The sequence below is a fragment of the Dasypus novemcinctus genome, chromosome 3, assembly GCF_030445035.2.
Source record: "Dasypus novemcinctus isolate mDasNov1 chromosome 3, mDasNov1.1.hap2, whole genome shotgun sequence".
Lineage (NCBI taxonomy): Eukaryota > Metazoa > Chordata > Mammalia > Cingulata > Dasypodidae > Dasypus > Dasypus novemcinctus.
In genome coordinates this window covers 103,161,761-103,289,214 of record NC_080675.1, presented here as the reverse complement: position 1 = coordinate 103,289,214, position 127,454 = coordinate 103,161,761, and the positions used below count along the sequence as shown (strand labels likewise).

At 41.3% G+C, this 127,454-nt stretch overlaps 2 pseudogenes; one reads left to right on the top strand and one right to left on the bottom strand.

Moving 5' to 3' along the window:
* Positions 1-10,308: 10,308 nt before the first annotated feature.
* On the bottom strand, positions 10,309-115,506 carry LOC101416586 (RNA polymerase II elongation factor ELL2 pseudogene; annotated as a pseudogene).
* Positions 115,505-125,929, top strand: LOC101428261 (molecular chaperone MKKS pseudogene; annotated as a pseudogene).
* Positions 125,930-127,454: the final 1,525 nt, after the last annotated feature.

Sequence of the window (127,454 nt, the reverse complement as noted above, 5' to 3'; positions counted from 1 at the left end):
GTTTTGTCCCATCAACATGGACTTGGTAGGTTTGCCAAAAAACAGTTGGCCATAGAGGTGAGGGTTTATTTCTGGACTCTCAATTCTATTCCACTGATCAAAATGTCTGTCTTTATGCCAATACCTTGCTGTTTTGACCACTGTAGTTTTGTAATATATTTCAATGTCAGTGAACTTCCTCCTAGGTCACTCTTCATTTTTATTTTTATTTTTTCATTTTTTCATTTTTTAATATACATCGAGAATTAAAAAAAAACAACAACTTAGGTTACATAAATGTTACATTAAAAGTTGTAGGGGATTCCCATATGCCCCACTCCCTACTCCTCTCTCATTTTCCCACATGAACAACATCCTTCATTAGTGTGGTACACTTGCTACAATTGATGAACACATTGGAGCATTGCCACCAAGTGTGGATTATAGTTTACATTATAGTTTAAACCCTTTCCCCCACAATTTGGTAAGTTATGACAATATATATAATGGCCTGTATCTGTCATTGCAACATCATTCAGGACAATTCCAATGTCCCAAAAATGTCCCCACATCATACCTATTTTTCCCTCTCCATCCCCTTAGAACCTCCAGTTGCCACTGCCTCCACATCAATGATAAAATTTCTTCGATTGCTAGAATCACAATAAATCTATGGTAGAATAATAGTAAATCTTCTCTAGTCCATCATTCATTCCCCAAACCTGAGGATTCTGTGATGGTGATGCCTATTCCACCTCTAATTGAGAGGGTGCTTAGATCCCATGGGACAGATGGATGGGCTTTCTTACTTGCAGTTGCAAACTCTCTTCATTCCTTGGGATGGTTGTTGTCCATCATCATCTCCCTGTTAGCTGTCCTGGGTGAGTCCAATGAACTGGAGAATAAGTGTTGCAATGCTGTTGAGATTCAGGGCCCAACAGGCACATGGGAAGCCCAAAGATTTGAGTCCCCTGGACATAAACCTATCAACTCTAGTACTAACTATAGGTTCAAAAAGAAGGGACAGAGAGCTCTGTCTAGGGAAACCACTAGGTCCAACTCTGTCACTGGGGAGCATAAATTCAAAGTAAGGCCCACTGGCAATGCACCAAACTCCTGAGCTCTCAGTCCTGCTTATAGTGTCTGGATATGTCCAGAGCCCTTAGGAGCCCCACTATTTGAGGCAAAATTTACTGTGGCAGTCAATGAGAGCCTACTGAGATGTGCATAAACATAACCTCTGGAATGACCTCCTGACTCACTTTGAAGTCTCTTAGCCATATAAACTCATTTATCTTTATGCTTTCCCCCTTTTGGTCAAGACCTTTTTTCAGTTGCATTCCTAGTTGGTGCTTTGTAGTAATCCCTAGGTGCCAGGGAGGCTCATCCCTGAGAGTCATGTCCATGCTGGGGGGGGGATGGTAGTGCATTTATATGCTGAGTTTGGCTAAGAAAGAGGCCACATTTGGGCAACAGGGAGGCTCTCAGGAGGTAACTCTTAGGCATCCTACACTAAGTTTCAATTTCAAGAGTAAAGGTTCATAAGTACAGTCATCAATAGTAAGACCCATTAATGGACCATCCTCCTTCACAAATCATTGCCCCTGTACTCAGGAAATTCTTACTGTTCCATTAGAGAATGTGGCAGAGCTCCCCAGGATGGGAATTCAATATTCTTTCGGTTATTGTGTGGGTATCCACCCACTGTGAAAATATGCATGAATGCTTGAACTCATTCATATGCCTTATAGGTATGCCCCAGGTGAACCTCCTCCCATGCACCCACCATCACTGACACCCTGCACCAATGATCCTCCCCTGTCACAGTTGTAACCCTTCTGTGATCCAAAACATCTTAAAAAATGAAGCCAACAAAATGACCAAATAAAATTAATAAGAAAATGAAATAACAGTAGTTTTAAAAATAACAAATAAAATACAAAAATAAAAATTGAAATGAGATAAAAAAATTAAAAAGTGGCATTAAGTCCATCATTGTAAGATCTGTTGTCTTGTATATGCAGTGACATTTTCTTTCATTTATTTCCCCTTTGTCTTTTTTTTTTTTTTTCTTTTTATCTTCAAAGAAGCTTTAGGTTACAGAAAAGTCATCTACAGAATATAGGGGATTCTCACAATTGATGTACAAGCATTGAAGCATTGCTACTAACCATGGTCAATGATTTATATTATGGTTTACATTTTGGACCATACACTTTTATAAATTTTGATGGAATTTAACATGGCCTGTATCCATCATTGCAAGATCACATAGAACAATTAGAATGCTGCAAAAATGCCCCATGTTCCATCTATTCTATTCTTCCTCCCACTCCCCTCAGGACCCATGGCAAATGACAAGCTTCACTCTGTGAAGAGTAAGGTTCATAGTTACTTGCAACAACATTGAGGGCTTGACATACTGGCCTATCCTCCTGTTAGGCACTGCCCATACTTGCTAGAGACTCCCACCCCTCTATTTGGGAACATAGCAGGACTCCGCAGGATGGGAGTCCAACATCTTCCCATTCATTGTGTAGGTCTTCACCCACTGATACAATGCGCTATGACAGGATGAACACTGCCCCAAGTGTGTCCTATCTCGCATGTCCCCCACATCCAACACCCTAAACCAGTAACCGTCCCCTGCCATATTCACCAAAATAACATTCCCAACATTGTAGTTTCAACCACATACCCACAAATCCCCAGAGTTCATCTGCTCCCTCCCCCAACCCTATCCCCATATCTGTGGACTGTGCAACAACCCCACCCTACCCCCTCCACAGACCAGCACCACCCAACTCAGTTGCATCACTGCACCACTGTCATGCCCATCCATTGCACTACACCCTTCCACCTTATCATAGATTTTGCCCATATGGGCATTGGCTCACAACCCTCTACTCCCTTTCTGTCTCCTGTAAACCTATCTTCTAGACTCTAGCTCTGTGAGTCTGCTCTCTTTGCTTAATTCATATCAGTGAGGTCATATAATATTTGCCTTCAGTGCCTGGCTTGCTTCACTCAACATAAGGTCTTCAGGTTTCATCCATGTTATCCTGTGTGTTAATACTGCATTCCTTTTTACAGCTGAGTAATATTCCATTGTATGTATATAGCAGAGTTTGCTTATCCATTCATATGTTGATGGACATTAAGGTTGTTTCCAACTTTTGGCCATAGTGAATAATGATGCTCTGAATAGTGGTGTGCATGTATGTTGTATCCCTGCTTTCAATTCTTCTGGGTATATACCCAGTGTGGGATTGCTGGATCATGTGGCAGTTCTATAGTTAGCTTCCTGAGAAAACACCAGAATGTCCTCTACAATGGTTGCACCGTTCTGTATTCCCACCAGCAGTGGTTAAAAGTTCCTATTCCGCCACATCCACTCCAATGCTTGTAGGCCTCTGTTTTTTTAATAGCTGCAGTTTAATGGGTGTAAGATGATATCTCATTGTAGTTTTGATTTGCATTTCCCTACTAGCTAGTGATGTTGAGAATCTTTTCATGTGCTTTTTAGCCATGTGTATTTCTTCTTTGGAGAAGTGTCTATTCAGATCACTTGTCCATTTTAAAAATGGGTTGTTTGTCTTTTTATTTTCAAGATGTAGGATTTCTCTATATATGCTGAATATTAGGCCCTTATCAGATTTATGGTTACCAAATATCTTTTCTAATTGAATAGGCTACCTTTTCACTTTCTTGATAAACACCTTTGAGGTGCAAAAAATCTTAATTTTGAGGTGGTCCCATTTATTTATTTTTTCTTAATTGCTCGTGATTTGGATGTAAAGTTCATGAAACCATTTCCTAATACTATGATGCTTCCCTACATTATTTTCCAAGATCTTTATGGTCCTGGCCTTTATATTTAGATCTTTGATCCAGCTTGAGTTAATTTTTGTATAAGGTGTGCGATGGTGTTCCTCTTTCAATCTTTTGGATATGGATATCCAGTTCTTAAAGCATATTTGTTGAAGAGGCCATTATCTCCCAGTTGAGTGGACTTGGTGGCTTAGTCAAATATCAGTTGACTAGGTGACCTATATCAGAACTCTCAATTTGGTTCCATTGGTCAGTTTGTCTATCCTTGTGCTAATACCATGCACTTTTGTAGAATGTTTCTTCCTCCTCTCCCCCACCACCCTGTTGTTATTTGCTGTTTGTGTCCATTTGCTGTGTGATCTTGTGTACCTCTTTCTCCTTTTGTTTTCTCTTCTTGTTTTTCTCCTCTAGGATTCACTGGATTCAATCCTGGGGACCTCTGATGTGAAGAGAGGTTCCAGTCACTGGCATCACCTCAATTCCTGGTTTCTGCTGCACTTTGCCTTGACTCTCCCCTTCTTCTCTATTTTGTTGTGTCATCATCTTGCTGCATGACTCACTTGCGTAGGCACTGGCTCATCATGCAGGCACTTGGCTTGCTGCATGGGCACTGACTTGCATCGCAGTCACTCACCTGGGCACTAGGCTGCCATGAAGGCATGCTTTTTTTTTTTTAACCAGGAGCCCCCAGAGATTGAACCCATATGCCTACCATATGGTAGGCAGAAGCCCAATCGCTTGAGCCATATCCGCTTCCCTGTACTATGTTTTAAAGTCAGGTAGTTTGATCCTCTGATTTCATTTTTCTTTTTCTTTTTTTAGTATTTATTTATTTTTATTTATCCCCCCCCACTCAGCTGTCTGCTCTCTGTGTGTTTTTCTGCGACTGCTTCTATCCTTATCAGCGGCACCGGGAATCTGTGTTTCCTTTTGTTGCATCATCTTGTTGTGTCAGTTCTCGTGTGCAGCACCGTTCTTGGGCAGGCTGCACTTTCTTTTGTGCTGGGCAGTTCTCCCTACGGGACACACTCCTTGCGCATGGGACTCCCCTATGGGGGGGACACTCCTGTGTGGCACGTCACTCCTTGCGTGCATCAGCGCTGTGCATGGGCCAGCTCCATACGGGTCAAGGAGGCCCAGGGCTTGAACTGTGGACCTTCCATGTGGTAGGCAGATGCCCTATCCATTGGGCCAAGTCTGCTTCCCTGATTTCATTTTTCTTTTTCAATATGTCTTTGGCTATTTTGGGCCTCTTGCCTTTCCAAATAAATTTCTTTTCTTTTTTTTTTTAAAGATTTATTTATTTATTTATTTCTCTCTCCAACCCCCCCCCCTAGTTGTCTGTTCTCTGTGTCCATTTGCTGTGTGTTCTTCTGTGTCCACTTGTATTCTTGTCAGTGGCACCCAGAATCTGTGTCTTGTTTTGTTGCGTCATCTTGCTGCATCAGCTCTCTATGTGTGCAGCACCATTCCTGGGCAGGACTTCATTTTTTCGTGCTGGGCAGCTCTCCTTATGGGGCGTACTCCTTGTGCATGGGGCTCCCCTATGTGGGGGACACCCCTGTGTGGCAGGGCACTCCTTGCACGCATCAGCATTGCATGTGGGCCAGCTCATCACACGGATCAGGAGGCCCTGGGTTTGAACTTTGGACCTCCCATGTGGTAGGTGGTTGCCCTATCCGTTGGCCCAAATCCACTTCACCCAAATAAATTTCATAGTTAGCATTTCCAATTCAGTAAAAAAATGCCATGGTAATTCTTACTGGGATTGTATTAAATCTGTAAATGAGTTTGGGTAGTGTAGCAATTTGGTATTATTTACGAATTCCAAAAATAAATATTGGATTATGTTTGTAAACTGGTCCGTTTGCATATTAGATTATTGTATTGGATTCAGAGGTTTCACTTTTATTTTATTGAGTTGTGATTAGGGCTTTGATTGAGACACATCAGTGGGAAGTCAAGTCCATGCCCCCTTGGTGGGGACTCACAGAGAAAACCACAAGGCGTAGCACAGAGTACAGTTTTGAGCTGGAGCCTTGGGAAGTAAACACAAAGGAGAATAACACGGAAGAATAGAGATGGCTCTGTAGACACAGCAGAGTCCCCAGGAAGACCAATGAGCCTAATAGGCTATAGCTGCTGCTGACCCCAGACAGAAATGAGACCCAGGGAGAGAGATGAGTCTTATAACTCATCTTATACCACCCTATAGCTGAGATTGGAAGGAGCTGGGACCATGGAACCTTAAGCAGAAGAAGAAGGTGTCCTGGACCCTTGCAGACATCACCTACCATCTCGCTCCAAAACATGGTCAATGACTTTGGAGAGAAAGTACCTTTTATGGTACCTTGAGTTGGATTCTTTAGACCTTGTAACTGTAAGCTTCCATCCCAAATAAATACCCTCTTTGAAAGCTAACAGATTTCTGGTCTTTTGTATTAGTACCCCTTTGACTGACTAATACAGGTTAATACAAACATCTTAATGATGTTTTGTCTTCCTATCCACAAACAGGGAATATTATTCCATTTGTTTAGGTCTTCTTTTATTTCCTTTAACAGTGTTGTGTAATTTTCTGCATACATATTGTTTACATCTTTAATTAACTTTATTCCTAGGTATTTGATTCTTTTAGTTGCTATTGTTTTTTTGTTTTTTAAAAAAAATATTTATTTTATTTATTTATTTCTCTCCCCTTCCCCCCCACCCCTGGTTGTCTGTTCTCTGTGTCTATTTGCTGTGTCTTCTTCTTTGTCCACTTCTGTTGTTGTCAGCGGTACAGGAATCTGTGTTTCTTTCTGTTGCGTCACCTTGTTGTGTCAGCTCTCTGTATGTGCGGCACCATTCCTGGGCAGCCTGCACTTTCTTTCTCACTGGGCGGCTCTCCTCAAGGGGTGCACTCCTTGCGTGTGGGGCTCCCCTACGCGGGGGACACCCCTGCGTGTCACAGCACTCCTTGTGCGTATCAGCACTGTGCATGGGCCAGCTCCATGCATGGCTCAAGGAGGCCTGGGGTTTGAACCACGGACCTCCCAAGTGGTAGACAGATGCCCTAAACACTGGGCCAAGTCCGCTGCCCCTAGTTGCTATTGTAAATGGGATTTTTTTCTTGATTTCCTCCTCAGATTGTTCATAATTGGTATATAGAAATGCTACTGATTTTTGCACATTAATCTTGTGGCCTGCCACTTTACTGAACTCATTTATAAGCTCTAAAAGCTTTGTGTAGATTTCTCAGAACTTTCTATGTGCAGGATCATGTCATCTGCAAATAGTCAAATTTTTATGTCTTCCTTTCCAATTTGGATGCCATTTATATCTTTTTATTGCCTAAATGCCCAAGGAAGTACTTTTAACACAATGTTAAATAAGAGCAGTGAAAGTGGGCATCCTTATCTTGTTCCAGATCTTAGAGGGAAAGCTTTTAGGATTTAATCATTGAATATGATATTAACTGTGGGCTTTTCATATTTTTCCTTTATCATATTGAGGAAGTTTCCTTCTATTCCTATCTTTTAAAATGTTTTTATAAGGAAAGGTGCTGTATTCTGGCAAATGCTTTTTCTGCATCTATAGAGATTATCATGTGATTTTTTACCTTTCTATCTGTTTATGTGGTGTATTACGTTGCTTGATTTTCTTATGTTGAACCATTGTTGCATACCAGGGATGAAACCCACTTGGCCATTGTGTGTACTTCGTTTGATGTGTTGCTGAATACAATTAGCAAGTATTTAGTTGAGGGTTTTAGCATCTAAATTCATTGGAGAGATTGGTCTATAATTTCCCTTTCTTGTAGCATTTATGGTTGGCTTTGGTATTAGGGTGATGCTGATATCATAAGCCATGTTTCCTCCACTTCTACTTTTCGGAAGAGTTTAAGCAGGTTTGGTGTTAGTTCTTTCCAGAATGTTTGGTAGAATTCACCTGTGAAATCACCTGGTCCTGGGCTTTTCTTAGTTGGGAGGTTTTTGATGACTAATTCAATCTCATTACCTGTGATAGGTCTGTTGAGTTAATCAATTTCTTCTTTCATCGATGTAGGCTGCTTGTGTGCTTCTAGGAATTTGTCCATTTCCTCTAAATTATCTATCTTGTTGGCATACAATTTCTCAAAGTATCCACTTATGATACTCATTTTTTATTTTATGTTTGCATCTTCTCTCTCTTTTTCTTTGTTAGTCTAGCTAAGGGTTTGTCAATTTTATTAATCTTCTTAAAGAACCAGCTTTAGGTTTTGTTTATTTTTTCCATTTTTTTCTTATTTTCAAATTCATTTATCTCTGCTCCAATCTTTGTTGTTTTCCTCTTTCTACTTCCTTTAGGGTTAGTTTGTTATTCTTTTTCTAATTCCTCCAGGTGTGCAGTTAAGACTTTGATTTTAGCTCTTTCTTCTTTTTTAATGTAGGCATTTATGGCTATGAACTTCCCTCTCAGTACTGCTTTTGCTGCATCCCATAGGTTTTGATACATTGTTGTTATTTTCATTCATTTCAAGGTAGTTACTGATATCTTTTGTAATTTCCTTCTTGACCCACTGATTATCTAAGAGTGTGTTGCTTAACTTCCGTATCTTTGTGCCTAATCTGCTTCTCTTCCCTTTGCTGATTTACAGCTTTATTCCATTGTAATCAGAGAAATTACTTTGTATAATTTCAATCTTTCTGAATTCATTGAAAGCTGTTCTGTGGCCCAGCATGTGGTCTATCCTGGAGAATGATCCATGTGCACTTGAGAAGAATGTATATCCCACTGTATTTGTAATGTTCGGTATATGTCTATTATGTCCAGACCCTCTAATGTATTATTCCAGGTCTTCGTTTTCCCAGTGTTTGCCTTGTGCATTTTGTGGTGCCCTGGTTAGATGTATAAATATTTATGTTTGTTCTTTCTTCTTGATAATTACCCCTTTTATTAATATATAGTATTCTTTGTCTCTTATAATAGTTTTGCATTTAAAGTCTATTTTGTCTGATATTAGTATAACTACTCCTGACCTTTTTTAAAAAAAGATTTATTTATTTTTTATTTATTTCTCTCCCCTGCCCAGTGGTCTGCTCTCTATGTCCATTCACTGTGTGTTCTTCTGTGACCACCTCTATCCTTATCAGTGGCACCAGGAATCTCTGTTTCTTTTTATTGTGTCATCTTGTTGTGTCAGCTTTCCATGTGTGTGGCACCATTCTTGGGCAGGCTGCACTTTCTTTCGTGCTGGGTGGCTCTCCTTATGGGGTGCACTCCTTGTGCATAGAGCTCCCTTATGCGAGGGGTACTCCTGCGTGGCAGGGAGTTCCTTGCACTCATCAGCACTGCACATGGGCCAGCTCCACATGAGTCAAGGAGGCCCGGGGTTTGAAGGGCAGACCTCCCATGTGGTAGGCGAACGCCCTATCCATTGGGCCAAGTCCGCTTCCCCTGCCCTTTTTTGTTTATTGTTTGCATGTAAAATTGTTTCCAACCATTTACTTTCAGACTTCTTGTGTCCCTGGATCTTAGATGAGTTTCTTGTAGACAGCATATAGATGGGTCATATTTCCTTATCCATTCTGCCTCCTTGTGTATCTTGATTGGAGAGTTTAATCCATTAACATTCAATGTTATTACACTCAGGGAATTACTTACACTAGCCATATTTTCTTTAGTTTTTTTATGCCATATGTTTTTTTTTTAAAAATGTATTTTTTATTTATTTCTCTCCTCTCCCCCCCCATTGTTTTCTCTCTGTATACATTCACTGTGTGTTCTTCTGTGTCCGCTTGTATTCTTTTTTTAAGAATGGAGGAGTCCTTTATTTATTTATTTATTTATTTATTTATTTATTTATTTATTTATTTCTCTCCCCTCCCCTCCCCGCAGGGGTCTGCTGTCTGTGTCCATCTGCTATGTGTTCTTCTGTGTCCGCTTGCATTCTTGGTGGCACCAGAAATCTATGTCTCTTTTTGTTGTGTCATCTTGCTGCCTCTGTGTATGCAGCACTACTCCTGAGTAGGCTACACTTTTTTCATGCTGGGCGGCTCTCCTTATGGGGTGCACTCCTTGTTTGTGGGCTCCCCTATGTGGGGGACACCCCTGTGTGTCATGGCACTCCTCGCGCACACCAGCACTGCACACAGGCCAGCTTGCCACATGGGCCAGGAGGCCCTTTGTTTGAACCCTGGATCTCCCATGTGGTAGGTGGACACTATCCACTGAGCCAAATTCTGCTTCCCCTCTTGTATTCTTGTCAGCGGCACCAGGAATCTGTGTTTCTTTTTGTTGTGTCATCTTGCTGTGTCAGCTCTCTGTGTGTGTGGTGCCACTCCTGGGCAGGGTGAGCTTTTTTTGCATGGGTTGGCTCTCCTTACAGGAGGCACTCCTTGTGCACATCAGTACTGTGTGTGGGCCAGCTTACCACATGGGTCAGGAGCCCTTGGGTTTGAACCCTGGACCTCCCATGTGGTAGGCAGACACTCTATCAGTTGAGCCAAATCTGCTTCCCTGTATGTTATTTTTATTTCACTTGTTATGAAGATATTCATGTGTATATTTTTCTTTGTGGTAATTGGGACTAGGCTGCTTGATCTTCTGACAGTCTTGTAAAACTTCTTCATGAACATTCTGATACTCTTTTGAGCCTGAAGAAAAGCACTTTAGTTATGCATCCAGTTTGACAAATCTTCTAGCTACATTCTCCATCCTGGAGTGTAAATCTCTGTACTCATATTATTCAGCATTGAAGTCATCCTTGTAATTATGGCATTGCTTATAAGAGACAACAGCAATATATTTTATCAAGTAATCTGGGAGTTCAATTGTTGAAGAAGGCTTTGAGGAAGAAGTGCACCTCTTTAACTCCTTCATTGGAATTCAGACCAGAGTTATTTAGCTTGGCAATTTCCTCTTCTCTTTTAAGTTCCTCCTCCTTTTCCTTGACATTCTCAATGTCATGCTTTTTTATTTGGTCATTTTCCTTGTTTTTTTCTTCTTGTATTTTTTTGTGAGATATTAAATGGTTTTCTTACTTAGGCTTTGAACTCTTTAGTAGAACTGAACCAGGAGCTAAGGTTTGCAGAGAAGTCCTAGAGAATACTTGTCTTGCTGGTCCTTAAATGTACTAGCATTTTACTAAAACTGTCAACAGGTAGGTCTTGAGTCCCCTGCCTTTTGGAGTGCTACAGGAATTAGAGTTAGAATTTACAGTCTGAGAAGGATTTGAGACTGGGGAGTTGAGTTGAAGACAGCGGTAGCAGGGTGGGGATGGCAGCAGCTGCAGGGAGCAGTGGGAGGTCCGCAGCAGTCTTTTCACTGTTGGGATTCTAATGACTATTTAATGTTTGTGGTATTCTGTTTGTCAGGTGGGATATTTGAGCTCTTTTTATTCATTAAAGGATCAATGAAATCTGAATCCAAAAGCCATTTCTGAGGAGAAGATGCAGCGTACTAGAACATAGGGGAGATTCTGAATGGCTGGAGCCAGGAGTATTCTGAAATGGATTTAGTTTTCTAGAGAGCACTGACTCCAATGACTCTGTGTCTGTATCACTGTGTCCAGGCCAGTTTCTTTGAAACTCTTTAAAACATAATCCTTTAAGGCATATGAGATATCTTTAGGATTCAGATTGCAGAATTGCTCCAAGGGAGTTCTTGTCTTTTTGTTTGATGCCATCTTTCTGCAATCGAGCAAGCAGCTCAGGTTTCTTGTAGGACTTCAGTGCCAGTAAGTGAATCACTCTCTCCCTAAATGGCCACTGATAAACACTGTTTGTACACTTTCCCTTACATATGGTCCCCAGGTTTGATAATTTTCGTGCTATGGTTGTGAGATTCCTCCTCTGCCTGGGTCATTCTCTCTCATGTCATCTGATACAAGCCACTTGTTGCACAAACTATAATTTTATCTTGTATAAATCCCAGACAGTAGAGCTGGGAGACCCCAGAGCTGGAGAATATTTGCTGGATGCAGTCAAAGCTGCCTTGAGGGTTGTCTTTACCCACATTTGACAAATAGAAGTTAAAGTTATGCACTTTATTGGCAGTATCATTTTTGGGAATTTTGCCAAGCCCTTGGAGCCTTTGGAACTGAATTGAAGGTCGAAAAGGAATTAAATTCTTGTGGCTCTGGTAGGTCTCAAGCACCCGGATCACCATCTCAGTGAGCTTCACATGCAGTACAGTGATGTTGTCCTGCCCCAGCAGCCTGCATGACAGCCCAAAGTGCCACCCCACCCATGACTGCCATCTTAAACTCCCAGGTTATCATTGCTGACTCTGCTCAGATGCTAGCCTCCACTGTAGCTGTGGCACTTAGGCTTCTGCAGATGCTGCTACTGCTATGGCCATCCTGCTGCTGATGTACTGTCTAAAAGGTGCTTTTGTTCACACTTATTGCGTCTTTCATTCCCATAAGCTCTGTTGCTTTTCTATTCAGATTTTCAAATTCCTTGTGCTTGCTCAGTGTTTTTTCTTTTTTTAAAGATTTATTTTATTTATTCATTTCTCCCCAACCCCTTGCTGTCTGTTTGTCTTCTTTAGGACACACTGGAAACTGAACCCCTGACCTCCAGTGTGGGAGGGAGGTGCCTAATTGCTTAAGCCACCTCTGTTCCCTGCTTTATTGTGTCTCTCATTATGTTCTTCCTCCTGTGTCTCTTGTTGCGTCATCTTGTCGTGTCAACTTGCCATGCCTGCCAGTCATGCCAGCTTGCTGTCTTGCCCATCTTCTCTAGGAGGCACTGGGAATCCCTGCTCCCTGCTTTGTTGTGTCTCATATCATGTTTTTTTTTTTTTTTAAATGTTTCCCTGCATTGCTCAGTTTTTATTTTGCCAGGCAAGGACCTTAACAAAAGACACAGAAACAAACTTGACCCTGTACTTTCTCCACCATTTTCTGAAAGAAAGGAGATTTTACTACCCAGAATTAGGAAGGCTTTTTCAAGAAAGGGCAATAGGTGACCTGACACTGACATTCCAGTGACAGTGCTGCCTGGCCTGACCTGTCCTTGGAGTGAGCACCTGAGAACCTCTGCCGCAGAACCAAGCTCAGGCTCTAGCTCAGTGTCGCAGGGACGTACTGGACTCCAGGATTCTGCACTATCTTATCATTGGAAGGGTCAGGATGACTTCTTCAAAGAAGAGACTTGGACCACTCTGAGGCTTCAACAGTGGAAGCCCTTGTACTTTTTCCTTTCCTTAAACTTCCTGCCTTTGTTTTTTAAAAAAATTTTAAATTTAATTTAATAGATTGCACAGAATGTTACATTAAAAAAAAAACATAAGAGGTTCCCATATGACCCACCCCCACCCTCCAATTTTCATTTTTGTAAATTGTATCATGTCATGTTTTTCTTCTTGTGTCATCTTGTTGTGTCATCTTGTGTCAGCTGGCCACGGCTGCCCGTCACACCAGTACACTGTCTTCTTTAGGAGGAACTGGGAACTGAACCACGGACCTCCCATGTAGTAGACAGGAGCTCAATTACTTGAGCCACATCTGCTTCCCCTCAGTGTCTTGTTGATGTCATTTATCTCTTTAACCAAGCTGTCTTTCAAGTCATTAATTTGGTTTTGGGAATTTGTGTGCATCTCTTTGATTAGTTGTCTTAAATCCTGTGCCTCTTCTGGGCCTTTGATATATTCCTTTTCTTGGATTATTTCTTCCATTTTCTTAGTGTGGCTTGTATTTTTTTGCTCATGGCTAGGCATCTGATTAGGATGGTGAGTTTATGCAGATGTTCAATTTCTCTCTCTTTCATAGGAATTTAGTGTTGGGAAGCTGTGTGTTATTGCTGTTCTTTGATTTTTGGCTCAACCTGTTCTGGGTCTTTAGACTGACCCTGTTAGTTGCTCAATACTGAGCCCTGGGCCTAGTAATGGGTTGCAGGCCTGCTTCCTATGGCCTTGGAGAGGGAGGCTGTAAAGGCCAGAGAAAGCCTTCCTTAATTATTTTTAATTTCCTCACTTGAACTTCCTCGATCCACCAGCAGATGGTGCTCTTTGGCAGCCTTTTCAGTTCAATGAGAGGCACTCTTTGGCAGCTCTATTAATTCAGTGCCTGGTTTGAGAGTGTTTGCTGCAAACAGGACTGGACCAATGTGATAGAGTATACTGCCTGGACGTTAACAGCCCCTTAATTCAAACTTTCTCAGAGGCAGTTCTCCAAACTTTGCTGGCAGTCCCCTCCCTTTTCCTGGGTAGGAAATAATTCCACTCCTTTCTGTGTCCTCAACAACCAGTTCTGGTCAGTAGAGAGGGAGATTGAGAGAGTGGATCTCTTTAGTCCCTTGCCAGCTCCCAAGGCAAACAATGGTGCTGCCCCACCTGGCCTGGAAGGGTTTGTGGGACAAAGCAGATCAAATCTGTAGTTCAAAAGCTGGGCCAGCTTTAGGCTGTGTTCCTCTCTCTCCCCTTTCCTGGGGAGGTGGGTTCCTGAGGCCCCCTTTGTTGAGTTGTAGGGGTTCTTTATGTATTCTGGATATTAAGCTCTTATCAGATATGTGGTTTCCAAGTATTTTCTCTCATTCTGTAGGTTGTTTTTTTTAAAATTTTACTTTCTTGTTAAAGTCCTTTGATGCACAAAAGTATGGCATCTCCTGTACATCAAGCTCAAAATGAATCTGCTCCAGGAAATTTGCTGATCTTAAGCTGGGATGAGTTGGGACCTACCTAGTTCTAGGGAGAATAAAGTGCAGCACAAGATACTTTTGTATATAATGTGGAGGTCCCAACATTGAAATCCATATATAATACTCAAACTTTAATTTTTAATCCACAATTTTAACTTCCTACATTCTCACCAGAACTGATAAAGTACAATGTAATTTAATTTAATCTCCTGTTCCTTCCCTTTGGGGAGAAGGAAATTTAAGGAATAAGATAATGTCCACAGGGTGGGAGACAGGGAAAGAGGAAAGCATTCAGTAAAAAACATAAGGGACCAACTATAGGGCCAGAGTCTTGTTAATCAAGAATTTGCTAGTATTGGCCAACAAGAAAGTCTGTTTCTATGAAAGAGTCATGAAATGTCCATGTTTCCTTTGTCTCTACTCCCCCCTCACCAAAATATCATGGTGGCCTTTCTGTAGGCAATTTGCGAAGGGAGTAGACTTGTAAAGAAAGTTCTTGAGAAACTAATGACCTGTGGTGGCTTCAGTCACTTCCTTAAATGTCTGGCCAGCTAGGCAGATGCCTCCTCCATCCCTGTCAGTCACATTTATTGAAGGTAATAGCAGAGGAATGGACTGCTAGTTCATTTGGTATCATGTATCTTCTATTGGAAGGGGGACCAGGCTGAAGCCAATGGTTCCTCTACTCTTTTTTTTTTTTAGATATGGGGCTGGGAATTGAACCCAGGACCTCACATGTGGGAAGTTGGGACTCAACCACTGAGCTACACCAGCTCCCTCTACTTTTATATAGATTCCTCTGTCCCTACACTTTATTCACTTGAACCTCTACCTATAGCCTCAAGAAGAGAGCAGTCAGCATTCTCTGATAAATAAAGGAATATCCTAGTCTAGATTTATTTCTTACTGGTTCTTAGAGAAGTAGATTATATATCTCTCTTTTATCTACTATTTAAGGGAGGGCAAGTGTCTATATATCTTGGGTTTTCCAAAGTAGTTCCAGTATTTTTATAAAATCAATTTTTCAATGAAGGTAATTCATTAAATGTGTAATAGCATATAATTTGCTTTTTATGCCTTTGGAATTGTTTAACTTGAATTATTTCTAACTATAACAAGAAGAGTTGTTCAACTTAAGACTCAAGTCCATAGAGAAATAATTATATTCAAATTACTATGTGATTAAATTAAGCATAACCATATACAATTAATTCTCAATGATGTGCACGGAAGTTTTAATTTTAATTTCTAATTCCTCTCTCTGTGTGGTAGATTGGATTAGCCTGTTGTGTGTAGGGGGCACACATTTTTAATCTATTCCTGTGAGTGTAAACCCACTGTAAATAGAACCTTTTGAAAATGTTAGTTTTAGTTCATGTATTCCAGATTACCAGAAAACTTTATAAGAAAAATGAAATTCAGGCATAGAGAAGGGAAGCCATGGGAAGAGCAGGAGCTGAAAGCTGTTGTAATCCGGAAGAGAACAGAGAAGGCACCCCCATGTGATAGAAATGCCAAAGACCCAAAGATCATTTTCAGCCAGCACCAGAACACCAGTCTTTGAGGAGAAAGCAAACCTTGCTAAAACCTCAATTATGGGCTTCTCCTAGTTTCAAAACTGTGAGTCAGTAAATTCCCATTGCTTAAGCCATTCTGTTGTATGGTGTTTGTTTTAGCAGCTGGGAAATGAAGACACTATGGAACTGATGTATGCCTGATGTAGATATTTATTCTTCCATCTTTTACAAAAATGTACTTTATTTTATTTTGAGGTTCTGAGGCCAGGGATTGAAAGTGGGACCTCGTATGTGGGAAGCCAGTGCTAAACCACTGAGCCATATCAGTTCCCTAGACTTTATTTTTTAGAGCATTTGAAGGATGTTACAACCCAACTTTTGAAAAGCATGAGTTGGTGCAGCTGCAAGACCAAAGAACACACCAGGTAAATGATTAGACAAGAGCTTTAATGGAACTTACAAACAGAAGAGCCTCATCAATCGTGGTCAGTCAAAGAATGAATGACATTAGCATTCCACAAAGAGATGAGAAAATGAGGGGTGATATATAATGGGTTCCAGAACAAGGGGATTCCACAGGGTATGAGAACAGCATTCCTGCTAGGGTCATGTGAAGCATACGCATGGGGTGTGGTGATTTTTTTCACTACACTCAAAAGAAGGACATTTACCAAGGATGTTTACTGCTTTGGGAAGATTATAGTTTATAACATCTATGCATTCTCTCCCCTCCAGGGAGGGTTGTTAACCTTTAACTTACGAATAGGTCACATAGGCAGCAATGTTTTGAGGCACTGGGGAGAGGATTCTGCATCTCTGTGATCCACCACCATGTAGCAACCTACATTGACCATAGGACAAGCATTGCATTCACATTCCACAGCAACAGTATAAAACACAACTAAAGCTTTTACATGTTTTTCAGTGACAATTGCAGCACTACCTGGCACAAAAATGGCCAATGGGTAGAACCACCAGGAAGCATGCTTTACTCTATATCTAGCCTTGATAATATAATTACACAACTCAGGGGGTCACCACCCCACATCACAGATTCCCTCTTGTTCCATGCAGACAGAAACAATATGATTTATGGTGACAAACTCAGCTGTTAACTATCCTAAACCATTACATACAGTATATCCTAATAAAGGCCTGTGCTTATTCACTTGTTCCCTTACAAGGGAAAAAATATAATTACAAGTCTCATTGAAAGACAGTAGCTGAATCTCAGTCTTATATGAGAAGGTCTTGTTCAAAATTTATTGATGGGTCATATTCTGCCATGCCACCAAGATGTTCTGCACTGTCCAGTTTGCAGGAATTACTGTCCAAGGAAGGCCAGTAGCACCAAGGATGGTAAGTCTGTACAAACCCAACATTGGGTTCAGTTGTGGACACAGGTTACTGCTGAAGCCCACTGTAGAGAGATATTGGCCAGGGCTCTACAGGTGCAAGAAAGATGCTTATGGGGAACGATAAGGGGCAAATCATGCTGGTCTAACACTATACAAGCAACATTTCCATTAGTAGATAACAAAGTACCAGGTGGGGGAGTCCTATGAGGAGGCTTCCAATACCATACATTTTCCTCTTCCAAATTCTCTGCATTTTCTACATTGACTTAAAAAACTGTTTAGGGGGAAGCGGACTTGGCCCAATGGATAGAATGTCCGCCTACCATATGGGAGGTCCGTGGTTCAAACCCCAGGCCTCCTTGACCCATGTAGAGCTGGCTCATGCTCAGTGCTAATGTACACAAGGAGTGCCATGCCACACAGGGGTGTCCCCTGTGTAGGGGAGCCCCATGATCAAGGAGTGCGCCCCGTAAGGAGAGCCGCCCAGCACAAAAGAAAGTGCAGCCTGCCCAGGAATGGCGCTGCACATGCGGAGAACTGACACAACAAGATGACACAACAAAAAGAAACACAGATTCCTGGTGCCACTGATAAGGTAGAAGTGGTCACTGAAGAACACACAGCAAATGGGGAGGAGGGAAGGGGAGAGAAAAAAAATCTTAAAAAAAACCAAACTGTTTAGGCATAAGAAGAGTCCACAAAGACACTCACAGGTCTCCAGCTATTTGTTGCCCTGATTGGTTGCCTTTCTACCTTCACTTGCCAGTTTTTAGGGAACCAATGGGGAGGCCTTTCTGTTTGGAGTTATCCAGGACTTCTTTTGAGTCCAGTACTTTGAAATTGGACTTCATGATCAGGGTCTTTGGCAGGCTTTATTCTGACCAGCCATCTTCCCTGTTTCCTATATCTATCTGTCTCAACTTCCCGTCAGAGTGTTTACACCTTTATTCTTAAGGGGAACTTGAAGGACAATGGTCATTTTTTTGCAGCTGCTTCCTGCTGGTTAGGAGCAATGATTTCTGCCTGATGAGGTGTGAAACTCTCTGGCTATTGTCTTGAGGTTGAGGGAAGGTGAGTCTGGCACCATGGTTGGCAATGGTTGAAATCCCTACATGACTAATATCTTGTTTTGGAAGGCATTTATTCTGGAAGAAATAAACTTAGTTAGAATTTTGAAGATACATGGTCCTCCTAAAAGGATAAAGAAAATGGTGGTACATGGCCCCAAAATGGGGCCAGCCATGACATACTGAACCATGGAAATGAAAAAGGCAGATGCCTCCAGAGGCTATATCCCCTTGAAAGTGATGGGCTTAAAGTTTCAAATGCTGTCTAGGAAACTGCACTCCCAGTTCCCACAGTGGTGGTTATGCCTAGAACAGCTAGGAGAGGTATGAGGAGAGACACTACCCTAGACATAAACTCACAAAGACAATATAGGCAACTTAAGAGAATCATTTTGAAAAATCTTATAGGCACACTCATTAATTACTTAGAAAATGAATTAAGTTTACAAAGACTTTTAACATGTTCAGTATCACTCTGCATATGATCTAGAATAGAAGAGATATCATATTAATGTGTATAGGTACAGTACTCAATACTAACCAATAGACTAATCAATGCACAAGTTTCTCTTCAAGCTGTAGTTAGTAGCTCTAAGCTCCATGTTTGCAATACCATACATGTGTTCTCTCCATGGGAGTAGGCCATAATGCCTATTGTGTCTATTTAGGTTCTACTCACATTACTCTGGTAATAATCGCTCCACTTGATATATCCTTCACACAGCCAGCATGCTGCAGCACTATTGACACTTGGAGGGAATCTCCAATGTGTCACTGGCCTGGTGTATAGTGCCTTTTGGCACTATGAAACAAGCAGTTTGGAGGCAATGTCCATTGTAAATCTGGCCATATCAAGTCATCACTGGCTGCTGCAGTAGTCCAAAATTGCAAAGTACTTTCCATCCAGAGATGTGGTAGATCCTTTCATTATTTTAGGGGTCTTAGTGACCAACCTAGCCAGTAACTCAAATGGAGAGGCACCATGCAGGATACAGGGGCCTATTTGAACGCACAAGATTTTGACAACACTGATGTCTATCTCTTAATTTTTATATACTTTCTAAATACTTTCAATGCAGTTTATAACATATTAAATGGATTTTCTCCAATTTTTATGAAAACCTAAGATTCCCAATGGGATCAAGATTATCTTCCCCCTACCACCACTTCAATATGCAGATTGAGGTGGCTTCAGTCAGGCTTCCCTGTTATGAAGTTACTTTTTATTATCAACATCAGTTCAGGTTTCTATTTAATAATGGCTTCCTCGAATTAGATATTTAAATATTTCTATTCAGAAAATGCTTTTGCAACTTCCTATAACCAACCATAACTACATGGACTATAATTACTTCATCTCAAGACAAATTTCACCTTTATGAAACACATTCCCTGACTTAATGCTGTGTTGTACAATACCTTCTACAACTTTCTATATTCATTCAACCCTTGTCTTACTTATTCCCACCCCAATTTTAAGAAAACCAGGCATTTTAGGACAAAACACATTCCCTTAAGCAAACTTATCAAACTTTAGTCAGCACTGACTATGAATTCACTTCCACAAATCTTTTACTTCTTTCTATGAGCATTTAAGTCTCATACCCCTCATTCGGTTCTGTGAAGAAAAAACTATTCATTTCAATTTAGGCAGAAACAATAAAAAAAAGATTTATAATAATTTCATTAACCAAAAACTTAAAATGTTCATAATCTTAAAGATTTAACACATAGCATGCTAATTTATTTTATTAGTATCCTATAAACCTAGAAAGATTATACCCAAGCTAAATAAAATTGAAACCATTATATTTATATTTATGCAAGGAATACTCTTTTTTCTTCCTTCCTTCATAGATATCTAAAACTTCTGTATTTTCTTTAACAAAATTCTAAAATTTTGAATAACTTTAAAAGCAAACTGAATGCCAGGTTCTGGAATATATTATAATTGTTTAATTTGTTTAATCATAATTTAGAAAAATCTTTCCATATCTTTCAAGGATCTTTTCTTTACTCACTGAAATTTAGCCCTTGGATTATTACTGTCATCTCAAGAGCTGTTAAAATTTAATTGGGGAATTACAGGACAGACTATACAAAGCAAGTTTTTTTCTGTTATATCCCCTCTGTTCCTATTATTTTAATTTCCAGGCCTCGTAGGCAGAATTCTAGGCTAAACGCCATCTCCTCTATCTTTTCATACCCATCCCATTCCCTTAGCTTCCTCAACTGGTTTTAATGAGGCACTGGAATTCAGCCAAGGTTGGAAGACCCTGGGGGTAGGAAAGATTATGGGGGCGTGAGGCAAGATGGCATCTGAGTGAGTGCACCTTAAGGTCTCTCCTGTGAAGAGGCAGCCGAGTGGGGTTGGAGTCTTGCCAGAGCGGGCTGTCTTGGGGGCTTGCAGGGCAGAGGGTGTGTGGACATCGATTTGGAGAGAGAGTGGCAGAGGTGGTGGTTGCTAAAGGTAGAATTGCAGCTTACAAGTACAGAGGTCAGAAGCTGTGGACTGGTGGGACCCTTCCCCCTGGGGCTGGCGGCCATGGTGTTTCCTGAGATCTGTCAGTGTGCAGTGGCTTCCTGGGCCGCGTGGTCCCCAGATGCATGGTCCCCAGGTCAGTGTTTCCTGAGCCCTCATAGCCCATGTTCCATGGACCTACGTGCCCTAGGTCTGTAGAGTCCTGGACTTGCCTTTCCCAAGTCCAGCGCTCCTGGAGGTCAAGGATTACCTTAGCCCTCCGGTTTTGGACTAAATCCGTAGGTGGGAGGGATTCGGTGCGGGGTGCAGTAGGGAGGCCTGGCTAGTGTGGGTTTGATTTTCTGGTGTTTCCCTTCCCCCCTTTTTTCTTTTTCCTTTTTTCTTTATTTGCGCTTGGAGGAGCATTCCGGCTGGCTTGGGGAGAGTCTGGGAAGACAGGAGTGGTGAATATGCTGAGAAAGCCTGATTCACCTAAATACCCTGGGACAGAAAACTTGGCCTGGGAGAAGGTGGAGTCAGAAAATCAACTAGAACACTTAAGGGAGAGAGGGACTATAGGAGGTGCTTTCCAGGCCTCCAATAGCATACTTGGGGTTCCTGGTGAGGTATGGGTGCTCTTTCTTTGGAAATTAAGAGTCATTGTTTTCTGTGCTGAGCTGATTCAACAAGGACCCACTTGAATCTCCTACTGGACCTCTCAGGCAGCTTTCCTGCTGCCTGGGAGAGAGGGAAGTGAGGAACGGAGAAAAGGGGGAACGTCAGATCCCTAAGCGTTTTATTTAACTAAAATAGGATTCCTTGCTTGAAACTTTCCCTAGTATTTGGTTGGTTTTTCCTTGTTTTTCCTTCCTCTTTATCCCCTCAAGGCCCTTTTTTCTTTTTCCTGCTTACTTCCCCACTCCCTTTTGTCCTTTTTTTTTCTCTTTCTTTCTTTCTCTGCTTTCTCATTCTTCTTACATTAAGTGCTGTAGGGAGAGCTTCACATTTGCTGTATTTCCTCATCCTCCATTTACTCTTTTCTATGTGTATTGATTTTGGCCACCAACATTATTCCCTTTCCTCTACATCTTTCTATACTCCATCATTGATTGTTTGTCTTATACTACACTTCTCTTTGTTTGCCCCCCTATTTTTTTGACTTTTTACTACTAATGCCTTTGTTCTGTTTTCTGCCTTATATTCAATCTTTAGATTATTGTCCCCTCTTTTCTCTTTCCCTCTCTCCTGAATACACAGGCCTTTTAATTCACACTGTATTCCTCCCCATATTCAGATTACCATCTCATTTTATGTACTCCACTTTTCTTACTGTTATAACTCTACATACCTTACATGAGTCTAATATCCATTCTCCTATGTCTTACATGGTTCCTCTGTTAATATTTACTATCAATACTAATATTATTCATTTTCTTTTCATACTACAAGTGAACTTAGCCAACAACAAGGAAATAGAATAAGAAGAACAAAGTGACAAAGAGAAGACTTACCATGCATGCAAAAACAACTAATTAAACTCCAAACTAGACAAAGAAGCTAAGCAACTGACTAATCCCATCAAGATAAAATGATGACCAGACAGCAACAAAAAGCTACAAACCAAACCAATAATCAGGAAAATATGTCCCAATCTAATGAACAAATGAAAAACCAGGAAGAGGAGCAGAATATTGAACAAGTAATTAAAGATCTCAAAACATATATTAGGGACCAATTTGATGAGGTGAAGGAAGAGATTAAGAATATGAAGAAAACAATTGGAGAGAGTAGAGAAGAAATTGCAATCATACACAAAAAAATAACAGATATGATGTTGATGAACAGCACAATTCAAGAAATCAAAAATACACTCTCAGCAAATAACAGCAGACTCAAAGAGGCAGAGGAGAGATTAAGTGATATGGAAGACAGTACATCTGAAATCAAACAGATAGTAGAACTGGTCAATAAAAAGATAGAAAAAATCCAGCAGGGGCTTAGGGACCTGAATGACAATGCAAAATGCATAAACATATGTGTTATAGGCATCCCAGAAGGAGAAGAGAAGGGAAAAGGGACAGAAGAGGTGTTGGAGGAAATAATGGCTGAAAACTTCCCAAACCTATTGAGGGAGATGGATGTACATGTCCAGGAAGCACAATGCACACCAAACAGCATAAATCCCAACAGGCCTACCCCAAGACATACTTGTCAAGTTATCCAATGCTCAAGACAAAGAGAAAATACTAAAAGCAGCAAGTAAAAAGAGGACCATCACATACAAAGGAGCGCAATAAGATTAAGTGCTGATTTCAAAATATTCACAGATAAACAGAAACTAAGAGAGTATGCCAACAAGAATCCTGCCCTTCAAAAAATACTAAAGGGAGTTCTGCAGGAAGAAAGAAAAAAACAAGAGAGACAGAGTTGGAGGACAGTGTAAGAGCAACTAAAAAGATAAAAACAGAAAAAGAAAATCAAACATTTTATGACAAACAAAAATCCAAAGAAAATGTGGCTAATATAAGTAATTCCTTGAAAGTAATAACACTGAATGTCAATGGATTAAACGCACCTGTCAAGAGACTCAGACTGGAAGATTGGATAAGGAAATATGATCCATCTATATGATGTCTTCAAGAAATACATCTTAGACCCAGGGATTCAAGGAGGTTGAAAGTGAATGGCTGGAAAACAATCTTACAAGCAAACAATAACCAAAAAAGGGCAAGAGTAGCTATATTAATATCAGACAAAATAGACTTTAAATGCAAAACAATTGTGAGAGACAAAGATGGAGACTACATATTAGTGAAAGGGATAATCTTTCAAGAAGAAAGAACAATCATAAACATTTATGCTCCTAACAAGGGTGCCTCCAAATATGTGAGGCAAACACTGGAAAAATGAAGTGAAGGAACAGATACCTCTACAATTATAGTGGGTGACTTTAATACACCATTATCAACTTTGGACAGAACATCTCAAAAGAGAATCAATAAAGAAACAAAGACTTTGAACAATACATTTGAGGAGCTGGACCTAATAGACATATACAGAACATTACACCCAAATACAGCAGGATATACATTCTTCTCAAGTGCACATGGATCATTCTCCAAGATAGACCACAATGCTAGGCCACAGAAAAAGTCTCAATGAATTCAGCAAGATAGAAATCATACAAAATAATTTCTCTGACCACAGTGGAATGAAGCTGGAAATCTGCAAGGGCAAAAGACCCAGATTTGGCACCAAGATTTGGAAGTTAAACAACACACTCTTAGAAAAACAGTGGGTCAAGGAGGAAATCTCAAAAGAAATTAATAACTACCTTGAAACTAATGAAAATGATAATACAACATGTCCAAACTTATGGGATGCAGCAAAAGCAGTATTGAGAGGGAAATTTATAGCCATAAATTCATACATCAAAAAAGAAGAAAGAGCTGAATTTGAAGAACTAAACACACACTTGGAGGAATTAGTTAAAAAACAACAAACTAACCCCAAAGGAAGAAGAAAGAAAGAAATAACAAAGATCAGAGAAGAACTAAATGAATTAGAAAATAAGAAAGCACTTGAAAAAAATGAACAAAACCAAGAGTTGGTTCTTTGAGAAAATCGATAAAATTGACAAACCCTTAGCTAGATTAACAAAGAAAAAAAGAGAGAAGATGCAAATACACAAAATAAGAAATGAGAAAGGAGATATCACCACTGATCCCACAGAAATAAAGACATCATAAGAGGATACTTTGAAAAAATATATTCCAACAAAAACAACACTTTAGAGAAAATGGACAATTCCTAGAAACACATAAGCAGCCTATATTGACAAAAGAAGCCGATGATCTCAACAAACCAATCACAAGTAAAAAGATAGAATCAGTCATTAAAAACTTCCCAACCAAAAAGAGCCCTGGGCCAGATGGCTTCACAGGTGAATTCTACAAAACATTCCAGAAAGAACTAACACCAATCTTGCTTAAACTCTTCCAAAAAATTGAAACAGAAGGAACATTGCCTAACTCATTACTCTAGTACCAAAGCCAAACAAAGACACCACAAGAAAGGAAAATTACAGACCAATCTCCCTAATGAAACTTGATGCAAAAATCCTCAACAAAATTCTTGCTAATCATACTCAACAACACATTAAACAAATTATACACCATGACCAAGGATGGTTCAACATCAGAAAATCAATTAATGTAATGCACCACATAAACAGACTGAAAGAAAAAAAATCACATGATCATACCTATAGATGCAGAAAAAGCATTTGACAAAATACAGCACCCTTTCTTGATAAAAACACTGCAAAAGATTGGAATACAAGGAAACTTTCTGAACATGATAAAGAGTATATATGAAAAACCCACAGCTAACATCATTTACAATGGTGAAATCCTTAAATCTTTCCCTCTAAGATCAGGAACAAGACAAGGATGCCCACTATCACCCTTCCTATTTAACATAGCCTTAGAAGAACTTGCTTGAACACTGAGGCAAGAACCAGATATAAAAGGCATTCAAATTGGAAAGGAAGAAGTCAAAATTTCACTATTTGCAGATAATATGATCCTATACATAGAAAACCCTGAGAAGTCTACAACAAAGCTTCTAGAACTTATAAATGAGTTCAGTAAAGTCGCAGGTTACAAGATAAATGCACAAAAATAAGTAGCATTTCTGTACACCAATAATGAGCAATCTGAGAGAAAATCAGGAATCAAATACCATTCACAATAGTAAATTAAAAAATCAAATACCTAGGAATAAATTTAAGAGGTAAAAGACTTATACACAGAAAACTACACAACACTGTTCAAGGAAATCAAAGAAGACCTAAATAAATGGAAGAATATTCCCTGTTCATGGATAAGAAGACTAAATATTATTAAGATGTCTATCCTACCAAAACTGATCTACAGACTCAATGCAATCCCAATAAAAATCAACACATCATTCTTTAATAAACTAGAGAAACTAACTATGAAATTTATTTGGAAAGGAAAGAGGCCCTGAATAGCCAAAGACATATTGAAAAAGAAAAATAAAATTGGAGGAATCACACTACCTGACTTCAAAACATACTACAAAGCTACAATGATAAAAATGGCATGGTATTGGCACAAGGATAGACACACTGACCAATGGAACCAAATTGAGAGTTCTGATATACATCCTCATATATACACTCATCTGATATTTGACAAGGCCACCAAACCCTCTCAACTGGGAGAGAATGGCCTCTTCAACAAATGGTGCCTGGAGAACCAGATATCCATATGTAAAAGAATGAAAGAGGACTACCAACTTACACCTTATACAAAAATCAACTCAAGATGGATCAAAGACCTAAATATAAGACCCAAGACCATAAAGACCTTGGAAATCAAAGTAGGGGAGCATCTACAGGACCTTGTAATAGGAAATGGCTTCATGAAATTCACAGCAAAAGCATGAGAAGCAAAAGAACAAATGGATAAATGGGGCTTCCTCAAAATTAAAGCCTTCTGCACCTCAAAGGAGTTTGTCAGGAAAGTGAAAAGAGAGCCTACATAATGGGAGAAAATATTTGGAAACCATATATCTGATAGGAGACATATCTTGTATATATAAAGAACTCCTATATCTTGAAAACAAAAAGACGAACAGCCCATTTAAAAAATGGGAAAAAGATTTGAACAGACACTTCTCCAAAGACGATATACAAATGGCTAAAAAACACATGTAAAAATGCTCATAATCCCTAGCTATTAGGGAAATGCAAATCAAAACAACAATGAGATACCATCTCACTCCCATAAGACTGGCAGCTATCAAAAAATCAGAAGACTACAATTGTTGGAGAGGATATGGAGGAACAGGAACACTCATCCACTGCTGGTGGGAAAGCAGAAGGATCCAGCCATTCTGGAGGACAGTTTGGTGGTTTCTTAAAAAACTAGCTATAGATTTGCCATATGACCCAGCAATTCCACTGCTGGGTATATACCCAGAAGATCTGAAAACAAGGACACAAACTGATATATGCACACCAATGTTCATAGCAGCACTATTCACTATTGCCAAAAGTTGATATCAACCCAAATGCCCATCAACAGATGAGTGGATAAATAAAATGTGGTATGTACATACAATGGAATACTACTCAGCTATAAGAACAAACACAGTACAAACATGTGTGATAACATGCATGAATCTTGAGGACCTTATGTTGAGTGAAGCAACCCAGGCATTGAAGGACAAATACTACTTGACCTCTCTGATATGAAATAAGTAAACCAAGCTGTCTCAGAGAGCTAGAGACTGGATGATAAACTTTAAGGTAGTTGGGGGTAGAGGAAGGCTGTGAGCCGACAGCTACTTGGGTGAAATCTATGATAAGGTGGAGGTAAGTATCTGTACAGGGAAGGGATAAAATGGGGGCATAGGGATAACTTTGGATGGGGCTGCGTGGGCTTTAGGGACACTAGGAATGGGAGGATGGGTCAGATTACTCAAGAAATTGGGGCGAGGGTGAGGGGAACATTTGATCATGGGAGATTTTCAGGTATGTCATTGAAATTGTGGTGCAGAGAAAACTCTTTAGAGAATGTAATATGGAAGGTTGCCTGTTTGGGATGCTTAAGGGGGGGGCATCTCACACAGGGCAAACTTCTGGGGAGTGTGTGAGTGCTCATTTTGTCATAGTGGATTATATCATTGGGTGGAGACCTATACAATGAGAGTGAAGGTATACCCACATCCTGGGGAGGACTGATGTTCTCAAACAGAGAGAATTGTATCTTTTGAGAGAATCAGTGGCTCCCAAAGGGTTAGGGCAGTCAGGTATGTCTAGCCCTCAACATTGTTGCAAGTATCTCTGAATATGGTCCTTCAAGTAATGAAGATTGATTGTCATGGTGGGCCCTGAGGGGAGGGGGAAGAGGTGTTGAATACATGGAATCAGTGTAACTGTGAGGCAATGGAAGTGTTCCACAAGATCATGCCATGATCGATATAGGTCATGTTAAATTACACCAAAAATGTATAAAAGTCTATAGGCTAAAATGTAAACCATAATGTATAACATAACTAAAAATTTAGAAAATTGTATAGTCTAAAATATAAGCCATAATGTAAACCCAAATGGAACCATGTGTGAAAGCTATCGTTTCAATATCTGTACATTAGCTTCAGCAAATATAATATGAACATGTAAAAAGATCACTGTTGGGGAAGGGACAAAGAGTTTGATGTTGGATATGTGGGAGTTCCATATATTGTATATGTGAATTACTGTGACCTAAAACTTATGTCAAGAGAAACTTAATAACCAGGGGAAAAAAAAAAAAAAAAAAAGAGAAAGAAAGGAGGTAGACACTGAGGAATAAATGGAAGAAATTGCCTTTCCACTGTACATACAGGGCAAGACCTGTAGCAGTGATGAAAGGCAAAATGTCAAAAACAAAGCTTTTTCATTTTTTTGATACCCCAATTTATTTTTTCTTTATTTATTATTTCTAAATTTCTGTGTATTCTATATCTAACCTTTAAACCTATCACTATATTCCATTTTTCTATTAATGGAACCTGGCAATATATTGGGCTTCCTTTTTGAAGAAGTTTTGGACTACAGAGAGGTTCAACTATGGCAGGGGAGGAACACTTGTGTGGGGTGTCATTGGTGGGGGGCACATGGTTGGGAGGGAGTTCTCCAGGGCATGTATACAGGGTACATAGAAAGGTTTGGATATTTTCGTAGTGGTTTCAGTTGGGAATGTCAGATAAGAGAGTGCTGAGTTCCTGACCAGGGAAGCTCTATCACATTCCCCAATAGAACCACAATAATCCCTCAAGTGCAATGGCAAAGACCAATAAAGATGGATGGTCCAACGATGAGCCCCTGAATCTGATGGCTCTGATTATGAGCTTGTGTGCCTGAAATATGAACTAGGCCTATAGTTGCTGATTGCCTAAGAGTTACCTCCTGAGAGCCTCCACATTGCTCAAATGTGGCCACTCTCTAAGCCAAACTCAGCATGTAGATGCATCGCCTTCCCCCCAGCATGGCACATGACTCCTGGAGATGAGCCTCCCTGGCACTGAGGGATTACGACCAAGTACCAGCTGATGATGTAACTAGAAAATGACCTTGAATAAAAGGGTCAACTTGGACCAGCAGAATATCTGTCTACATATAATACCAGGAGTTAAAAATGCTTTTTGACCTGAATAAAAGGGGGAAATGGAGAGGACAAATGAGTTTACATGCCTATGAGTCTCCAAAAAGAGCTGGGAGGTTATCAGAGGGGTTGCCCTTATGTACAACTGAGCAGAGTCCCAGAGACAGATAAAAGTAGATGCAACCCCAGGTATTGGTTCTTCTGAGGGCTGCAGAGACCCACAGGTTCTATGGTCGTGGCAGATGGAGTTCAGTGCCATGTCAGTTGGCCCTACTTTGGAGTTTGTGTTTCTGTGTGATGGAGCTGGACTCAGATGTGATGTTTGCCCACAAGCCTCTCCTGTTACTTTTACCAGAACTGTAATTGGTGCTGGGGTTTAATGTATACTCAGGGGACCTGAATCTCTGGACAGACCATGTGATAGCCAGGCCCTGGGCCTCAACAGATTGCAGTTCCTACACTCTGGTTTATTGGACTTACCCCACTTATCTAACATGGAGGTGAGGAAGGTCAACCACCACACCAGGGAGCCAAGAGTACCTACAACTGAAAGCAGAGAATTGCATCCAGCATCCATGTGGCATCTAAGCCCCCTCTTGATATAGATGTGGAGCGAACACTGCCATCTAGGGTCCACAGGATGGAGGAATAGAGTATGGATTAGAGTGGACTTACTGATATTTTATTCATGAACTATTGTGATTAGTAATCAAAGAAAATATGGCATTGGTGTGGAGAAAGTGGCCATGGTGGCTGCTGGGGGTAGGGAGTGGGAGGAAGAAATGTGATGTGGGGGCATTTTTGGGGATTGGAGTTGTCCTGGGTGGTGCTGCGGGGACAGTTACCAGATATTGTATGTCCTCCCATGGCCCACTGGGTGGACTGTGGGAGAGTGTGGGCTATGGTGTGGACCATTGACCTTGAGGTGCAGTGGTGCTCAGAGATGTATTCACCAAGTGCAATGAATGTCTCATGATGATGGAGGAGGTTGTTATTATGGGCAGAGGAGTGGGGTGAGGGCGGTGGGGTGTATATGGGGACTTCATATTTTTTTAATGTAACATTAAAAAAATAAAGACAAAAAAAAACTAAAAAAAATATATAAGAAGTTCCCATATACGCCACTCCCCACACCCCCCACTCCTTCCACATCAACAACTTCTTTTTTAGTGTGATACATTCATTGCATTTGATGAATACATTTTGGAGCACTGGTACACAGCATGGATTGTAGTTAACATTATAGTTTACACTCTCTCTCATTCCATTCAGTGGGTTATGGCACTATATATAATGCCCTGCATCTGTCCCTGCAGTATCATTCAGGACAACTCCAAGTCCTACAAATGCCCCACTTCACACTTCTTTTTCTCTCTCCCTGACTTTAGCAACCCCAGTGGCCACTGTCTTCACATCAATGATGTAATTTCTTCCATTTCTAGAGTCACAATAATTCTATAGCAGAATACCAATAAGCCCACTCTAATCCATATTTTATTTCTCCATCCTGAGGACCCTGGGATGGCAATGCCCACTCCACCTCTAAATCAAGAGGGTGTTAGACCCCACACGGCTGGTGGATGGGGTTCTCCTGCTTGCAGCTGTAGACTTTTTTGGTTCCTTGGTGTGGTGGTTGACCATCCTCACCTCCTTATTAACTGACCTGGGTACATCCAATGAACTGGCAAGTAGGTGCTGCAACTCTGTTGATACTCAGGACCCAGTGGGCATGTGGAAAGTCCAGAGATTCAAGTCTCTTGAGCACACACTAACCCTAGCACCAACCACCATTTCAGTAAAAGTGACAGAAGAGGCATGTGTAGAGACGTCACATCTGAGTCCAACTACATCACACTTGAAGCACAAATTCCAAATTAGGGCCCACTGGCAAGGCACTGAATTCCATAGCCATCTGCCATGACCATAGGATCTGGGTGTCTCTATAGCCTTTAGGAGCACCACTACCTGGGGATGTATCTACTTTGGCTGTCTCTGAGATCCTGCTGAAACTCATTTAAGTGCAACCCCTCTTATGACCTCCTGACTCATTTTGAAGTTTCTTAGCCATATAAACTCATTTGTCTTTACTGTTTCCCCCTTTTATCTTTTTCTATTTGCATCACCAGCTGGTGCTTGATAGTTATCCCTTGGCGCCAGGGAGATTCATCCTCAGGAGTCAAGTCCCATGCTGGGGGGAAGGTAACCATTTACATAAGAGTTTGGCTTAGAGAGTGGCCACATTTGAGCAACATGGAGGCTCTTAGGAGGTAACACTTAGGCACCCTGCAGCTCTAGGACTAGTTGAAATTTCAGGCACACAGGCTCATAAGCATAGTCATCAGTATCAAAGGCCCATCACTGGACATTCTTCTTCACTGGTCTTTGGGCTTGCACTTGGGGAACTTTTGCTGCTCCATTGGGGAGGGTGACAGAATTCCCTGGAATGGGAACTCAGGACTAGTTGTCATGTGAAACTCTACCCACTATGTCAATATCCAACAAACATCCAAACATATCTATATACCCTATATGCATGCCCTGGAGAACTCCCTCCCACCCATGCATCTCCCATCAATGACACCCCACACCAATGCTCCTCCCCTGCCATAGTTGAATCCTTCTGTGTTCTAAAACTTCTTCAAAAATGAAGCCTAATTGATTGCCAAATTCAATTAATAGAAAAATGAAATAGTAATGGTAGGTTTAAAGATTAGAAATAAAATACATAATAATTTAGAAAAACTAAAATAAAGTAAAAAAGAAATTGGGGTATTTTAAAGAAATGAAAAGTATCATAAAAGTTTTTTTGACATTTGACTTTCATCACTGTATAAATGTTACCATGTATACAATCTAACATTTCCTCTTTAATCACATTCAGATATCTATTTTGGTGCTGTTAATTACATTCACAATGTTTTGTTACCATCACCACCATCCATTAACATAACATTTCCATCTTTCTAAATAGTAACCCTATACATTTTCAGCCTTTATTTCCCATTCCCTATTCCCGCCCCACCCCTTGTTAACCTATTCTCTGAATTCTGACTCTATGAATATGTTTACTCTAATTATTTAACATCAATAATCATACAATATTTGTCCCTGTATGTGGCTTATTTCACATGACCTGGTGTTTTCAAGGTTCATCCATGTTGCTGTAGGTATAAGGACTTCATTCCTTTTAAGGGTTGGATAATATTCCATTCACGCATATACCATCATTTTATTTATCCATTCATCAGTTGATGGAAACTTGAGTTGTTTTCATCTTTTGGAAATTATGAATAATGCTGCTATGAACATTCATGTGCAAATATCTGTTCAAGGCCCTGCTTTCAAATCTTTTGGATATATGCTTAGTAGTAGGGAGAAAAAAAGTTTAAAAAAAGGGAGCTTATCACATAAGGACCATGTGAGCAAGGGAGCAGGGCCAATTCCATCTCTGTGGTCCTGAGCATACCATATGACTGAGTGCACTTATGTCCAATAAATGTGTTCTGCTGTTTCTGAGCCTCAGATTTTTTAAAAAGCAACAATGGGTGTAGATTCTTGGATATTCTCCGTGCCTCCATGATTTACTCCAGCCCAGGAGACTGGGATATTGGCCATTAATCACTGCACCAGTGACTGCCCTGATGCTGCATTTATAGTGAATTTTTTACAATACTAAGCTACTAAATAAAACACTATCTTTCAAAATTTTGAAGGTACCCCTGCTGTCTGACCTAGTTTTTCCAAGCTTGGTGATAGATTTGCACTGATCCTTCCTTTTTTGTGTTGCTAGAGTGAGTTTGGTGGTATGGAATAAAGTAAGCAGCCTTGAATTTGCATGACAAAATAGTTTATGGGGCTGTTACCTGTTGCTTCTTTGTTTGAAGAACAAATATAGCCATGCGTCATCCTATTTCCTGTCTTTTAGCTGCTTCTGTAGGTACTCCCTTCTACCACTTCTTCGTCTCGAGGTTTCTTATTTTGTGGCAGTAACCAAAGAGCTCTGTTTTCTGCTTTCTTCATTTCCTCTCAGAAATACCATTTAGGGTTTGATGAAAGATCCATTTATAACTGCTAATGAGGGTGGGGTAGGGCTGGAGGTGGTGGTGTTCAGGAAGTGGTAAAGCAGAGTATGTGTTCAGCTGTTAGTCGTACACATGGCACAGGGCCTGACATAAAGTCAGGACTTCAAAATTGTAGACTGAATACAAAGAAATATTTATTATTTATTCACATCATATTTCACAAAATTCTTTGGTTGTTTCATAGTCAGAACACATAAAGTATGATATCAATAAGATTGAAGAATTAGAACCAGGGAAAATATATAAAAGGTCAGACAAATAAGATACTATATTCTGTAAGGTGTGACTTTATTTTGTTTCCTGTCATTCATTTTTAAATTAATTTTGAGGTATATTTTACACTGTCATTGAAAAAAATCTCTTTATTTTGAAACAATGTTAGATTTATCAGAAGTTAAAAAAATAGTAACGAGAGCTCCTGTGTACCCTTAACCCATTTCCCCCCGATGTTTACAACTTACATAACTATAGTTCAATATCCAAACCAGGAAACTGACATTAGTAGTGTGTGTATGGATCTATGCCATTTTATCACATGTGTAGATTTGTGTAATCACCACCACAATCAAGATGCAGAACTGTTCTATGACTGCATCTCCCTCGTCTTACCCTTTTATAGTCATATTCATCCCTCCCCCCACCACCATCCCTAACTTCTGGCAACCACGAAATCTCTTCTCCATAACTATAATTTTGTCATTTCAAGAATGTTATATAAATGGAATTGTACAGTATGCAACTTTTTTTTTTTTCAGGTACAAGGACTATGGATTGAACCCAGGAACTTGTATGTGGGAAGCTGGCACTCAATTGCTTGAGCCACATCTGCTCCCCTACTCCCTGACTTTTTTTACTTTTACAAAAGTATTTAAAAAAATTTTTTATTTAGTAACATATATACAACCTAAAATGTTCCCCTTAATCACATTCATATATATAATTCAGTGTTATATATTAATGTGTCAATTACATTCACAATGTTGTGTAACTATCACCACCATCCATTACCAGAATGTTTCCATCATCCCTAACAGAAATTCTGTACTAATTATGCTGTAAATTTCCATCCCTAACCTTCCCCAGCTCCGGGTAATTTGTATTTTAATTTTAGTCTCCAAGAATTTGCTTATTCTAAATTTCTTATCAGTGAAATCATATAAAATTTGTCCTTTTGTGTCTGGCTTACTTCACTCAACACCATGTCTTCAAGGTTCATCCATGTTGTCGCTTTAAGTGATTTTTTGAGATTGACTTTTTCATTTAGCATGATGCCCTTGAGATCCATCCAAGTTGTGTGTTTCAATAATCTGTTCTTTTTCTATGGTTGATTAGTATTCCACAGAATGTGACATCATTTATGTATTGAGGGCACTTTGGTTGTTTTCAGTTTTTAGGCTATTTGCGTACAGATTTTATGAGTTATAAATATTTACTTCTCTGGGATAAATACCCAGGAGTGCTATTGCTAGGCTGCGTGGTAGCTGCAGGTTTAGTTTTACAAGAAATGGCAAAATTGTGATTCTACCATTTTATATCTCTGCCAGCAATGTGTGAGGGATCCAGTTGCTCCACATTCTTGCAAGTAAAATTTTTAATCTTAGCTGTTCTAATATGTGTGTAGTTATAGCTCATCATGCATTTCCCTAATGGCTAGTGATGTTGAGCATTTTTCATGCCACTGATTTTTAATTTTTCTTTAAAGACTTCTTTCTGAACCATGATAACCAATTGAGATTACATGTTAGTTGTCATGCTTAGTTCTAAAATTTCCACCTTCTCTTTATTTTCCATAGGTGTCTCTGTGTTCTCCTGGGCTCCAGCATTGCCTGGGGTGAACACAAATAAGCCTGTTTATTGCGAAGGATTTTTTTGAATAGAGGCCCTGTGTTTGAAGACACTGCTTTCAGGTGATAAAAACATTACAGTGAATGCATTCATGTTCTGAATATATTATCTCCAGATATTCCTGGCTCTATAATTGGATTTTATAACTTATTTAATATCCTAAGGCCATATTGGCATCATAGAGCCTGTGTAATGTGGTACTTTGGAGCTATGCTGTGGAATCAAACCAATATGGATTTTAATTCTTGATTTTACCATTTATGATCTTTGTGATCTTGGACAAGTTAAGTCTACTATGTTTTAGGTTTCTCATATGTGAAATGAGGATAATAATGGTAATTACCTTATAGGATTGTTGGGAAGATTATCTGTGTTTCAGTTACCTTTTGTTATCCCATACCTTAGTGGCTTCTCATTCCATGGGTTGACTGTACTCAGTCAGGTGCTTTTCCCCCAGATGGTATAGCTGAGGTCACTTACACAGCATGTATCAGTGTTCATCCCAGGCAATGCTGGAAGTTCGCAGTGTGAGCTCAGCTGAGGCTGAAACATTCAAGTTGGCTTCTCATTCTCCAGGGCCACTAGTCACATGGGCTCTCATTATTCTGTAGTCTAGCCGTATATATGTGTGTGTGTATATATATATATATATTTTTTTTTTCTGTCATGAGAAAAAGCAAGTTTATTAACACTAGCGAAGGACAGAATAAGTGGGTGTCCCAAATCTGCCTTCCCTGAACAAGGGGAGCAGGAGTTTGTATGGATTCAACAGGTTAAGGTAGAGTGGTTACTGTCACAATGGCAACTGTGCACAAATGTGAATCTAGTTTTGAAATAATCATAAAAAAGGATAAGTTCAGTGTAGAATTACCATCACAATAGTAAGTATACACAAGGGTGAGTCTAAGATTGAAATAACCATAAACAAAGGTAAGATCAGTTTAGCAATTTCAGGTACTAACTTTTGGCTATTCTTAACATATTGGAAAAGAGAAAGCATTTATACAGCATTTCTGTAATCATAATAATTTGTCAATTCTTAACTTTTGGTTACAGTTTCAGGCTTCATTTTTCTTTTTTAAAGATTTATTTTTTATTTATTTCTCTCCCCTTCCTCTCCCCCGCCAGTTGTTTGCTCTCTGTGTCCATTTGCTGTGTGTTCTTCTGTGTCCGCTTGCATTCTTGTCAGCAGCACTGGGAATCTGTATATCTTTGTTGAGTCATCTTGCTACATCAGCTTTCCATGTGTGCAGCGCCACTCCTAGGCAGGCTGTGCTTTTTTCACATGGGGCTGCTCTCCTTATGGGGTGCACTCCTTGTGTGTGGGGCTTACCTATGAGGGGGACACCCCTGTGTTGCCCGCATCAGCACTGTGCATGGGCGAGCTTACCCAACAGGTCAGGAGGCCCTGGGTTTGAACCCTGGGCCTCCCATGTGGCAGGCAGGCGCTCTATCACTTGAGCCAAATCCATTTCCCTTCAGGCTTCATTTTTGCTTCAAAACAAACTGGGCACTTTTGTTTATCAAGTAAGCTACTAAAACTATTTTACTGTTAGGTTTTAGAGGACAGGACAGCCTCAGTCAAGGCCCTGGTGTTCACAGAAACCAAAATGGGGCTGGATTTAAATTGCTGGGGTTCAAGTCTCCCCTTGAATAGGGTCATTCACCGATCTTGGGGAAAGGATGAAGACTGCTTTTAATTGCTTCTTGTTGGCAAGAGGCGGTGTTAGGGGTTTTTCTGGTGAAAGGTGAGATCCATGCAACAGAAATACTGTTGAGTGGACATTTCTTTTTCTGGGGCACTGCTCTGGAGAGACTGGTATGCTTCAGAGTCCAGTAGCCTGCAATCCCTTGAAAATAAAAAGATGTGATTAGTTTTAAGATAACTGGGTTAAAGAACAAGAGAAGAATAATAGTTATAAGACCAAGCAAACTTATTAATGAGTAAGGATTTCATGGACGGGATTCTTATTGATTCCCAGATTGTCTGGGCAGAGGTTTAAAATTATGTAGCTAGGTTGATAGTTTCTGGATATGGTAACTTGCTCCTTCCTTTCCCTAGGTTAAGGCATTGTGAAGTTTTAGTAATGAAATCTTCTTTTCATTTGCTCATGAGGCAAGGGAAGCGTGTAGGGACAGAATTTCAAGGAACAAAATGAAGGGAGATATTCTGGTGTTTAGCGGGGTTTGTTTATGAGGAAACCCCCGAAGTCTAGGTTAGCTAGGCTCCAGATAATCCCTGCCACTAGAAGAGAGATTAGAATGAGAAAGCAAGGCCAGCAAGGGTGCCAAATTAAGTATTTAAGTTGGGGTGTTTTCCTGGGCTTCAACGGCATTTCCAAAAAGTAATTTCACCCCCACCCTGGAACATCTGCTGTTTTACCCTGCTGTGGTGGATTCCGTGTAACTTGAGAGAAGAATGAGTAACTGTTAACACTAGGTGGGGCCGGGTTTACTTGGGACTGAGTTAACAATTCGGGATGGTGACCTTTTAGTTGTGAAGCCACACCCAGGTTTCTGTTTCAGCTTAATGCAGTGAGATGTCTGTGCGGAATTTAAAGTGGTTAGAAGCAAAGATTTGGACTTTGTTCAGGGTTGCACCCAAAGATCTAACATACTGGATAGTAGTTAATTCAGGACTAGCATGCATCTTACCTATATACTCATTTTTAAGAAATGGCATTGTATCTCATTTTATAAGAACTTAAACCAAATCCTCTTTTGGGAGCAGTTCTAACTATTAGCAAGGCTTTGTCTTACTTGTCGTTGAGTCTTTAAACAAATCTTAAACTGTGACTTCTTTCAAGGTATGCTTCATTCACTCAGCCTTTCCAGTAGATTGAGGCCTTTCCAATAGATTGAGGAGAAAAGCAAGTGTTAGTTTGTACTTAATAGTCCAGATACATTTTTGGTTACTTTACAAATAAAGGCTGCTCTGATATCATTCTGTATGAAAATAGGAAGTCTGAACTTCGGAGTGATTTCTTTAATTAAAATTCTTGCTACTTCTTAAGCTTTTTCTGGCTAGTAAAGGAAGGCTTCTACCCATCTGGTGAAGGGGCCTATAAAAACTAGCAAGTATATGAAATTTCTTGGTGCTTTGGGTATTACATTGAAGTTAATTTAAGGAGTGAAAACCTCTGTAAATTGTCTCAAGGTTCTCAGCCTCTTGCAAAAGATCACAGGTGGCTGTCACAATCCTTAGGCAAACTGGTCACCCTTTGGCTTCTGGATCTAACTACTTATACAAATAAGCTGCTGGGAGTGTTTTCTTTAAAAAGTTGGGTTAGGACTCCTAGCGCAATTCCTTGGTGCTCATGCACAAGGTTGCCTGAAAGGGTTAGAGTATTCTTAAAGTTTTTGTCATTCCTCTTCTAGTGGAATGCATTGGAAGGCTTTTAAGTAGATGCCTGCTTTAGCCTCCCATCTGAGTGGGTACTGTTTTAGATGTGATGGAGTGGTGTTTGGCCACAGTTTTACCTTGACTGTCCCTGTTCTCCAACTGCCCATCCTGGGGATCCCCCAGTAGCCCATACTCTAGTATTTGCTGCTTTTTTCTAGGCACTCCAACTCTCTTGGTATTTTCCTTTTTTTTTTTTAAGATTTCTTTCTTTCTTCCCCACCTCCCCCGCCCCGGTTGTCTGCTGTCTGTGTCCATTCGCTGTGTGTTCCTCTGTGACCACTTCCATCCCTATCAGGGGTACTGGGAATCTGTGTTTCTTTTGTTGCGTAATCTTGCTGTGTCAGCTCTCCGTATGTGCGGTGCCATTCTTGGGCAGGCTGCACTTTCTTTCGCTCTGGGCGGCTCTCCCTGCGGGGCACATTCCCTGGGCGTGGGGCTTCCCTACGCAGGTAAACTCCTGCATGGCAGGGCATTCCCTGAGCGCATGGGCCAGCTCCACACGGGTCAAGGAGGCCCCGGGTTTGAACCGTGGACCTCCCCTGTGGTAGGTGGATGCCCTATCCATTGGGCCAAGTCCACTTCCCAATCTCTTGGTATTTTCAACCAGGCCGGAAACGGTACAGGCGTGAACTGCTGGGACCTTATGTTCACTTTGTTAGGTGAAAATCAAAGTGAAGCTTGTGATTTTGAGAATAAGTCTCAGCCAAGGAGAGGAATACCATGCAATATATTCTTTATTGTATGGTAACCGGCTTCCAAGAGTGAGAAGGCAGATGTTGCCAACCCTCTTAGGCCTGGATTCAGAAGTCCCAGAACATCATCACTTCCACTCCACCCTTTGAGCAAAGAAAGCTCCAGGGCAATCCTAGATTCAAGGAGAGAGGAGAAATAGACTGCATCCTTTGATGGAGAGAAGTGAAAAGTATTTGTTGCCATCTTGAATCCACCCCACTGAGCAATCCCCATGATATCCAGAGAGCAAGCTCAGAAGTGTTTCTTATACTGTTTTTGAACTCAGGATCAGAACTGGTTATATAATTGATAAGGCCCAGTGCAAAGTGAAAATGCAAGGCTCCTTGTTAAAAGTTAGTAAGAATTTCAAGATGGCAACAGCAGAAATTATCTAAGTGCAGGGCCTTGCTCGGGACCCTGACTTTTTGAGGTATAGCTTCTACCTCTTTAGAAGCCAGGGGCTTTTTGAAATTTGAGAGTTGCTCATTGAGGGTAGAGGGTGATCTGACTTACATCATCTTTACAGACTTTATTGACTTCATAATGTAGGCTGACATCAAGGAAATAGGCAATACAGTGTTTGAAGCTCAGTGCACAGAAGTACATTTTGATAAAGTTTCATATATATTATCTTCCTTCTTTATGTGACATAATACCTTCTAAATTTTTCCTGTTTCCCTCCAATTCCTATAAAATCCCAGGGCAGAATAAACTACAAGTTACACAGAAAGACTGAGGGTGGGAGTAGGACATGGCAATATAGAAGAGAAAGATGCCTGCAAATGAGACCTCAGGTTAGAGAAGTAACTCAGTCTTCTGTGGGTTTTTGGACTAAAGCTCTACCAATATCTTGGCATGTTGGATATTACTCAGATTTGCTTACATCCTTCCCATCATTCAATATTAGTGGATTAAAAGGAATGGCCAAAATAATTAATCCTTCATTTCAAGTGACAAACATGCAAAGGATTACAGTTCTAACCACAGAAGAGTCGTAAATTGCTTGTGAAGTATCCATGTTGGAAACAGACACAGCATCTCTTAGTAAGTGCAACAGCCAGTTTTCATCCAGCTTGAACAAATCTTTTTTTCACTGAGTATTGGAAGTAGTAGCTGATTTGTTTTCAGGACCATATTGGGAAAACACCCAAATCTTTATAAATAGAATCTAACTCAGCCTGGAAAGATGCTCCTTATGTGAGGTTCAAGGAAACTAAATTTCCATTCATGGCAACTCAGACATATGCTTCCATTTCTGAAATTCTCTCTTTTTCTCTTGCCAAGTACATACAGTTGAATTTTATTGGAATGTTCGATGTGTATCTCAAGCCTAAGATAATCAAAACTGCAGTTTTGATTTTCCTTCCCAAACATGCTCCTCTAACATCATTCCATCTCAATAAATGACTTCATCAATCACTCAATTCTTAAGGCCAAAAATCTAAAAGTTATGAATATTTACTTTCTCTTACAACCCACAAGTGCTATTGGCTCTGCCTTTAAAGTATACTCCCTAATTGAAAAGTTTTCACACTCTCTATCACTAGGAGGTAATCTGTATAAGTAATCTCTATCACTGGGTAACCATGCTACTGCAGTAGCTTGCAAACTGGTAACGCTGACCCTGTTCTTGCCGCAAGAGTCCATATTCCAGATAGCAACCAGTGATTTTTTGTGTGGCTATTTTTCAAATAGTTGTTGGAAAAATACATATGAATTTTATTTATTTATTCTTAGTGCAATATAAAAATGCCGACCTGATATATATTAAAATAGGGTTCACTCTTCTGATATTTATTACTTAAGAGATTGGTGAACCAAGAAAAAACTGTTATAGTCATGTCAAAGGGCCCATCATGTTAGTGTTTCAAAAGTTTTATTTCAGTTCATGCCTCTGTTAAACTCCAAAACTCTTTCATCATATTACGTGATGAGAGAGACCCATGGAAATCAAGTGGTCCCCAAAAGTAACACCGCTTTCAGCCAGTTAGGTTCGTTATGCATATTTCTTATATACATGATTGGAGATTTCAAGTATTAATAAGGCTCAGTTAAAAAAATTTGACAAGAACACATCATAGTGGAGCAGGTGTAGCTCAATGGTGCAGCACATGATTCACATGTATGAGGTCCTGGTTCAATCCCAGGAAACTCCTAAATAAAAAAAAAAAACAAGAAAACCCCATCATAGTTAATAGTTAATGATGTGTACTTATATTGTTATATTGCATCTCCTTGTCAAAAAATAATGTCAGATTGTTCCGCTATTAATGATGGTTAAGGCAGTGAATGCCAGATCACTCCACTGAACTGTAAATATTTCCCCTGTGTAAATAGTAATTAATCTGAGTGGTTTTAGTTGGCATTGTATCAGTTAGCTATTACTGCATAACAGACCGCCTCAAAATTTAGTGGCTTAAAACAATGATTTATTTAGCTCATGATTCTTTGTGTTTGCAATTTAAGCTGAGCTCAGAAACAAGGTCTGGTTTTGGCTTTATTTCCTCCTGCATCTCCGGTTAACAGTGGATTGGCTAGGTGGATTTGCTCCTGGGGTTTGGTGGGTTATTTTTTATGTCATCTTTTTCTTTTTTTAAAGATTTATTTATTTATTTATTTCTCTCCCCTTTCCCCCCACCTCGGTTGTCTGTTCTCTATGTCTATTTGCTGCGTCTTCTTTGTCCTCTTCTGTTGTTGTCAGCGGCACAGGAATCTGTGTTTCTTTTTGTTGCATCATCTTGTTCTGTCAGCTGTCTCTGTGTGCAGTACCATTCCTGGGCAGGCTGCACTTTCTTTCGCGCTGGGTGGCTCTCCTTACGGGCCGCACTCCTTGTGTGTGGGGCTCCCCTATGCAGGGGACAGCCCTGCATGGCACGGCATCAGCATTGCGCATGGGCCAGCTCCACACAGGTCATGGAGGCCCGGAGTTTGAACCGTGGACCTCCCATGTGGTAGATGGATGCCCTAACCACTGGGCCAAGTCCGCCCCCTCCTTCCTGTCATCTTGAATCTTCTTGGCAGACCAGCCTTGGCTTATTCTCACGGCAGTGGCAGGGATCCAAAAGACCGAGTGAAAGTGTGCAGAGTCTCTGGAAACCTAGATTGGAACTGATACATTGTCATTTCTTCCATGTTCTATTGATCAAAGTGAGTCATAAAGCCAGTTGAGATTTATGGGATAGATAAAATAGATTCTATCTCTTGATGGGTATTGAGTGGGAATGTTACAAAGTCACATCTCAAGAGGTGTGGCTACAAGGGAAGAAGAATTGGTACCATTCTTTGAGATTAGTCTACTATAGGCATCATATTTACTACCAGTCTTCATTACTACATCATGATTTTGGCATTCGTTGTGATTTCTTACCTGATCAATTATTATATTGTCGTCACAAAAGAGTGATTTCCTAATTCAGTCATTCTTTCTCTATTTTCTAGTTAGCATTTATCTACCAAAAGAGCTTTCCTACATTTTCCTTCTCTTTTTTTGAGTATTGTAACAGACAACGTTTTAATGATTATATGAAAAGTGTACATGCTTATGTTATTCAAATATGGAAGTATACAAAGTAGGAAGTGAAAACAAATTTCTGCTGTCCTGCTTTCTAGAGGGACCCATTATTAGTAATTTTGCACATATTCTATCATGTATATTATTATGTCATATTTGAAACATACTTATTTAACATATAGCATGTATTTGAAACAGAAATGGGCTATTACTTTATATAATATTCTTTTTTTAAAAAAAGATCTATTTATTTATTTCTCTCCCCTTCCTCCCCCACCCCAGTTGTCTCTTCACTGTGTCTATTTGCTGCATCTTCTTTGTCCCCTTCTGTTGTTGTCAGTGGCACAGGAATCTGTGTTTCTTCTTGTTGCGTCATCTTATTGTGTCAGCTCTCTGTGTGGGTGGCACCATTCCTGGGCAGGCTGCACTTTCTTTTGCACTGGGTGGCTCTCCTTACGGGGTGCACTCCTTGCGTGTGGGACTCCCCTACGCAGGGGGCACCCCTGCGTGGCAGGGCACTCCTTGCCCACATCAGCGCTGCACGTGGGCCAGCTCCACACGGGTCAAGGAGGCCCGGGGTTTGAACCGAGGACCTCCCATGTGGTAGACGGACGCCCTAACCACTGGGCCAAGTCCACCGCCTAATATTCTTTTTTTTATCCTCCCCGCCTTTGTGGCTTTTTTGTGTGATGTCTGCTCTCTGTGTCCATTCACTGTGCATTCTTCTGCGCCTGTATTTATTTATTTTATTTCCCCTCCCCCTTGCAGTTTGCTTGCTGTCTGCTCTCTATGTCCATTTGCTGCATGCTCTTCTGTATTTTTGTTTGTCTTCCTTTTTTGTTGTTGTCACCTTTCTGAGTTGGCTCTCTGTGGGCTGGGCGGCTCTCCACAGCATGCGAGGGAGACTGCCTTCACAAGGAGGCCCCGGGATGCGAACCCAGGGCCTCCCATATGGTAGACGGAAGCCCAACTGATTGAGCCACAGCCTCTTCCTAATATTCTTTTTAATTTAAAACTTTTCAGCTTTCACATAAAATTTTTTTTCACAATGTGCTGCAGACATCTTCCCATATCCACATGTAGGAATTGCTTTGTTCTTTTTAAAGACTTTGTAACATTTCCTTACATGGATGTGCCATAAAATATTTAATCACTCCTTTAATAATCTCCATTTAGGTTGTTTTCATTATTTTTCCAATGATATGTGTTATGACAAACATCCTTCCACATGTATTTATATTAACATTCCCCAAATTGGAGTGAAGGTATTTTAAAAAATGACATTCTAGAAATGGGGCTGCTAGGTCAAGGTCTATGCATCTTTAAAAAAACTGCTTTGTAACCTACTCCTATAATAGGCTATGAGAGTACCTGTTTTCCAATACTTTGCAATAGTGGCCATTAAGGAGTTTTTGAAACTTTGCCTGTAATAAGTTAAAAGTCATTTTGGATCGTTTAAATTTACATTTCCTTGATTAGTCTGAAAATGATCAGTATCTTTTCATATTGATCATTTGTGTTTTTTAAATTTATTTTTATTTTTTAATTTTTAATTTTTTAAAAAGATACTTAGATTATATAAATGGTACATAAAAAACGTAGGGGATTCCCATATGCCCCACTCACTACCCCTCTCACTTTTCCACTTTAACAACATCCTTCATTAGTGTTGTATACTTGTTACAATTGATAAGCACATATTGGAGGAACATTGTCAATATTGGATTATAGTCTACTACATTATAGTTTAAACTCTCTCCCACACAGTTTTGTAAGTTATGACAAGATATATAATGGCCTGTATCTGTCATTGCAGTGTCATTCGGGACAATTCCAATGTCCCAAAAATGCCCCCATATTACATCTATTTTTCCCTTCTTCCTCCCCTTAGAAGAACCTCTAGTGGCCACTGCCTCCACATCAATGATAAAAGTTCTTCCACTGCTAGAAAAACAATAAGTCTATAATTGAATAATAGTATCTACTCTAGTCCATTGTTCATTCCCCAATCCTGAGGATTCTGGTATGGTGATGCCCACTCTGCCTCTAATTGAGAGGGGGCTTAGATTCCCATGGGGCAGATGGATGGGACTATCTTGCTTGCAGTTATAGACTCTCTCTGTTCCTTGGAATGGTTGTTGTCCATCATCATCTCCTTTTTTTTTTTTTTTATTGACGTTGTAATAATATTACATTAAAAAAATATATATATGACATCATCATCTCCTTGTTGGCTGTTCTGGGTGAGTCCAATGAACTGGAGTGTAGGTGTTTCAACTCTGTTGCGATTCAGGGTCCAACTTGGCCATTTGTATTTATTGTACATTGACAGTCCTGTCTTTTGTAATTTATTGTTATTATATATTTTTAAAATTATTATTTAAAAAATTGTAGATTTATAGAAAGATCATGAAGAAAATATAGATTTCCCATATACCTGCCCCCATTTTTAACATTTTGCATAGTGTGGTATCTTTCTTACAACTGATGAGAGAATATTATTATAATTGTGCTACTAACTGTAGTCCATACTTTATGTTAGGAGTCACCATTTGTGTTGGTCCTTTCTTTTTTTTTAATTTTTAGTTTCATAGTATACCACCTAAAATTTCCATTTAACCACATTCAGATATATAATTCAATATTGTGTTATCAAAACTACTACATATTGCCAAAACTTTTCCATCACCCCAAGCAGAAACTCTGTACTAACTAAGAATTAGCTCCCCATTTCCTGCCACTCCTAACCTATGTTTTAGTTTCTGACTCTATGAAGTTGCTTATTCTAATTCTTTCATGTCAGTGAAATCATACAATATTTGTTCTTTTGTGTCTAACTTATTTTACTCAACATGATGTCTTCAAATTTCACTCATGTTGTCGCATGTATCAGAACTTCATTCCTTTTCATGGCTGAATAATATTCCATTGTATATATATATATTTTGTTTATTCATTCTTTTGTTGGTGGAACTGTAGGGTTGTTCCCATCTTTTGTCAATTGTGAATAATGCTGTTCAGCATATTGGTGTGAAAAAATATATTTGAGTACCTGCTTTCAATTCCTTTGGATATATACCTAGAAGTGGTGTATTAGTCAGCCAAAGGGGTGCTGATGCAAAATACCAGAAATTGGTTGGTTTTTATAAAGGGTATTTATTTGAGGTAGGAGCTTACAGATACCAGGCCATAACACATAAGTTACTTCCCTCACCAAAGTCTATTTTCACACATTGGAGCAAGATGGCTGCCGACGTCTGTGAGGGTTCAGGCTTCCTGGGTTCCTTTGGGCTCAGCGCCTCTCTTTTCTCCACAAGGTCAGCTGTAGACTATCAGGTGAATGGCTCTGTCTTTCTCCCTGGGGTTTCTGCAAAGTCTAAGGAGCTGTTGCTATTCCTCTGTGCTCTTCTCCTGGCTCAGGTCCTCTCTTCCTGGGGCTTGCTTCTCTTTCCTCTGTGTGCTGACTTCCTGGGGCTCCAGCTTAAGACTTCAGCATCAAACTCCATCAAAACTTCAACATCAGAAACCCTAACTCTGTCCTTTGCCATGCCTTTTATCTGTGAGTCTCCACCCACCAAGGGATGAGGACTCAATGTCCTAATGATGTGGCCCAATCAAAGCCCTAATCATAACTTAATCATGCGCAGGTACAGACCAGAATGCAAACATAATCCAGTAGCTATTTTTGGAATTCATAACTATATCAAACTGCTACAGATTCTTACCATCTACAAAAATGTCTGTAAACCCCATGGGGTCATCTGGGGAAACCGGACCGTATGAGTGATCCCATTTTCTGGCCTTCAGATGCTTCAAGTGGCTTATAGCTCCACACTATAGTCACAGCATGTTACTCTTGCCTGTGCTCCATGCCAAGACAATTCCAAATGCACAGCTCAGTCCTTAGCTTCCCCATTACAGCATGTACAGCATCTAAGGGACTCTGTACCCTTGTCTCCCTCTGAAGGCAGAGCCACCCTGGACCATCCCTGACCCCTGGCAATGTTTCCCCATAGCTCCTCCTTTCATATTTTTCATGATCTGAAAGCTCTCCTATATTGGTGACTTAGGGGAAAATGTGGTTAAAATGTTAGATAACTATTCTTCGATTTGAAATACTTCAGCTTGGACAGCGTGATATTATGTATATGATAGTTTAGTTAGGTGATCAACTTAACTTTTAATCAGAAAGATCACACTCTAGAGGTGGATTTTGTACATAATTCAGCTCTCTATTTCCAGTAAACACCACAGACCTTGTTGACATCAGAGATGGTTTTATTATAATTTCTTTTATAGCCAAGTATTGGTGGCTACCAAAATCTACCCCCAAGTTAAAAATAATTGCATGTAATCAGAATGTCTTAGGTCAGTTGACAATAATAAAGCAAAAATGTGTCATAAGCAACTGTTCTTTCTTCTATTTTAGGATTTCCTTTCCCCTTCCCAGATACATACGGCCTTCACACTACCCTGGTCAAATGATTTATCTCATGCTCTGAAATTTGTTTGCAAGTCCATAAAACCTTCCCAGAAAACAAAGGAAGGCTTAATATCTGATTTCTCGAGTAACTTATTTACATTTCTCCAGAAGACTTCCCAAAGGATTGATTTTTTTAGGAGGTGCCAGAGATTGAACCCAGGGCCTTGTAGATAGAAAGCGGACACTCAACCACTGAGCTACATCTGCTCCCCAGGAATGATTCCAATGGTAGGATTTCTAGGCAGAACCTAAGACTGGGGTGAGAGAATTCTGACTATGAACATATTTATTCACCATTCAGTTCCATACCCATGCACTGAGCCAGCTACTCTCAAGATGAAAATTGCCCTCTTATTCCTCAGTCACCAGACAGATGGCAATCTTTTTGTAACTGGTCTCCTTGCTTCCAGTCATGATTTCCCTACAGTGTGTTCTCCATGCAGAAGAAGAAAGGATCCTTCTAAAACATAAACCTGATTCTGTTACTTCTCTGCTCAGAACCTTCCAATGGCTTCCCATCAAAGTTTAGATAAAATCCAAAATCCTCTTTTTTTTTTTATTTTTATTTTTTATTTTTTTATTATTATTATTTTTTAATTACATTAAAAAAATATATGAGGTCCCATTCAACCCCACCGCCCCCGCCCCCCACTCCCCCCACAGCAACTCTCTCTCCCATCATCATGACACATCCATTGCACCTGGTAAGTTCATCTCTGAGCATCACTGCACCCCATAGTCAATGGTCCACATCATAGCCCAGACTCTCTCACGTTCCATCCAGTGGGCCCTGGGGGGATCTACAGTGTCCCGTAATTGTCCGTGAAGCACTATCCAGGACAACTCCACGTCCCGAAAACGCCTCCACATCTCATCTCTTCCTCCCGTTCCCCACACCCAGCAGCCCCCATGGCTACCGTTCCCACACCCATTCCACATTTTCTCTGTGGATATTGGATTGGTTGTGTCCATTGCACACCTATGTCAAGTGAGGGCTTAGATTGCACATGGGTACTGGATGCACTCTTCCCGCTTCTAGTTGTAGACACTCTAGGCTCCATGTTGTGGTGGTTGACCTTCTTCAACTCCATGTTAGCTGAGTGGAGTAAGTCCAATAAGTCAAAGTGTAGGAGCTGAAGTCTGTTGAGGCTCTGGGCCTGGGTGTCATATTATCAGTCCAGAGATTCAAATCCCCTACATATATCTTAAACCCAGCACCAACTACAATTCCAATAAAGTAGCATGCAAGTCTTGTGAAAAGAGATCCCCTCTGAGTCCATTTCCATCACGCAGAAACACCAGCTCCAAAGAAGGGCCATCTGTCATGGCAGTGAACCCCTTCTGCCATGACCATAGAACCTGTGGGTCTCTTTATCCCTCAAAAGAACCAATACCTGGGGTTGTATCTACCTTATCTGTCTCTTAGACTCTGTTCAGTTGTACATAGGGGTATTCCTTCTGACAACCTCCAGACTCTTTTTTAGAGACTCACAGCCTTATAATCTCATTTTTCCTTTCATTTCCCCCTTCCATTAGGTCAAACCGCTTCCCGAAGTCATGTTATTATATGTAGATAGGTATATTCTGCTGTTCCGCATTGAATCTTTAATTCAAGGTCATTTTCTAGTTGCTTCTTCAGCTGGTATGTGGTAGTGATCCCTCGGTGCCAGGGAGGCTCATCCCCGGGTGTCGTGTCCCACGCTGGGGGGAATGCATCACATCTACACGCTGAGTTTGGCTGTGAGAGTGGCCACATTTGAGTAACATGAAGGCTGTCAGGAGGAAACCCCCAGGCACAATGCTACTCTAGGCCTTGTTTTTATTGCAGGTGCATAGGCTCAAAAGTGTAGCCATTAGTATCAAGAGCCCACTGTTGGGCCCTCCTTCCTTCCTGGTTCTTGCCGTTGCACCTGGAGGATTGCCGCTGCTCTCCCAGGGCCCACAACAGTGACCCCCCGGCCAGGAGTCCAGTACCCCCCCAGCTGTTGTTTTTAATTGTTTCCACTATGAGTATATATAGACATTACCATATACCCTGGGCATATGCCCTGTATAACTCCCTGTCAACCATATATATCCTGTCAATGACATCCCATATCAGTATTCCTCCGCTGCCATTGTTGAACCACTCTGTGATCCAAAACTTCCCGTAAAGTGAATCCCAACATAATGTCAGCTTCAGAAGAGTCTTAGATCACCAAAACTCATATATACAATATACAGTATTTCCCCAGATCCACCATAAAACCTTTTCCCTTCCACAGCAATAATCTTTTAACTTATTCATATCATATTTCCTGAAACTGATGTACAGATTCCGAAACTATAGTTTTCAAACAAGGTAACATTTGTGCTTACTATGTGGTTCATACTTTAGGTTGTACAGTGTTTCCAAATTTTTTAGTTATCCTATGTTTTGTCTTATGGTTTTCATTATTAGTCTGTCATCCCCTATATGTTTTTGGTGTAATATTAGCTGTTTTATATTCATCCTCGTGTACTCTCACATAGCTCCTCTTTTGCCCCCTTATTTACCTTTGTTCCATCCATTGCATGTCCATTTTTCTCTCCCCTTAGGGCCCACAACGCCTGCCAATCTAATGCCCTGGGAGCTGTCCTTTCTCACGAGAGATACAGTTCTCTCTATTCGACGGCATTAGTCTTCCCCAGGATATGGGTCCACCCCACCCAATGGTAGAACCCACCTTGGCAAAATGAGCCTTCAGCTATTCCCTCCGGAGTCCTCCCGCATCAGACCATACCCCCTGAGCGTGCTAACCAGGTAACCCTCCTACTTATACTTTGATATGTTTTACTCAACATTTAGTTCTCAATGAACTTCTGGCACTCTCCCATGTTTGTATGTTGCCCCTCCCTCCCACCTATTTCTTGGACCATATTACCCCTCTTCCCATCCCCAGCCCCCCTCAAACCCAGAAAACCCCACCCAAAGGTAACCCCTTGCCCCCATTTTGTCCCTTCTTTGTGCTCATACTTACCCCCAGCTCATCACAGATTCCACCCCTACAGACATTAACTCACATCCTTCCTCCATCCCCCGATTTCCAGTAAGCCACTTTTCCAGACTCTAGCTCTCTGAGGCAGTTAACTTATTTCATATCATTGAGGTCATATAGTATTTGTCCTTCAATGCCTGGGTTGCTTCACTCAACATAAGATTCTCAAGGTTCATCCATGTTATCACGTGCGATTGTAGTGTATTGGTTCTTACAGCTGAGTAGTATTCCATTGTGTGTATATACCACATTTTATTGATCCACTCATCTGTTGATGGACTTTTGGATTGATTCCAACTTTTGGCGATGGTGAACAATGCTGCTATGAACATTGGTGTACATATATCGGTTTGTGTCCTTGTTTTCAGATCTGATGGGTATATACCCAGCAGTGGTATTGCTGGGTCATATGGCAAATCTATGGATAATTTTTTGAGAAACTGCCAAACTGTCCTCCAGAATGGTTGGATCCTTCTGCATTCCCACCAGCAATGGATGAGTGTTCCCCTTTCTTCACATCCTCTCCAGCATTTGTATTCTACTGTTTTTTTCATGGCTGCCAATCTTATGGGAGTAAGATGGTATCTCATTGTAGTTTTGATTTGCATTTCCCTGATAGCTAGGGATTTGGAGCATTTTTTCATGTGCTTTTTAGCCATTTGTATTTCTTCTTTGGAGAAGTGTCTGTTTAAATCTTTTACCCATTTTTTAAATGGGTTGTTTATCTTTTTGTTTTCGAGATCTATGAGTTCTTTATATATGCAAGTTATAAGTCTCTTATCAGATATATGGTTGCCAAATATTTTCTCCCATTGTGTGGGTTACCTTTTTACTTTCTTGACAAACTCCTTTGAGGTGCAGAAGGCTTTAATTTTGAGGTAGTCCCATTTATCTATTTGTTCTTTTGCTGCTCATGCTTTTGGTGTGATATTCATGAAGCCATTTCCTATTACAAGGTCCTGTAGATGTTTCCCTACACTGCTTTCTAAGGTCTTTATGGTCTTGGCTCTTATATTTAGGTCTTTGATCCATCTTGAGTTGATCTTTGTATAAGGTGTGAGATGGTAATCCTCTTTCATTCTTCTACATATAGCTATCCAGTTCTCCAGGCACCATTTGTTGAATAGGCCATTCTTTCCCAGTTGAGAGGGTTTGGTGGCTTTATCGAATATTATATGGCTATATACATGAGGTTCTATATCTGAACTTTCAATTCGATTCCATTGGTCTGTGTGTCTCTCCTTATGCCAGTACCATGCTGTTTTCACTACTGTAGCTTTGTAGTATGTTTTGAAGTCAGGAAGTGTGATTCCTCCTATTTCGTTTTTCTTTTTCAATATGTCTTTGGCTATTCGGGGCCTCTTTTTATTCCAAATAAATTTCATAGTTAGTTTTTCTAGTTCCTTAAAGAAGGCTGTGTTGATTTTTATTGGGATTGCATTGAATGTGTAGATCAGTTTTGGTAGGATAGACATCTTAATAATATTCAGTCTTCCTATCCATGAACAGGGAATATTCTTCCATTTATTTAGGTCTTCTTTGATTTCCTTGAACAATCTTGTATAGTTCTCGATGTATAAGTTTTTTACCTCTTTAGTTAAATTTATTCCTAAGTATTTGATTTTTTTATTTACTATTGTGAATGGTATTTGTTTCTTGATTTCCTCCTGATCTTGCTCATTATTGGTGTATAGAAATGCTACTGATTTTTGCGCATTGATCTTATAACCTGCGACTTTGCTAAACTCATTTATGAGTTCTAGGAGCTTTGTTGTAGATCTCTCAGGGTTTTCTATATATAGGATCATGTCATCTGCAAATAATGAAATTTTGACTTCTTCCCTTCCAATTTGAATGCCTTTTATATCTGGTTCTTGTCTCAGTGCTCGAGCCAGTACTTCCAAGACAATGTTAAATAGGAGTGGAGACAATGGGCATCCTTGTCTTGTTCCTGATTTTAGAGGGAAGGATTTCAGGATTTCGCCATTGTAAACTATGTTGGCTTTAGGTTTTTCATATATACTCTTTATCATGTTCAAAAAGTTTCCTTGTATTCCGATCTTTTGGAGTGTTTTTATCGGGAAGGGGTGCTGTATTTTGTCAAATGCCTTTTCTGCATCTATAGATATAATCATGTGGTTTTTTTCTCTCAATCTGTTTATATGGTGTATTACATTGATTGATTTTCTTATGTTGAACCATCCTTGCATACCTGGAATAAATCCCACTTGGTCATGGTGTATAATTCATTTAATGTGTTGTTGAATACGATTAGCAAGTATTTTGTTAAGTATTTTTGCGTCTAGGTTCATTAGAGAAATTGGTCTGTAATTTTCCTTTCTTGTGGTGTCTTTGTTTGGCTTTGGTACTAGGGTAATGTTGGCATCATAGAAGGAATTAGGCAGTGTTCCTTCTGTTTCGATTTTTTGGAATAGTTTCAACAGGATTGGTGTTAGTTCTTTCCGGAATGTTTTGTAGAATTCACCTGTGAAGCCGTCTGGCCCTGGGCTATTCTTAGTTGGGAGATTTTTAATGACTGATTCTATCTCTTTGCTTGTGATTGGTTTGTTACGATCATCAATTTCTTCTTTCGTCAGTATGGGCTGCTTATGTATTTCTAGGAATTTGTCCATTTCCTCTAAATTGTCATTTTTGTTGGAATATAGTTTTTCAAAGTATCCTCTTATGATAGTCTTTATTTCTGTGGGGTCAGTGGTGATTTCACCTTTCTCATTTCTTATTTTGTGTATTTGCATCTTTTCTCTTTTTTTCTTTGTTAGTCTCGCTAAAGGTTTGTCAATTTTGTTGATCTTCTCAAAAAACCAGCTCTTGGTCTTGTTTATTTTTTCAAGTGCTTTCTTATTTTCTATTTCATTTAGTTCTGCTCTTATCTTTGTTATCTCCTTCCTTCTTCTTCCTGTTGGGTTACTTTGTTGTTGTTTTTCTAATTCCTTCAAATGTGCAGTTAATTCTTCAATTTCTGCTCTTTCTTCTTTTTTGATATATGAATTTATGGCTATAAATTTCCCTCTCAGTACCGCTTTTGCTGCATCCCATAAATTTTGGTATGTTGTGTTATCATTATCATTTGTTTCAAGGTAGTCATTGATTTCTTTTGAGATTTCCTCTTTGACCCACTGTTTTTCTAAGAGTGTGCTGTTTAATTTCCAAATTGTCGTGTGAAGTCTGGGTCTCTGTCCCTTGCAAATTTCCAGCTTGACTCCACTGTGGTCAGAGATATTGTTTTGTATGATTTCGATCTTTCTGAATTCATGAAGCCTTTCTTTGTGGCCTAGCATATGGTCAATCTTGGAGAATGTTCCATGTGCGTTTGAGAAAAATGTATATCCTGCTGTGTTTGGGTGTAATGATCTATATATGTCTATTAGATCCAGCTCTTCTAATATACTGTTCAAATGTTTTGTTTCTTTAGTGATTCTCTTTTGAGATGTTCTGTCCAGAGTTGATAGTGGTGTATTAAAATCCCCCACTATAATTGTAGATGCATCTATTCTTTCACTTAGTTTTTCCAGCGTTTGCCTCACATATTTAGAGGCGCCCTTGTTAGGAGCATAAATATTTATGATTGTTCGATCTTCTTGACAAATTGTCCCTTTCACTAAAATATAGTATCCTTCTTTGTCTCTCACAATTGTTTCGCATTTAAAGTCTATTTTGTCTGATATTAATATAGCTACTCCTGCCTTTTTTTGGTTGTTGTTTGCTTGTATGATTTTTTTCCAGCCATTCACTTTCAACCTCCATGAGTCTCTGGGTCTAAGATGTGTCTCTTGTAGGCAGCATATAGATGGGTCGTATTTCCTTATCCAGTGTCCCAGTCTGAATCTTTTGATAGGTGAGTTTAATCCGTTGACATTCAGTGTTATTACGTTTAGAGAGTTATTTATGGTAGCCATATTTTGGTTGGATTTGTGTTATATTTTGTTTGTATTATTTTATTTTCCCCTTCTATTTTTGTCTTTCTTGTTGCTTTTACACTCTCCTCCATCTCTGACTGTCCTGTTTTTTCCTTTCTTCCTGCAGAATTCCCTTAAGAATTTCTTGAATGGGAGGTTTCTTGTTGATATACTCTTTCATTTTCTGTTTATCTGTGAATATTTTGAACTCTCCATCATGTTTGAATGCTAGTTTAGCTGGATAGAGTATTCTTGGTTGGAAATTTTTTTCCTTTAGTACCTTGACTATATCATACCACTGCCTTCTTGCCTCCATCGTTTCAGATGAGAAATCAGCACTTAATCTTATGGAGTTTCCCTTGTATGTGATGGTTTTCTTTTCTCTTGCTGCTTTTAGAATTTTTTCTTTGTCTTGAGCATTGGATAATTTGACAAGTATATGTCTTGGGGTGGGCCTGTTGGGGTTTATGACCAGTGGAGTGCGCTGTGCTTCTTGGATATGTACATCTGTCTCTTTCAGTAGATTTGGGAAGTTTTCATTCATTATTTCCTGCAACACTCCTTCTGACCCCTTTCCCTTCTCTTCTCCTTCTGGAATGCCTATAATACGTATGTTTGAGCGTTTTGCGTTATCATTCAGGTCCCTAAGTCCTATCTGGATTTTTTCTACCTTTTTATTGACCACTTCTACTATCTGTTTGATTTCCAATGCACTGTCTTCCACATCACTAATTCTCTGCTCTGCCTCTTCTAGTCTGCTGATATTTGCTGCAAGTGTATTTTTGATTTCTTGAATTGTGGTGTTCATTTCCATCATATCTGTTATTTTTTTGCGCATGTCTGCAATTTCCCCTCCAAGTGTTGTCTTCACGCTGTTAACCTCTTTCATTACTTCATCAAATTTGTCAGTGATAAATGTTCTGAGATCTTTCATTGCTTGTGCGAAGTCCTGCCCCCCTTCCTGATTTTCAGTTTGTTGATTGGATTCAGCCATGTTTTCCTGATTACTGGTTTGGTTTGTAGATTTTTGTTGCTGTCTTGTCAACATTTTTTCTTTGACGGGTTTAATCAGTTCCTTAGCTTCTTTGTCTAGTCTTGGAGATTAATTAGCTGTTGTTTTTGCGTAAGTGTTATATCTTCTCTTTGTCACTTTGTTCTTCTTATTCCAATTTCTTATTGCTAGTTAAGCTCACTTTAAAGGAAAGTATTAGTGCTGGGGAAAGTCAATTGTGTAAGGAAGGAGAAAGTGTGAAGTAGTATTGGTGATATATGTTTACAAAGCAACAATATGAGTTCTGGGAGGATGGAGGTTAGATCATGTAAATTGTGTAGAGTTATAGTAGTAGGAAAGTACCTATAATGAGGTAGACGACTGAATATGGGAGGAATGTGGTACGTACTAAGAGGCTATTGTTTTCGTGAGAGAGGGAAAGAGAAAAGAAAGGTAATAGTTTCAGGGACGAATACCAGATGGAAAACTAAACAAAGGTATTAGAAATTAAGAGTTAGACACTTTGTGGATCAAAGAAAGGGAGATGGAATATAGGAGAGATAGCAGATGGTGGAGGATATCAAGTTGTAGGGGAAAGGGGATAGTGTAGATAGGCTAAATCTATTCACAGAGAAATGAGGCAGTGGAGGGTGAGGAAACCCAGCAAATGTGAGGTATTTCCTGTAGGACCTATTGTATTGTTAAGGTAAAATAGTATAAGAAGAATATTGGGGACAAGAAAGAGAGGATTGAAGAAAAAAAAACAACAAGAACAACAACAAGAACAACAACAACAACAACAACAACAACAACAAAAACCAAAGAACAGAAACCCCGCCGCCAGGCTCGGCTGGGCTCAGCTGGGCTCCGGTCCCCCGCCCGCCGCCCGCCGCGGCTCGGCTGGGCTCGGCTGGGCTCGGCCAGGCTCGGCTTTCCTGCCCGCCGCCCTGCGCGGTGCAGCGCGGCTCGGCTCTCCCGCTCGCGGCGCGGCGCGGCTGGGCTCGGCTGAGCTCAGCCGGGCTCCGCCCCCCGCCCGCCGCGGCTCAGCGGGGCTCGGCCGGACTCGGCTACCCTGGCTGCCGCCCGCCGGGGCTCCGCGCGGTGCTAGCTGCCTCGGCTCCGCCTACCCAAGGAGGGAATCCTCCACACGTAGCTGGGATCTCCGTGTATATTTCACAGATGGATCCTCTCTGTTACCTTCCCTCCAAATCGATGTCCAGACACCTCCAGACCAGGAAAAATCCCGAAACAGCCGGTCCCAAAGAGTCTCCGACGCCTCCCAGCCAATTCCCCCCAGGAGCTAGTAACCGGGAAGTTCACTCAGCCGCCATCTTTCCTCCCCCTCCTGAAAAGTCCCAATTTATATCTTATAGACCAGTCCTTTCCATTACCTTCCCACCAAATCGATGTCCAGACACTTCCTGCCCTGAAAAAATCCTGAAAAAGCCTGGTCCCGGAGAACCTCCAGCGGTGCCCAGCTGCCTCTTCCCAGGAGAGACGGCAAGGCAAGCTCACTCAGCCACCATCTTGCCGGAAGTCCTCCCAAAATCCTCTTAACGGCCTAACAGGCTCTATAGAATCTCTATCCCCTGTCCCCCCATATCAGAACAAAATGGCAATATCAGTTTTTCAATTTTTCATTTTCCAGTGATAACAAAGTGAGTGAGATCTGGGTGTCATCCTTCTCTAACTTTGTTCTCAGATGCTGTCATACCAGAGAGAGAGGGCCAGAGTACAAAGCTGCATTCCCCTCTGGGCTGTGCTGTGTCCCAGAACTCAGCTGTGGGCAACCAGATATAGGGCTTGTCTCTTACTGGGCCTCCTCTCTCAGGCTTGGCTGCTCTGCTTTCTTCTGGAGTTCACCTGCAAGCTATCAGGCATATGGCTCACCTCTCCATGGGCCTCAGCTCTTTGAGCCTCTCCTTTCTCTCAGATGCCAGGATGAAAAATGGCAGGGCTCTCTTTCCCTCTGTGCCTCAGACCCATCAAGAGGGTGGAGACTCAACCTGAGTCATGCCTCACTGACATAGTCTAGTCAGAATGGTCTCACACCCACAGGAGTGGATTAGTTCCTTTTGGGGATTCATAAAATAATTTCTGACTGCCACAGGAAGAAAGGAAATTGAGTCCTGGGGGAAGGAAGGTGGTCAGATTCCAGAGGAAGGGCTGGGAAGTTCCCTTCTTCCTTTCTCCCATTTCCCTTCCCTAAGTTTTTCTACCACTCCTCCCTAAGTTTTTCTACCACTCCTCCCTCCCTTTTCCTTACTTTCTCTATCACATTCTAAAATGGTGCCATCAAGACTCTTGGAAGGAGATGAGTCCCCAACTGGCTTCAGAGAAAATATAAATGACCAATAAACAAAATAAAAGATTCTCAACCCCTTTACTGAGCTCAGAAATGGGAATCAAAGCAACAATAAGAATCTCTGGGAAGATTTTAAACAAGAGTGATATGTGCTTTGTGTTTTTTTGAATAAGCACAATTTAGATTCAGAATTTTAAGCATATGATTACTTCTCTGACTCTATCTCAAGACATAAATGATTCACATTTCAGATGTTTTAGAAATGTTAAAATAAGGGCATTTCACCAATAAAGATATTAATATTAAAAATGGCAAAAAATGGCAAAAAAAAATTCCCCAAAACTTGTTCTTTAACGTACATTCTTAGTCTTTCTTAGAGATATGTGTTATAAATCTAGCATCACCAACCACACTCCCACATCAATTAACAACCAGGTCCTATTTGAAACCCAGCATTATCCTTGGACTGCAGTATAACATCCTTAATTTGGCTCACAAGATCCTTCTCACTCACTCCCTTCATCCATACCTTTACTTCCTATCACTACCTTCCTCACTCTTTATACCCTAGTCATACCAGATTTCTCTCAGTTCCTTGAATTCACCTTGCTCTTCATCCCTCCTGGCCTCTGGACACATGGTTACATCTCTCTTATCCTTCTACCCATCCCACCCTATGCTCGACTACAACCTATTCCCCTTTCAGCCTCAGCTAAAGAAGCCTCACCTTCAAATGGGTGGCCTTCTCTGACCCCAAAAATGGTTTATGTTTCCCTGTTTCCTGTCCTGGAGTATGTGAAATAATTTTTATATTTCTGGTTAGACTGAAAGTGCAAAGAGGACAGTAATTGTGTCTGCATTGCCTGCTGCTTTATCCCCGGAACCTGACATGGCATATCGCACAAACCCTAGTGGGCATTGCCAGTGCTCTGTCCAGACGCATCTATCTCTCCCTCATTTCTATGTGCTTTTTAATTAATTAATTTTCTTTTTTAAACTATGTGCTTTATTTTTTTTCTGATTTTTTGTCTTTAATTATTTTTTTAATGTTACATTAAAAAAATATGAGGTCCCCATATACTCCCCACTCCCTCACCCCACTCCTCCCCCCATAACATCAACCTTCTCCATCATCATGAGACATTCATTGCACTTGGTGAATACATCTCTGAGCACCGTTGCACCTTATGGTTAATGGCCCACACCATAGCCCACACTATCCACAGTCCACCCAGTGGGCCATGGGAGGACATACAAAGTCTGGTAACTGTCCCCACAGCACCACCCAGGACAACTCCAAGTCCCGAAAATGCCCCCACATACATCTCTTCCTCCCACTCCCTACCCCCAGCAGCCACCATGGCCACTTTCTCCACACCAGTGCCATATTTTCTTTGATTACTAATCACAGTAGTTCATGAATAGAATATCAGTAAGTCCACTCTAATCCATACTCTATTCCTCCATCCTGTGGACCCTAGAATGGTTGTGTTCACTCCACATCTATATCAAGAGGGGGCTTAGATTCCACATGGATGCTGGATGCAATTCTCCTGCTTTCAGATGTAGGCACTCTTAGGTCCCTGGTGTGGTGGTTAACCTTCTTCACCTCCATGTTAGATGAGTGGGGGTAAGTCCAATAAACCAGAGTGTAGGAGTTGCAAGTCTGTTGAGGCTCAGGGCCTGGCTATCTCATGGTCAGTCTAGAGATTCATGTCCCCTGGGTATACATTAAACTCAAGCACTAACTACAGATCCGGTAAAAGTAACAGGAGAGGCTTGTGGACAAAGATCACATCTGAGTCCAGCTCCATCACACAGAAACACAAACTCCAAAGTAGGGCCAACTGACATGGCACTGAACTCCATCTGCCATGGCCATAGAACCTGTGGGTCTCTGTAGCCCTCAGAAGAACCAATACCTGAGGTTCTAATGACCAGTACCTGTGCCTCTCTTAGGATGCCTGCCCTTGGGCTACTGGAGCTGCTTTGCTCAGACTTAGACCAAAGCAAGTGTCAGGAAGATAACATTCCTCCACCCAGCTCATGCAGGACGCATCTTAATCCTGTTAGTGGCATGCTTTATAAATGGAATGAATATTCTAGCAAGAAGCTGAAAGCAATGAATCCCAGAAGAGAAGGGAGAGACCAGAAGACACTGCCATGTGTCTTGCCAATTGACAGAGGAGCCCAGGATCATCGGCAGCCAGTCTTCATGAAGAAAGAATTGCTTTGATGATGCCTTGATTTGGACATTTTCTCAGCCTCAAACTGTAAGCTGATAAATTCTCATTGTTTATGCCAACCCATTTCATTATATCTGCTTTAAGCAGCCTAGGAAACTAAAACACCATCATCCCTGCCCCCTGTAAAACAACAGGAAAATGACAGAGCTGGGCTGGACCAGAGGTTCACAATTTTCTGTGTGATTCACATCAGTTGGAAATTTTCTGGCCCAACATGACAGATTTTAATTCAGAAAGTCTGGCATTGTCTTCAGAATATACATTTTTCATAGACACACTAGGTGACTTATAGACAGTCTGTAGACCTCACTTTTAGAAAACTAGACAAGATGTTCATTCATTCTTTTCTTAAAAATAAGATTAATTTAATTTATTTCTCCTCCCTCACTCCCCCCATAGTGTGTGCTTTCTGCACATCTTCTTTTTAGGAGGCACTGGGAACTGAACCCAGGAACTCTTATGTCTGAGGGAGGCACCCAGTCACTTGAGCCACCTCTGCTCCCTGCTTATTGTGTCTCTCATTGTGTTTCCTCATTGTGTCTCTTTGTTGTTTCATTGATCTGTGTTATCTTGTATCACCTTGTTGCATTAGCTCACTGTACCATCCTGCTATCTTGTTCATCTTCTTTTGAAGGCATCAGGAACTGAGCCCAGGACCTCTCATGTAGTAGGTGGACACCCAACTACTTGAGCCACATCTGCTTCCCTCATTCTTTCAATCATCCCATAAACATTTATTGAGTACCTACTCTATACTAGCAGTGTTTCAGGATATGGGGGATATTGCCATGAACAAAACAGACAAATCTCTCTGCTCTCCTATAGCTTCATTCAAGTGTGTGTGTGTGTGTGTGTGTGTGTGTGTGTATGTGTATGATATGAGAAACAAACAAAATACCAAATCTATGTAATATCAGATGGTGTTAAATGATAGGGAGAAAAAGAAAGATGAGAATAGAGTGCCAAGTGGTGAGAGGTGTTGTAGTCAGGGAAGGCCCATGAGATAGTGACATTTGAGGAAAGGGAGTGAGTAAGCTTTGAGAAGAGCACTGCAAACATTGTGAAGAGCAAGTGCAAAAGGCTCTGTGGATGGAGTTGCCTGGCATGCTAGAGGAAATAATGAAAGGGAGTAATAGGAGATATGGTAAGGGAAGTATTGAGAAGCCAGATCATTGTGGACTTTGTAGGTCATTTCACAGTCTTAGGTTTTACTCTGAACAGTATAAAAAGCCAGCAGATGGTTTTGAGTGAAGAAGACATGGTTTTCTCTATCTTTTAAAAGACTCACTCTACAAGGAGGTGAGGATGGAAACAGTCCTATGCTAAGTGCTTTACATGCAGTTTTCTGATTTAATTCTCACAATAAATATATTTAACATTCTATGTCTTGTTGATGACTGGGTTGGTGAGAATAAAAAATTTTCATTGTATTTGGTGCTTTGTTCTTGTTGCTTTTATAGTCTATGAAATCTATTCCTTTGCAACAATTTACAGTTTTCTGAGTTTATTTTAGGCAAGGGTGTGGTATAGGATGGGAAGTTTGACCAGACACTCTTTCCTCATGAATTTCCTTCCTCTGAATGGATCTCACACTGTGGGGTAGGGGTGGAGTTTGGAAGGGTAAAGGACATCCTCAGTCCAGAGATTCAATTTTCCTGAGCATACATCAACCCATTGCCAACCACAGGTTCAGTAAAAGTGACAGAAGAGCCATGTGCAGAGAGGTCACATCTGAGTCCAACTCTATCACACTCAGAAACACAAATTCCAAAGTAGGGCCACTGGCAAGGCACTGAACTCCAGAGCCACGTGTCATGCCATAGACCCTGGGTGTTTTCATAGCCCTCAGGAGCACCACTACTTGGGGTTGTATCTTCTTTGGCCATCTGTCTCTGAGATCTTGCTGAGATGTGCATAAGCACAGCCCCTCTGATGACCTCTCGACTCACTTTGAAGTCTCTTTGCCATATAAACTAATTTGTCTTTACCATTTCCACCTTTTATTCAATGTCTTTTTCTAGTTGCATCATCAGCTGGTGCTTGGTAGAAATCCCTTAGCACCAGGGAGGCTCATCATCGGGAGTCATGTCCCAAGCTGGGGGAAAGGTAATGCACTTATGTGCTGAGTTCAGCTAAGAGAGGGGCCACATTTGAGCAATAAGAAGGCTCTCAGGAGGTAACTCTTAAGCGTCCTGCAGCTCTAGGCCTTGCTGAAATTTCAGGCACCCAGGCTTTTCTGTAAGTATAGTCATCAATATCAAGGGCCCATCATTGGACCATCCTCCTTCACTGGTCTTTGGCCTTGCACTTGGGTGATTGTTGTTGCTCCACTGGGGAGTGCGACAGAGTTTCCCAGAATGGGAACTCAGGACTCCCTCAGTTGTCATGTGAAACTCTACTCATTATGTCAATACCCAATGAACATCCAAACATATATATATATATATATATCCTATACACATGCCCTGGTGCACTCCCTCCCACCCATGCATTCCCCATCATTGACACCCCCCATCGATGCTCATCCCTTGCCATAGTTGAACCCCTCTGTGATCCAAAACTTCTTAAAAAATGAAGTCTAGTATATTTCCAAATTCAATTTATAGGAAAATGAAATAGTAATAAGTTTAAAGATTAGAAATAAAAAACATAAGAATTTAGAAAAATTAAAATAAAATAAAAAATGAATAGGGGTATTAAAAAATGAAAAACATCATAATAAAAAAATTTTTTTTGGTGTTTTGCCTTTCATCACTGTAATAGGTGTTGCCCTGTATGTGCACTGACAAGACAACTCTCTTCCATTTCTTCCTGTGTCTACATTTTTTTTTTATGTCTTCAAAAAAGTTTTAGGTCACAGTAAAGTCACATATAGAATATAGGGGACTCTCATATACCCAATATTAAACCCTTTCCCCCTTTACCCAGCCATGATCTTTTTACATGTGGATGTTACATTTGCTGCAACTGATGTACAGATATTGAAACATAGCTGCCAACCGTAATTCCATTATGGTTTACATTTTAGATACTTTGGTAATTTTTTGGGTAAGTTTACTATGGCCTGAATCCATCCTTGGAGGATCATGTAGAACACCTCCATTGCCCCCCAGTTAACCCCTCTTCCAACTATTCTATTCCTCTCAACCCCTCCCCTCAGGGCTCACAGCAACGACTATGCTTCACTGCTTGAAGGACAAGATTGCTAGATACTTGCAACAATGCTGAGGGTTTAACACACTATTCTGTCCACCCTGACTGGGAACCACCCATGCTCTCAAGAGACATGCTCCCCTCGGTTTGAGAATATCAGGGTTCTCCAGGATGGGGGCATAACACCTTCCCACTCATTGTATGGGTCCCCACTATGACATGGTGAGCACTCACACACTCCCTAGAAGACTGCCCCATGTGCATCCTGTGCTGGATAGCCCCCGTCAAACACCTTAAACCAGTAACCCTTCCTTATTATGTTTTCTAAAGACTTTTCTCAACATTATAGTTTCAACCACATACCCAATAATCTCCCGTGTTCACCTGTTCTTGCCCAACTCTCCCCCCCAGTTCTGTGGAGCATCTGAACTATCCTTCACCCCTAGCCACCCTCAAACCTGCAAAGCCCAACCCAATAGTATCCCTATGCCCCAGCCTTCTCCCTTCACTGCACAACTACTTACCTCCGTTTTTATCGTAGGTTTTGCCCAGTGGGCATTGGTTCACTTCCTTCGCCCTCCCTCCCCGCCCCATTTCCTGTAAGCCTGTCTTCCAGTCTCTAATTCTCTGAGACAGTTTAATTTGCTTAATTTATATCAGAAAGGTCATATGGTATTTTTCTCTCAATGCCTGACTTGCTTTGCTCAACATAAGGTCCTCAAGATTCATCCATGTTATTCCATGTATCTAACAGGGAGGTGGGGTTGGTCAACCAAGAGAATCTACAACTGCAAGCAAGAGAAATCCATCCATCAGCCTTCTCGAGTTAGAGGTGGAATGGGCATCGCCATCCCAGGATGGAAGAATAAAATATGGATTGGAGTGGACTTATTGGTATTTTACTATAGAATTATTGTGATGCAAGCAATGGAAGAAACACTATCATTATGTGGAGACTGTGGTCATAGGAGTCACTGAGGGCAGAGAGAGGGAAGAAGAGGTACGATATGGAGGCATTTTCAGGACTTGGTGTTGTCCTGAATGATACTGAAGGGACAGACGCAGAACACCATATATCCTGCCATAACCTACTGAATGGACAAGGAGAGAGTATAAACTACAGTGTAAACTATAATCCATGCTGTGTTGATGTGTTCCAAATATATTCATCAAATGCAATGAATGTGCCATGGTGATGAAAGAATTTGGTGATGTGGGAGGAGTGGGGGGTTGGGGAGTGGGGGTATATGAGACCCTCTTATATTTTTTAATGTAACATTTTGTATGATCTATGTTACTTTAAAAAAATCTATTATATATAAAAAAGAAAGGACATCCTCCTCTCCTTCCTGTCTCACACAGACAGCAGGCATTCTTTCCTGTTCCTCTGGCCCTAAATTTTGTAAGGACAGGTCCCCACTTGAGAAGCTCTGCCATGGTCCAGTGCTGCTTATCCCTGGGTGGGTCTATTTTTGGTGTTCTGTTTTAGAAGCCCACTTACCTTCCACACAATTAAACAACATGCTTTATATCAGCTTTGCCAATAACAAAAGTGATGTTGGCCCTACACTACCTTATTTATTGTATATAGCCTAATTAACCAGAAGGTAGGGAAGGAGATATCATTCTTGGGTCATCTCAAATCCTAGGGGCATTTTTTGCAGCACTTGTTTTAGTTTTGTTTTTTTTTTTCATTTTTTAATACCCCAATTTATTTTTACTTTATTTTAGTTTTTATAAATTAGTATGTAATTCTATTTCTAATCTTTTTTTAAAAATTTATTTATTTATTTTTTATTGACTTTGTAATAATATTACATTAAAAAAATATATATATATGAGGTCCCATTCAACCCCACCACCCCCACCCCACTTCTCCCCCCCCCCCCAACAACACTCATTCCCATCATAATGGCACATCCATTGCATTTGGTAAGTACATCTTTGGGCACCTCTGCACCTCATGGTCAATGGTCCACATCATGGCCCATACTCTCTCCCATTCCATCCAGTGGGCCCTGTGAGGATTTACAATGTCCGGTGATTGCCCCTGAAGCACCATCCAGGGCAGCTCCATGTCCCAAAGACGCCTCCACCTCTCATCTCTTCCTGCCTTTCCCCATACCCATCAGCCACCATGTCCACTTTTCCCAATCCAATGCCACCTTTTCTATGTGGACATTGGATTGGTTGTGTCCATTGCACCTCTATGTCAAGAGGAGGCTCAGATTCCACATGGATGCTGGATGCAATCCTCCCACTTTCAGTTGTAATCACTCTAGGCTCCATGGTGTGGTGGTTGTCCTTCTTCAACTCCATCTTAGCTGAGTGTGGTGAGTCCAATGAATCAGATTGTAGGTGTTGGAGTCTGTTGAGGCTCAGGACCTGGCTATCACATTGTCAGTCCAGAGATTCAAATCCCCTAAATATATCTTAAACCCCAACACTAACTGCACCTCCAGCACATTAGCATGAAAGGCTTATGAAGAGAGATCCCATCTGAGTCCAGATTCATCACACATAAACACCATTTCCAAAGAGGGGCCATCTGACCTGGTAGTTAACCCCTTCGGCCATGACCATAACTCCCATGGGTCTCTTTAGCCCTCAAAGGAACCAATACCTGGGGGTTGTATCTGCTTTATCTGTCTCTCAGACTCTGCTCAGTTGTGCATAAGGGTTGTTTTAGTTCTTAAAGCAGTATTAATGGATTTTATTCCAAGCTTTTCTTAGCTGAATAGCATCTAGTTGGTGGGTCATTCACATACATTACACTAGGTGGCAGTCATACTCTATCAAAAACAGCCTCCATGGCCCTCAAAGAATCAGGACTTTTTTTCCCCCTGTAGTCCACCCTATTCTTAACACCTTGCATTAGTATAGCTTGTTGCTTGCAATTCATGAAAGAACAATTTTACAAATGTATTATTACTTATCGTTCATGTTTTACGTTAAGGTTCAGTGTGTTGTACAGTTCTTTGACTTTTTAAAAAATTTTTATTCTAGTAATGTACATATAGCCTAAAATTTCCCCTTTTAACCACATTAAATATAAACTTCAGTGATGTTAATTATGTTCACAAGGTTGTCTCAGTTTCTTTCTGAGCAGTCTACAGGCACTAAAAAATCCTTCAGCGTAGAATCATTGCAATGACCACTGCAATCACCTCGAGCCATTAAGTCATAAGTATCTTTAGTAGCTTAATAGTTTTTAACAAATATTAATATCTTTTGTTTCGTAATTAAAATGATAGCAATTAATAATTAAAATATCATCATTCTGTGTCTGCTTAAGTCCTGGAGGGCTTTGCCTGGTTCTTTCATGTGTGCTCCCTGTGACAATAGGTCACACAGTGGAACTCTAACCCGGAGGGTGAGCAAGGGCCTGTTGATTCTTTTTTTTAATATATATTTTTATTTTTCAAAAAAGAGATTTAGATTATATAAATGTTAAAGAAAAATATAGGGGCTTCCCATATGCCCCTCTCCCAACACCTAACAACATCCTTCATTAGTGTGGTACATTCATTACAATTGATGAACACATTTTGGGGCATTGCCACTATTCATGGATTATCGTTTATAATATACTTTACACTTTTTCCCGCACAATTTTGTAGGTTATGGTAAGATATGTAATGCCCTTTTTTTGTCATTGTAATGTCATTGAGGACAATTTCCAGGTCCTGAAAATGGCCCCATATTGCACCTGCTTTTTCCCTCTCCCTTCTGTCAGAATCTCCAGTGGCCACTGTCTCCACATCAATGATATAATTTCGTCCATTGCTAGCATCACAATAAGTCTGTAGTAGAATACCAGTTAGTTTACTTTAGTCCATAGTTCATTCCCCAATCTTGAGGATTCTGGGATGGTGATGCCCACTCCACCACTAAACGAGAGGGAACTTTGATCCCATGGGACAGATGGATGGGACTCTCTTGCTTACAGTTGTAGACTTTGTTCCTTGGGATTTTCATTGTACATCATCATCTCCTTGCTAGGTGTCCTTGGTGAATCCAATGAACTATAGTGTAGGTGTTGCAACTCCATTGAGATTCAGGGCCCAGTTGGCACATGGACAGTCCAAAAATGTTACACTTTTGGATGTACACCTATCAACCCTGATAGTAATTATGGGTTCAAATAGAAGGGTCAGAAGAGACATGTTTAGGGAAACCACAACTGAGTCCAGTTCTGTCACATCAGGGAGCATGAATTCCGAAGTAAGGCCCACTGGCAAGGCATCAAACTCCTGAGCTAACTACCCTGTCTGTAGTGTCTGGATGTTTCCAGAGCTCTCAAGAGAACTCCTATTTGAGGTAGTATTTACTTTGGCAGTCAATTAAATCTGCAGAGAAATGCATAAGTGTAACCTCTGGAATGACTTCCTGACTCACTTTGCAGTCTCTTAGCCATATAAATGCATTTGTCTTTACTTTTTTCCCTTTTGGTCAAGGTCTTTTTCCAGTTGCATTGCTAGTTGGTGCTTGGTACTAATCCCTTGGTGTCAGGGGGGCTCATCCCTGGGAGTCATGTCCCAAGCTGGGCATAAGGTAATGCATTTATATGCTGAGTTTGGCTTAGAGAGAAGCCACATTTGAGCAACAAGGAGGTTCCCAGGAGGCAACTCTTAGGCACCCTATAATACTTGGCTGAGTTTCAATTTCAAGAGTAAAGGTTCATAAGTACAGTCTTCAGTATTAAGGACCCATCAATGGACCATCCTCCTTCCCTGGTCATTGCTCCTGTACTCAGGGGATTCTTGTTGTTCCATTAGAAAATGTGGCAGAGCTCCCCAGGATGGGAATTTGATATTCTTTTGGTTATTGTGTGTATATCCACCCACCATGACAATGCTCTGTGAACAACTGAACACATTTATATGCCTTATATGTATACCCAGGTGTATACATTGCACCCTCCTCCCATGTATCCCTCATCACTGACACCCTGCACAAATGATCCAACCCTGCCATAGTTGTAACTGTTCTGTGAGCCAAAACTTCTTACAAAATGAAGCCAACAAAATAGCCTAAAACAATTAATAAGAAAATGAAATAATAATGATAGTTTTAAAAATAAGAAATAAATACAAAAAAATAATAAAAAATAAAAAAGATTTGGAATAATAAAAAATAAAAAAATAAAAAAATTTACATTATGTCTTTCATAGCTCTAAAATCTGTTGTCTTGTATATATAGTGACATTTTCTTCCATTTATTCCCCCAGTGTCTTACTTTTTTCATTTTGTCTTCAAAGCATTTTAGGTTATATAAAAGTCATGTTCAGAATATAGGGGACTTCAGTATATCCAACATCCTCCTCCTTTCCCCTTTCCCCTATTAATAACATTTTCTATGTGGATGATACATTTGTTATAATTGATGTACAAGTATTGAAACATGGCTACCAACCATGTTATTGGTTTACATTATGGTTTACATTTTGGACCATTATTTTTTTGTCTTTATTTTTTTAATGTTACATTAAAAAAATATGAGGTTCCCATATACTCCCCACCCCCCTCACCCTACTCCTCCCCCCACAACCATCAGGAGACATTCACCGCACCTGGCGAACACATCTCTGAGCCCTGCTGTGGACCATACCCATTTATAAATTTTGATGAAATTTAACATGGCCTGTATCCATCATTGCAAGATCATATAGAGTACTTCCATAACTCCCCAAATGCCTCATGTTTCATCTATTCTATTCCTCCATCACCCTTCCCTCAGGACCCAAGGCAACCATTTTGCTTCACTCCTTGTAGAACAAGATTCATAGTTACTTGCAACAAGATTGAGAGCTTGACATACTGGTCTGTCTTCCCCTACTAGGCACTGCCTATGCTCTTGGGAGACTCCTGTCTCTTTATTTGAGAACATAGCAGTTCTCCCTAGGTTTCTGAGTCCAACACTGTAGCAGTTTGGTATTATTTATGAATTCTGAAAATAGCTATTGGATTATGTTTGTAAACTGGCTGGTTTGCATATTAGATTTTCTTGGATTCAGAGGTTTCACTTCTACTTGATTAAGTTGTGATTAGGGCTTTGATTGGGCCATGTCAGTGGAATGTGAAGTCCCTGCCCCTTGGTGGGTAGGGGCTCATGGAGAAAACCATACAGCAGAGCAGAGAGAAGGAGTTTTGAGCTGGAGCCCTGGAAAGTAAACACACAGGAGAAGAACACAGATAAGCAGATACATGAGGAAAAAGAGAAGCCTCCATTAGACATAGCAAAGGCCCAGGGAAGAGAGAGAGCCATTTACCTGACAGTCTACAGCTGCAGATACCACAGCTTTGAGCAGCTGAGCCTGGAGGGAAAGGAGCCCTGGGAGAGGAATGAGACTTGTGGCTGTCTACAGCTGATATTGGAAGAAATTGAGATCACAGAGCCTTCGGTGGAAGGAGGCTAAGCCCTCACAGATATTGCCCACCATCTGGCATCAGTACATGGCAACAGACTTTGGTGAGGGAAGTAACTTATGCCTTATGGCCTAGTAACTGTAAGCTTCTACCCCAAATAAATACCCTTTATAAAAACCAACAGATTTCTGGTATTTTGCATCAGTATCCCTTTGCTTAACTAATACAAACAGCTTCCTGCTCATTATGTGGGTTTCCACCCCCTGATACAACCCATTATGACAAGATGAACACTCACGTACTCCCTAGAAGCCTGCCCTAGTTACACGCTGTCCCAATGCCCCCCACATCCAACACCCTAAACAAGTAATCCTCCCCTGCAATGTTGCCAAAAGAACATTTCCAGTGTTGTAGTTTTAAACACATACCTGCCAATCCCCAGTGTTCACTTGCTCCCTCCCAACCCTCCCCCAGTTCCATGGACAGTGCAACCTACTCTCCCTACTCCACCCCCCTAACAAACCAGTACTGCCTAACCTAAACCATTACACCACTGTTATGGCCCTCCACTGTACAACTACACACTTTCCCCTTATAGATTTTGCCCATATGGACTATAGTTGACAACCTTCTTCTCCCTTTCTATTTCCTGTGAACCTATGTTCCAGACTCTAGCTCTGTGAGTCTGCTCAGTTGCTTAAGTCATATCAGTAAAGTCATGTAATATTTGCCTTTCAGTGCCTGGTTTGCTTCATTCAACATAAGGTCCTCAAGATTCATCCATATTATCTCCTGTGTTAATACTGTATTCCTTCTTACAGCTGAGTAATGCATGTATATACCACAATTTGTTTATCCATTCATCTGTTGAAAGGTATTTGGGTTGATTCCAAGTTTTGGCAATAGTGAATAATGCCGCTATGAACATTGGTGTGCATATATCAGTTGATGTCCATGTTTTCAGTTCTTCTGGTATAAATCCAGCAGTGGAATTGCTGGGCCATATGGAAGTTCTATAGTTAGTTTTCTGAAGGCCACCAAACTCTCCTCCACAGTGGATAAACAATTCTACATTTCTCCACATACTCTCCAGCACTTGTAGTCCTGTTTTTTTAAAAACCACCAGTCTGATGGGTGTAAGATGATATCTCATTGTAGTTTTGACTTGCATTATGTTTTAAAGTCAAGTAGTGTGATTCCTCTGATTTCATTTTTCTTTTTCAATGTATATTTTGTTATTCTGGGCCCCTTGCCCTTCCATATATATACAGTTAGTTTTTACAATTCAGTGAAAAATGCTCTGGTGGTTATTATTGGGATTGCATTAAATCTGTAACTCTGTTTGTGTAGGATAGACATCTTAATGATGTTTAGTCTTCTTATCCGTGAACAGGGAATATTCTCCCATTTATTTAAGTCTTCTTTGATTTCTTTTAACAGTGTTGTGTAGCTTTCTGCATATAAGTCATTTACATCTTTAGTTAAATTTATTCCTATGTATTTGATTCTTTTAATTGCTATTGTGAATGGGATTTTTTTTTCTTGATTTCCTCCTCCAATTGCTCATTATTGAAGTACAGAAATGTTACTGATTTTGCTGTTGATCTTATATCCTGTGACTTTACTGAACTCATTTATATGCTCTAGAATCTTTTTGTAGATTTCTCAGGGCTTTCTATGTATTCCTATACATATCATCAGCAGTAGTGAAATTTTTACATCTTCCTTTACAATTTGGATGCTTTTTATATCTTTTTCTTGCCTAAGTCCTCAAGAAAGTACTTATAACACAAAGTTAAATAAGAGTGATGATCGTGGACATCCTTCTCTTGTTCCAGATCTTAAAGGGAGAGCTTTTAGGATTTCACTACTGCATATGGTGTTAGCTGTGGGTTTTTCATATATACTTTTTATCAGGTTGAGGAAGTTTTCTTCTATTCCTATCTTTTGAAGTGTTTTTTTAGGAAAGGATGCTGTATTTCATTGAATGCTTTCTCTGCACCTATAGAGATGGTCATGTGATTTTTTTCTCTCAATCTGTTTATGTGGTGTATTACATTGATTGATTTTCTCATGTTGAATCATTCTTGCATACCAAGGATGAAACCCAGTTGGTCATGGTGTATGTGATGGTTAGGCTAAGGTGTCAACTTGGCCAGGTAATTGTGCCCAGTTGTTTGGTCAATCAAGCATTGGGCTAACTGTAATACAAGGGCATTTATGAATTTTCCTTAAACATTATGGGAATGATCGGCTATCAGCCTGGTAAAGTCAAGTATCATCAGTTAATTGCCAAAGTCAAGGTGGTCCATTATATTGATGATGTGTTGATAGGACCTAGTGAGCAAGAAGTAGCAAAGACTCTAGACTTATTAGTAAGACATTTGTGTGAGAGAGGATGGGAGATAAATCCAACTAAAATACAAGGTCCTTCTACCTCAGGGAAATTTCTAGGTGTCCAGTGGTGTAGGGCATGTTGAGATATCCCTTCTAAAAAGAAGGATAGACTGTTGCATCTGGCCCCTCCTATGACCAAAAAAAGGCACAACCCTTAGTTGGTCTCTGTGGATTTTGGAGACAACACATTCCTCACTTGGGTGTGCTACTCCAACCCATTTACCCAGTGACCAGAAAAGCTGCTAGTTTTGATTGGTGACTGAAAGAAGAAGAGGCTCTGTGTCAGATCCAGGCTGCTGTGCAAGCTGCACTACCACTTGGGCCATATGATACAGCAGATCCAATGGTGCTGGAAGTTTCAGTGGCAAATAGAATTGCTGCCTAGAGGCTTTGGCAGGAGAATCACAATTTTGGAGCAAGGCCCTGCCATCCCCTACAGATAACTACTCCCCTTTTAAGAAACAGCTTTTGGCCTGCTACTGGGCCTTAGTGGAGACTGAATGCTTAACTATGGGCCATCAATTTACCATGAGACCTGAGTTGCCTATCATGAGCGGGGTATTGTCTGACTCAACAAACCATAAAGTTGAGCATGCACAGCAGCACTCCATAATAAAGTGGAAGGGGTATATATGAGATAGGGCTTGAGCAGGTCCTGAAGGCACAAGTAAGTTACATGAGGAAGTAGCCCAAATGCCCATGGTCACCATCCCTGATACATTACCTTCTTTTTCCCAGCCCACAGCTTTTGCCTCTTGGGTATCCCTTACAATCAGTTGAATGAGGAAGAGAAAACTTGGGTCTGGCTTACAGATGGTTCTGCACATAATGCAGGTACCACCCAAAAGTGTACAGCTGCAGCACTGCAACCCCTTTCTGGAACATCCTTGAAGGACAGTGGTGAGGACAAATCTACCACTGGGTAGAACTTTGAGCAGTGCATCTGGTTGTTTATTTTGCTAGAAGAAGAAATGGCCAGAGGTACATTTGTACACTGATTCATGGGCTGTTGCCAATGGTTTGGCTGGATGGTCAGGGACTTGGAAGGAACATGATTGGAAAATTGGTGACAAAGGGGTCTGGGGAAGAGGTATGTAGATTGACTTTTAAAAAATACTCTTTAAAATTAAAGTTAATAGATCACAAAGAACCTTACATTAAAAGCATAAGAGGTTCCCGTATGCTCCCACTTCCCCACCCTACTCCTCCCACACCAACAACCTCCCCCATCATTGTAACACACATATCACAATTGATGAACACATTTTGGAGCAATGCTGCACCACATGGATAATAGATTACCCTGTAGTTCACATTCTCCCCCGGAACATTCAAGATTGACCTTTTAGAGTGGGCAGCAAACATGAAAATTTTTGTGTCCCATGTGAATACTCACCAGAGGATAACTTCAGCAGAGGAAGATTTTAATAATCAAGTGGATAAGATGACCTGCTCTGTGGCTAATGCTCAGCCTCTTTCCCCAGCCACTCCTGTCATTGCCCAGTGATAAATATGAACTTCAACCACATGATCAGTTACATATATGATGACTATAATGGTCATGAATCTTTCTTCCTTGTTTCATTATGATGATGATTGTGTATGTACACAAAATGAATTTCTTTGTCTTCTTCCCCGAACTTTTCCCTTATCATATAACAAATTGTATCAGTTTCATGTCATAGTATTTGAGGATGTCAAGTTTAATAGTGACTATTACCCAAGAACTTGCACCCTATTCTGTGTGGAATTAATGCATTTATGGTTGTATACAGGAGAGTTGAACATTGTTAGGTGGTAATATATATATGCATGTTTGTTATTGTTTTTACTTAAAGACTAAGTATGGTTTAAGGTAATGTGTATGGTTGGTAGTTTGACAAGGGGTGGACTGTGATGATTAGGCTAATGTGTCAACTTGGCCAGGTAATTGTGCTCAGTTGTTTGGTCAATCAAGTACTGGGCTAACTGTAATACAAGGACATTTATGGACTTTAGTCACCATTGACTTTACTGCAGTGGTAAATCATAGATAGCTGATTACAATTACATCAATCAAGGAGATTGCCATCAGCAATGAGTGACGCTTAACCCAATCGGTTGAATGCCTTAAAAGGGGAAGTGATTCCAGCACTGAGAGGGAATTTTTCAGCTCATCTTTGGACAGCCAACATCTCCCAGAACTCATCAAGAACCTTCATTGGACTTTCTTCAGAGCCTCTGTTTGCAGCCTGCCTGCAGAACCTGGACCTGTGCATCCTCATGGCTGTGTGAGAGACTCTTGTAAAAGCACATACTATTGACAGATATCTCTTGTTGATTCTATTTCCCTAAAGAACCCTGACTAATACTGTGTATAATTCATTTGATGTGTTGTTGAATATGATTAGCAAATGTTTTGTTGAAAATTTTAGTATCTAGGTTCATTAGAGAGATTGGTCTATAGTTTTCCTTTCTCATAGCATCTTTGTTTGAATTTGATATTAGTGTGATGTTGGTGTCATGGAATGAGTTAGGAAATATTCCCTCCTCTTCTATTTTTTGGAAGAGTTTAAACAGGATTGGTGTTAGTTCTCTCCAGAATGTTTGGTAGAATTCAGCTGTGAAGATGTTCAATCCTGGGCTCTTAGTTGAGAGGTTATTTTCCCATTTTTAAAAATTATTATTACCTTTTAAAGATACACAGATCACATAAAATGTTACTTTAAAAAATATAAGAGGTCCCATATACCCCAATCCCCACACCACCCACTCCTTCCACATTGACAACTTTCATTAGTGTGGTACATTCATTGCATTTGATAAGTACATTTTGGAGCATTGCTACACAGCATGGATTATAGTTTATGTTGTAGTTTACACTCTCTAGTTGAGAGATTTTGATGAATAATTCTATCTCATTACTTGTGATTGGTCCATTGAGCTCATCAATTTCTTCTTTTGTTAATGTAGGGTGCTTTTGTGTTTTTAGGATTTTGTCCATTTCCTCTAAATTATCCATCTTGTTGCCATAAAACTTTTCTAAGTATTCTCTTATGATACTGTTTATTTCTGTGGGGTCAATGGTGATATTCCCTTCCTCATTTCTTAGTTTATATATTTGAATCTTGTCTCTTTTTTTCTTTGTTAGTCTAGCTAAGGGCCTGTCAATTTTATTAATCTTAAAGAACCAGCTTTTGGTTTTGTTTATTTTTTCTAGTGATTTATTTTCTATTTTATTTAGCTCTGCTCTAATCTTTGTTATTTCCTTTTTTCTACTTTCTTTGGGGTTAGTTTGCTATTCTTTTTCTAATTCTTCCAGGTGTGCAGTTTGGTCTGTGATTTTAGCTTTTTCTTCTTTTTAAATATAGGCATTTATGGTTATGAACTTCCCTCTCAGTACTGCTTTTGCTGCATCTCATATGCTATGTTGTCATTTTCATTCATTTCAAGGTAATTAATGACTTCTTTTGTGATCTCCTCCTTGACTCATGGTTTGTTTAAGAGTATGTTGTTTAAATTTCATATCTATGTGCCTAATCTCTTTCTCTGCCCCTTAATGATTTCCAGCTTCATTCCATTGTGGTAAGAGAAATTATTTTGTATAATTTCAATTTTCTGAATTCACTGAGAGTTGTTCTGTGGCCCAGCATGTGGTCTATCCAGGAAAATGATCCATGTACACTTGAGAAGAATGTATATCCCACTGTATTTGGGCATAATGTTCTTTTTATGTCTATTAGGTCCAGATCCTCTAATGTATTATTCAAACTCTATGTTTCTTTATTGATTCTCTGTTGAGATGCTCTGTCTAATGGTGAAAACGTTGTATTAAAGTCCCCCACTATAATTATAGAGGCATCTATTTCTCTACTTAATTTTTCTAGTGTTTGCCTCATGTATTTTGAGGCACCTTGGTTAGGTGCATAAATATTTATGATTTTTTTTCTTGATAGAATACCCCTCTTATTAATATATAGTGTCCTTCTTTGTCTCTTACAACAGTTTTGCATTTGAAGTCTATTTTGTCCAATATTAGTATAGCCAGCCCTGCCCTTTTTTGGTTACTGTTTGTAAAATTGTTTTCCAACCATTTCACTTTCAGCTTTCTTGCATACCTGGGTCTAAGGTGGGTTTCTTATAAACAGCATATAGATTGGTAATATTTCCTTATTCATTCTGCCAATCTGTGTTTCTTGATTGGAGAGTTTAATCTATTAACATTCAATGTTATTCAATGGAATTACTTATATTAGGCATATTTTCTTTAGGTTTATGTATGCCATATGTAGTTATTTCTCTTTTTATCTTTTTAATTGTTCTTACACTCTCCTACAACTCTCCTCTGTTTTTACATTTTGACCTGAAGAACTCCCTTTAGTATTTTTTGAAGGGTGGGTTTCTTATTGGCAAACTCTCTTAATTTCTGTTTATCTGTGAATATTTTGAACTCTCCCTCATTTTTGAAAACTGGCTTTGCTAGATAGAGAATTCTTGCCTGGAAGAGTTTTTCTTTTAGCACCTTAAATATGTACTACCACTGCCTTCTTGTCTGCATGGTTTCAGATGAGAAATCAGCACTTAATCTTATTGAGCTTTCCTTGCCTGTGATGGTTCTCCTTTCTCTTGCTGCTTTCAGTATTCTCTCTTTGTCTTGAGCATGGGACAATTTGACAAATATATGTCTTGGAGTAGACTGTTAGGATTTATACTGTTTGGGGTGCGCTGCACTTCCTGGACATGCACGTCCATGTCCTTCAGTAAGGTTTGGAAATTTTCAGCCATTATTTCCTTAAACATATATCTGTCCTCTTTCCCTTCTCCTCTCCCTCTGGGATGCCTATAATGCATATATTTGCATGTTTCATGTTGTCATTTAAATCCCTAAGTCACTACTAGATTTTTTTTTAAACTATCTATTCTACTATCTGATTTCAGATGCTCTGTCTTCCACATCACTGATTCTTTTCTCTGCCTGTTCAAATCTGCTCTTATGTGCTTCTAGTGTATTTTTGATTTCTTGCATTGTGCTATTCATCACCATCATATCTGTTATCCTTTTTATGTCTATTTACAATTTCTTCAGTATGTTCTCCCAGTTTCTTCTTAATATCTTTAATTTTTTCCTTCACTTCATTATGTTGATTCATGATAATGGTTTGGACATCTCTGATTAATTGTTCCATGTTTTACATTTCCTCCTGGTTTTTAGCTTGTCATTGGACTGGGCCATGTCTTCCTGTTTCTTCACATGGATTGCAATTTTTGTTGGTGTCTAGGCTTCTGTTTATCTTGATGGGTTTATTCAACTGATTAGCTTCTCTCTTTACTCTAGGTTTTTTTTTTTGGTGTGTGTGGTAAGGTATAACTTTGACACATTATTCCTCTTTTTCTATTTCCTTGCTGTTGTCTGTGTTCACTTGAAAAAAAAATTAGGACTAGAGAAAAGGAAAGAGATGGGAAGAGAAAAAGAAAAATAGTAATAGTAATAGTAAAAGGTAGAAGAGAAACTGTACAAGATCTAGAAAAATGACTAATAAACATCATAAGAAGTACAGAGGAATAAGATTAAAAAAGTGAAATAGAAATAATGAAACAAGACACAGAATGGAGAAAATATATACAATGAATTAAAAGCCTGGAATGGTGAGATGAGAGGAAAAGAAAAAAAGAAAAGAGAGAAAGGAATAAAGTAGAAAAGAAAGAAAACAGAGAAAAAAGGAGATAGAAATAGAAACAAGAAAAATTGAAGACCAAACAAAAAGACATGAATGAAAGAACAACAGAAAACAGAAGATAGAAAGATGGAGCGAAAAGAAGTAGCTTAGGTAGAGAAAATCAGTAAGCAAAACAAAACAAAACAAAAAACAGGGAAACAAAGGGAAAACACAACAAACAAGAAACACAACAGAAGTAACTCGCTTAAGAAAAGGAGAAAGAGAGAGAAAAAACAAAAACAAAAGATAAACATGGAAAAGCAGATTTTCCTCTTAGACCCCTAAGGATCTTCTCAGACGCCTGGTGTTCATCACCCTGGAGCCTGACCTTTGCAGTTTTGAACTGGGTTTTAGCTAGTAAAATAAAGAAAATTAAAAAAAAAAAAAAGAAACTTTAAATTAAAAAAAAATAAGAGATCCAAGAAAAGCTAATTCAAAGAGAGTGTCTATATGTTCCCTGCTATAAAGTTTCAACTGGATGCCTGATAACAGTAGATCATTTTCTAAGAAGAGCTGGGAATCGCTAACCTGTCTAGTTAGGTTAGTTAGCCTTTCAGAAGGCTATCCACCCTCTTTCCCTTGGGCAGGTGTGATTCCTTGCAGTTTGCTAGAGTCCTGCTGATTAGGTGCTTGTCTTTTCCTGCCTACTCTTTAATCTACTTGCTCTCTTTAGCTGGGAGTGACAGCCTGCCTGAGGAATTCCCCCTCCCCTCTCCCTGTCAAGTCAGGGTTCCCTCTGATATTCAAGGGGGGCTCAGCTGGCCAAATTCACCACAAAGAAACCACCCTCTCTACCCTCTCAGACCCCTTTTGCTGCCCTGGAATCTGCCCTCACACTCCCTTCAGAGCGGGGAGTTGCAGCTATGCCTAGGCCCTTTGCCCTGAGTACTCACGCAGCCACAGCAGGTGAGCAAAGTCTTGATCTCTCCCTTGCTTATATTGTTGTAGAATTTGAGAGAGGTTAAATTATTTGTGTATAGAGAGGCCAGGACTCAGGAATGATTTTGAGAAGGAAAAATGGTTTATTGACAGCCGGCCGGACTTGGGAGCTTTCTGTTTCAATCCCAAGCACGGAACAAGATTTTTGAGTCCCTTTTATACAAAGAGGAAAGGACAAATGGTCCTTTTGTTTCAGTTTTCAATAGGCTTGAATTAGCATATATATCTTCTACATCTTAGGTAAGCTTTTAGCATGGACCTCAGGCATTCTAGATAAGCTTTTAGCATATTTGGTTTGCATTTCCCCTGAATACTTAAAGTTTATAGACTTTGCATTGTTAAACTGTTTCCTGAGACTGGAGTCCTTGCCACAGTCACCAAGGGCAGGACTGCAGCCTTTTATTACCCCACACCCACAAGTCACAGATAGTTTAGGTTATCTCTGAAGAGACAAAGAGCCTCCCACCCATAACCAGCATCAATATCCCTCTAACACTCTCCTAGAGGACCCAAAACACCTTCCATTCTATATATCTCCAAAGCAACTGGCAGGGGGGAAGACAACCACTCTCCTGTCCTTTTCACCCTTGCTTTATATCTCAGGTGTGGGGGAGGGGAGACCTTCCTGGTGGCCAGGAGGTTTAATAACTCACGATTAGTTGTGTGTTATTAAACAACATCTTCATCTCGCTGTCTCTCTCTGGTGTGTTGTGAAGCAGTGTTCTGGTCTGCTGTAACCCAAAGCAGGTCCCCAAGGCAGCCCCTGGCTCCTTCTCCACTGTTTTAGGAGAGCTGAGCCTTATCTGCCAGACCCAGTGGCCATGTTTCCACAATCCCCGTTGTTACTTATTTGGCCCTGAATCATCACTTTGTGCCTCAGGACCCAATGCCTCCTCCCATGCCCTGTTGTCTTTCCATGGACTGTCACAAGCTCCCACACATACTTGTCACAGGTGTAGGTCAATGGTGAGACCTGAAAAACAAAAAGGGAAAGAAAGAGATACACTCAATATTTCTGAAGGTTGTTAGTGGGAAAACATGGGGCTATCTAGGGGTCTCACAATGAACCCACCCACCTGAGGGTTCTACGTGCAGGATAGAGAGGGGAAGGAGGCACAGAAAGAGCGGCTGTCAGCAGGGTGCAGGCCATTAGCAAGTACAAAGCACTGGCCTGGACTCACCATCCTCCCTGGGAGGTAATTAGGGAAGATACAATTTACATACAAGGAAACGGAAGCGTAAAGCAGTTGCTGGTTACAAGGACTAGGAGGACAAGCCAGGTGTTCTGTCTCTAAAGTCAGGGGTCTTCTGTGTTTTAGTTTCTGAAATAGAGAGATGACACGCTTTTCTTTCTTTTTTTCCTCTTAGTTTCTGGTGTTTCTTGGGAGGTGGGTGAGGGGGTCTCCATTGCTATGGGGTGTGAAAAGGCAAAAATCATACCAGTTAAGAGGGTTTGGGCCTTGGCAAAGGAACTCCCTTTGCTCTTTAGAGGCTACTGATGGGAGCTGGGCCGGAGCTTAGCTGGGAGGCGCTATGGAATCACTCGCAAAACCCTAAATAAATCTGCAGGCCCAATTGTTCCTCATCTGGAGATCTTGAAGGGAAAGTGTGAAATAAGAAAGATGCTGATGGGCGGGGTGGAAGTTCTTTAAAGGCAACCCTGGTTTCCCCAAGGACCCTGAAACTGGGGTGGGAATTGTCTGGAAATGTCAGAAAGGCATTTGTTAAAGTTGGGGGGCCTCCACCCCCAGAGCCATAAGCACACATAGAGTGTGCCTTGGAACTCCCAGAGCCTGGCCCCTCTGAAGGGTGGGCAAGTGTCCAGCTCCCAAAGCACAAGGGCACAAGCTGGGGGTCAGGCAGACCTGAGTTAGATTCCCAGCTCTCCTGTTTCCTAACTGTGTGGACCTGGGTAAGATATTAACCTCTCTGAATTTAATTTTTCTCACTAGTCAAATAAGGATAATAATCCTCCCTTTGGGGTGGTTGTGAGGATTAAATGTGCTAAGGTTCATAAAGCGCCTGGCACTTGATAGATGCTCAATCAGTGTTCTTCCCTTTCTCTTCTCTCCTGCTTCTGGGAATCAAGGAGGGGATGGGCTGTGCTCACTCCTGAGACCCAGCCAGGGGAGGTGAAGCAGCCCCTTTGTCAGATGCAAGTGGGTGTGTCTGGGGTGGGGTCTTGCGCTGCACTATTCTCTCTTCGCTTGCCACGCCTGCCTTAGCAACCCCTGCAGGGAGCAGGGAACAGCCACATGCCTGGCTTCAGAGACCAGCGTGTAACTTGGAGGGGAGGTTGTTGCTGGCCCAGGCTTTGGAGGTGCTCCCAGCCCAGGCCATCTGGGACTATTTGAGCTCACATCAGATTGAACCAGGGGTCCCAGCCTAGGGCACTAGCCAGATAGAATCTCTTTATTCTCCAGGGCTGAGAGAAGACCTACCTTGGACTTGAAACAGACACTCCTGGATTCAAAACCCAGCTGCTGCCTTCACCAGCTGGGGACCAGAGGCAAGCAAACCGGTAACATTCTCTCCAAGTTTGTGAGGATTGCTGAAAACATCCTTATGAAGCCTCACAAGTGGGCTTCATGAATGTTTATTCCCTTTTCTCATTTCTTTCCTGCTCTTCTCTCTTTGATTCCCCTCTTACCTTCTTTCTTTGGTCTCTTCCAGCTCTAACTCTCTTCTCAGCACTTTCTTCAATTCCTCAGGCTGGTAGCTTTTATCCTTCCCACAAGTCAAACAGCAGAGGTAAAGAGGTGAAGAAAGCTCTGCATCTAAGGCCATGGGGACAGTGCTCTCACAGGTCTGACTGGGGCTGGGCTCAGCTTTGGGCTCCCAGCCCTGGGCAGGTCCTGGTACAGACAGACCTCAGCTGCTCCTTCTGGAGTTTTCTGTCTGGCCTGAAACCAGAGAGAAGCCAGAGACAGCAGGTGAGATGAGGAGCAGAAGCAGTTGGCCTCATGAAACAAAGATGGTAAAGACTAAATCCATGCATGGCTTCAGTTGCTCCAGTAACTCTGATACCTGTAGTTCCATGTCCAACTCTATGTCCTGGTATCTTGGCTTGTTGGTCACCTGTCTGTCCTGTAGATATCACCAAAGTAGCATGCCCCCAATGAGGTACCTTAGAATCTTTTTCAGATATCTTCCTCCCTCCTTCTGCAGTTCCTTGATGTTTGTTTATAGCATCACTATCCACCCAGCTCCCCAAGCTAGAGATCTGGAGTTGCCTTTGGAATCAGGGATTTTTGCCCTACTAGATATAGGCTACTTTCTGTGACTTGCTATGCTGGGGTTAAGAATTGTATTATATAGGTCATTCTGTATATTTTTCTCCATTTGAGCAGGGAGAGTCTGTAGCGCTAAACATGGGATATTAAGACTAACAATAATAGTGACAATTAATAACTGCCAGGCAGGTGCTAAGTGCTTTACATGTATTATCTGAATTAATCCTCACAACAGTCTCATGATGTAGGAATTATTATTAATCTGGTTTTGCAGATGAGGTATTCAAGGTTGAGCTGGTTTAGAGAAAGTACTCAAATTTACTAACATGCTCTGAATCACTATACTAGATTTTCTCAGTGAACTCTAATTTTGTTGAATGAGGGGAGCTAAAGAATGAAGAGAAGTCTCACTGGAGACATCATAACTGCATTTAATTATTTGAAGGGTTGCTATGTGAGAATAGAATTATTTTGAGCAACTCCAGGAGGTGAACCTAGTGGCAGGCAGTACCCCCACATCGGTAGATTCCACTAAGCACAAGGAAGACTTTGCCAATATTTAGAGCAGTTTAGAAATGGAATGGAGCAATTGGTGGAATAATAAGTATTTGTGCCTGGAGGGAAAGATTTTCTCTTTTGATTGCTTTGTTAAATTTTTGGTGTAACATTAAAATAAATCATGTTGTTTGCCTGGAACTGATGTTCAATTTGGTTTCAAATCTTGGCTCTGCAGCTTTCCAGTTATGTGAACTGGAGCAGCACCATTTGGTGGACTAACAAAACAGACTTGGACCTAGACTGCTCAGATTCAAATCTTGGCTCTGAAACTCTCCAGTTATGTGATCTAGGAACTGCTTTGACTCAGGTTCCTTATCTATAAATAGGGATAATAATAGGGTCTACTGCATAGGGTTGTTGTGAAGGAAGAATGATATATGTGGTCCATAGTCAATTATGTAAGTATGTTTGGGTTTTCATATTTCCAAGGTGACATTACTGTTTGTAATTAAAGAACTAATTCTGCTAGTTCTTATCTCAGAGTGAATGTCCCTAAAGGATGTTGAAAGAATTAATTGGGAGTAGATTGGATTTTTTGAAAGTTAAAATTTATTCAGTTAAAAACAACAGCTGGGGGGTATTGGGTTACTGGCTGGGGCGGGGGGGCTCTGTTGTGGTCCCTAGGGGAGCAATGGCAGTCCCCCAGGTGCAACAGCAAGGATCAGGAAGGAATGAGGGTCCAACAGTGAGCCCCTGATACTAATGACTATGCTTGTGAGCCTATATGCCTGAAATAAGAACAAGGCCTAGAGCAGCACTGTGCCTAGGAGTTCCCTCCTGACAGCCTCCGTGTTACTCAAATGTGGCCAGTCTTGAAGCCAAACTCAGCATGTAAATGCAATGCCTTCCCCCCAGCGTGGGACATGACACCCGGGGATGAGCCTCCCTGGCACCAAGGGATCACCACCAAGTACCAGCTGATGATGCAACTAGAAAATGATCTTGAATTAAAGGTTCAACGCGGACCAGCAGAATATCCCTGTCTACATATAATAACAGGAGTTAAAAATGCTGTTTGACCTAATGTAAGGGGGAAATGGAAAGGAGAAATGAGTTTATATGGCTATGAGTCTCTAAAAAAGAGTCTGGAGGTTGTCAGAAGGATTGCCCTTATGCACACCTGAGCAGAGTCTCAGAGACAGATAAAGTAGATACAATCCCAGGTATTGGTCCTTTTGAGGGCTAAAGAGACCCACAGGTTCTATGGTCATGGCAGATGGGGTTCACTGCCATGTCAGTTGGCCCTTCTTTGGAGCTGGTGTTTCTGCGTGATGGAGCTGGACTCAGATGTGATCTCTTTTCACAAGCCTTTTCATGCTACTTTACTGGAATTGTAGTTGGTGCTGGGGCTTAAGATATATCTAGGGGATTTGAATCTCTGGACTGACAATATGATAGCCAGGCCCTGAGCCTCAACAGACTTCAGCTCCTACACTCTGATTTATTGGACTTACCCCACTCAGCGAACACGGAGTTGAAGAATGTCAACCACCACACCATGGAGCCTAGAGTGCCTACAACTGAACGCAGGAGGAATGCAGCCAATATCCATGTGGAATCTAAACTCCCTCTTGACATAGATATGGAATGGACACAACCAAGCTAAGGTCCACAGGAAGGAGGAATACAGTAAGGATCAGAGTGGACTTAATGATATTCTATTCATGAACTATTGTGGTTAATAATTGAGAAAATGTGGCATTGATGTGGAAAACGTGGCCATGGTGGCTGCTGGGTGCAGGGAAGGGGAGGAAGAGAAGAGATGTGGAGGCATTCTCGGGACTTGGAGTTGTCCTGGGTGGTGCCCCAGGGACAATTGCCGGATGTTGTATGTCCTCCCATGGCCCACTGGATGGAACGTGGGAAAGTGTGGGCTATTGTGTGGAACATGGGACATGGGGTGCAGCGATGCCCGGAGATGTACTCATCAGATGCAATGGATGTGACATGATGATGGGGGAGAGTGTTATGGGGGGGGAGTGGTGGGGTGGGGCCAGTGGGGGTGAATGGGGACCTCATATTTTTTAAATGTAATATCTTAAAAAAATGAATAAATTGAGTAGAATTTGAAAAAAAAATTACAATTGTATATACCTTTTATTCCAGAAATTTCATTTCTATACATTTTATTGAGTCCTGTTTAAAAAAAAAAAAAGTTATTCAGAACCAAGTCTTTCAAATAAGAAACACTATCATATTGGGCTTGTGATGCATGGCACGATAATTGTTTTGAGGTATAAATTTATATTTTGCTGTGTATTTCTTTTGGTCCTTCAATCCTTTAGAAATTCTCTACTGCAGATACTTTTAAAAAATATTTCTTCTTGTTTTTGGTAGATTATGACCTCTACTAAGTGCTCTCTCAGGGTTACTTTCCTTATAATTTTTCTTTCTCCTGTTCACTCCTTTTATATCCATTTTTTTCTTAATTAAAAATGCTGTCTCAGGTTCTCAAAAAACTCTTGAAGTCAGGATTCAGCTTAAATGAGTTTCCCAGGAAAACCTTTCCTAACTACCAGATTAGATTACAGCTTGTTAAAAGTATAGCAGCTCCTACAATCAATCAACAAATCAATTAATTTTGTAAATGGAATTAACTGTTTATTTTTTAAAATGTTTGTCCCTTTCTCCCTCACTAGACTTGATGAGGGTAGGGAATTATCTGCTTCTTTCATTGCAAAATTCACAGGGACTGGCATGTATTAGTAGATGTCAACAGTTAGTTGCCATCTTTTTAAAGGTTCTTTTATTTCATTTTCCTTTTATTATCCCAACATATAACTCAAATATATATATTAAAAATATTATATTTGGAAGGGATCATCAATGATAATCAAATCCAATTCTCCTTTTTTCTCCCATACCCCTAATTTAAATGGGAGATAATAAGATTCAGATAGGCAAAGTGATTTCTGCATGATTACAAAGAAAACAGAGGACCCTCAGTTCAATTCTTCTTGGCTTATATTACATTGGTCTTTCATCCTTACTTCTACTGTAGCAAATCCAAGTATCTAACAGGTAAGGAGGACGTCTGTCCAAGGTCAGGGGGATATTTCTCTTCTTCTATTTAGTTCTAGATATTTTAGGAGGAGAAACACATTGTTCCCATGGGACCCACAATGAGCTGCCATGGCTCTGGGACTCTTTTGGTGTGTCCACTTTACAGGACTGATGACATTGTTAACTGCATAACAAGAAAGTTCTCCAAGAAAATGGTCCTTTTTCTAGAGAGAGAAAGAAGCTCTGAGCACTGGAATGTGGTGAAAGCAACATCAATTAGTCTTAGTTTCCTTGCATTTTGGTCTCTTTGGTCTGTGAGCAGCCAAGACCTTACTCTTGGGAGAGGAGTTTCTTCCCCCTATTTCTCTTGGAACACACTACATGTTCTGGTTGATTGCGCTATAGTTACTTCCAGGGTATCACGTCTGCAAATCAGATGTACATTCCCAGTTGGAATAAGGAGAGGAACTATGGAGAAAAGAATTGGATTTTTCCAAAACCAGAATTCAGGCAACAAAAGTGGTCTTAAAAACAAAGAAGTGTTATCCATGCAACACATCTGCAGGGAAGACACATCTACTATCATGTCATTGAAGCAGAAATCTCACACTCAAAAGAATGGAATTACATGCAGTGTATTGCCAGATTTTACTCACCAATCCTAAGTGACTCAACATGTGTTAACTCAAAAGGGAAAGAAAATATGCTTCAGCAATCTATTTGGAAAAGCCTCAGTGTCCAGTCATCTTTTAATTAACCAAAACAAATTTCCAATAGATGTAAAGCATGTGAGTGCCATATATGGGTAAATTATTTATTCAAAGCTCTGGCCTTACATATTACAATGGAAGGAAACCACATGAATGGCATCTATATGGGAAAGCCTGCACTCCATGTTTTGACCTCAGACAATATGATAGAACTCACACTGGAGAGAAAACATATGAACTTTCCCATCTATGTGGGAAAGTCTTCACTCTGTGTTCTACCTAAGAGACAATGAGAGAATTCACATTGAAGAGAAACCTTATGAATGGCATCTATTAATGAAAGCCTGCACTCATTCTTCCCTGAGACAACATGAAAGAACTCACACTGGAGAAAAACCTTGTGAATGTCATTTGTGTTGGAAATCCTTCATCCATAAATCTACCCTTAGATGACATGAGAGGACTCACATTGGCGAGAAACCCTATAAATGTCATCTATGTGGTAAAGCTTTTACTCAGTGTTCTGTCCTGAGACAACATTAAGGAACTCACACTGGAGAGAAATTTTATGAATTTAATCTATGTGGGAAATCCTTCACCTGTTATTGTAATCTTAGACAACCCGAGAGGAGTCTCACTGGAGAGAAATTGTATGAGTGTCCTTTATGTTAGAAAGTCTTTTCTCAGTCTTCTATCCTGAAACAACATATGAAAACTCACACTGGAGAGATACTATAAGAATATCATCTATTTAGTTTTGTAATCTTAGATAATGTATTAGCCAGTAAAAAGGATGCTGATACAGAGTACCAAAAATCTGTTGGTTTTTATAAAGGGTATTTATTTGGGGTAGAAACTTACAGCCACAAGGCCATAAAGAGTAAGTTACTGCCCTCACCAAAGTCTTTTGCCATGTGTTGGAGCAAGATGGCTGTTGGTCTCTGTGAGGGTTCAGCCTCCCTCTTTCTCCTAAGACTCTGAGGTCTCAGCTTCTTCTGATCTCAGCTGTAGGCTAGCATAAAGCTTGTCTGACTAGCATAAGGCTTGTTTCTCTCCCCAGGGTTTGTTTCTTTCAGGCTTTCTCAGCTGTCTAGGGCTCTGGTCTCTTCACCTGCAAACCATCAGGTGAATGGCTCAGCTTTCTCCCCAGGGCTCCAGCATCCAAAACTAAACTTCCTATGTTTTTCTCTGAGAATGTACTTCCCTATCTTTGATTGAGTATTCATTTATATAGCCCACAAAGTGGGGTGGTGTTGGGATTCACACTGAGTTGCCCTAATGATGTGGTCAGATAAAAGCCTTAATCTTTATTTAATAAAGTAAAAGTGAAACCTCTGAATCTAATACAATCTAATATGCCCAGAGGAACAGACCAGTTTACAAACACAATCCAATATCTATTTTTGGAATTCATAAACAATACCAAACTGCCACAGACAATATGAGAACACTCAAGCTAGAGAGGAACCCCATGAGGAACATATATGTGAAAGACTTCAGTCAATGTTTTAACCTTAGATTACATGAGAGAACTCATACTATAAATGTTTTGAATATGGGGGAGATTCAGCCCTTGAGTTTACCCTTGAAGACAGCAGAGAACACACAAATTGATGAATCATTATTTGTGATCAATCTGGTAGAGCCTTTAGTAATCCTGGCTACTTCATCAACTTATGCCAATTCATAATGGAGAGAGTGAATCTAAATGTCAGTGATGTAGCAAAGCCTTTTTTAGATGGTCTGATGATATGCAACATGAGAGAACTCATATTATAAATGCAATGAAAATGGAAGAGTCTTCATCTACTGATCCAACTGATAGAGAGACTAGTCTTTATCAGAGAAAGAAACCCCTTGAGGGAGTGCCAGATAATTAATGCTGGAGATGTTATTCATGAAAAATCACACAAAATCCTTTATGCATAGAGCAAGACTTGTGTATAAAACTCTTATTGGTGTCATGAATGAAGGCATGTCTCCAATGGTCACTCATTCCTTAGCATTAATGCTTTATGCTGAGGAAACAACAGTTTTAATGTCAATTGCAGAATATCTTCAACTGCATTTTACATCAGAAAACTCATAGTGGAAAATAAAATACTTTATATGGACACTTTAGCATACAATTCAGCAAACATTCAAGAATTTTGAACAAGATTTACTATTGAAATTATGTTGGAAAACAATGTAGAATTGTGAAGTGACATGGGTATACTGAATTATGAATTTTTAAAGAAGTAATATGAAGTAAATTTAATTCAATATATTGAATTAATATACATATAAATAAGTGCTTGCTTATATGTAAGCAATAAATATTTTTTTCTGAAAATCTAATATATTGACCATGTTCTAGTTTTGTTATGCAATTTTATACAGATTTGAATCGATCAGAAATAACTTTGAATGTTAACTCAAACATTTAGAACACAAAATTATGATTCTTAACTTATTTTAGCACTATAATATATATGTTCATGGTAAGGATGGAAACAAGGATAAATAAAAACGTTTTAGAAGTAGGAAAAAAAGACATTTTGCATTTTGACTCCTTGATCTGGGGAGTAATTTAAAAAATAATTTTTGCAGTGTAGAAAACAGTTAAGGTATTACACTTTTCATGATTAAACACTAGTCGGGTAGGTACACAAAAAGATGTCAACCTTGAAGGAACAACTTCCTTAGGATCACATGTAATGATGGAAAGGATGGATAGGTAGGACAAGGACAGTGCTTGGGATGTGAGAATAATCTTATATGGAATCCATAACCCTATAGATAATTAAGACCAACCCGAATGACAAGAGAGGTAGCCTTCCCCTCCCTTAACAATACATGAGCCTTCCTACGAGAATACATCTTTTCCAGATAGAGAAAAGCACTTCACCCAGAGTAGACACGAAGTTGATATTTGTTGATTGTAAATAAACTTATAAGGAGAGATTTTAAGAAGGTATCCTGAGCAGAAAGAAATGTAAGAGGTGGTAGGATCATCAGTATTCCAGAGGGGCTAATAGATCAGGGACTAGGGGAATTGTTATTAAAGTAGTTCTCCTTATTCTAATATGGAGATGAAGAGTTATCATAAGAGTGCTTTCATGAGATTTTAATGTCTTAATAGCACATCACTTACAAGAACCAGGAGAAGATTTTTCTCTCTCAGCCCTATTCTTTGCTCTCATAGACTACTGTATTTTTAAAAATGTATTTTTAGAAGTGATTTGGAGAGTAAATTAGAAGAGCAATAAAATAATGGAACAAATAACAAGTTTAAATGTTTTGATTATTCAGATGGAAGAGATAAAGACTATGGAGTGAATCAAGAAATATTTAAGCAGGAACAGATGTGGCTGAAGCAGATGGGCACCTGCCTCCCACATGGGAGGTCCTAGGTTTTGTTCCTAGTGCCTCCTAAAGAAGACAAGCAGGACAGTGAACTAACATGAAGGGCTGGCTTGGTGAACTAATGTAATGTGATGTTGCAATGAGATGATGCAATGAGGAGACACAATGAGAGATACAACAAACAGGGAGTTGTTGTGGCTCAAGTGATTTAGTGCCTCCCATGTGGGAGGTCTTGTGTTCAGTTCCCAGTGCCTCCTAAAACAACATGAGCAGACACAGAGAGCACACAATGAACAGAAAAAGAGAGAAGACAGCAAGGGCAAACAATGGGGGGGGGGAGGTAAATAAATAAATTTTATAAAAATGTATTTAAGTAGAAATTTAATCAGTTGTTCTCTCTATATACAGAAAACAAATTAAAAAGTAATTTCATGTTACAAAAATGAAGAGTTAATTATATGGTATATAAAGCTATTTTCTTGATCTGATTTCCAAAACATTTGAATTGCTACTTGAACTGGATGTTTTAAAGACCTACTTTTCTGGAATGGGAGGCTGACTGTATGATCCACAGATAGCCCTTGCAGCTTGTTGTGTCTCCCATTGTGTTTCCTCATTGTGTCTCCTCATTGTGTCACCTTGTTGCATCAGCTCACCATGCCAGCCCATCACATCACCTTGCTGTCTTACTTGTATTCTTTAAAAGGCACAGGGAACTGAACCCGGGACCTCCTATGTGGTAGGTGGGTGCCCAACTGCTTGAGCCACATCCACTTCCCTGTCAAAGACATATTACAAACAGAATGAGAGAAGATGACTTTTCATCAAAAATTATGCATTCCAGAAACAAAATGGAGAGGTAGCTTTAAAGATTTGGATGTAAAAAAAAAAAATCACCCATCAGCCTAGAACTCTTTATCCTTGCAAAAATATTTTTCATGATTGAAGGTTAAATAAAGACTTCTTCAGCCAGCTAACAGCCAGCCAACAGGGAGGTAAAGAAGGTCAACCACCACACCAGGGAGCCAAGAGTGTCTACAACTGCAAGCAGGAGAATTGCATCCATTATCCATGTGGAATCTATGCCCCCTCTTAATATAGAGGTGGAGTGGACATAACCATCCCAGGGTCCATAGGATGCAGGAATAGAGTATGGATTACAGTGGACTTACTGATATTCTATTCTGGAACTATTGTGATTAGTAATGGAAGAAAGTGTAGCATTAATGTGGAGAAAGTGGCCATGGTAGCTGCTGAGGGTAGGGAGAGGGAAGGAGAGATATGATGTGGGGGCATTTTCAGGACTTGGAGCTGTCCTGGGTGGCACTGCAGGGACAGTTGCTGGACATTGTAGGTCCTGTCATGGCCCACTGAGTGGACTGGGTGAGAGTGTAAACTACAATGTAAACCGCTATCCATGTGGTACAGCAGTGCTCCAAGATGTATTCACCAAATGCAATGAATGTCTCATGATGATGAAAGAGGTTGTTGATGTGGGAGGAGTGGGGTGAGGGGGATGGGGGCTATATGGGGACCTCATATTTTTTGAATGTAACATTTAAAAAAATAAAAAAATGCAAAAAAAATATTTTTCATGATTGAAGGTTAAATAAAGACTTCTTCAGACAGCAAAAATGGAGAGAATTCATCTAATTCATACCTGCATCACCAAAAATGTTAAAGTACCTCAGACAAAAGGAAAATGATATTAAATGAAAATTTAGATTTACTAAAAGCAATGAAGAGCCCTGGAAATGATAAATATGTAGGTAAATAGATTTCCTCCCCATCATTTAAAAATCTCTTTAAAAGACTGTATAAACTGAAAATGTAACAGTGTATGTGGGGATAATAACATATGCAGAATTAAAATGTATGACAACAATGGCACAGAAGACAGGATGGAAGAAATGGAAGTATGATGCTGTAAGATTTTTACACTGTATATAAAGTAGTATAAAATTATTTGAGAATATTATTAAAGTAGTATAAAATTATTGGTTCAAGCAGTTGAGCACCTTCTTCCCATATGGGAGGTCCCAGGTTCAGTGCCTCCTAAAAACAAAAACAAACAACAAGTAGACAAATGATAAAACCAACTCAGCAGTGCTGATTGGCTTGGTGGTTGAGCGCTGGCTTCCTGCATACAAGTTCTCGGGTTCAATCCCTGGTCCCAGTACTTTAAAACAAATTATTTGAAAGTAAACAGTGATAAGTTAAAAATGTATATTTTAAACCTTACAGTAACTAAGAAATAAACAAAAACAAATCATATAAGCTAATTCTTTGTAAAAAAATCTTTCAATATATGTAATTTTTAATGGTTCGGCTTCCCTGGTTGAATTTTTTTTTTTTTTTTTTGTCCTTTCCATTTAGCACTTTCATTCAAGGTCAAAAAGCATTTTTAACTCCTGATATTACATGTAGGCTGAGATATTCTGCTGGTCTGAGTTGACCCTTTTATTCAAGGTCATTCTCCTGCCACATCATCAGCTGGTTCTTGGTAGTAATCCCTCGGTGCCAGGCGGCTCATCCCTGGGAGTCATGTCCATGCTGGGGGAAGGCAATGCATTTACATGCTGAGTTTGTCTTCAAGAGTGGTCACATTTGAGCAGCATGGAGGCTCTCAGGAGGTAACTCTTAGGCACCCTGCAGCTCTAGGCCTAGTTCTTATTTCAGGCACACAGGCCACAAGCATAGTCATTAGCATCAAGGGCTCATTGTTGGACCATCCTTCCTTATTGCTCTTAGCCATTGCACGTGGAGGATTGTTGCTGTTCCATTAGGGAATGAGACAGAGTTCCCCTGGGCAGGAAAGCAGCACTCCCCCAGCCATCGTTCCCAACTCTAACCACTATGAAATTATCCAAACATTTTTATGCACCCCGCACATATGCCCTGGAGAACTCCCTTCCAAACATGTGCCCCCCACCAATAACACCCTCCACCAGTATTCCTCCCTCGCCACCATCAAACCCCTCTGTGGTCCAAAACCTTCCTGAAAATGAAGCCCAATATATTGTCAGGTTCCATTAATAGTAAAATGGAATATAGTAATGGGTTTAGAGGTTAGATATAGAATACATACTAATTCAGAAAAATTAAAGTAAAAATAATTTGGGATATCAAAAAATTAAAAAATGAAAAAGTTTGTTTTTGATGTTTTGCCTTCCATCACTGTAATAATTATTGCCATGGATGCACATTGGCAAGGCAACTTTTTCCATCTCTTCCTCAGGGTCTACGTCCTTTCTTTTTCTTTTTCTTTTTTTCTAATTATTAAGCTTGTCTTCACAAAAGTTTTAGACCACAGTAATTCATTTATACAATCTACAGTACTCCCACATATTCAACATCAGACACTTTGTCCCTTCCCCAGCAATAATCTTTTTACATGTTCATACTGTATTTACTGTAACTAATGTACAGATATTGAGACAATAGCTTTCAAACAAGGTTAAACTTGAGTTTACATTGTGGTCTAACTTTTAGACTATACAATTTTCTATATTTTTAGTTATCTTCTGTTTTACATTATGGGTTACATTTTAGCCTATAGGCCCCTATACATTTTCAGTGTAATTTAACATGTCCTATATCCATCCTTGCATAATCTTGTGGAACACTTTCATTACCCCACAGTTGCATTGATTCCACCTATTCTTTTTTTTAAATTTAATTTTATTTATTCATTTAAAAAAATATTACATTAAAAAAATATGAGGTCCCCATTCACCCCCACCGCCCCCACATCACCACTCCTCCCACAGTAACACTCTCTCCCATCATCATGACACATCCATTGCATCTGGTGAGTACATCTCTGGGCATCGCTGCAGCCCATGGCCTGTGGTCCACACCATAATCCACACTTCCCACGTTCCATCCAGTGGGCCATGGGAGGACATACAATGCCCAGGCATTGTCCCTGCAGCACCATTCAGGACATCTCCAAGTCCTGAAAATGCCTCCACATCTCATCTCTTCCTCCCATTCCCTGCACCCAGCAGCCACCATTGCCACTTTTTCCACACCAATGCCACATTTTCTCGATTATTAACCACAATAGTTCATGAATAGAATATCATTAAGTCCACTCTGATCCTTACTGTATTCCTCCTTCCTGTGGACCTTGGCTTGGTTGTGTCCATTCCACATCTATGTCAAGAGGGGGCTTAGAGTCCACATGGATACTGGATGCAATCCTCCTGCTTTCAGTTGTAGGCACTCTAGGCTCCATGGTGTGGTGGTTGACATTCTTCAACTCCATGTTAGCTGAGTGGGGTAAGTCCAATAAATCAGAGTGTAGGAGCTGAAGTCTGTTGAGGCTCAGGGCCTGGCTATCATATTGTCAGTCCAGAGATTCAAATCCCCTAGATATATCTTAAACCCCAGCACCAACTATAATTCCAGTAAAGTAGCATGAAAGGCTTGTGAAAAGAGATCACATCTGAGTCCAGCTCCATCATGCAGAGACACCAGCTCCAAAGAAGGGCCAACTGACATGGCAGTGAACTCCATCTGCCATGACCATAGAACCTGTGGGTCTCTTTAGCCCTCAAAAGGACCAATACCTGGGATTGTATCTACTTTATCTGTCTCTGAGACTCTGCTCAGGTGTGCATAAGGGCAATCCTTCTGACAACCTCCAGACTCTTTTTTAGAGACTCATAACCATATAAACTCATTTGTCCTTTCCATTTCCCCCTTATTTTAGGTCAAACAGCATTTTTAACTCCTCTTATTATATGTAGACAGGGATATTCTGCTGGTCCGTGTTGAACAATTTAATTCAAGGTCATTTTCTAGTTACATCATCAGCTGATACTTGGTGGTGATCCCTCGGTGCCAGGGTGGCTCATCCCTGGGTGTCATGTCCCACACTGGGGGGAAGGCATTGCATTTACATGCTGAGTTTGGCTTTGAGACTGGCCACATTTGAGTAACACGGAGGCTGTCAGGAGGGAACTCCTAGGCACAGTGCTGCTCTAGGCCTTGTTCTTATTTCAGGTGTATAGGCTCACAAGCATAATCATTAGTATCAGGGGGTCACTATTGGACCCTCATTCCTTCCTGGTCCTTGCCGTTGCACCTGGGGGACTGCTGCTGCTCCCCTAGGGACCACAACAGAGCCCTCCCCCCCGACCAGGAACCCAGTACTCCCCCTGCTGTTGTTTTTAATTATTCCTACTATGAGTATATCCAAACATTTCCATGCACCCTGGGCACATGCCCTGTATAACTCCCTGTCAACCATATGTCCCCTGTCAATAACATCCCATACCAGTATTCCTCCACTGCCATTGTTGAACCACTCTGTGATCCAAAACTTCCTGCAAAGTGAAGCCCAATATAATGTCAGGTTCCCTTAATAGTAAAATGGAATATAATGATGAGTTTAAAGGTTAGATATAGAATACATATTGATTTGGAAAAATTCTACATCCTATCTTTTTCTTTTCTTTTTTCCCTAATTATTGAGCTTCTCTTCACAAGAGCCTTAGATCACAGTAATTCATATATACAATATACAGTACTCCCACATATCCATTATGAAACCTTTTCCCTTCCACAGCGATAATCTTTTAACTTATTCATATCATATTTACTGAAACTTATGTACAGATATTGAGATAATAGCTTTCAAACAAGGTAACATTTGTGTTTACATTGTGGTTTATACTTTAGGCTATACAATTTTCTAAATTTTTTAGTTATCCTATGTTTTACATTATGGTTTACATTATTAGTCTGTCATCCCCTAAATGTTTTTGGTGTAATATTACATGTTTTATATCCATCCTTGTGTACTCTTGTGAAACACTTCTTTTGCCCTCACATTTACTTTGGTTCCATCTATTCAATATCTATTTCCCCCTCCCCTTGGGGCCCACAGTGACAGTCAATCTTCATTTCTTGAGGAGCCATGTTCAGAAATACTTGCAACAGTGTTGAGGGCTTGACTTGCTCAACTGCCCTAATGCCCTGGGAGCCACCATTTCTCTTGAGAGATACAGTTCCCTCTATTTGATGGCATTACTCCTCCGCAGGTTGTGGGTCTACCTTCACTCTCATTATATGGGTCTCCACCCAATGGTATAACCCACTCTGGCAAAATGAGCATTCAGATATTCCCTAGGAGTCTGTCCTGCATCAGATTATCCCCTTTGAGTATCTTAAACAGGTAACTTTCCTAATTCTATTTTGAAAAGGTTTTCTCAGCATTATACTCTCAACCAACACCTGAAAATCTCCTATGTTCATATGTTGCCCCACCCTCCCCCCAATTTCTTGGGCAATATTACCCATCCGCCCATCCCTAGCCCCCCTCAAACCTCCAAAGCCCCACCCAAAGGTAACCCTATGCCCCCATTTTATCACTTCCTTGTACACATACTTACCTCCAGCTTATCATAGATTTCACCCATGTAGATGTCAGCTTACATCCTTCCTCTACCCCCTGATTTCCTGTAAGCCTATCTTCCAGTCTCTAGCTCTCTGAGGCAGCTTGCTTATTTCATATCATTTAGGTCATGTAGTATTTGTCCTTCAATGCCTGGGTTGCTTCACTCAACATAAGGTTCTCAAGATTCATCCATGTTATCACATGTGTTTGTAGTGTATTTGTTCTTAAAGCTGAGTAGTATTCCACTGTATGTATATACCACATTTTATTGATCCACTCATCTGTTGATGGGCATTTGGGTGGATTCCAACTTTTGGCAATAGTGAACAATGCTGCTATGAACATTGGTGTGCATATATCCGTTTGTGTCCTTGTTTTCAGTTCTGCTGGGTATATACCCAGCAGTGGTGTTGCTGGGTCATATGGCAAATCTATGGTTAGTTTTTTGAGAAACCACCAAACTCTCCTCCAGAATGGTTGGATCCTTCTGCATTCCCACCAGCAGTGGATGAGTGTTCCCATTTCTTCACATCCTCTCCAGCATTTGTATTCTTCTGTTTTTTTCATAGCTGCCAATCTTATGGGAGTAAGATGGTATCTCATTGTAGTTTTGATTTGCATTTCCCTGATAGCTAAAGATTTGGAGCATTTTTTCATGTGCTTTTTAGCCATTTGTATTTCTTCTTTGGAGAAGTGTCTGTTTAAATCTTTTTCCCATTTTTAAAATGGGTTGTTTATCTTTTTATTTTCAAGATATAGTAGTTCTTTATATATGAAAGTTGTAAGTCTCTTATCGGATATATGGTTGCCAAATATTTTGTCCCATTATGTAGGTTCCCTTTTTACTTTCTTGACAAACTCCTTTGAGGTGCAGAAGGCTTTAATTTTGAGGAAGTCCCATTTATCTATTTGTTCTTTTGCTGCTCGTGCTTTTGGTGTGATGTTCATGAAGCCATTTCCTATTACAAGGTCTTGTAGATGTTTCCCTACACTGCTTTCCAAGGTCTTTATGGTCTTGGCTCTTATATTTAGGTCTTTGATCCATCTTGAGTTGAACTTTGTATAAGGTGTGAGATGGTAATCCTCTTTCATTCTTCTACATATGGATATCCAGTTCTCCAGGCACCATTTGTTGAATAGGCCATTCTCTCCCAGTTGAGAGGGTTTGGTGGCCTTATCAAATATTATATGGCTATATATATGAGGTTCTGTATCAGAACTTTCAATTCAATTCCATTGGTCTGTGTGTCTTTCCTTATGCCAATACCATGCTGTTTTCACTACGGTAGCTTTGTAGTATGTTTTGAAGTCAGGTAGTGTGATGCCTCCAATTTCGTTTTTCTTTTTCAATATGTCTTTCACTATTTGGGGCCTCTTTCCTTTCCAAATAAATTTAACAGCTAGTTTTTCTAGTTCCTTAAAGAATGCTGTGTTGATTTTTATTGGGATTGCATTGAATGTGTAGATCAGTTTTGGTAGGATAGACATCTTAATAATGTTTAGTCTTCCTATCTGTGAACAGGGAACATTGTTCCAGTTATTTAGGTCTTCTTTGATTTCCTTGAAAAGAGTGTATATTTCTCAGTATATAAGTTTTTTACATCTTTAGTTAAATTTATTCCTAAATATTTGATTTTTTTATTTACTATTGTGAATGGTATTTGTTTCTTGATTTCCTGCTACCAATTTTTGTGCATTGATCTTATAACCTGCAACTTTACTGAACTCATTTATGAGTTCTAGAAGCTTTGTTGTAGACCTCTCAGGGTTTTCTATGTATAGCATCATGTCATCTGCAAATAATGAAATTTTGACTTCTTCCTTTCCAATTTGAATGCCTTTTATATCTGGCTCTTGCTTCAGTGCCTGAGCAAGTACTTCTAAGACAATGTTAAATAGAAGGGGAGGCAGTGGGCATCCTTGTCTTTTTCCTGACTTTAGAGGGAAGGATTTTAGGATTTCTCCATTGTAAACAATGTTGGCTGTGGGTTTTTCATATATACTCTTTATCATGTTCAAAAAATTTCCTTGTATTCTGATCTTTTTGAGTGTTTTTATCTAGAAAGGGTGCTGTATTTTGTCAAATGCTTTTTCTGCATCTATAGATATAATCATGTGATTTTTTTTCCTTCAATCTGTTTATATGGTGTATTACATTGATTGATTTTCTTATGTTGAACCATCCTTGCATACCTGGAATGAATCCCACTTGGTCGTGGTGTATAATTCATTTAATGTGTTGTTGAATATGATTAGCAAGTATTTTGTTAAGTATTTTTGCATCTAGGTTCATTAGAGAAATTGATCTGTAATTTTCCTTTCTTGTGGTGTCTTTGTTTGGCTTTGGTACTAGGGTAATGTTGGCATCATAGAAGGAGTTAGGCAATGTTCCTTCTGTTTCAATTTTTTGGAAGAGTTTCAGCAGGATTGGCGTTAGTTCTTTCCAGAATGTTTTGTAGAATTCACCTGTGAAGCCATCTGGCCCTGGGCTCTTCTTAGTTTGGAAGTTTTTAATGACCGATTCTATCTCTTTACTTGTGATTGGTTTGTTGAGTTCTTCAATTTCTTCTTTCATCAATATAGGCTGCTTATGTGTTTGTAGGAATTTGTCCATTTCCTCTGAATTGTCATTTTTTGTTGGAATATAGTTTTTCAAAGTATCCTTTTATGATAGTCTTTATTTCTGTGGGATCAGTGGTGATATCTCCTTTCTCATTTCTTATTTTGTTTATTTGCATCTTCTCTCTCTTTTTGTTAGTCTCGCTAAAGGTTTGTCAATTTTATTGATCTTCTCAAAAAACCAGCTCTTGGTCTTGTTTATCTTTTCAAGTGCTTTCTTATTTTCTATTTCATTTAGTTTTGCTCTTATCTTTGTTATTTCCTTCCTTCTTCTTCCTGTGGGATTACTTTGTTGTTTTTTTCCTAATTCCTCCAAATGTGCAGTTAGTTCTTCAATTTTTGCTCTGTCTTCTTTTTTGATGTATGAATTTATGGCTATAAATTTCCCTCTCAGTACTGCTTTTGCTGCATCCCATAAGTTTTGGTATGTTGTGTTATCATTATCATTTGTTTCAAGGTAGTCATTGATTTCTTTTGAGATTTCCTCTTTGACCCACTGTTTTTCTAAGAGTGTGCTGTTTAATTTCCATATCTTGGTGTGAAATCTTGGCCTCTGGCCCTTGCAGATTTCCAGCTTCACACCACTGTGGTCATAGATACTATTTTGTATGATTTTGATCTTTCTGAATTCATTAAGCCCTTCTTTGTGGCCTAGCATATGGTCTATCTTGGAGAATGATCCACGTGCACTTGAGAAAAATGTATATCCTGCTGTGTTTGGGTGTAATGATCTGTATATGTGTGTTAGATCCAGCTCCTCTAATATACTGTTCAAATATTTTGTTTCTTTAGTGATTCTCTTTTGAGATGTTCTGTCCAGAGTTGATAGTGTTGTATTAAAATCCCCCACGTAATTGTAGATGCTCTATTCTTTCAGTTAGTTTTTCCAGCATTTGCCTCATGTATTTAGAGGCACCCTTGTTAGGAGCATAAATATTTATGATTGTTTGTTCTTCTTGAGAGATTGTCCCTTTCACTAATATTTAGTACCCTTCTTTGTCTCTCACAATTGTTTCGCATTTAAAGTCTCTTTTGTCTGATATTAATATAGCTACTCCTGCCTTTTTTGGTTATTGTTTGCTTGTAAGATTGCTTTCCAACCATTCACTTTCAGCCTCCATGAATCTCTGGGTCTAAGATGTGTCTCTTGTAGACAGCATATAGTTAGGTCATATTTCCTTATCCAATGTCCCAGTCTGAATCTTTTGATAGGTGATTTTAATCTGTTGACATTCAACGTTATTACTTTCAAGGAATTATTTATGTTAGCCATATTTTGATTGGACTTGTGTTTGTCATATTTTGTTTGTTTGTTTTTCTCTTCTTCTTTTGTCTTTTTGGTTACTCTTACACTCTCATCCAACTCTGCCTGTCCTGTTTTTTCCTTTCTTCCTGCAGAACTTCCTTTAGAATTTCTTGAAGGGGAGGTTTCTTGTTGGCATACTCTTTCAGTTTCTGTTTATCTGTGAATATTTTGAACTCTCCATCATTTTTGAATGCTAGTTTAGCTGGATAGAGTATTCTTGGTTGGAAATTTTTTTCCTTTAGTACCTTGACTATATCATACCACTGCCTTCTTGCCTCCATGGTTTCAGATGAGAAATCAGCACTTAATCTTATGGAGCTTCCCTTGTATGTGATGGTTTTCTTTTCTCTTGCTGCTTTTAGAATTTTCTCTTTGTCTTGAGCATTGGATAGTTGACAAGTATATGTCTTGGGTGGGCCTGTTGGGGTTTATGCTGTTTGGGGTGTGCTGTGCTTCTTGGATATGTACCTCTGTCTCTTTCAGTAGATTTGGGAAGTTTTCAGCCATTATTTCCTGCAACACTCCTTCTGACCCCTTTCCCTTCTCTTCTCCTTCTGGGATGCCTATAATACGTAGGTTTGTTTGTTTTGCATTGTCATTCAGGTCCCTAAGTCCTAGCTGGATTTTTTCTATCTTTTTATCGATCAATTCTACTATCTGTTTGATTTTTGATGTACTGTCTTTCACATTGCTAATTCTCTGCTCTGCCTCTTCTAATCTGCTGATATTTGTTGTGAGTGTATTTTTAATTTCTTGAACTGTGGTGTTCATTCCCATCATATCTGTTATCTTTTTGCGTATGTCTGCAATTTCCCCTCCAAGTGTTGTCTTCATATTGTTAACCTCTTCCTTTACTTCATTAAATTTGTCTGTGATATATGTTCTGAGATCTTTAATTACTTGTGTGAAGTTCTCCTCCCCTTCCTGTTTTTTAGTTTGTTCATTGGACTCAGCCATGTTTTCCTGATTACTGGTTTGGTTTGTCGATTTTTGTTGCTGTCTGGTCATCATTTCATCTTGACAGGTTTAATCAGTTCCTTAGCTTCTTTGTCTAGTCTTGGTGATTAATTAGCTGTTGTTTTTGCGTAAGTGTTATATCTTCTCTTTGTCACTTTGTTCTTCTTATTCTAATTTCTTATTGCTGGCTTAGTTCACTTTGAAGGAAAGTATTAGGGTTAGGGAAAGGCAATTGTGTAAGAAAGGAAAATGTGTAAAGTAGTATTGGTAATAAATGTTAACAGAGCAACAATATGAGATCTGGGAGGATGGATATTAGATTCATGTAAGTTGTGTAAGGTTATAGCAGTAAGTAGAGTACCTATAATGAGGAATATGGGAGGAATATGGTATGAATTAAAAAGCTAGTGTTTTCGTGTGAGAGGGAAAGAGAAAAGAAAGGCAATAGTTTCAAGAGTGGATAAAAGACAGAAAACAAAACAAAGGTATTAGAAATTAAGAGTTAGACAATTTGGGGATCAAAGAAAGGGAGGTGGAATATAGGAGAGATAGTAGATGATGGAGGATATCAAGATGTGGGGGAAAGGGTGTAGTGTAGGTAGCCAAAATCAATTCACACAGAAATGTGGCAACGGAGGTTGAGGAAACCCAGCAAACATGAGGTGTTCCCTGCAGCACCTATTGTATAATTAAGATAAAAGAAAATAAGAAGAAAATGAGGGACAAGAGAAAAGAGAGAGAAAAAAAAATAGAGAAGAAAAAAAGAAAAGGGGGGGTGGGTAAAGAAAAGGGAGGAGAGCAAGTAATGAAAAGAAAAGAAGATATAGAACACCAATAACCGCAACAACAAAAAACCCCTAACTAAATGAAAAAAAAAAAAAAGACCTTGGGGGATACAATGGGAGAAAAGAGTAGGAAATAATGCAATATTAGCAACCAGGACAATACAAAAATAAAAAATTAAAATTAAAATAAAAAAAAGAACAAAAAAAAATGCAAAAGTTGAGGGCTAGGGCAATCAAGGACCTCAAATGGGCCTCAGGGCATGGAAACTCTGTGATATTGCAGACTCAAGAGGTGTGAGTCTCTGGGGTGTGGGCCTCCAGGGTTTAGTGGACACAGACCTGGCAACCTCAAATCCAGTTAACAGGGAGCCTGGGAGCACTGCAGTGCAACACAGCCTTCAGGGATTCCCACAGCTGGGTGCCAGCCCTATGGGAGAGGTCACATCCCGAAACTCTGATCTATGTGTCTGAAACCCGCAATTCCCCCTCTCTCTAGGGTCTCTTCTGTGGCTGTATCACCAATTTGACTTCAGGACACCTCCTGCCCTGCAAGCCCCCAAAACAGCCAGTTGGGGGCGCCTCTATATTGCAGCCAATTTAAGGACGCTGCAGATCCACAGCCAGGCCTAGGGGGCGGAGCTCTAGCCGGAAGCGCTCTATCTGTGTCTGAAACCGAAAATCCCATATCTCGCAAAAGATTCCCCTAATTGGCTTCCAGATGCCTCCCACCCTGCAATCCCCCGAAAAAGCCTCCTGGTGACGTCTCTTTACTGAGAGCAATTTAAGGCCACTGCAGATCAGCAGCCGGCCTTGGGGGCGGGGCTCTAGCCGGAAGCTCTATTATTCGTGTCAGAAATCAAAAATTCGCCGCCTCGGAAAAAACTCCCATCTGTCTCATCAAATTGGTTTGTGAAGGCCTCCTGCCCTGTTAGCCCCTTAATAGCCTGCTCAGGGCTTATGAATTCCCCAGTACCGCAGAGCCTCCAGGAATCGCTGCCGCAGTGCCGGTGCCACGGTTCTGCTCACCGCAGGGAGGGGGGGGCGTCCAGCGTGCAGCCTCTGACTCCGTGTAAGAGAGCCTCAATTTTATCTTTTACATGAATTTTCTCTGTTACCTTCCCACGAAATTGATGTCCAGACACCTCCTGCCCTGCAAAATCCTGAAACAGCCTGGTCCTGAAGAATTTCTAATGCTGCCCAGCCGCTTCTTTGCAGGAGAGACTATCAGGTGCACTCACTCAACCACCATCTTGCTCCGCCCTCTGTCCCTGGTTGAATTTTGACTGGTATATCTTTGTTTGTCACAGGGCTGTCATGCAAAGTACCAGAAATGGGTTGGCTTTTTATGAGGGGAAATTTATTTGGGTAAGAGCTTACAGTTCCAAGGCAATGAAATATCCAAATCAAGGTACCATCAGATATGCTTTCTCACCAAAGTCAGCTACTGCTTATCCTAGCATCCTTCTGCATGGCTAAGATAGCCTATAATCTCGGCCTTCCCCTCCAGAATCTACCATCTCCTGTAGCTCAGCTGTGGGCAACCAGCTATAGGGTTTTTCTGTTTCTGGGCCTCCTCTCAGTTTTGGCTGCTCTGCTTTCTCCCTGAGTTCAGCCGTGAGCTATCAGGCATATAGCAAATTTCTTCAGTCTTGAGTTACTCCATGGGTCCAGCCTCTTGGGGGGCTTCCTGCTTAAGCTTTGGCTACTAGGGATCCTCAAGTCCTCCTTTCACATTGCAGGGTTGAAAATGGAGAGCTCCCTTTTCCTGTGTGTATCTCTGTGTCTTCATTTATATCAGCTCCAGTAAGAGGGCAAGTACTCAATCTAAGTCACACCACACCAACGTATGCCATTCAAAAGGATCTCACACCCACAGGACTGGATTAATTAAAAAAAACATAATCTTTTTGTTTTTGGGATTCATAAAAGAACTTCAAACGGTCCCACAATACATACACATAATGCCAAAATGAGAAGAGAAAAGTGTACTTCTAATGTGCTTTTAAGGCACAGTGGAATGTAGATATTTTGTTATTGAACTCTATGGCAAAGCATTGTGTTTATTATGCAGTGACAACATAACTGTGCCAAGAGGATATAGCATGCATTGGCCTTACCAGACTTAAGTACTCACAGGAACCCAAAGGTGACAATGTATTGAATTCCAAGGATTTAGAGGCTGATGGAGGAAGAATGTTTGATCACTAGATGACAATAACACACAAGCTGTATTTGGGCAAAGCTTGAACAGATTGCCTGGGAGGAGCAATCCCTCTGACAGGAGATCTTCCAGAGGCTGTGGTGCAAGGGATCTCCTAGAATGGGAAGTGAGGCTAGGGAAACCCCCCAGGGGGAGGGGATCCTTGAAAGGAGATTTACCTGTCTAGGGGATGTTGCAGTCTCAACACTCTGGAGAGTCTCTGATTTGGAGAGCTCCACAGGGCTGAATCTGCGTGAAGACTTAAAACTATAGTGTTTTTTTTTTTAACATATTCTTTTTTTTCTTTTTTTAAGATTTATTTATTTATGTATTCTCTTCCCTCCCTCCCCCCCACCCCAGTTGTCTGTTCTCTTGTCTATTTGCTGTGTCTTCTTCTTTGCCCACTTCTGTTGTTGTCAGCGGCATGGGAATCTGTGTTTCTTTTTGTTGTGTCATCTTGTTGTGTCTCCGTGTGTGCAGCACTGTTCCTGGGCAGGCTGCACTTTTGCACTGGGTGGCTCTCCTTACGGGGCACACTCCTTGCACGTGGGGCTCCCCTATGCGGGGACACCCCTGCATGGCATGGCACTCTTTGCATGCATTAGTACTGCACACAGGCCAGCAGCACACCAGTCAAGGAGGCCTGGGGTTTGAACTGTGGACCTCCCATGTGGTAGACGGATGCCCTAACCACTGGGCCAAGTGTGTTTTATTTTTTCTATGGCTAGCAGATGTTGGGTGCAGGTTCATGGTGTATGCAAACAGGTGAGTTCTAAGTGGTTAAAAAAGACATATTGAAAAAGAAAAATGAAACTGGAGGAATCACACTACCTGACTTTAAAACATACTACAAAGCTATAGTGGTCAAAACAGCATGGAATTGGCACAAGGGTAGACATACTGACCAATGGATTTGACTATTTTTAAAGCAATTTTGATGTAGAAGAATTCGAGTTTTGTGCTCGTGAGCTTTTTGGGCTAAGGAACCCAGGCTGCTGTGAAGAAGTAAACAATCTAGGTCCAAATACACAGAGACCATCTTTGGCTCATTTATATAAAAGAAAAACTAGAAACTTTAAAATGGAATATATTATCAGAGCAGAATTTCTTCTCAAACATTAAAAAAAGAAGAAAATGAGATTACAATGAAAGTAAGTTTCCAAGTAGCTTATTTGCTAATCAAAGAAAGCTATTTGCCAGTGGTGAGTTATCAAATCATGTTTGATTGCAGCAGCCAAAGAAGTGTGTCCAGGGAAAGTAAATTTGACTATTGGCCTTTCAACAAAAACAGTTGCTTGAAGAGTTGAGGACTTTGGGAAACACACTAATAATCCATTAAAAAGCAAGGCAAATTACTTCAAGTGGGTTTCTCTGTCTCTTGATGAGTTGACAGATGTTATTGATACTGCCCACTTGTCATTTTTTGCAGGAGTCAATACCAGGTTTGACATGGCAGAAATATTGATTCTATGAATAGTCTGTGTGGAACAATTATAGGTGAGACTATTTTAAATGAAGTTGAGAAAACACAAAATTATTAAGATGTTTTGTAGCCGATGGTGGTAAAAATATGTGTGGAGCAAAAAACAGTCTTAATTGGACAAAATTTATAGCTTGTGAAACTGTAAGGTGTTTGAACTCTATGGTAATTCATTATATTATTCATTATCAGGTAATCTGTAGAAAATATATAAATCTATCATTTGTTTATTGAACCAGTGGTATCAGTAATGAATTTCATCCATTCTTGTGGACTTCACCATTATCAGTTCCATGAACTTTTGTTAAAAATAAAAATCTGAATATTCTGACTTACTTTGCAAAACAACAATTCAATACCTTAGCTGTGGTAAGGTTCACTGTGATTTTTAAAATTCAGGACTGAGATTTAAATTTTGTGAGTCAGGATGATAAATTAGGTTTGTATAATAGAAGAGTGACACTATATAGTATATATTTCAGGAAATTGTCTTTTAGACTATTATAATAGAAAAAATAAAAAATTGTGAGTTCTATGGGAACACAATTAGGTGAATTTGAAACTTCAGAGACACACTAACCAAAGAGTACTAATTAAAGGACTTTTCATGGAATGAAGAATACACTTTTGGTTCTGTTCTCAACTGTTTTGCCAACAATTTAGAAATAGACAGAAGAGGTTAAAAGTGAGAAGAATTTAGGATTAAAAGGTGAGAAAGAATACTTTTGATTGCAATATGATGTTAAATTAAGGATTTTGGGGTTGTCCACCCCCAAGCCTTTAAGGCCAACAAAAGCCCACAATTTCCTAATAAAAACTCAAGGTGATTGCCAAGAGGCAATCACCCTCCTGTAGAACATCCTCTGTACCCTTTGCCAACAAGCTGATCTGTGATTTTTTGTCACATCTTCTCTCATTAATCCAAGGTGCCCATAATTATTTACAAGAATTCTCAGCTCTCTTCACAAACCATACCTATTCATGCACAATCTGTTGGCAAGATCCTGAATGGACTATGCTATTTCAGATTTTCATGACTTTACATGTGCTGTCATGAACTAGAATGTTCTCCTCTTCCTGCCTCCTCTGTCCTAGAATGTTCTCTTCTTCGTGCCACCTCGAGACTCTTAGTCACTGCTCAGAGTCAAGCTGTCTCTCTTCAATGAAGCCTTTTTTATCCTTTTCAGTCAGAGTTTATCATTTTGTCATATATATTGACCTTTTAAATCTGCACTGATCATTCTTTGAAGTAATTCTTTACCTTTCTCTCATCTACCAGACTGTGAACTCTTGGATAGAAAGTGTATGTCATCATGGATAACTTCTTCTTCTCTTCCTTCCACTTCTTCCTCCCCTTCCCCTCTTTCCCCCCCTCCCCCTCTCCGTTCTTCCTTCATCTAGTCATCACCTTTAAAAGAACTTCGTATATTAAAAGCTTAATTTGTGTTTGTAGAGGTGATTTGAACACATAGTTATCTCACCGCTTTCCTAACCATCTTGCTCGATGGCCTATAATCTTTTAAAGAAAATATGTTTTGTCAAGAGCATGGACTAGGCTGACATGTGTTGTGGGGATCAGCAGTGGCATAGGGCTTAGCCTCTGGGACCTGCTGGCTGCAGTGACCTCTGGAGGTGCAGTGGTTGATGGGCAGGTGCACTGATGCTGAAGAATGAGCTTTCAGAACTTCTGGAGAGACTACAGAGTTCTGGTTGTTATGGTATCTTTAGTCGGGTTCATACATTTGGGTGGCACAGAATAAAAAACAGTCTTGTTTTCCAAATACCTAATAAGGACAACATTTTAAATTTTTTTAGGGTAGGCAAGAGAGTAAAAGAGTTTATTAAGAAATAAGAAAGAAGGGGTTCTGGGAATATTGTGGTATTGTAGGTAGGCAATGCCCAGCTCTTTCACAAAAAATGGCTGAGAAGGGGCAAAATCCTACCTGAGTGAGCTGTTTTGGGAATCCACAGAGGAGGCTTCAGGGCATCAGTCTGTAGGGAGATGGACAAAGAGATAAAGAGCATAAGGGAAAATCATGAGTTGCTTGTCCACCCCTGTAGCTGGAAACTGCAGGCAGCTAAATCCCACCCTCAAAGCAAATAGCCTCCTTGGAACCCCTGGCTCTCACCAGCCATCTGAGTGGGAAGGAGCATTCCCTGGGAGGAGAAGGGGTCTGGTGAAGGGTGGAGAGTGGTTTCATTTCTGTGGGTTTGGACACCTGAGTCCCCTTTGAATCTCAGAGAGGATACCAGCCAGCACTGGGTGGCCCTGGGGAGAGGGGAAATGAGAATCTGCTCAAGCAGACTGCTACACCCAGCCACCCTGGGAGAGAGGAACTTGGTCAGGGAGGGAACAGAGACAAGCAACTAACTAGGCTGGCAGCTGAAAACTATTAAAAGTCCAACTCCCCTAAGAGAAACAGGGGCAGGAAGAGCTCCATAAGCTTTCACAACCAATCCAATGTCCACATAGAAGAGGTGGTATTGGATTGGGAAAAGTGGACAGGGTGGCTGATGGGTATGGGGAAATACAGGAAGAGATGAGAGGTGGAGGCGTCTTAGGGACATGGAGCTGCCCTGGATGGTGCTTCAGGGGCAATCACCGGACATTGTAAATCCTCACAGGGCCCACTGGATGGAATGGGGGAGAGTATGGGCCATGATGTGGACCACTGACCATGAGGTGCAGAGGTGCCCAAAGATGTACTTACCAAATGCAATGGATGTGTCATGATGATGGGAACGAGTGTTGCTGGGGGGGGGGGGAGAGGTGGGGCGGGGGGGGGGGGTTGAATGGGACCTCATATATATATTCTTAATGTAATATTATTACAAAGTCAATAAAATTAAAAAAAAAAAAAAAAGCCAATCTAGCCTATAGAGCTGCCATAGTGCAGTGCAGGAATTCCTACCTTGAATGTAGAAGGTCGCTGGTTGAAGTCCCAATACCTCCTAAGAAAAGGGATCCAGGGAGAGTTAAGTTATGCAGCTAGCACCTTATGATAGGGAACTAATAAACTGAGTTTCTACTGTTTTGTTTCGTGTTTTTCTTTCTTTCTTTTCATTTATTTTATTCACTAAAACTGGGTACATGACCTGTGGAGGACAGGCTGCAGGGTGATTAATGGATGAGCAACAACAGGCTGAGAAGTTCTCTAGGTATCTAAGAGGGAAGGCTGATTTTCCTGGGTGGCTTCTTTGTGATTGTTTTGTTTCTTGTTTGCTTTTTTCCCTTTGTTTCCTTTTCTCCCCCTTTTACTTATATTTTCAACTTACTTTCCTTCATTCTTCTGTCTTCTGACTTTTATTGCTCTTCTTTTATTCCACCACTTGTTTGGACTTCATTTTTTTTCCTCATTCTCTCCCCTTTTTGTCTCCTTTCCTTCATCTGTCCAGACTTTTAATTCATTCTACTTTTTAAAATATCAATATTGTTTCTGTTTTTTTTCTACTCATCTGTCTGGCTTTTTAATTCATTCTATTTTTTCTCTCTATTTTGTTTCTTGTATTATTATTTTTTTCTATTCTACCTCTTTTTATTCTTATTCTTTTAATTTTTAAAATGATTTTTAACTTGTATTACTTAGTTTCCCAGCTCTTGCATACCTTTTTTTGTATTATTATCACTATTATTTTTTTCTTTTCTTATCTCTTTCCTTTTCTCTGGTCCTAATGTATTTTTTCAAGAGACCACAGACAACAACAAGGATATAGAATAAGAGGAACCAAGTATCAAAAATTAACCTTCCCACACACAAAGAAACAACAAAATAAAACCCTAGGGTATAAAGAGAAGCTACCAACCAAATAAGCCCATCAAGATAAACAGATGCCCAGACACCCCCACCCCCAAAATTATAAGTCATACTAAGAAACAGGAAGGCATGGCTCAGTCTAATGAACAAGCTAAAAAACAGGAGGAGATGCTGAATGTAGAACAAATAGTCAAGGATGTCCAAACAAATATTATGAATCAACTTAATGAAGTGAAAGAAGAGATAAGAGATATTAAGAAGACATTGGGAGAACATACTGAATTGTAAATATACATGAAAAGATAACAAATATGATGATGATGAATGGCACAATGCAAGAAATAAAAAATACACTGGAAGCACATAATAGCATATTTGAACAGGCAGAGAAAAGAATCAGTGATGTGGAAGACAGTACATCTGAAGTCAGACAGACAGTAAAAATGGACAAATTCCTAGAAACACATCAGCAATCTACATTGATGAAAGAAAAAATTGATGAACTCAACAGAACAGTCACAGGTAATGAGATAGAACTTATAATAAAAAACCTCCCAACTAAGAAAAGCCCAGGACCAGATGGCTTCACAGCTGAATTCTACCAAACATTCTGGAAAGAAATAACACCAATCCTGCTTAAAGTCCTAAAAAAAAAAAATAGAAGGGGGGGAACATTGCCTAACATTCCATGATGCCCAAATCACCCTAACGCCAAAGCCAAACAAAGATACCACAAGAAAGGAAAAGTCTAGACCAATCTCTATAATGAACCTAGATGCTAAAATCCTCAACAAAGTATTGGCTAATCACATTCAACAACACATCAAATGAATTATACACCTTGACCAAGAAGGTTTCATCCCTGGTATGCAAGGATGGGTCAACATAAAAAAACCAACCAATGTAATGCACCACGTAAACAGACTGAAAGGAAAAAAAAACCCATACTCATCTCTATAGCTGCAGAAAAAGCATTCAACAAAAATCTAACACCCTTTCCTAATAAAAATCACTTCAAAATATAGGAATAGAAGGAAACTTCTTCAACATGATAACAGGGTATATATGAAAAACCCACAGCTAACATCATATTCAATGGTAAAATTCTAAAAGTTTTCCCTTTAATATTTGGAACAAGACAAGGATGAACCCTTTCATTGCTCTTATTTACCACTGTGTTAAAAGTACTTCCTTGAGCACATAGACAAGAAGAGATATAAAAGTATCCAAATTGGAAAAGAAGAGGTAAAATTTCACTATTTGCAGTGACATGATTTTATACATAGAAAACCCTGAGAAATCTACAACAAAGCTTCTAGAGTTTATAAATGAGTTCAGTAAAGTCTCAGGTTATATGATCAATGTGCAAAAGTCACTAGCATTTCTGTACACTAATAATGAGCAATCTGAGGAGGAAATTAAGAAAAAAATCCCATTTACAATAGCAACTGAAAGGATCAAATGCTTAGGAATAAATTTAAAGACGTAAATGACTTGTGTGCAGAAAACTATGTAACACTGTTAAAGGAAATTAAAGAAGACCTAAACAAATGGAAGAATATTCCCTGTTCATGGATATGAAGACTAAACATCATTAAGATGTCTATCCTATCCAAATTGATTACAGATTTAGCACAATTCCAATATAAATTACCACAATAGTTTTTGCTAAATTGGATAAGCTGACTATGAGATTCATTTGGAAGGGTAAGGGGCCCTGAATAGCCAAAGACATACTGAAAAAGAAAAATGAATTTGGAGGAATCATACTGACTGATTTAAAGCATATTATAAAACTACAGTGTCAGAACTGCATGGTATTGGGACAAGGATAGACATACTGACCAATGGAACCAAATTGTGAGTTCTGATACAGATCTGCACATAAACAGTCAACTGATATTTGACAAGGCCACCAAACCCCTTTAACTGGGAGGAGAGAATGGCCTCTTCAACAAATGGTTCTTGGAGAACAGGTTACCCATATCCAAAAAATGAGAGAGGAACACTATCTCACATCTTATACTAAAATTATCTCAAGATGGATCAAAGATCTAAATATAAGAGCCAAGACCATAAAGATCTTGGAAGATAATGTAGGGAAGCATCTACAGGATCTTGTCTTAGGAAATGGTTTCATAAACTTTATAACCAAAGCATGAGCACTGAAAGAAAAAATAGATAAAAGGGGTCTCCTCAAAATTAAAATCTTTTGCACCTTAAAGGAATTTGTCAAGAAAGTGAAAAGGCAGCCTCCTGAATGGGAGAAAATATTTGGTAGCCAAATATCTGACAAGGGACTAATATCTAGCATATATAAAGAAATCTTACATTTCAGTACTAATAAGATAAACAACCCATTTAAGAAATGGACAAGTGATTTGAATAGACACTTCTCCAAAGAAGAAATACAAATGACTAAAAAGCACATGAAAAGATTTTCAACTTTACAAGCTATTAGGGAAATGTAATTCAAAATTACAATGAGATATCATCCTATACCCATTAGACTGGCAGCTATTAAAAAGACAGAGGACTGCAGCTGTTGGAAAGGATGTGGAGGAATGGGAACCCTTATCCACTGTTGGTGGGAATATTGAAACATATAGCCACTGTGGAGGACAGTTTTGTAGTTCCTCAGGAAGCCATCTATAGAACTGCCATATGATCCAGCAATCCCACTTCTGGGTATATGCCCAGAGGAACTGAAGGCAGGGACATGAACAAATGTGGGCACACTAGTGTCTGTGGCAGCACTGTTCACTATTGCTGAGGGTTGGAAACAACCCAGGTGTCTGTCAGCAGATGAATGGATAAACAAACTGTAGTATATACATACAATGGAATATTACTCAGCTGTAAGAAGGAATGCAGTGTTAACATATGGGATAACATAGATGAATCTTGAAGAATTTAGGTTGAATGAGGCAGGCTGGCACTGAAGGACAGGTGTTACATGACCTCACTGATATGAATTAAGCAAATTAAACAGACTCACAGAGCTAGAGTCTGGAAGATAGGTTTACAGGAGACAGAAAGGGAGAGGACAGTTGTGAGCCAATGTCCATATGGGCAAAATCTATGATAAAGGGGAAGGATATAGTACAGTGGATGAGCATGATAGTGGTGCAGTGATACTACTGGGTTGGGTAGTGCTGGTTTGTGAGGTGGGTAGGGTGGGGAAGGTGGGTTGGGTTGTCCATAGAACTGGGGAGAGGATTGGAGAGGAAGCAGGTGAACTCTGGGGATTTGCTGGTATGTGGTTGCAACTACAATGTTGGGAATGGCAGTGGAAGGTTACTTGTTTAGGGTGTTGGATGTGGGGGGCATGAGGAGAAAGTACACCTAGGGCAGGCCTCTCGGGACTGTGTGAGGGTCCATCTTGTCATAATGGTTTATATCAGTGGGTGGAGACCCACATAATGAGTGGGAAGGTGTTGGGCTCCCATCCTGGGGAGTCCTGCTAGGTTTTCAGACAGAGGGGTGGGAGTCATTAGAGAGTACGGGTAGTGCCTAATAGGGGAGGACAGGCCAGTATGTCAAGCCCTCAATATTGTTGCAAGTAACTATGAATCTTGTTCTTCAAGGAGTAAAGCTTGGTGGTTGCTGTGGGTCCCGACATGAGGGGGATAGAGGGATAGATGGGAACATGGGGCATTTTGGGCACAATAGAATTATACTATATGATCTTGCAATGATTGATACAGGCCATGTTATATTTCATCAAAATTTATAAAAGTGTATGGTCCAAAATATAAACCATAATATAAATCATTGGCCATGTTTAGTAACAATGTTTTAGTATTTGTACATCAATTGTACCAAATGTACAATGTAGTAAATGTACTATCCACATGTAAAATGTTATTAATAAGGGTAAAGGGAAAAGGGGGAGGATGTTGAATATATAGGAATTACCTATATTCTGTACCTGACTTTTCTGTAACCTAAAGCTTCTTTGAAGACGAAATGAATAAAATAAGACACTGGGGGGAAGAAATAGAAGAAAATGTCATTATACAGATAAGACAACAGATATTACAGTGATGAAAGATATAACATCAAACATTAAAAATTTTTTTCATTATTTTTTATTATTCCAAATTTTAAAAGTTTTTTTGTATTTTATTTCTTAGTTTTATGACTATCATTATTATTTCATTTTCTTATTAATTGTATTTGGTTATTTTTTTGGCTTCATTTTTGAAGAAGTTTTGGGTCACAGAATGGTTACAACTATGACAGGGGAGGATCATTCATGGAAGGATACTTAGCTAACAGGGAGGTGAGGATGGTCAACCACCACACCAGGGGCATAAACCTAACAACTCTAGTACTAACTATAGGTTCAAATAGAAGAGCAGAAGAGCCATGCATAGGGAAAACACAATTGAGTCCACAGGGGATACATGGGAGGAAGTTCACCTGTGGTGTGCTGCTAAGGAATATGAATGTGTTCAAGTGTTCATGGGGCATTGTCACAGTGGGTGGAGATTCACACAGTAACCAAAAGAATATTGAATTCCCATCCTAGTGAACTCTGTCACATACTCTAATGGAACAGCAAGAACCCCCCAAGTACAGGGACAGTGACTAGTGAAGGAGGATGGTCCAATGATGGCCCTTGATAATTGATGACTGTACTTATGAACCTTTACTTTTGAACTGAAACTTAGTCTTGTATTAAAGGTTGCTGAAGAGTTGCCTCCTGAGAGCTTCCTTGTTGCTCAAATGTGGCCTCTCTCTAAGCCAAACTCAGCATATAAATGCATTACTTGCCCGTCCCCAGCATGGGACATGACTCCTAGGGTTGAGCTTCCCTGGCACTGAGGGATTACTACCAAGCACCAACGAGCAATACAACTGGAAAAATATCTTGAATAAAAAGAAGAAAGGGTAAAGACAAATTAGTTTATATGGCTGGAGACTTCAAAGTGAATTGGGAGGTCATTCCAGAGGTACATTTTATACATCTCAGTAGGATATCCCCCCCTGTTGGCCTCCGCTGCGGCACTGCAGGCGGGTCACTGCAGGCGAGTCGCTGCCGGGGATCGGGCCTACGCCACGGCCTGACCGGGGCGGCAGCGGGCGGCTCAAGGCTTGGTGGGGACGCGCGGTTCAATGGAGGAAAAACCACGGAGACGAGGTCTATGCGCAGGTCTGATTTTATTCGGGAAGTACATGGGGTTTTATAGTGTCATGGAGGCGGGGAGGTTGTGGGAGGGGCATGTCCGCGGGGCAGCTGAGGATTGGCTGCAGAGGCAAGGGCGGACCTGTGGTTTATGACGTAAGCCATTGATGGCAGAGGGGGTTGTTTCCGAGGTTGTGCCGGGCGGATATGGGATGAGGGCAGTTGAAATGAGGCGGGGAGAACAGCGATCGGCTGGGAGGGGGAAGATAACAGTGGCTGGGAGGAGGGGCAGAGGGAGGCAGCAGCACAAACTGCTGCTGAGAAGGGCCATAATACAGGGAGGTTACGAGGAACAGGCGGGCAAAGTGTAAGGAAGCGAAAGGCAGGGTGGGAGCAGGGGACAATTGCTCCCTCTTTCAAAAATAAGAACGCACAGGTTTTGTGGGATTGACATTTTGTAGGGAGGAAAGATGAGGGGGGTGAGAGGAGGGGAAATAGGAGAGAAAGGAACGAGGAGGGGCTACCGGCAGGGGGCGTGGGGGCACGAGGGGGGCGTGAGCAGAGGGGAGGGCGGCTGAAATGCCCGATTCCCCATGCGGAGGGCAGAGAACCCGTACCCGCAGCTCGAGGCGACCACGATGGGCCCTATCGATGGCTGCCTCCTGCCACCTCCGTGAGCCACACCTGGGCATGCCGGGCCTCCTCGGGAAGGGGATGGCTTTGGGAGAGGACTAGGACAGCTGTGGCCAAGAGCCTTTGCCGCTCTCGGTGCTGGCGAACGGACTTGTGGATACAGCAGGCGAGGCCTAGGAGGAGGAGGAGAAGGAGGAAAAGGAAGGCATAGAGGAGGAGGCTGGAGGGTTGGAAAAGGGAGAGGAATTTTTGGAGCACGTCTCTAAGGAGGGAAGCTGAGAGGGTTGGGGGCTTGATGGATTCGAGGGTGAGGATGTGTTGCTGGAGGGAGTGGGTGTAGTTGAGGAAGGAGGTGTTGTAAGAGGAAAACATCCATTGGCGTAGTGCAAGGCGGGCGGTCACCGACGAGTTGACGGGGTGGGGGGTTAAGCAGAAGCTAGAGAGGGGCCAACGGGCATCACAGGTGGTGGTGGCTATGTCGTAGAGGGCGGCAACGTCAGCGGCGAGCAGGTCGATTTGCTGCTGTAGGTTGAATAAGGCTTGGTGGTGAAGGTAGTTGATGTTGCTTTGGTCGCCGAGGGCAAGGGCTGCTGCTGTGGATGTGTTGATGACGGCGGAGGCAGCGCCAGAAGAGACGGCAAGGGCCGCCGCCGCGGTGGTGGCGGCTGCGAGGGATGCGAGGACGGCAGCAGTAATGGCGGCTGTGATGCCAAAATCTCGGGGGTGGCGAGAAAGGGGGAGATCTACCAGCTGGGGGGCAACCCAGTCGGGGGAGTCAACGGGGAGCCACACAACGCGGGGCTGCATCACCAGAAAGGCGGAAGGGAAGGAAGAGTTCCAGTGGTTTGCGAGGCTGCAGTTGGTGAGGGTGGATTCGGAAGGAGGGGGGCATAAAAGGAAATAGTAAGGGTGTCGAACGAACGGGGTGGAGGTGAAGGTGACGTTGGGGGGAGGGGTTGTAGGCGAGGAGACAGTATGGGTGATAACCGAGACGTTGGCGTGGGAGACAAGGCAATTGGGGTGGCAGGTAAGGGCGCAGAGATCGAAGCAGGTGTGGGGGTTGCACAGGGACATGACGCTAAACGTGCGGGGGACCAGGGGGGAAACTTGGAAGGGGTTTGCATAGCAGGGGGTAAGGTTGTGGGGGTCGGAGATGTTGCAGGGGGCTCCGTGGAAGAGGCCACCAATGCGAGGCGTGGGGTAGAGGCAGGGGGTCCAAGGGAAAGTGGGAAGGCGGGCCGGCAGGGTGTCGGCGTGGCAGGGCTGGACGAGGGGCCGCATGAAGGGGTGGGAACTGGGCATGGGGGCGGAGTTGGTGGGGAAAAGCCAGGGACCTGTGACATTGAGAGCGGAGGCGTTGAAGGAGGAGTTGACGTTGAGGGGGGAGGTGGGGGAGAGGTCAAGAAGAGTGGCGTTGGTGAGAAAAAGGCAGGAGTTATTGCGGGGGTTTACGCACAGGGAAAGGTTGGTGACGAACTGCAAGGCATCGAGGGAAATAGGGATGGAGACATTTGGCAACGACGAGGAGACAGGAAGGGCGAGGGGGTCGCAGCTTTCTGGGAGGAAGTCGCAGTTGGGGGAGTACATGGTGGGGAAGGTGGGGGAGTGAGGGGAGAGAAAGAGGAAACCAGGCGGTTGAAGAAGGGCGGCCCAAAGGGGCGTGGCCTGGGCTGAGGAGGCTAAGGAGAGCATAATGATGAGAAGGTGTAGGGGGGGGGTGGTAGGAGGGCGCGGGGCAGGGGAGGCGCGAGCATGACGGAGAAGCTGGAGAATTTGCTGCTCGATGGAGGCATCTTCGAGGGAGAGACGGCTCAAGCGACGGACAAGAAGACGACGTCGACGTCGCTCACGGCAGGAGAGAGCTGGCGTGGTCCCTGCGGGTGATGGTGCAGGAGGGGCAGACTCAGGCGGGCTCGACTGGGCGACTGGAGGCGTCATCTGCAATGACAAGAGGAGAAAAACCTCACGGGGGGGGTGAGGTGCGGAGAGGGGCCAAATGATGACATCTGGATGACGCCCGTAATGGTGGGTAGAGCGCTCAACAAGGGCGATGGCAAGCTGCGCGAACAGGACGGATTGGGGAGTGATTTTGCGAAGCTTGCTTTTGGCTAAATGGACCCACAGGAGTGGACCGTCCTGCCAGATGAGGCCAGTGGGGGTCCCACGGGTGGGAAGGACAAGTCCTGCGAATGGCTTGTCTGGGTCTATTCGCTGGAGCAAGCAGTCCATTAGGGCAGAGTTGACACAGCTCAGGGCGCACTCTGCTTCATACGACAGGGTGACCCTCTTTGTGGGTGCCTGTGATGGTGGGCCAGTGGTCTGAAGGAGCTGGAACAGAGGCTGCAGCTGATGTGTGGTGACTGGCAGCGACGGGCGCAGCCAGTTGAGCTGGCCACAAAGCTGTTGGAGATCATGGAGCATCATGGTTTTGGGGACGTTTATAAGCGGCGCCATGGGCGTGACCGTTTCCGAGATTTCAAAGCCCAAGAATTGAAACGGTGGGTGGAAAACGGCTTTCTCTATGTTGATCTGAAGACCGATATCTTTCAGATTGGAGAGAAGACTGGCAACTATAGCTTGTAGTTTTGGCTCGCTCGGATGGGCTACAAGGATGTCATCCATGTAATGCACGATAGTGGCCTCGGAGGTTAAGGGCTCAATAGCAGTAGCCACAAACAGCTGGCAGATGGCAGGGCTGTTCTTCATGCCTTGGGGGAGGACTTTCCACTGATACCGTTTGGCAGGCCGGTGGTGGTTGGGCTGGGGAACAGTAAAGGCGAACCGTGGGCGGTCATCCGGATGCAGGGGGATAGAGAAGAAGCAGTCCTTGATGTCGAGGACTGCCACATACCAATCTCGCGGAAAGGCTGACGGGTGAGGCATGCCGGGCTGAGGAGAGCCCATGGGTTTGATGTGCTTGTTAACCTCTCGCAGGTCGTGGAGGAGGCGTGGCTTGCCAGATTTTTTGATGATGAAAAAAATGGGAGTATTGTATGGACTGGTGGAGGGCTCAACATGGCCAGCACGGAGCTGCTCTTCCACGAGGTCCTGAAGAATAGCTAGTTTCGGGGCAGTCATAGGCCATTGCTTCACCCAAATGGGTTCCTCTGTGTCCCATTGCAGAGGAACGGGTGCTGGAGGTCGAACGCGAGCAATGGCCAAAACTATTGGGGGGGCAGCGATGGCTGCGAAGTAAAAAGAACGGCGCCTGACTGGTGAAGAATGTCGCGCCCCCAAAGGACTTGCTTGATATCCCTGAGAACCAGGGGACGGAAGAACCCTGACCGTCCATCGGTGTCATGCCAGGCAAGATCTTCAGCCGCCTGTTGCGAGGAGGACTGGCCTGTGGCGCCTACGATGACGGGTCCGGCTGTGAGTGGGAAGTCACGAGCTTGGGAGAGTGGGATGCAGGAGATTTCGGCGCCGGTGTCAAGAAGGCCGTCCATCCACTTTCCATTGACCTTGATGGTGAGGCGCGGCTGCGAAGCGGGCGACATGGGAACAGACCAGTGGATGCCTACGGGCGGGGCTGGCGTGGGGCGATTGGAGCCTCTTGATGGCGGGGCTGAGGCTTGCCCCGCTGCCCGTTTAAAGGCTGTCTCGGAACACGGCAATCGCGAGCCCAATGATACCCTTTTCCACAGCGCGGGCAGGGGGTGGAGGGCGGCCGGGCGGCAGGAACAGGGCGCGGTGGTGGCACCATAGGCTGGACTACGGGTTGCGGCGGAGCCGGAAGGTTGGGGCACTCATGAGTGAAGTGGCCCAATTCGCCGCAGCGGAAGCAGGTGTTGGTTGTTTGGACTGCCGCGACAATAGCCGCTGCAAGCGCAGATGCTTGCCCAGAAACTCCGGAGCATGCGAGGACCCAGTCTTGGAGCGGCTTGTCACGAAGGGGATGAATGATGGCTTTGCAAGCTGGGTTAGCCCCCTCCTGCAGGATGTCCTTAACGAAGGACTTGCGGGCTGCATTGCCGACGACTTGCCTCTCTGCAGCGGCCTGCACACGAGCTACGAACTCATTAAACGGCTCCTCGGGTTTTTGGAAAAGCTTCACGAGGGGCTCTGGGGCGGCCACGGCGCACGAACGGAAGGCTCGAAAAACACAGTCACGGAGCTGGATGAAAAACCCAGGCGGGGTGGCAGTGTAGGCGCTGGGATCGCCGTAAGGGCCGAACCCGAGAAATGCGTTTGCAGGGTAATGCACACCCTGACGAGCATTGTCGGCAATCTGATTGTCGATCAGGACACCGAGATGGGCTTGCCAGTCAATGAATTGCCCGGGGGAGAGAACCGCTCTGGCTAGAGAGATCCAGTCGTAAGGGATGCAGCGAGGGATGGTCATACGCTCGAGAAGGTCTTGGGCATGAGGGCTGGCAAGGCCATCCTCTTTTATCGCGTTGCGGAGCATTTGGATGTCTTTGGGAGAGAAGGGGACCCATGCTTGTGGGCTCTGCGGAGTGCAAGCGGGATTGAGGGGGAACATCTGAGCCAGAGGCGGAGTGGGGGAGGTGAGAAAGGTGGTGTCGTTCGCTGGTGGAGGAGGATTCACGACGCTCCCGCTATTGCTGGAGCAGGCGGGAGGTGAAGCGGGCCATGGAGGTGAGGCATTGGCGGTGCCACCGGGCGCCGGCCAGGAGGGTGCGGCGGCAACGGTGTTCCTGATTGGCCAAGATGGCGGCACGGTGACGTCACGCCTGACATCACTTCTGGCCTCGGGCCAAGATGGAGGAGTGGCCAGGTCATTTCCAGGTACAGGCCAAGATGGCACCGGAGGCTCTGCCGGTTTAGCCGAAAATGGCGATCGGCAGGCATCCGGGACGGGACCGGATGGCGACGAGACAGGAAGAGGTGGGTAAAGGCGGGAAGAGGGCGCCGAGGAAGAAGAAGGAGGAGGTGCGCCATGTTGGCATTGTTTGCAGGACGCGGTGGGGGGGGGGAGAAGGCGGGGGGTCGCCATGTTGGTTGGGGTCCGGATCGGAGGCTGTGGGGGGATCCAGTTCGAGCGCGGCCTCTAGCTGGGCGGACAGAGAACGAGCATCGTCGTCTCCATCAGGATCGCAGGTGAGAGGGTGGCTAGGCTCACAGGCGAGAGCGGAGGCAGGGGAGGGCACACCTTGGAGACAGGCGCGGATAGCGACGAGGGTCGGGATAAGGCCGGGGGAAACTGCTTGCGATCGTGCTCCATAGCAGACGTCACCTGCTGAATTAAACGTTCGTAGGTCTCTGGGCTCCAGAGAGCACAGGTGACGAGCCAAGGGTTAAAGGGTAGGAGAAGGTCCCAATACCGCTGTAGCTGACGGAGAGAGACCTTCACGTGGTGAGTCTCTAAGAGGGCAGCGAGCAGGCGGACTTGAGGAACCTGACGGGATGAGAGGGAGGCCCCCATCGCGGCAGAGGGCTCAGGAGGGGGGTGAAGGGAGCAACGCCGGAGAGTCCCTACCTTGAGCGGCGGCACGGGAGGACGGCGATGGGTCCCGTGCGAGGGGTCAGCAGCGGGCTGGCCAGACAAGGGGCCGTAGCTGGGGTCCCTGTTCAGGCGCCACCTGTTGGCCTCCGCTGTGGCACTGCAGGCAGGTCACTGCAGGTGAGTCGCTGCCGGGGATCGGGCCTACGCCACGGCCTGACCGGGGCGGCAGCGGGCGGCTCAAGGCTTGGTGGGGATGCGCGGTTCGATGGAGGAAAAACCACGGAGACGAGGTCTATGCGCAGGTCTGATTTTATTCGGGAAGTACATGGGGTTTTATAGTGTCATGGAGGCGGGGAGGTTGTGGGAGGGGCATGTCCGCGGGGCAGCTGAGGATTGGCTGCAGAGGCAAGGGCGGACCTGCGGTTTATGACGTAAGCCATTGATGGCAGAGGGGGTTGTTTCCGAGGTTGTGCCGGGCGGATATGGGATGAGGGCAGTTGAAATGAGGCGGGGAGAACAGCGATCGGCTGGGAGGGGGAAGATAACAGTGGCTGGGGGGAGGGGCAGAGGGAGGCAGCAGCACAAACTGCTGCTGAGAAGGGCCATAATACAGGGAGGTTACGAGGAACAGGCGGGCAAAGTGTAAGGAAGCGAAAGGCAGGGTGGGAGCAGGGGACACCCTCCCCTTATTTATTATCTTTTTTTAAACATACATAAATCACACAAATGTTACATTAAAAAATATAAGAGGGAAGTGGACTTGGCCCAATGGATAGCGTGTCTGCCTACCACATGGGAGGTCCGCGGTTCAAGCCCCGGGCCTCCTTGACCTGTATGGAGCTGGTCCATGTGCAATGCTGATGTGTGCAAGGAGTGCCGTGCCACGCAGGGGTGTCCCCCACTTAGGAGAGCCCCAAGCCCAAGGAGTGCACCCCATAAGGAGAGCCACCCAGCACAAAAGAAAGTGCAACCTGCCCAAGAATGGCACCGCACACACAGAGAGCTGACACAACAAGATGATGCAACAAAAAGAAACACAGATTCCTGGTACCACTGATAAGGATAGAAGCGGTCACAGAGGAACACACAGCGAAGGGATACAGAGAGCAGACAACTGGGGGATGGGGGGGCGGAGAGAAAAAAATTGCCTTCAGTATTGTAGGAAAAATAATAAGTTTTAAGACCTAAAAGAGCTAAATCTTTAAGCCAAAAAAAGAAAAATGTAAGAGGTTCCCGTATACCCCACTCCCCACACTCCCCACTCCTCCCACATCGACATTGACAATGTCTTTCATCAGTGTGGTACATTCATTGCATTTGATGAGTACATTTTGGAGCTTTGCCACACAGCATGGGTTATAATTTATGTTGTAGTTCACACTCTCTCCCAGTCCATTCAGTGGGTTATGGCAGGATATATAATGTTCTGCATCTGTCCCTGCAATATCACTGAGGACAACTCCAAGTCCCAAAAATGCCCCAATATCACACCCTTTTTCCCTCTCACTGCCTTCAGCAACTCCTGCGGCCACTGTCTCCAGATCAATGATATAAGTTCTTCCATTGCTAGAGTCACAATAATTCTACAATAGAATACCAGTAAGTCCACTCTAATTCATATTTATTCCTCCATCTTGAGGATCCTGGGATGGTGATGTCCACTCCACCTCTAAATTGAGGGGGGGCTTAGATTCCACATGGTTGATGGATGGAATTCTCCTGCTTGCAGCTGTAGACTCTCTCAGCTCCCTGGTGTGGTGGTTGAACATCCTCAGCTCCCTGTTAGCTAAGTAAATACTACCTCAAATAACAGGGCTCCTGAGGGATCTGGAAACATCCAGACACTATAGGCAGTGCAGATACCTCAGGAGTTTGGTGCCCTGCCAGTGGGCCCTGCTTTGGAATTTATGCTGCCCAGTGTGACTGAGTTGGACTCAGTTGTGTTTTCCCTACACATGGCTCTTCTGCTCTTCTCTTTGAACCTATAGTTAGTACTAGAGTTGATAGGTATATGTCTGACAGACTTAAATTTTTAGGGTGTCCATTTGCTAGCTGGGCCCTGAATCTGAAAAGAGTTGCAACACCTACTCTCCAGTTCATTGGACTCACCCAGGACAACCAACAAGGAGATGATGATGGACAACCACCATCCACAGGAACAGAGAGAGTCTGCAACTCCAAGCTAGGTAGCCCCATCCTTCTGCCCAATGGGATCTAAGGCCCCTCTTAATTAGAAATGGAGTAGGCATCACTCTCCTGGATCCTCAGGATTGGAGAATGAATGATGGACTAGAATAGACTTACTGTTATTCTATCTTAGACTTATTCTGATTCTAACAATGGAAGAACTTATATCATTGATGTGGAGGCAGTGGCCACTGGAGGTTCTGAGGGGAAGGAGAGAGAAAAATGGTTATAATTTGAGGGGATTTTGGGACTTGGGAATTGTCCTGAATGACATTGCAATGATAGATACTGTCCATTATGTATTTTGCCATAAAATTGTGTAGGAGAGAGTGTAAACTACAATATAAACTCTAATCCACAGTTAATGGGAATGCTCCAAAATGTGTTCATCAGTTGTAACAAATGCATCACACTAATGATGGGTACTGTTAATGTGGTAAAATGTGGGAGGGGTAGAGAGTGGGGTATGTGGGAATCCTCTATATTTTTTATGTAACACTTATGTAATCTAAGTATGTTTTTTTAAAAAATAAAAAAAGTATATTAAAAAGAAAGGAAGAAAAAAAACAACAGGAAAAGAGATAAGTATACAACCAGAGACATGGGTTGCCGTTGTGATACAGGGTGAGACAACCATGTGGGGCCGCAGGTTAGGCCTTTTCAAATCCTTTCCTTATCCCCTTTCCTAATACTGTTCTGACTGGTTGCCCCACCTGTTAGCTCTCAGGGGGTCAATGGGGAGATCTGGGGACAACATTTTTCAGCCAGATAGTCTGGCACTTAAAAGTCCTCTGAAGAAGGAAATTGCTAGCTTTCCACTTTCAGAAAGAAGCAATTTGGAATCTTATCTTGATATTAAGAGATGCAGATCAGTTGGATTAAAAAAGAATTGGCTTCAGGAAACGGACTTGGCCCAGTGGTTAGGGTGTCTGTCTACCACATGGGAGGTCCGTGGTTCAAACCCCGGGCTTCCTTGACCTTTGTGGAGCTGGCCCATGCGCAGTGCTGATGTGTGCAAGGAGTGCCCTGCCACGCAGGGGTGTCCCCCGCGTAGGGGAGCCCCACGCGCAAGGAGTGCGCCCCTAAGGAGAGCCGCCCAGCGCAAGAAAGTGCAGCCTGCCCAGGAATGGCGCCACCCACGCTTCCCGTGCCGCTGACGACAACAGAAGCGGACAAAGAAACAAGATGCAGCAAATAGACACAGAGAACAGACAACCAGGGAAGGGAGGGGAATTAAATAAATAAATAAATCTTTAAAAAAAAAAAAAAGAATTGGCTTCTTGTAGCTGGAGTACCTTTTATAGATCGTCCATCTTTGGACATACATTCTACAGAGACTAAAACATAGTCTGTAAAATTTCAGTCCAGAGGCAAACCAAAGCATACTGAAGAATGAAGCAAAATAAATATATAATTTTTAAGATGTATTTATTTATTTACTTCTCTCCCCTTCTCCTCCTAGCCCCAGTTGTCTGTTCTCTGTGTCTATTTTGCTGCGTGTTCTTTGTCTGCTTCTGTTGTTATCAGCAGCACGGGAATCTGTGTCTCTTTTTGTTGCATCATCTTGCTGCGTCAGCTCTCTGTGTGTGTGTCACCATTCCTGGACAGGCTGAACTTTCTTTCATGCTGGCAGCTCTCCTGACAGGGAGCACTCCTTGCGCGTGGGGCTCCCCTACACGGGGACACCCCTGTGTGGCATGGCACTCCTTGCGCGCATCAGCACTGTGCATGGGCCAGCTCCACACGGGTCAAGGAGGCCCGAGGTTTGAACCGTGGACCTCCCATGTGGTAGATGGACGCCCTAACCACTGGGCCAGGTCTGCTTCCCAAAATAAATATTTTGAATTGCTAATATGTCATTAATCATCACATGCTGATTAGCTTCATAAACATAAAGCTATTTAATTTTATAGCCATTGTGCTACACATTCAGATTCTCATCCTTGAAGAGTAATTTTTAAAAAACATTAAAACCATAACAGTGTAGTGTATGGGAAGTATGGTTAACAAAATAAGAGCTGTCTTCACAAGTTATCACCTGAAGTAACATGTCACCTTTAGAAGTTAAAAGCCATCATTGTGTAAAAGTGAACCACTGACGTGTGAGAGTTGGGGCCACACTTTCTCTCTTCAAAGGAATAATAAGGTCATGCTAGGGCCCTGCAGGTAAGCTGACGTAGCTGCTCAACTGCATTGGAGGTTCTGTGTGCACAGCTTCACAGTTGTCAGCATGGCTCAGCTGTCTTTGTGTCAGTCATCCCGTATTAAGGATCCTGACAGCTTCTGTCTAGAACCACATGTCAAATTTCAATGACTGTGGCTTATTCACAGCCATTCTTTGTTGCAACCTGATTGACGATGTTCAGAGGATAGCTTTGTCACTCACCACTGTCATTAGATTAAATAAGCATCTTTTGAGCTTCTGTACCAATTACCTTAAGTCTGAGGTCTGTGGTTGTCGAGTTCCAGTCAATTTTAGTTGTCTCAGATCTTCCTTTGTTTGGTGCATAATATATTAACGAGTAAACTTTCCTGTATGCTCATCAGAAAGGAAATATATCACATTGGGGTTTGGATTCTGAAAGCCCTTTTGCTTACGATTCCAGAAAAGATGGAAGAGCACAGCATTTTAAGAAAGAGTATAATTGTACCTTTAAAAAGTCAGAGAGTTACAGAATCCACTCTGTTACCTGGAATTCTCATTGAAATATCAGAAGTTCATTTGATGAGAATGTTACCTATCAAAAATCCAAGTGCCCTCAAGGTGGCATTCTTATGCGTCTTTATGTGGAGACCTGTCTGACAATGGAGAGCAACTGTGGTGGTCAGTGTATTAGTCAGGGTTCTCTAGGTAAACAGGACAGACAGGAGATATCGGTAAATTGTATGAAATTTTAAAAAATTTTCTCACATGACCGTGGGGATGCACAAGTCAGTTCCTTGGGGTAGGATGCAAGCCAGGGACTCAGATGAAAGTCCTTGATGAGTTTCCCAGGAGAAGTTGTCTGTCAGAAGTAGAGATGGAAATTTTCTCTCTGAACGCTGAAATCCCCTCAAATTGATGGTAGATGTAATCAGTCATCTATGCAATCAACTCACTGATGATTAAAGCCCATAAAATGCCCTTATATTTCAATTAGCCCAGTACTAGCTTGACAAGACAGCTGGGCGCTATTATCCAGCCAAGTCGACACATTGGCCTAACCATTACAGTCAGTATGGAGTTTCTCTTGAAAACGCAGTGCTGGTCCAGTTGCAAACGTAGGAAGGCAGCTGGTTAGTGACCACATCAATCTCATCATGTGCCAAAAAGTCATAGACATTCTCAAAACAGTTTCTCTGCACACATCATATAATTGCCATGGTCAGAGTAGGAGTGGCCCTGATGGAGCCCCTGGAGAAAATGACAGGAGCTCAGGAATGGTTCCCTGAGCTCAGCCTCTCCTTGTAGTTATGGATGTATGAAAGATTTGTGCTCTGCAAAATTTGACTCCAAACATATTTTTCGTCTTATTCCTTTTGAAGTAACTCTGCAATTTGCTCCTCTGCAACAGAAATGATGCTGCCTAGGATGAGCTGAAGCTCACATGCCAAAAACAGTACTGTATGTCTTGCAACTGTCATTTTTGTTGGGAGGTGGCAGTACTGAAACTCATTTGGCTGCATATGTCAGGCACAAGATTCTTAATGAGCTAGAAAGTATTCTCAAAGATGGTGGACACACTCAAACAGAACTGCAACTTCTTGTGGAATCACTTGCAGTTCTCTAGAATCTTTCGCTGGCACGTTAAAATATAATGGAGGTGAAATTTGCACTAACAGGACATATGGACACTTGTGGTCAGTTCAATCAAATTACTGTTTGTTAACTGGCCAGATTTGTTTTCAAGATGTGGCTGTGGATTGTATAGCAGCCAGGAAGAACTAAGATGGTCTTTCTGAAGAAACAGCTGTCAGCCTTTTGTGGCACAAAACTGCCTTTCACATGAAGTTGCTAACACAGTCATCAACCTGACTTTGGACAGTTTTACTGCTAAGCTTAGAGGCCTACAGGTAGCTGCGGAGACAGCCAATTTGATTTCAGATCTTACAAATGTCATTGAAGATAAAAACATAGTGGAGCAGATGTAGCTCAGTGGTTGAGCACCTCCTTGGCATGTACGAGGTCCTCAGTTCATTCCCTGGTTCCATCTTAAAAAAACAAACAAACAAAAGCCTAACAAAATAGTATGCATCTAGTTTAAAAAAAACTAGTTAAAAAAAAACTAGTCAGGCACCAATCAAGAAAAATATCGAATGTATTCATTATCTCACAATATTCATTTTCTGCATATTTAGATAGATGATTCATAAAATTATAGGTCACTTTTCTAAGGAAAGAAGCATGATTTTTGGATAGAAAAGTCATAGAATAATAAAAATATGAAACATTGTTATTAAAGATATTGTGGTAATCTTAGGGATTTCACAGATAACACTATACATTGCTTTCAATTTTTGTTGTTGTTGTTTTGACATCATTCTAAGAACATGCAGACATTTAAAAAAATTTCCTAATCCCCCCAAAAAAGAGCCTTGGGCTAGACTCTGTAAAGGTCCCAAAGAAATAGAAAATATAACCTAACCTATAAAAATATTATAAATATTTATTTGGCAGGGCAGTAGGCATTTTTAAGTGAGAACATTGAAGAAAACCCTTAGATCAGGGTGGAATCAGGACAAAGTCAAGAACAAGTTGTCTTCATATTTTTGGCAGCTCTTTTGTTTGAATTGTTTTGCTAAACCCCAGAGTATATTTGCCTTTTCTTTCTCCAACTTATCCAAAAATCATATATGTAGAAAATAAATATCCAATTGTGTGTATTTGTGTCTGTGCTTGTATGTGTGTATACAGGAACACAATACAGTTGATTTTCCTTAAAAAGTAATTAGAAGACATTTTCAAGAATTTTAGGACTTCATCTTTGGCCTTAAGCCCTAATGTAGGAAAATAACATGAAATAGCTTATTTACTCAAGAGGGATCTCTTGTCCTAGGTGACCCATTAACAGGCTTCTCCTGTGTTGCCCTGGGAAAATCAATCTAATTCTATGAGACCATTCCCAGCATAGATTGAAGTCATTCTGGTCCTTTCTGTTCTATTTGGTATCACTTTTTACTACCACTATATTGCTAATTAGCTATGTCTTTTCCACTCTGGAGGAATTTCAGATAGCTCTGTATGGCAGGGGTGATTATATGAAGATGTTGCTATTTCAGATCTGCTACACAACAGGTGGGTTAGAAGAATGGGCAAAACAGATTTACTCAGATAAATGCGTAAGATATTACTAAGATATTTTCTGTTGGTTAAATCACAGTTTGAAACCTCCAATGGTTATAGGAGAGGGCACCCAGAGTAGAAAGAGCTAACAACGGTAGTTGAATCCATGGGCAGGCTATGAAAATTACTCTGCAGGGAACCTATCTTGATCTTTAAACAGTGAGGAGAGTCTCAGATATTCAAGGGTAAGAACTATGAGGAGGAAGAGTCAGTCATGAGTCAGGGGCACACAGGAGTGTAAATAACATTTGGATGCAAATGGGATGTTTAGATTTATCTACTGATTCAGATTAGTTTGGCACTAATCTATTTCTTAGTTTTCTCCCATCTACT